Source organism: Galendromus occidentalis, unplaced genomic scaffold (assembly GCF_000255335.2).
Source record: "Galendromus occidentalis unplaced genomic scaffold, Mocc_1.1 scf7180000077213, whole genome shotgun sequence".
Lineage (NCBI taxonomy): Eukaryota > Metazoa > Arthropoda > Arachnida > Mesostigmata > Phytoseiidae > Galendromus > Galendromus occidentalis.
Genome location: NW_003805201.1, coordinates 439626 through 565424, shown reverse-complemented (window position 1 = coordinate 565424; position 125799 = coordinate 439626). Strand labels below are relative to the sequence as shown.

Genomic DNA, 125799 nt, shown 5'->3' with positions numbered 1-125799 from the left:
ATCGCTTCCGTCTGAAGTTCGGGTTGACAGACGCTCGTTTTGGCACGTCAAAATTCATCGTTCACGTCCACGATACGCGCGCGACGATCACACGGCGAATCTCAATGTACGGTGTTCGGAATTTTGAATTGACTGTTTAAGTTTCACGTCGAGATTCGAATATTCGAATCTCGTTTGCCGCCGCTGATCTTTCCAACGGCTACCCGCCAATGGAGAATCAGTATCTAATGCAATATCAGCGCAGCGACGGCAGGGGGAGAACCGCGGGAGCTATCACTCCCTCTCGAATCCCGAGTCCAACCTGGACCTCGGCTCCCCATTGAGAACCTTAGTTTCGCCTTAAGGAATTTTCGGCCGACCTCAGGTATTGAACCTGAGGCCCCCAGGTCGATGGCGGCGTTGCCAACGACGCTGAGCATCCAGCCACCAAGCGCGAAGTGCCTTCCACCTAGCGCATATTAGTCAATGGATCCCTAAAGAGGCTGATTTGGTCATTACTCTTTTGATACTGCTGGAACGATCCAAGACCCGCGGCCCCAAACCCCAACCGCCGTTAGGGACCTCATTGATTTGCGTAGCTGAGTTATACCAGCTCCCAATCTCATCGCCTTTCTGTTTAGGTTCAGAGAGAATCTTCCTGATCGCGCGCCCCAAGCACTACAGGGATGATAGTGGACTTGACGTGGTTTGCCGACCAACGCGTCATATGTTCACTTTTGAGAGTTGATTGATGACTGATTCCACCGTACTTGGGCTCTGGCTCGAGTCCGACAACTTCGTTAACAGCTTTTGACAGAGTCAGTTTGAAAAAAAAACATCTCAAAACTAATTCAGTCCATTTTATATGCACTCGCTGCTTCAGCGGCCGCGGCAGCAGCTGCGAATCAGGTGCTTGCCCAGTGACCGGTTGGTAATAAACAATCAGGTGTTTCCTGACCACGGCTGAATCGGAGCTTGTAAAAGTAGCTGACGACAGCGGTTTCGCGATGAAAATGTCCGCGTTATCCCCAGGAAAATGTGGATGTCTTCTTGTCGCTACTATAGCCGTTGATACTCCTCCTCGGGTATGATTGAAGCGATGGCTCCCTGTGGCGAAACCTGTACCTCTTCGACGACGATTTCTGAATGGACCGGTAGGAAGTCCCGATCGATTATTAGCATAGGAATCAGCGACGGCTCTCGGCTCAACAGCGAGCTGCCGCGGCCGCATCTATGACGTCTGTTACAATACGACGATGCTGGAGAGTATGGGAGGACGAATTTGGAACGCCTGAGCAGCTTAGAATCGCCCGATTAGGACGATCCATGATTTGGAGGCGGGGGTGGGGTACTCCCGGCGAAGGCTAGAAGAAAGGCAGTGCGTTCGTCATGCTTGGATGGATTCAAAAACTCATTAGTGACAGATCGACATGAGCCTGACTTACCGCGATGGGGGAGGGGGACCAACGCGATGGACCCTATCACGGCCAGCACGCAGACCGTGCACCCGCCAATCATACAGAGCTGAAATGGAGGAAAAATGAATAAATTCGGTGGCCCCTTCCGGAAAGATTCAAGGTCATTTTATCGCTGCCGAAAAATCCTCTATCGGAGTGATTCTGTAGATGTTGCTGATATGTACACGTGAGTTCTATTTTCCTGACAGCTATTCCTCACCGCTCTATATGTCCGCCATTTCTGGACTATACTCCCGACCGCTATACTTGACCGGCGCATCTCATGGCAACTCGATATACATAGACTCATTGGCTAGGCCCGCCTTGAGGTCGACGCCTCCTTCTGATTTCGAGGCCTAAACTCGAATAACCGCCGCTCTGAGAACGAAAGAGCCCTAGAATTCCTTCAGAGGACCGTGCGAGGCTTGCGGCAGCGTAAGTGAACTCTCGGAAGGGGTCCGTCTCTTCCGGTCGTGAAAACATTAAGAACTCACCGGCGAGCTGTACTTCTTCAAGCGGCGTCCCACGGTTTCCTGTCGCTCCACCGGACCTACCCAAAAGAAAGTTTCAATCACACAGTTTGAGAATTGATTAGTCGCGAATATTTAGACATGATACCCGGCTTTATACAGTCATGTATTCAATGCCCGGCGCGGCGCCGTGAATCGGAACTCACGTTCGCTCAAAAAGTTCCTGGCGTAGTAGACGCGTTCCCCCCATCCGGCCGGAGGCGGCCTGAAGCTTCCGTCTGTGAAATCGATCACGACCTCCTCATTCGGAGCTTCTCGTTGGTCATCGAGGTACACGAGGCCCGTCGCTCCAGGGAAGGCTTGAATGATTCTATGCTCCGGCAATGTCTGGTCGTCATTTGCGGGGACCTGACACACTATCGGAGTTTTATCCCACGCTACTTGAACGAAATTTAGCGCCCTGGCAGATCTGTATTCCAGTTCCATTTCGGTCGAGAAGATGTGATATCTACACACGCTCGATCTGATGTGTTCCGCAGGGAGTGTTTCGATTCGGACACGGTCAACTCGATGCCGGACAACTCGACGCCAACTTTTTCGGGCTGAACCACACAGCCAAGGCTTAACGTCCCGGGTACTGTTATTCACATTGCTTCCGAGGACGGATCCATAGAGCAAATGTACCCAGGAGGATCAAGGCCGAGTACCTGCATATTTTTCCGGCAGCAGGGATCGATCCCACACCGCCTCCCGCGCGAGCGGCGTCGTTGCGGCTATGCACGTTTGCTCGAGAAATGAGAAACGCGCTAACCACTCGCCAACCCGTCGGTATAGTGACAGCGGGTCTACCTGCGAGATTCCTCACCGTCCTTGAAACAGGACTTCGCGCGCATTAGAATAAGGCATAAGACTCTGTTGGGGAGGAGCAATCACCTCGATAATTACGTCCGCTTCAGCTGCTGCGGGAGGCGCGATATTTCTAACGCCGGCGCAGGTGAGACTAAGCCTGGGCCTGGACTCAGGCGAGAACGATGAATGGATGAGATATCGAGACAACCCCCCCAAAGGAATCTGATGTTTTTAAAGAACTTGCGGTACTTCTAACTAGATCTATAAGTTCCCGGAATCGCGGAAATTCACTTATTACTATTCACTTATTCACGTAGGGTCCGGAACCGATTCATCGCGCTCGGAGTCAAAACTAAAAGAAAGGAACATGGCCTGTCGTTTGTGTGTCATCATCCCATGTTCCTTCCCGTCATCCCGTGCGAATTCATCGCGATTCCGTGTTTCTCCCCGTTATCCCGTGCGATTTCATCGTGATTCCGTGTTTCTCCCCGTTATCCCGGGCGATCTCATCGTTATCCCGTTCGAGTTCATCGTGATTCCGTGTTTCTCCCCGTTATCCCGGGAGATCTCATCATTATCCCTTGGGAATTCATCGTGATTCCGTGTTTCTCCCCGTTATCCCGGGCGATCTCATCGTGACGGGGATGCTTCGTGATACTGCGTAATCCCGTGTGATCCGACATGTCTGAAAATCCGAGCCGAAAAATGTGGAAGGGACCGCCCGATCACTGTCAAATATTCAGCAAAGATCATTAGTCCCATCGTGTACCCTCCTCCACCATGGTGAGCTTCTATTTTTGTGGAATTTCACGCCGCGTTAAACTTAGCATACGTACAATTGTACGCTATCCTCAGCATACGTGCGAGCGGACAAAAGTACGCCGTACAAAGCGTACAGGTGTACAAACCGAATGTATGAGTGTGAGGAGCACCGCGGCAGTAAACATAAACAGCGGGTGACCGGGAGGCCTTTAGGGTTTTCTTCCGAGGAGTCCACTCCCCATCCGGCACGAGCAAATCACAATTCAATCGGCTCTCCCAATCAGAGATCATGACCATTGTATCGCCCTCCGTGTCCGCGAATGGGATCGAAATCACTCATCCTCAATGTTCCAGTCACCGGATCACTAAGATGGGGTCGACGGGAGCGCCCGCTCCCGCTAAGAACCGAAGAGAGATCATCGGGATCATACTGTTCACTCTCCCTTCGTTCAGCTCCTCATTTTGCTAAAAATTATCCCTTATTCCTTTCGTTGAGGATTTCCGTGAAATCTCATGCATAGTGTCGGGCGGTATCCTGATCTATCAAACGACCTCGGGAAAAAAACGGCGAACAGTCCTACTGGCTGAATTTTGGCTGTATTCAAGGAAGAAAAACGGAAGAGAGTGTTTATTTTGATGCTGTTGAGACCCGACGGACGCGGCGAACGAACGAGAGACGGTCAGACTGGCTGGCTCTCGCTCGCCCATCGTCATACGACCGCCGCTGCCGCCGCAACCGCTATCGCCAGAGAGCACCATCCCTACGACGGGCGCAGGCGCATATAACAGCGCAGTCGTTCCGTCGGTGAGCTGAGCACAAAAACGACGGGCCAAACAATTCAAGAACCCAGCCCGCAAGACAACCAGAGGACGGATAGAGAGCCGAGGGAGTGACCGAACGGAATTATTTAGCTGAACCCTGAGAGTTCTTCCGACGGCAGAATCAGCGGCACTCGGCCAGCCAAGCAGCGACCGCCGATCAGCTGCTTGGTCGTGGGGCTAGAGCCAGCAGCTCGACAGCTCTAGAGGTTGGTGTTCAGATAAGTTCGCGCCTGCTTGTGCAACCAGCTGTGATATGTGAGGGAAGTCGCATGTGGGTCTTCAAGGAAGGAAAGAGGGCGCGACGATTCTTGGTCGGACCGGAGGTGGTTCCCTCCGGACCTGCGCCGGAAGTCAGTCTGAGACATCGTTTCATCTTTACCAAGCGCCCCCGGACCGGAATCTCTGGTGCGGATTTTAAGATCGACTCCTTCCGACCTCCACCTAATCATCAGAAGCTGTTGTCGAGTTCTGGCTCGTCCGTGAGATGTCATATGTTTCCGCCGCGAACCTTGCGCTCTCGAGAGGAGAAGTAGGTTTGCTCTGAGCTCTTTCGTATCAATACCGAATTGCTCTCGCTGGGCTGCTGTTAGCCAGACCGAAAGCCTGTCTCGTGTTTTTTTTTCACAAGTTTTCGGTTGTTGATGTCAAGACAGACTCACCGGGTGTATTATGACTCTGAATGCGGTTCGCCGGCTCAGACAATATATTATGTTCTTTATTCTGACGACACACGCGGCCGGCATTGACGGAAATCCGCATAGAATCAACAAGTCCGCGAATGGTCACGGCCCGATTCGGTATTCGTTGGAAAGATTATTCCGAGCTCATCCGGAGCTTTAATTGTACCCCGATGTCGTTTTCTTATAACCTTGGGTACGCAGTACGTACAACAAGAATTTTCGCTCAGCTTTTTGATTCCGGTTTCAAGAACGGGTCCGAGAATTTCGCACGGCATTCAAGGCGGAAATACTGGGCATTACCAAGCTCCAACCGACCCACTATGGGAGGTTCGCCCCCCGTCATCGAGAATAGTCACAGGTTGTGGCGCGACCGTACGAGACGTCCAGCTCAATGCATAGGTCGAGCTCCGGAAAAATTACCGGGTACATCTCTCCTCTGATGTAATGGTGACCTTCAGGCTCATTGAGCCTCCACTGATACGGCCCATAATGGATCGAGATACTTCACTCGGGTCGAGTTTTCAAAGCACTGTGGCGCTCGATGCATGGGAACATCACTGATCATTTGATCATCCACGGGGGGAATCTTATTCACGATTTTCACCGCTTGTTCTCCTCCTCTTGTAGGAACATAATGTCCCTCGATTCCGGGCAAGAACGCGATGCCTTCTTCCTCGCAGACGAGAATGCTGACGACGCATGCTGGCTCAATACAGAGGACATCGGCACGGGGGGTCTCGGTTTCTACCGTGTCAATTCCAAGGATCTCGTCATCTACGAGGACAAGAAGAAAGCCAAAATCATCGGCAATAGGTGAGGACTCGGCATAGGAATCTCGAATGCACGGTTCCCGTCCGGAAGCGTAAGAGCTCCGACAGAAAGTGAGGTGTCTAGCCCTCGCTTAAAGAATGCCGGCTTAGAGTCGGCGCCGCCGTACCCGCATTCTGATTGTATACCGACAGCGGATAATCCATTTCCGTTCGCGAAAAAAGTTCGCCCCTGAAAGCTGATGAGCTGGAGAGCCGTTCAGAGCCGAACAAGGTCACGAATGAGTAGCTGTACTAGCTTGTGGCTTTGAAAAGGGCAGGGCAATCATCGATCAGAATTGTGAATTGAAATTGAGTTCTGCTGTCACCGAAGTCACTCTTCACTCCCCGACGATTTCAGATATTTGATGGGCAGTCTGCTGGGCGAAGGAAGCTACGGAAAAGTGAAAGAAGTCCTCGACCTCCACACATTGACTCGACGAGCCGTGAAGATCGTTGCGCGAAAGAAGCTCCGTAAGATACCTAACGGCGAACAGAATGTCAAAAGGTGGGTAGTAAATGGTTCGGGATCTTTCACGATCAGCTCGGCTAAACTTGATGATGAAAATAATCCGCTCTGCAATAATGATCCACTCATCAGCTGTACGCTTATTTTTTTGCAGTGAAATGAAGATTTTGAGCAGATTGAATCATCAGAATGTGATCAAGTTATTGGATGTACATAGAGACGAGGAAAAGCAGAAGACCTATATGATCTTCGAATACGCCGTCGTGGTCATGCAAGAACTGCTGAGGAGAGCCCCGGGTAACCGCTTCCCCACGTCACAAGCACATTGTTATTTCACGCAGCTCTGTCGCGGACTTGAACACATTCATTCCCAGGTGATTTACCTTGTTCCGAACCCGCGAATCCCCACCATCTGATGGAAATCTCGGATTGGATAAGATGTCGCCAATCCAATACCGTGGGAAACATAATAAGTAGAGGGTGGCTTGGTCTCATTGCAGGGGATAATCCACAAAGACATCAAAGCGGACAACCTGCTGCTCACCACTGATGGCACCGTCAAAATTGCGGACCTTGGAGTCGCAGAGCAGCTCGATCGATTCGCTGAAGAAGACACGTGTCATACCAGTCAAGGGTCACCAGCTGTACAGAGTCCAGAGATCGCCAATGGCTGTGACACCTTTCATGGCTACAAGCTCGATATCTGGTCAAGTGGGGTCACTCTCTTCAATATCACGACGGGGAAATACCCGTTCGAGGGTGACACCATCTACAAATTGTTCAATGCCATCGGTAACTGTGAGGTCTTGTGGCCCATTTCCATAGAAGTCCAACTCCTGAGCCTGCTGAAGGGGATGTTACACAAGGATCCCGAGTGTCGTTTCACCCTCGAAGAAGTCTTCAAGCATCCGTAAGTGAACTCTCCCCGCAATCCTCCTCGATTGTGTTCGCGAACGAGCGCTCAAGAAACATAAACGACAAATTTTTGTCTCGTAGGTGGATGCTCCGTAAGCCCGCAATCAGTGAAGATTGGGTTCCCATCCCCGTTACCGAAGAGGACCCCTATTGCCAGATGTCGGTCATGTCAGTTTTAGACGATATGCATTCATCTATCGAAGGCTCGCACGAGAGCGTGAGATCAGCCCGCTTCGAGAATCAGGATAGTGCAGAGAATTCTGCTGAGCCGAAGCTCCGGAAGAACCTGTCGCAAATGTGCAGGATGTCATAAGAGAGAACCAGCTTCCTATCTCAATTCTTCGAGCTGATCGCAATGACGACAGGTTGTAGTTCTGTGGTAAACTGTACGCGGGAAAGGGCGTAGAGATGTTTTGGTCTTGTCAACACCAGTGAGTCGATCTAACGATTGCCATACTGTTGGAAATAATAATCAATATTATCGATGATGAGCTGCTGATATATTAATATCGGGTTTTTTTTCGGCGATCATCGTCAGGGTTTCGAGTCGCGATCGCTCCCAAACACGGTTACATTGTGGAGGGATCGAGCGAGAGACAAGTCTGAAAAAGCGGAAAGCGATGCGAACTGATATACGTTGATGGCGAAAAGTGAATGTATATACGAATGTGAATATGTGTGGAAGAAACATCTACATCGACAGAGACATGCGTGGGATATTCGGCGCGACCACGCTTGCGTACTATAAATAGAATTATACAAAATAAACGTGCCTTTGGTTCTCGTGTTTTTCTACTATGATGTGTTCTCCTTGAATTTTAGAGAATATTTCCTGAGAGAATTCGCAATCATGTCGATCGGATGTCTCCAATGAGTACGGAAGAGGATCGGTATCGGAAAAGTATAAACACACATTTATTATTTCCGGTCGCAGTCCTGAGCTTCTGATGCGTCCCGAACAATTTTGTCCGCTGGGGAATTCCACTGATCGAGCATCGGATCGGACGCAGCACTGCTTTTTGGACACCAACAATTTCCTTCCGGCTTGTCATTCTCAGTATATGTACAGATCTCGTAGAGGAGAAAAACTGCTCCGGCTCATCAATTTACATAGATCAGAGTTTTACGCATCGATAAAATGGAATGGGAACATGTTGTCCTCCTTTCAGCGAATGGTAAATCGAGTCTTCCCAGTGAATCAATGGATTTGTAAGCAGCAAAATGAGATTCTTAGCCTTGTCCTGTCAGAAACAAAGACATCGATGGAATGATATGGATGCTTAACGAGGCATCGGGAATAAAACATCACCTGATCGGTAATCGACACAATAAATAGCTCTCTCATCCGTCCAAGAAGAACACTGCTGTGCTTTGAAGTTTTCTACGAGGGTAAATAAAATTTGATGATTCCGTCAGGCACCCTTGCTTTCTCTGCTCATCACTGTTTACTTCCGAAGGGGTCAGGTGAACGGTGGTGGGAGCTCCGCAGACCACACCGATGAGCACAGGCTTAGTCGGGGCACTGTCACAAATATTTGTCTTGAGGTGCATTATTGCAGTCAGGAGAAAGATCTGGGCTGAGTCGGGGTTGCCATATCCGTACGGTGGTATCACTGAAATGCATTATTCTTAGGTTATACCTCCCCTCGTTATACCTCAGTCTAGGAGCTCTAGCAAAAAACTCGAATGGAATGCACGAAATCGAAACGTTTGTCACGCTGAAGATGACAGTCCGGCCTGGAGCCGGAAGCTTCAGTCGAAATGATAGCAGCAGAATAAGTCGATGAACAATTGTTCACTGGACTCAAAAAGAACGACGAGGAACAGCAGGATGGTGCGGGTCATAGGGCGCATTCAGGCGCGTCGGGAGCCGAGAGAAACTTAATAGAAGGAGCTTGATGATCGTCAATCGACCACCAGAGCATGCGGAGTCGAAATTTCACGGTCGGAGAGGTTCCGACTACCTTCACGGCAGTGTAGGATGAGGTCATCGAGACGCCGGCGAGAGAGGTTGACGACGATGTCCAGTCCGCCGTCGTCGTCAAGCAACCGGCATTGTTGCCAGATTCCTGTTGATTCCTCTGCCAAATTTTCACGTCGCATCCACTGAGCAGCGAAAAGGACACAAATCCCCACCAAGTTATTCCCGCTCATGATTTGGAACCTGACAGAAACTCAAAAACCCTGAAGAGTCCTGCGGATACGTCCGCCCCCTCTAATTCATCCTCCGTCTCTATCCCGAGAACGAAAGACGACCGACTTACTTTGAGGCAGTGAAAACGCATTCCCCATTTGTTGCGATGGCGTTGATAGGCGTCGTGTGAGCTTTGAGCTCTCCGATGTTCTGCATGGTGTCGGTGTTCCATATTTTCAAGAGTCCCCCACGACAGCTCGTCAGGAGTTGACTCGAGCTCCCCACCGGGCTCGCCAAGGTCGCGATAGCGGTGATCCAGTCTTTGTGAGCTTGGTTTATGCTTTGAACGAGACAGCCGTTCTGGAGGTCCCATTTTTTCAGACACATGTCCCGCGATCCCGAATAGAGGTAGTCATTGAACATGGCGAGGGACGAGATTCCATCGTAATGAGGGGGCTCGAGGTTCATTTTTGGTTGGATCACTCCGTTCGGCTTCTCAATCGTTTCGAACACCTTCACGTAATGGTCTTTGGAGCCCGTCGCGATGTAATTCGTATCGAGAGCTACGTCGTCCACGGCCAGACACATGACTTGAGCGGTGTGCCCACCTGTCAGAAGACGGAAGCGTGTCAAAACATGAATAGATCCCCCAATTCCCAAAGGAATCCTCGAGAGCTCCAGGGTTAGGAAATGGGCACCCGCTGGCGCTCGAGCTCCGGGCTCAAATCTTATTGGAGAATGCCGCCCTCGCGGGGCCGCCGATCCACTCACCGACAAGCTTGCCAATCGTGGCGAATCGTCTCAGGTCCCACGTCTTCACGGTGGAGCCGGATGCTGCGAAAAGGATGTTCCCGAAATGGTTGAGTTCGACGGCGTTGATACGCTGCTCGCCGACAGGGACCCGACTGTCTCGCTCGGAAGACGGGAGACTACCCATGGTACTTCCGGAAGATCTGCAAGGAAGAGAACATCCAGTGAATATCGTTACCGATCCGGGGGAATGGTTCTCCATACCGGTTCGTATCGTGTTTGACTTACGATAGGGTTTTCACGCATTTTGCAGGGCTTTCTCGTAGATCCCAGATCCTGACGTAGGCCGTCGAGGCCGAGAAAGCGAGTCGCGAGTATTCCGAGTACCGAACAACCTGAACATTATCGGGGTGGCCCCTCACGGTCTGAATTTCCTGGCCCGTTCGGAGATCCCAGACCTTGACCGTGCGATCTGGAAGCAAGATGATCTCGATGATCAGCTGGCAGGTTTTCCGAGGGAAAAATTGAATGGAGAATCTGTTTTTTTCTCTTTTCCTCTTTTCTTTGCAGCACATATAGTAGAGCTGACCTTTGCTGGCGCTGAATAGGACGTCGTTAGTGACCGCCAGCGATAAGACAGCCTTGTTGTGACCTTCGGCAGTATGCGTACAGATGAAAGGGGAACTTTTGGTTGGGGCTCGTCCGGTGAAAATGGAAATGACGCCTCGTTCTTTCTGAGGGGGAGTCGATGTTTGACAGCCCGCCAGCCTCGTGAACACATTGGCATCGGTGGATCTGAACATTTTTCGGGACACCGAAGGTGAGGCGGGTGGGGTTTGATCACAGATGGAATCACTCATACTGAAAAGGTCATCAAAGCGAGGTCCGATTAGCAATGAGCGAGGTCCTCAGCTCTCCCCTGACTCTCGGATTAGATAGGAGTGAAACGGTAAGTGACATCGAACACTACACGATTATCGTGAGCCGCTGTAAGCTTTGCCGCGTGAGTGGAACTTTCTACGATGAGCAACTTTACGCACTGCCGACCGCTGTTGAGATCATTTTGAAGAGGATGAACTTTTGCGCTTCCCGCGCTCGCGAGAGCGTGATTGAAACGTCGACGCTGGGTGAGGGGCGTTGCATATGCAGGCAGCGGGTCCCGTTTGCGGGGAAGACCGGTGGGTGTGTGATCGATCAGAGGGTGATGCCTCTCCAGAAGTTTCGTGGAGCCCGTGGAAAGAGGACCCTTCGCCACGAGCGCGTCCCTACGGCAGCAAGCGAAGAAGCAAGCGTTTTAGCGGTTTACCAACACATTTGCGACACTCCCGCTCAGCATGTTACAGCAGCATCGTCCACGTCAAGGGATAGGAAGGAACACCGAGATACGATGGAAGGCACGAGAGGAAACGCGAGAGAAAAAGAGACTCTGGAGAGACACGCCGAGATATCGACCCGAGCCCGCAGCTTCCCAGTCACAGCGCTGAGAGCTAGCTTCCAGCGTCGCCGTTCTCGAGCCGGATCGACTCACCGATAAGAAGTGAAACTGCGGCTCATGATGTCTCTGGGCGCTAGTCGAGGAATGTGGGACTGGACAGGCGGAACGAGGGGGACCGCGGGGTTCAGCAGCGGGAATTGGGAGGGCTCTGTCTCATCCATCAGGGGGATACTGTCCGAGCGGGGTATGGTGGAATCCCCCGGGCTGAAGAGAAGGTCTGCACAGGTGGGCGTTCGACGCCGCGCCTGCAGAAGAAATCGGGGAAATTTTAATTAATAGCACTCAACCCTCTGGAAATGGTTCAGATTGGTTCCTAGGCGTTCTGATGAGATAGGTATCGAGGACGAAGTGTCAGTTTTTATTGTTGAGAGCTCACCTTCAGCCTTCCGCGTTCACCAGGTACGATGTAGGTGGCGCTGGAGATGTCGGAGCGGATCCTATATAGAAATCGAATGTCGTCAAATAAATAAAAAACTTTTACGAAACAATTCAACTGACCAACCAACCAACGATCGAAACACTGAACTCAAAACTCTGACGATATCATGGACCTGATTCCGTAGCGCGTAACGTGTGAACCGACTGGCTCAAAATGCAGATGAAAAATGTGTTTATGGTTTCTCTCCCTTCGCAGCTCTTTTTCCGCATAGTTTCTAGAGGCAACGCAAATTCGAGGAACAATGGAGAGGTAGCACCGAGGAGTGAGGGCTCATGCTTTGCACGAAATTCAACTCAAAGGTCAAAAACCGAAGCCATTCCGCGTGCGGCGCGTTCGCGAAGTCTGCCGAACATACCGACAATGATTCGTCTCTCAGTCAGCCCGACAGTCAATGAATGAATCAATCAATCAGACAATCAATCGATCAGTCGGCATGATTGCTCTCAAGGAGGGAAAGGCTCATCGTCTTTGTGATGATGGTAATGATGATGGTGATGGATTTGTTTGGAGGACATCAGGTACAGGATCAATAACGACGCGTGGTAGACGACTTTTACTATCGCCATCAGCACACCAACCGTAACTGCCAAGACAGTTAGCATCGCTCCCAGACTAGATTTGGTCGTTCGTCATTTTTGAGTTTCGATGATCGAATGCGGTGGAGGTTCACAACCATCGACCGGAATGGTAACCAAGGACAGAAACCAAGGACCAAGTTTCGGGATGGAAGGAAAGAAGAGGGGAAGAGAGATAGAACAAAATATTAGAGATTCATCCAAAATTTCGCGAGGGTTCGGTTCCGTCGTCACGGCCGTCGACCAACGCGTTCAGCTATCGACAGGTCAGTGTCTGATCTCCCCCTGGATTACCCTGTTCGCCTGGATCCGCTCTTCGAGGAGAAGAGTGTTCCCGCGGGGAATTCACCGCGAAACCGAATACTCCATCGATACCCCATCCCTCAACAAGTAAACCCTGACTCAGGTGCTCTCTGAGGGGCTCCGACATAGCTCGCATCCTAGGTTTCGAGGAACCTCGGCTCTATGCATCCGACGAGTTTTCAGGAGAAAATAGAAATAAGAATCCGACTCGGAGCGATTCTCTGAGGAACTCACGATTCTGCAGGCGATACCGATCGCGAGCTGGCTTGACTCTCCTGACCTCCCTGCAGCTCGAGACCCTCCATCACGGCGCTCAAGGCCTTGTCGGGAGTCTCGATGGTCATCTGCAGCAGGCGTTCCGCTTGCGAGTAGTTGTTCTCCACCTGTTCGAGCCTCGCCTCGATTTCTTTACATTCCGCGGTTTTCTGCGCCGCCTGCATGCTCTGGTTCCGGGAAAGAAAAAAACGAGTTGAGGGTCGGACTCCGGATCTCTCACTTCCGGCAACGGCTCAGAAACCCGCGGAAAAAGCGGCGAATTCATGAATGAGTGCATTGAGTTGAGTACTGGTCAGCAAACCTGGTTAACGGTCATGGCGAGGAGCTTTTCTATGAGGAACTTGGCGTCCGAAGAGACTGTACTCAGTCCGGTGATCAGTTCGTTGACATCGACCAACTGTTGGTCTGGAACTTCTTTGTTCTCCTCAATCTGACAGATGTTGGTTTGGCATTCCATGATATTGTCCTGCAGATAGCCGATATTGCTGTTCAGGTTGTCGATCTCGTCGTCCAGATCCCTCAAGACCAAGTCGTCTTTCCCTTGACTTATCGCCTTGTCCCGTTTGCGGAGAGTTTTGTCGAGAACTCTTTCGAGCTTCTCTCGCTCGAGCAGATAGCGTTCCATGTCGCGCTCGATGTTGTGAATCGTCTGCTTGTTGAGGACCATCTTGTCGATATTTTTCACTAAAGTCTTCCATCGGTCTTTCACTATACGGGTGAGAACCCCCTGCGGTTTTCCACGCGAAGGTCGTGTTCCATTGACTTTGTTCGCGGCCTGTCTTCGCAGAGCAATGACTTCCTCTTGTTTGCGTTTGAGTACGTTCTCCTTCGCCCGATTCTCGGCTTCGAGGTTTTTGATTCGGTTCTCACTCTGTCGAGCCTCTCGTTTCAAGGAACTCAATTCCTTAGCGCACTTCAGCTCTTGCTCCTTGTGTCGTTTACCTAAGGATCGAATGGTTTCATTAGGGACCCAACAGTTCCGGAATGGCTTATCGTGCGGGGGTTTCTTTCAGAGCAACTCTGACCTTCAACCCTGAAACTGCCTGATTGCTGCTCTCACATATTGAGGGGAATTTACCTTCTTCGCGGATCTTTCTCATTAGCTCCGTCTTTGTCTTCTTGAGCTCTTCCAGCTGCTGGCGGTATTCTTTGATGACCTTCTCCTGCTTCTCCTGTTCTTTCACAAGCTGCGCGTGGCGACGCTTGGCGTCCTGCATTTGTTTGAGTTCTGCCTGGAGACTCTGGAGTTTCTTCTCGAATTCATCTTTGACTTTCTTTGCTTCTTCGACCTCCGCTTGCGATTGATTTTTGGAAGCTGCAAACGAGAAGCAAGACATCGATTCATTTTGACCGTGCGCCCTCTATATTCGCTCAAGGAATGGATCGCGAGACTACGCATGGCTTCTGACACTTACACATCGCGTTGAGCACCTTGTCTCTCTCCATTTCGGTTTGTTTGATTTTAATTTGCAGCTGGAGTAACTTCTCTTCGTAGTGACTCCGCATCGAGCACATCCTCCGTTGGGATTTCTCCAGTTCTTCGATCAGCCGTTCCTGAATTGAGGAGTACAACCCCAAATAATTAATAATCAGCTCCGGATTCCATAGATTGCTTTCGAAAATTCCCGCATGTCCCGTTGACGATTCGCTCCTCTCCAGTCTGCGACCCCCTCCCGACTGCCCGACCCCCTCCGAACGGCAGGACGATCATAGCTGGGGAACGCTTAAAGCGGAAGCATTCTCGGCTCACCAACTCTGAAGCTCACAACAGAGAGGTCAGAGTTGGCGAAAAGTTCAGATTCGTAATCTCGAGGGTGAGAACGACAGATCGAGAGCTTCTCCCTCCTCATGAAAGTAGGGGGAATAATGGCTCATAGGGGGAATGTCATACATTACCATGTTCAACAACTTTGGATAGGCCTTAAAGGGGAAATTCGGAGCTCTCCTCGGAACGACGATCAGGCATATCGGAATCTTGAGCAGCTATCTGACATCCAACCACTGATCGAGATAACGTTCAAACATCGTACCTTGATTGAGATTTCCTGCGTCAGACCGGCCATCTCGGCCGAATATTCGCGCAGTTGGTCTTCTACGTCGTCTTCACTGAAGTCTTCATCACTGAGTTCCGAGTCCTCGGCGCTGCCCCCACTGACCTGAGCACCATTGGACTTGAGTGACGTATCTTCATCGCCATCGGATTTGACACCGTTCTCATCCTTGTCTCTGGAATTCATGAAAGAAACACGATCTGAATATGTGCCCAATCGGTAAAAGCTCAAGTTTGGAGGATTCATCATTCATTCAGTGAAAGAGATTTTTAAAAACACGCGAGGAAATGATCAGTCCAGCGACCCCGGAAATCGACACGGCGCTCGATACGAGAGACGATGAACCACGCAATCTATATACGCGTACACAGACGACTTGAAATCGCATGGATTATATACATCTATCCGTTCTTGAAAAAGCGTACCGTGGGCCATCGTTCTTCGACTTCTTCTTCTGTCGTTTAATCTCCTTTCTCGCCTGATGTATGAGCTCTTCTACACAGATTTCCCCGGAGACAGATTCACTCTCAAGCACCGATGCCGCCATTGAGCCGGCCATTGAAAGATTCAGAGCAGTCCCCACCCCGGAGACTTTTCGTCGGAGTCCCCCCGAAGACTTCTGCAGCTGAGAACACATTTCCTCTGACTCGATCAGCTTCGTCCTGGAAGAAGATTCGGATGAATAATTGGTGCTTGAGCCAGCGCAGGAGTCCCACGATGAGAGGATCCTCGTTCAATGTTCCGGGAAACTTACTTCAACTCCTCAATCTCGTTGATGTACTGCGATTGGAGTTCGACCATGCTGCGTCCCTCGCTACCTTCATCCATGGAGATCCAATTGTGAGCGGCTTTCTCGTTCAGGAGCTCAGCGTTCCGCATTTTCAAACGATCTACCGTCTCCTTCAAGGCCTGGAATTTTTAGAATCACAGTGTTTACGGATTCGAGTTTCGAGTCTGATGCCGAAATGGAGGAAAATCCTGCACGCCCGGTCTCCACACCACGAGCTCTTCAGATGCCCGACTCACTAACCTTGAGTCGCGTCCTGAGATTCTGATTCTCGGCCAAGAGGATTTGATTCTCCTGATACATATCGTTTGTCTGATAAGTGCCGTCCTCGCTAACGATGCGTTTACCCTACAACCGACGCGAGGTTATAGAGGGAATCTCCCGGCAATGCCGCCCCTAGTCATGGTCAGAGAAGATCTGAGAGGATTTTGGACGAACATCATCCCTACCTGTTTGTACTCCATGAGTTCGAGCTGCAATGCTTCGATCTCTCTTCTGAGGGCCATGATAGTTTGAGAGCTTTTATCCTGGTTGATGCAAACTCTGTTTTTAATGTTTTTCGCTCGGTTTGCGTATTTCAGAGTGTTCAAGGTCTCCATGAAGTCTCGATCGGCGGGGGAAACGCAAGCGATCATCAGGGTTCGACTATTACCTGGAAACAAGATTTGACTTTGCCTCCTGCTCGAAAAAGATCCCGAGCCGCGCAACCATGGAATACTGACTGGTGCGGGGGAGCTCCTGGAGGAATACCGAGGGCAATGTCTATGTTTCGACAGGTGAATGTGGGCAGTCTTCAGTCAATCATCATATGCAGAAATCGAGCGGACACTCACCCCCCAAAGAGTCCTGCAGCAGTCGAGTAAGTTTCGAATCTCTGTACGGCACATGAGTGGCTTTTTTCGTAACATCACCCAATGCTGATATCACATTGCCAAGAGCGAGCTGCAAAGCAGTTCATCTATCAGAAAACGCAGGAACGTCATCCGGGACTCTGTCAAACCTCAACACCGATGATGATGAATGATAGCGATTCGCTAATTGACGCTAACAACACGCAGTCGTGATCTTCAGACAAGATGATGCCTAGTTCCGCCGGCGGAACGGCCTTCTCGACGCTCATTAGAATGAAGGTGTGAAACACGATCGAAAGCCGTGAATAATCACTCCGGAACCGAGCCACCCATCAACTTACTAATCCGCAATTGATCTTGATCCCTTCCTTGGCGCGTACGCCAGTAGCACCAGTCCTTTTGATTCTCTCTGAGCCTGCGAGATCCACGAAATGGAACTTGGCCGTCAGCGTTTCCATATCGTTCTCTTCGCCTTCGCCCTCACTACCGCCTGTGAAACGAATAAGCGCTCTAGTGATCTCGGATGTTCGCATGAAGCGAAAATGTACGGGGGAGAAATAATCGGACAGCTGCTAGGACCCTCACCTGTTAGGAACCTTTGTTGTCTAATGTGCAATGTGAAGATGGCGTGACTCCGACTACTTTGGGAATTCATATTGGTGCTCGCAGTGGTCCTCGAGATCGCCCCGTGGTGGAGACACTGCATCACTTCCTCGGCGGTTTGCACCGTCCGCACGGTGATTCCTTGCACGACGATCTGTCCGCATTCTTCAACGATTTTGGTGTTGCGTCGATTCTCTTGATTGGATTTTTCTGGATTCAGAAGATCAATCACATCCTCATTGTACAGCTCCATGAACTGTACGGCGACTTGGAATTTCGGTGGGGGAATGCCTTTTTCTTTTGTCTCGCGCTGCACTTCCTGGATGCCTCGGAAGAGATGCTCGACGGCGCGGGGTATCACCCCTCGATCGGTTGGTTGCAGACTAATCGCCATATCGAACCCGGTGCCCATGGTGTAAGTTTTACCGGATCCGGTTTGGCCGTACGCCAGGACCGTGGCATTGTATCCGGACAAGCATCTACAACGAGATTGAGCACACGAACTTTTAAAAACAGTTTGCAATCCATTTTTCCCATCAGTGGGTAATCGCACGCCTTGGTAGTACCTCCACCCCGAGCGGGGGAGGCAGAGCCCGCCGGGTTCAAGACTCACCCGTCGACGAGATCCCTGACACTCGTGGTGTAAACGTTGTCTTGGTTGGTGGTCACGTCGAAGACGTTGTCGAAGGTAAAGGCTTTCTCTTTGCCTAGCACCACCATCGGCTCGCCGGGCGGCACCCGAGTGCAGTTGTGACACATCTCTGAGAGTTCCCGGTGTACGAGTGGCCGTATTCTGGAAGGAATCATTAATTTCTAATTATTCACATTGTTTGGACTGAAACGACGCGATCTCCGTAGAATAAACTATTTTCTGCGATTCTCGCGTGAAAGCTCTGGACCATCGTCTTTGCCGTTTCAATATCTGACGCAACGTTGGTAGGTCTGGGCTTGGGCCGACTCGTTCCTCCACTAATCGCCGTCCCGGTGCATATCAGGGACCGGCATTTAGCTGCAGACCTAAATTCGGCCCGCCCAGACTGTGGATGTGCTTAAATTTGTACTCCCACCCCACCATCCTCAAGCTCACACCGCCGCCACCATGGTAGCCAAGCTCCGAACGCTTGGTCTAAAGAGCGAATATGTTTCGTTCGGAGCGTTGTGGGTGTCGGAGGGTCAGTCACGACTCTGTTCCATTCAACTGGAGCCGGCCAGAAGTTGTCTCACCGACAGCGAATCGCTTTCGTTCATCAGCGATCCTCCTCCCCCTCATTTTTTGCTGAAAACTCTTTGTCCCCGAGCTGCTGAGGAATTCGTTGTCAAGCTCGGTGGTCCATCTTTCCTCAGATGTTCTTTTCCTTTGGTTCTGGTCCAGTCACAGGAGTGACACTGACAAAAACGACAGTGATCATTGATCATTGTCGACTTCAGAAACGTCATTGAGAAAGTTTCCAGTCCGAAGGGACATATGCGCACGGTCGGGCCGTTGGCTTCGTTCTCTCCGATTTGAGCCCGATGCTGAGTACGCGAGCCTTCGGACGAAATACCGCAAATGAGTTCGGAATGGAAAGGAAATTATCAAGCAAGTCAAGAGTTCAGGATCCTCCTCTTGGAGTATATCTCGGATGAATTGCAAGGTCTGCACGTGAATCATCGTTCCCAAGATTTCGTGAGGAACTTCCTCCGACTCTCCTTCAACGAAACAGATAAATGTAGCCTAACGACATGCTGGCACAAAAGTCCGGCGGAAAAACTCCACCCACGATCATACAGCGGTTCCGACCGGAACACGTTATTCAGAAGACCGAATTCTCGTTGCGTGGTCAGCTGGAATGCGACGCCATGCCACCGCTGGGATCGACGGCGATACGGAATTGTCAACGTTGCTGTTCCCGCCCGATGACCTTGCTACGCGTTTCGTCCCATCTGAGCGAGGAGAACTTCTTATCCAGTTACTCAAGGATTCATGTTTCCGGATCGATTATGAATGATTCTTCCCTCAATCCCATATCGAGACAAAAGAAACCAAATCACAGCGCTCTACGGTTGTGTCAGCTCATTCTCCACCTAGGATGGATTTCTCGAGACTTGACCTTCGATTGACGAGGAACGTTTGGGAAAAACGAAAAATAGACTCCAAGGAAAAACTTGATTGACGGCATCGAGAGGTCTACGACGACCGCCAGATAATCATTGAGGCAGTCGCTCGGTTCCGCAACATTGTTCTTCCCGTCATATCTGAGTCTCGATGAAGCTCGATGAAGACTTGAACCACGCCTACGGAAACACCATAGACGATCGGCGTGTCGCACAGCGCATCAGACACGGAGAAACAGAAAAAGAAACCACCAGTGTTTTGAAAGCTCTTGCAGGATTGCCTTGACGCATTTTTATTCACTGAATCGACGCGACGCATAGATATGTTGGACGGAAACAAGACACACACGAGAGACTCTATTATTATCGATTTCGATCTGAGGTCCCGCTCTCCCGCGTACGATCGTTTCCGATGACCTGCTTTTTAAGCGGAGTCTCCAAGTACCGGCTCGAGCTTTTATCCGGCCGAGCCTCCGATATCGCAGCTTGAAAAAAACGACTTCCCGTTGGGACATAAATTCGACTGAATGAACAATTACGTTACGTCGTCGTCAGAGCTATACGACGGAAGTAATAATTATTCGCATTCTGTACGAAACTCGTGGCTCCAGGCTCCGATGTTGCGAAACCGGCAATGACAGCACCGCTCTGTTCCACTTCGGAGCGTGCAATCGACGTACACATGTGTACGTTACGGTGTTGAGCGACGACCGCAGTCGTAGGCCCTCGGCCGACCATCTCTCCGACTTAACGCGTGCTTTGCTGGTTGGCGGGCTGTTTGGCAAGCTGCTGGTTGGCTGACTGGCTCCTCCCCACTTCGAATCCGCCTCTGCATCCGCAGCATTGTACATACAAAATGCCGACGGACAAACGTTCGACCTTCTCTTGAAGCGAGCGATTGCCGCGAACGGAAATTGATGACAAAGCGTGTTATGGGATTTCCATCCGACCGGCGACAGTAAGCTCGACAACTGCACGATATCGCCCCCATTCCTCTCGGTTCACTGATTGTCGATTCAATCAAATGAAAATCAAATGAACGAAAAATCGAATAAGTTCCGAGGCTCAAACCGCATCTGACGGTTACGGCGGAATCCCAAAGACGGAGAATCCAAGCGTGATGTGAAGTCTTCCACGGAAGAGTTGGATGGACGGGATCCTTTTCTCGACGCATCTACCCGGCGAATGACAGGACAGCTCGACAATTTAATGAAACGATCTATCGGAGTGAATCAAGGGTGTCCCTTAGCGAACGAAGTTCACCAATAGGGCGCTTGCCGTGATCGGTGAGTGGGCGTTGATCTGTTAGCGTACAACGTACAACTACATGATTTGGCGGACGAGGGGCACGCACGGCGTCCGGACCTTTCCACGGGGCAGACAGGGACGGATCTCTGCAGATCAAGATGTCTGCATAGGTAGTATCGGGTCGGAGAATCCGACGACTGAAAGCGATACTCAAACCGCTCAAGGTTGGAGAATAGCTCGGAGGTTGGGCTGGAGCTCTGAATGTGCCCCCGATCGTGTTTTTCAGAGCGGACACATCGCCTCCGGCAAAGCGGCGCATAAATACGTACATATATCAACTCGGACGCGCTGGACCGACTCGCAGACTCTGCACACGAGCGTGGTCCGTCCCACGACCAGCTGCTTACGGCGACTGCCCATCACGGTGAATACAACGTTTATAATCAATCGACCGAGTTCAATTACGGAACTTCCCTAATCTTGTCATGAGCCGAAGTACGCGCGATTAAGCGAATCGACTTCGACGGAGTTACGTCGTCGTCGAGCCCACGCCGATCATTTCTGTGTAACAATGTGTTTCCGTATACAGACGCCTCCCTCGAATTGAGCGACGAATGTTTCGAACAGAAGCAGCGGGGAGTCTCTCGGTGAAGAATTCCGTTATCGTATTTAAGACTATGGCTTGCAGTGCGAACACGAATGAGCCGAAGTGGTTTCCTGCACGCACATCCGTCAAATCACTTCCACGGCGAGTTTGACTGACGTCACGTTGTATCGAATTCTAACGGACGCTCTGAAGGTCGAGCGCTGCATACAAGCTCGGAGTCGGCCTGGCTGGAGGACAGCGGCTGGCCTACCCTAAGTCTTGCTGATAACGCGCCGCACGAAACAATCCGTTAGAGGGAAGGGAGAGAAATTCGGTGCTTGCTGAGAAGAAAATCTTCTCATCTTGACTCGGGTCGTTCGACAGGTGTTCGTGCTTCCGACTGGCGAGAGTAGTTCACCGCTTCTCGAGCCGTTCGAGGGAATATTCCTCATTATAGATTCTGCTCATCTGCACCTGATGTATTCTCAAGCAAGCAAACTACATCCGTGCCCTTCCGCTTTCGGATGACGGTATTCCACGTGGGCAGGTCACACCCGAGTTTCCGACTTCGCGACGCTCCGCTCCAGCGTATTCGTTTCCTCTATTCTTGTCTCGAGGAAGTTCTGGCACGGCGGATTCCATCGGAACAGAATCAGACCTCCCACGAACTCGCTGGAAAAATTGGGATACACGATTCCCCTACGCAAATATTACTCATGAGCTCAGATGACGCAACGCTTGAGGGACAGATCGCGTCGGGGAGGGAAAAATCCGGTTATTGCCAATCGCCGCCCGAGGAATAGCTTCATGAGGTAGCTGGAGAGAAAACCTAGAACGCTGGACCTGTGTTTCATCATGCCAGATAGCGTAACACGAGGCACAGTTTGAAACAAATCTGGTAGGAGAATCAAGCTGAAGAAACGCATCCGTCAGAGATTCGAGACGAAGTCGGTAAGCGAAACGACAGAAGCCTCCGTGACATGCGAATTCGTTACGCGCCGACCAAAGGCCGCGAGATGAAATTTCCGCCAGATTCGCTTCTTCGTTCCCAAGGATGAAGCAAACTTCAAAGAAATCGTCTTCGGACAATCCATCCTCGAAGTCCATCCCCTCCAGCTTATCGTGGAGCGGCTGATACCAGCGATGGAGTCGCGAAAAACCACCGAAGGTGGCGCAACAACGAGCCTAACTAACAAGGAGATTGCAATCAGGATCTGATCGGAGATACTACACTGTCAGCAGATTAGGGCGTTGAGCCATCTGCAGGGCTCCAGTGGGCTGCATTAAGCTCGAGCGATGGCCGCCCCTCCAAATCGATCAATGATTTGTTAGGAGAAAAGTAGGGATCGACTGGGCTTTAACGCCTGTGGATAACCCGGATCCGTATTCATGAGCCGAAGGTTCTAGGGATTCCGCCGATAATACTCCAGAGAAAGGATCGGGATCCCGACACTGAACGCGAGTGTCCCTACGAGTCGCCATTCTAAGCCGCGCGGACAGATACAAGACCCCGAGCCGAGGCTAAAGGAGGGCATCGATCGAGAGGAGCTGCGGGTCTTGCCAACGACAGAGCTACAGCCCAGAGCGGGCCATCCATCCATCCACCAATCGGAAACGCATACGATCCGAGACTGGCGGGACAGGAATTCACTCTAATCTACAGATGCCTCGACCATCAATTTGGAACGATTCCACTGAAACTTTTCATCTTGCTTTAGATACGACTGAGCAGCGAAGCTTTCAATTGAAACGGAGCGTTTACACCATTGTTTACATTGAAGCGCGGTCAAACCCGCCGACTTTGATCGCTTCTAGATTCTAGCTCCAGAATTACGCATTCAGAGTGATTACATATCCGGACTGTCGGACTCAGCACTAACTGCCTAATGGCCCGACAAACATGGGATGACCACGTAAGTCGACTGATTATTTGGTTCGATTTTGTGTGATGATCGCGCGCAGTGGGACTACCGGGCTTATCCGCTGATTTGCCAATGTTCGTTCTTTCTGGCTCGTTCCTCGAGCTATACCCCCGTTCTCGCAGTTGCGCTGCTCGCTCGATTCTCTATGTTTAGATGAAAGTCAACCCGGACCAGATGGAGTCAGAGGGATCGGGCTTCGCCGACGAAGATAGCAGCCACAACACCGACCGCGAAACAGAAAACCCATCTGTCACCGAACAAGACCTGGCTTGAACTCGCGGATACACGGCAGACGGCCGACTAGGTGGATCGAACATGGAACATCGACAGGTCGGGTCAACCGGCTCGTGCGCGGGTATGACTCACTACGAAAGACCTTCGGTCTTCTGAAGGCTACGCGATAACTTCAGAAGTTCTGGTGGATGCGTAATTATACGCAATATGAAGGAGGGAAGTTCTCGGCGCTTGCGTCGAGTGAAAAGTCACTGATCGCGGATCGGAGTCGCTCATTTCGCGGGCGACTGAAAAGTTCTGCTTACGGTTGCATTCCTTCCGCAGGTTCAATGACAAAGGAAAGCTCACTCAGCAGAACAGGAATAGAATTTTCTCTGAACGAGAGCTGACTGGATTAGTTAGTCTCGAAACTAGGAGCGTTCTCCTTCTGTTGTTCATCGCCCCTCGTCGGAGCTCTTGAGGTCGATAACCATGGGGCACGGATATCGCGAACGGCATCGTAATTTCGACGGCATTAGCGCCAACGATCGACTGTCCTGAACACTGGGCCTGTCGTGCATGATGGACAGCAACCTCCGCTACAACGTCGGAATCCGCGAGGGAAATTCCATCCCTGATTTCGTACTTCTCTGGGACTCACTATAATACAATCCACATATGTGATTTTTTTTTCTGAAATCTGACTGGAGAAAGCTTCCCGAGCGAAACAGCTGCGCAGGGCAGACCGCCGCTCATCCGGGAGAGATGATTAGGAGCCGAATGCGGAATCAGGTGAATTGTACGGATCGTGTCGTCCGCGGATTGTGCCGGCTGGATCGCTCAACTAAAAGCTCAGAGCTGGAAGCGACCGCTGGCATGGTTTGGGAGGACTGAAAGGGATATATGATGCTTTGGGAAACTCGCAAGGGAGCTTCCTCTCTCGATGGCGGCGAAGTCCAGAGCTGTCGCGTTCCGTTTCATCGTTTCCGATGAACGACGTAGACGGTGCTCCTCAAATTGTACCCGGCGGTGTTTTCGTTCCATCCCGTAGAATAATAAAGCGGCGTGATGCAGCGCCTCTTTGATTGAACTGCGCCATTAAAAGCAACGAATGCCGCCAAGCGTGAACCAGTGGGACGGTGACGTCGAATGAAATTTCGGAAGACCACGACCAGACTGACGCGTAGATCCGCTACGTGGGAAAAAGGCTCACCCACATCGCAGCCTCGAAGGTTCTCGGCCTCGGAGCCAAAGTAAATGAACGGGCCTGGAGACCGGCACGGGAAAGGTGGGGATACTCGCGATATGGATGACCACGGTTCCACGGAAGCGTGTGTATTGACAGACGTACTTAAACGCAGGAGTTAGTCGATCTCCGGGACGTGGGCGGACGCATCTCTATCAGGCGGAAAATCAGTTCGGGGCATGGTAACGAACTTAGTGATATACGATCCAGGGAAGTCGCCTGCAGTATTTTTTCCACTGAGATAGCCCCTCTCCAAGAAGAAGGCGATGGAGAGGGAGGGCGACTCTCCACAGGTGCCTGTGACACTGTTGCTGCTGCTGCCTGCAGACAGCCGAACTTTCGACCATGGTAAGTAGGTTTGATCGAATCACTCATCGACCGAGCGTGTCCTACGGTCCCAGAAATCAGAGAGTCTGCTCCTGAACGACATCCCGGGTGTCGATTTCGGAGAGGGAAATTCTGCGAGAATTCTCCGAAAAGAGTCGCTCGATTTGCTTCAGGAGACGAATGACGTAGGCTTCTACGGCTTTCACCGAGATCCTCCTCCGTCAAATTACGTCTCTTCTTCTGCGGAACATTGATTCCGAGTCACTGGTCGTCGCCCAGAGCTACACCGATCAGATTCTGCGTATTTCCCGTGTGCGAAGACGCCGGGGACACTCATACAGATTTTCGTTTTATTGCTTCCCGTATACCCCGAAAGGGTCGCGCATCGCTCCACATACGGAGTGGAGGTAGAAGAGAATCGGCTGAAAATAGTAGACTGGATCTTCATCGCGAATTATAGTCTCACCGAATAATGACCCGAATTCTGGAGCTGTCAGGGCGTATTCGGACCGAATTTCATGAGGAAAGTAGACGACAGACAAAGACTATCATCCCGTAGATCGGAACGGGCACGAGATAAGGTATTGCTGTGAGCACGGTCCCGACAAGCAGAATGATCCATGGACGAGTTATTCATTAATTGTGTCTCCGATCGTGATGGACGTCTCTCGATTGACAGAGCGCATTCTTAGGGCTGCTTGTCGACTCCGGAACGCATTTGTCTTCATTTCGATAGCATAACGTTCGGCGACATTCGCGCCCGCCTCACCGGCGGGAAGCCTTCCGATCCCGCTCTCCGCACCTCCACCGGCCTAGACGTGGGCCGACAATCCGGTAGGGGCTGAATTAATTTATGGCGATCCGTTTTCTATAGGACGCACTCAAGGGAGATCAGAGGGATAGCTGCCTGAAGAGCCTCTGCGCCAAAGGATGGACTCTCGTCGAGGGACGCGACGCCATCTACAAAGAGATTAAGTTCGCTGATTTCAACGAAGCATTCTCATTTATGCAAAGCGTGGCTCTTCTCGCTGAGAAAATGGATCATCATCCTGAATGGTTCAACGTCTACAACAAAGTAGGTTCCGACTTTGACACTAGCCGGATGAGCAAGGAAAGCTGGGTATGGCTACAGTCTATCGATATGAAAGTCTCTCAGGTCCGAAAAAGTTGTTGATCTGGAGATACGAATGAGCTCCGAAAACAATCTCTGAAAGTCCATTATCGGTGTCCCCACAGAATCATCGAGCCTTTGGGATTCGATTATGAAATCCAGAACCGCCGTGTATTTATGAGCCAATTTCTCCATACCGGAACGCCCGCTTGTCACTTGTCAATGGCAGCTATCACGGTCATCTCCTGACAGGCCGATATGAGCCTAGAGCGATGGAAGTTTTTGAGGGCTACGGAGAATCGGGGTTCCTGACCTGAGAGTGTGGAATCAGCTCAGAGTGTACAAGTCGGAAAGCAGAGCTGGATCGAATCTCAACAATGATTCTTCCGCAGGTCCAAATCACTCTGAGCAGCCACGATGTACAAGGACTCTCAAAGCGCGATCTCAGGATGGCGAATTTTATCGACGAATTATTGAAGAAGATCAATCTGCTGTCTCCTTGAGCCAAGCACTGTCCGGTGGTCGAGATTCGTCGCGAGATCTATGTGCTCGTTTGAATTTCTCCACTAACCGCACCGCAGCGAATTCTGCGAGCCCAGACCTTTCACATCTAATGAATAAATAAATCGATGTGAAATAAACTGCCTGCCCCGATTGATTATACTGGTAGCGTATCCGACGTGATTCCTGGTCACAAGTCCCCAGTCATAACTGCTTAGGCAAGCTCGCGTGTCCATACAATCCGATCGGGACAAAGGTGAGCTCAACAAGTCGTGGTCGGCATTCTCGTCTCGTCTTGACAACAATTGCCGCGTTGTACACAATTGCCCCGCAGGATGCCTCCTAGTCACCTGCGAGTGTCTCTCCGCTCTGCACTCATTGTGGTGGCTGGTGACCCTGCTTTCTGAGTCGGGTTAAGAAAACAACACGAACCGCCAACTTTTCCTCTTCAGTCCTGGCCCACTTGACCACCGATGAAAGAGTCGGATTTGTCCGTCATCGTCGACGACGTTCCATCTGTAGGGGGTACGCGGCTCATCCCGGGCATCATATGGGGAGATACTTCCGGATTTTTAAGACGGTCTGGCGAAGTGAGATGCTCTTTTCGCTCCGATCCGACTCGTCGCGTGGTCCGAATGGAGCGAGCTCCGAGGAGCAGTTGTCAGCGTCACCTCCCCCGACCTGGTCATACCTGGCGACGCTGAGAGCTCTGGGCGACGCTCTCAGTTCCCAATCAGTATATCGCAAAACCTAATGAATCGAAGCTGCCGAATCGTGGCTATCCGAGAAAACGGGAGAGTGGTGGTAGTTTCAGGCGACGGGAAGAAGAATCAGAGCTCCAAGTCAAAAGTGGAACGAGTTCAGCGAGATGGATGCTCACCTGACAGCCACCCGCACGCTGCTCTCATCTGCGACCGTCTTCACCATGATGAATTTTAACGTGAATCGAGGTTATCCGAACATAGTGCTTTCTCCGACCACGTCTTTCCGCCTCGAAGTTCAACAAAATAAATATGAACACAACACGTTAACAAGGAACTTTTGAACACCACTGTTCGCTGCTCAGGCCTCTCCGGCCGACTGAATGAGTTGAAGGCAGCTGATTATTACGCTCACTCCTCTCTGCTTGGCTGTTGTTCTGTGACGTCACGATCGTGCGAGGAGACTTATGATTTCGGGGATAGGGAGAAAAATCCTGGATTTGTCACTAGCAGCATTGTGTCCTGGATAACTCTCGAAGTGCGATCCCGGAAATTCTCTCAGAAGTGCGAGGTCGGCGGAAATTCGGTTCCGCGTATTTTCCCAGGGCCGCGTTCTGAGACCGCTTTCGGCGGGGGAAAACGATGTTTATTAGGGGAGGGGGCTCCAGCCAGGACACCGAGATGTACCTGGAAGAAAATTTCTCGATCTCGAAATGATCTCTTTCCTGTGATCGGTCTGGGGCAATCCGGGGAGCGGGACGGATTACTCTCCTCACGAAGGCGCGATTCATGTCGAGCCTGTCTTCTCGCTGCCAGCGGACCAACCGCCGGATCAGCGGCGTCGTCTGCTATTGAGCAGACTCCAGTGAACGCTTATAGGATTCCGGTCTTTTCTGCCATATTGGTTTTGTGGCACGTGTGCCGCTGGCAAAATCGAGGGAAAATGACGTGCAAACGCCGTAATGGAGGACGCTCTAAGCACGGAAGAGGCCACGTGAAGCCCGTGAGGTGCACCAACTGTGCGCGATGCGTGCCTAAAGACAAGGCGATCAAGAAGTTCGTCATAAGGTACGAGTCCTATGAATCGTCGACAGGGGCCGTTCTCGGAGCGTACCTCGCTCTTCGAGCGAGCTGGAAGCATGGGACTTCGATGGGAAATACACTGAGACGTCTGAAACGATCATAAGGATTGGAATTCCGGTTATTCTGACGTCGATTTTGACCAGAAGGAGTCTTCTGCCATGACTACGGCACGTGTGGTCAAGCGGTCCCGCCTGGCTTTAATCTCGCTCTTTGCGACGAGAAAACATGAGATTCATGCATGGAATTGAGCATTCGCGTGAAGTTCTCTTCCTGATAACTTCCCGAGGTCTACTCGGAGGTGTTGGCTCCCAACTGCGGTCGAATCCTAGATACTTTGAGTCAGCTTCTGAAGATAAATCAGTGAATACCGCTCAACCCATCCAGACACGAATCGTGGTCGTGTCTCGAGAAGGCCTGCATTAGCTAATCTCGCGGCGCATCCCTTCCAGGAACATCGTCGAAGCCGCAGCTGTACGAGATATCACCGTCGCCTCCGTTTACGAGAGCTACCCCCTCCCCAAGCTGTACGCTAAGCTTCATTACTGCGTGTCATGCGCCATCCACTCGAAGATTGTGCGTAACCGAAAGAAGTCAGCCCGCAAGGACCGTGACCCACCCCCACGTTTCCCCCGCGCTGCCATGGATGGACCTCGGAACAACCAGAATCGTCCTGGTGGTGCTGGGGCTCCCCAGACTGGCGGAGCTGCCCAGGTTGCGGCCAAGTAAATAAAACCCAGGGGTGTTTCCACGGTACGACCGTTTCGTTAATCGAATGCAATATACCCTCCTGAGCTCCGATCCCGATCGTGTTCAGGAGCCGTGCTCGCATTCGTGGAGAGGATTCTCTTTGCTAGGATATTCAGAGTTCTCCGGAAAGGAAACTACATCTGTTGCGAACGGTTTTGTCATGCCTGAGGTCGAAGAGCCATGATTCCTCTTAGATTGCGAAATTCTAGGCATCGACCTTCCGCAGCCAGGCACATCGGTAGCTGTCAGGGGAGGGAATCATGGAATGAAAACGCGATATCGTTCTTCTAGTTTTATTCCAGCAGATAGCAAATTGAAGTTACACCTGTCGCAAGTAGCGGATTCGACATGGATGCAGAAAACTTCACATCTTGCTCGTAGATCATGAATTCACTACTTCGTAAAGGACAGAAAGTAGTGCAACTGGCTTAACTCATCGTATTGGCTCTTGAAGGATCAATAACATTCGATTCAACGACTTGGAATCTAAATGGACGCCATTGGACCACACGGCTACAGCTACGAGGTCGAAAATATTTCCGAACACGGAGCGGCGAGCTCCGTTGACTTGACTCGTTCCTTTGTCTCGCTGCTCCGGTTCCTTTCATCTTTGACACCCCTCCTCATTAGCTGTCTTGGAACTATTTTGCTGGGGAGAGAACTCTCTTCTCCTTCCTCGTCCCCTCTCCTCCTGTAAGTCCATGCTTCTCGCATCGAAGATCGGCTCGGAAAAATTTACCAAACATTGCAGTGAACAATTTACAAGCATCACAGGTTCAGCGTTGCAACAGATAGCCAATAATTCCACTAACCACGGTGGACTCCCTCAGTAGTGCGGTGAACAACTTCGCCCTCCGTTAGAAGTTTACGCGACCGTATCGTCTGAACGAAACACCATTTGCGGGTTAACGGAACCCTGTGAGCCTTCCCCGCTCTGTCGCCCCTAGTGTTCCCCGAGATCGTGGAACTGCTGATAACGCGAATCTCTAAGTCTTTGAATGAGCAGCGGAACTCCTCTGTTCAGGGCGACTCCGAGCAAGATGAATATCGGGGCGAAAATCCAGAACGCGATTTTCCATCCACTGGAGGTCGCCGGAGCGGGATTTGGTGTGGGTGTTGGCGGCTTGCCATCATTACAAAGGTATTCGTCGGAGCCGTCGCTGCAGCGGATCACACCGTCGCAACGCCACGAGCTCGGCATGCAGAGACGGTCTCTGCGACACATCGAGTTTTCGCCGAATGAACAAGGTGAAACCACGTAGCTGAGGTTCAGGTCGAGGTTTCCCTGATAGACCACGATCAGCTTGTTTGACATCGAGGCGAACAGCCCCCCGGCCGTCAAATTTTCGATGGGCGCAACGAGTTGATTCCTTAGGACGGAATCACCATCCCAGACGAGCAAGTCGGAATGATTGAGCGAAACGTTCGCGGGAAGGGTCACCGTGAGGTTGACGGAGACGCTCTCGTTAAGATTCGAAGGCCTCGGAGGGTTGATGATGTAGACGCAACGGAGAGTCTTGCATTTTTCGCCCGTCTTGAAACTCTTCGAGTTTTCCGTCAGCGTCTGAGAGGATGAGGTCGGACTCAGGTCGATGTGGAATCCGTAACCTCCTTTCGGGTCGCTATCGGCGACGAAATTCGAGTCGAACGTCGTAGTTTTCAAAGAACTGGCCGGAATCAGAATGTCTCCCGGAATATCGGTCCCAGTGAAATTCATCACGGTACCCTTGCTCCCGATAGCCAACACGTGTTTGGGCAGGAGGTCCATGATGCGGAACGTGGCGAGGTAGCTCGTTTCCGCGTCCGGAACGGACACGTTGTACTTGAACAGACCTCCTTGAGGGTAGATCCCCGGATAGAAGGGTGAGGTCAGCGTGAAATTCTTGCCGGCCGCAGCGGTGACAGCCAGATCTCGGTTCATGGCTTTGGCGATGTAGGAGACTTCGAAATCCTTCACGTTGCTGCAGTCGAATTCGATCCAGGCCCCGTCTCGGACTTGGTAGGAGATGTGGAACGGATCGGCGCTGTTTGCGATGCTCACCTTCGCGTCCATGTTCCTGAAATGATGGATGGTGGCGGATGGAACGTTGTTCGGCAAGACCTTCAGAAACAGCTCTGCCAGGTCGGCCGCAACGTTCGGTTTTATGATCCACGTACACATTCCCATGCACGAGCCGATCAGACGCGCGTTGCTCTTCTGAGCCGCGGTGAAAGTCCTGCTACATCCCGAACCCGCGGGTTTGCTGGTGACAGTTACATTGACGTCGGTTGTCGGGAAGCCGGTAGCTTCAACTAGAAGCTCAGAATCCGGAGAACTGAGATCGAAGGGCTGCCTGTTGGCATCGAAGGTCACGAGCTCCATCGAGTCTGCGGAGACTGCGATTTTCTGAGCCCCACTCAGTTTGGTCAAGCTCGAAAAGCTGACGAGGAGATTCTCTGTGACGTCGGTCGTCAGTACGAATTTGCTCGTTTCTCGTAAGGTCATGGTCCCGCTCTTCTCTATGTGACCGCCGCTGCTGATGGGGGTCGCCGAGAAATTGAAACCTTCTTTCCCGTCGAAGTTATTGGAGTTCAGTGAAACCATTAGGTATTTTCCGGAGGAGATGACCGGAGCTGATTTCTGGTTTAACGCTGTGATTTGCAGTAATGGTTTACCCGCGAGGTCACCTGTGGGATCGGAGATGGTCAGAAAATCGAGGAACTTCGAGGAGCCCCTATCACGATATTCGCCAGAGCTCAAATCTGCTGGACCTAGGTATGCACCTGCATCGACAACGGAGAGCAAGTCGTCCACATGTTCGAGAGCGATGTTGGACACTTTGAGCGAAAGTTTCTGGTTCTCTGGGGCCATGATCAGCCACAAGCAGGACAATTGTCCCGCTGCGTCGGCACCTTTCACGGTCACGGTGAAATCGACCTTGTCCGTAGCGATCATGTCACTTCCGCCACAGCGGCCCTTGTCTGTGAAAAGAAGTTCATGAACAGATGTCCGAATGTATTTCACGGAGCGTCCCGGTGAGCGCAAGATATTCGTGAGGGAACAACCGAAGAGGTAAACCTACCGCTCAGGGACTGTCTCGTGAAAGCCACCTCCTGGTTCGAGTCGTTCAGGTCGAGCCGCAACGAGAACGACGCGGACTTCTGAACGATGACCATGTGGTCGGGAGCTTTGTCGACAAATGGACCCTCGAACTTCTTGTCGTCCCTGTGCAGGACAAACCTAGCTTCGGATGTCTTCGCGAGTTGGAACTTAGTAAACTCGATGCTCGCAGCCTCAGTGAAGTCGAAGGTGCATGTCACGTTCACAGGAGCGGCAAGTTTCTGCGTGGAGAAGAGAAATATGAAGTCACACAGAGTGTCCTCAAGTAGAGTCACCCGGGATCGTTCCCTCATCCGGGTGGGTATTCGGTTTTGTCGGGAAGACTTCCTCTGATCGAGAGGTGGTTACCTTATTGGGCAGTTGCGGCGATACGAACGAGGGAACACTGAAGGTTCCACCGCATTTTGGATAAACCGTCAGAGACACTGCGCTCTTCCCATCGCTAGCGAGCCGGATTCGGATTTTTTCATGCCCAGTTACCAGCCAGCGTTTCGCTTCGGGTATACCTTCGTAGATCAACTGAAATATCAGCATTGCCCCAATGAGTTCGAGAGATACGTTCAAGGAAAACGGCCATGATGTACAGCATACAGCATGGAGTCAGGGCAGGAGCTGTTGCGAAATAGAGCGGAATCCCTTGCCTGGTCAGTGACATTGTCAGCGACAGCGTATATCTGGATTGCCTGCAAACTTTTGAGGTTTGTCACAGCGCTGATGTCTAGCGACAAGCCTCCTTGAGTGGTTCCGTTTCCGTCAATCAAGATGTTTCCTTTCTGCCAACCGGGCTGAAAATATTGGAAACGATAAATGTTATCGAGGCGAAGCGCCACGCCGCCAACCCCCCCCCCCTCCCTCCAATAGCATTCATTCGCCCATCGGATGAATTCACTCTAATGAACATTAGAGTGAGCTTGCAATGTAATACAGGCAGCCGGAATATTCAAGAGAGGGAGATCTGCCGTGTGAACTCTTTCGAGGGACCGAGCAGGCCCACCGAAGCGCTGACAAAGTCTGAGTGAGCAGAACCTTCCCCGCAGTATCTGATTGTGAGCTCCAAATGAAGCCAACCAACAGAGGTCTCACCTAGCTCGACACAACGACTAATTGGAATTACTTAGCTAAATACGATGACAGTGCACCAAAAGTTTTCCTCGGCGTTCGAGGATGCTCCAAGCAAGAGCACTCGTGATTCGTGATCGTGCCCCGACGAGAGCAGATTCTGCGTTTACGGGCAACTCGATCTCGGAAAGAACGGAAGGAAGTCTCCGTCACCAGTCCGAATCGACTTCCCCTAGTGTTCCTTTGAGAAGGCTCAGTCAGAGCATACGCGGGCATACCGGGAATATATTGATTCTTGTCGGACACGCTCGCATCGGGGCTCTCTTTCAACAAACATCAACGCCAGTCAGCTCTCCTACCATTCGACGCCAGTCAGTCGAATTGCCTATCGAGATCCTAGCGCGAAAATGAGATCTCGGCATCGACTCATCAGGAAACTTCGAGCTGTCGAAGTCGAGTAGTAAGCACGACGTCAAATCCGATTACAGTAGGAAGTAGCCATACCTATTCGGAAAGACAGTCATCTCCAATAGGTGCGAGTGTCTATCGCTGAGAAGAAAGACTTCGCTCGCAAAGACTTAAACAGTTTCGAGTCCCTCGTTGAGTGCGTCACGGCTCGCCTTGCTACTTTTTTCGGGTGTCGCTTAATTCTTGGAAGGCTTATTGAGGATTATTCAAGTCGCTAGTCTTAACACCAATTCCATATAGGGCAATCGCTGCTGCAAAGGCGAACAATGTCCTGAGCTGTCGATCTGAACAACATACGTTCGCATGATACACCCTACTCGATGACTCATCGGCCGGAGCAGATAAATTTCGTTTACTCGAGAATATTCTTTAGGAACCCGTGATAAGAGTATGCACTGGCTGCCCTTCAACCAAGCGCTTTGACTGCCCCGTTATCCGCGGGAAACCGAATAGAACCGGCTCGATACAGGCGTCTCGTAGGTAGGTAATATTTTGTGGTCGAATTCATTCCGACTCCGAGTAGAGAGCTTTCGACGTCGTATCGATCCGAACCTCTCATCAACTCGTCGTCCAAGGTTTGACTCGGATACACGTGCTTCACATAATATATATGCACTGTATAGTGCACTCTAAGCGACCTCAGACTCATATATCCCGTCCGATACATCCCACAGCGGCGCTCAGAGAAATCGACACTCGCGGCCTTCCATCGTTGTTGATACAGCCACGCGAATGTGGAATTCTCTGTGAACTCCCAGAAGCTCTCTCGGAGTCTGGTCAGCAGTGAAATTCACGGTTGCTTAGGAACAGAACTTGACAACAATAAATCAAATTCTCGAGAGATGGGATAGGTGTCACTTTCCCCCGTCGAACGACTCCCCACGATCGTAGAAATTGTCTGCAGACCGGGTTTCGCCGAGCGCACGGAAAATTTCGCGCGAGCTGTGGTTGCGCACTTCGGGAGCTCCAGTCGATTCGAAAACTATCGATGGCAATGGAATACGTTGCGGGAAGGCCTCAATTGCCATCGACGCTCCCGGGACGGATGAGTCGCGAAGTCATGATCCGTGATTACCCACCTGACAGTTGATATAGACTTGCTGGTCCAGTCCTATTTTGAAGGATTCCTCAGGCACTGTGCAGTTCGCCGTAAATGGATGGGATTTCTTTGCTTTAGCCGCCCCGATGAGGAAGAAAATCAAACAAGCGTGCTTCAGCATCCTCCCTGCCGGTGACGCTATCGCTGTGCTATAACGTCAACGCAGATAACTCCAACTGGTTTCGGCTCTGCTAGCGCAGCCTCTCTCGTGCTGCCAGACGTGCTTCTCTTCCGACCAACAGGCGCGACCGGCTGTCTACAGTAGCGGCAGCGGCGATCGCGGCGGCGGCGAGGTCGTCGTCGTAGGTTGGCTCCTCAAGAGGGCGAGGGAATCCGCCAGAGCAGCGGAGGCGGTAGCGCGCGAATTTCGAAAAAAACAGCGAGGACTCCAGTTTTTCAACATCGGCCATGTTCTAGAGCCTCTCGAACTCATTCACCTCGCACGTAACGGATACGCAATAGCGCCGTCCATATCGAGAGCTCTTCTTGGAGGTCCATCATGATTTCCATGGCCGACAAGGGTGTCCTCGCCGACAGAGAATGACAGCGGCTCAGCGGTCGTGGCGAGAGACGCTCATCGGATGCAGCGCTCGAGCTGTTGTTGATTTGCGTAGCTGCTGGTTGTTGTTGTAGGAATCCGTGAGTTGACGGCGAAACTCGAACGAGTGTGGCATACCTAATTCATGGTGAATTGTAACCCGAACGTGTTCATTTCGTGAAGCGAAACTGTCTCCCCTCGGTGCCCCAACTGCCGTGCCGGGCAGTATGTCGGGTTACATGAATTCGCCCTCGAGGCCATATTCTCCCGGTCCCGCTCAACCCGGCGGTCCCCCGATGGGTTCGCCGATTCGACCGCAGATGATGCAGATGGGAGGACCTCCCCGACCGTATCCAGCTGGCAACTACCCACCCGGACAGGGCTCTTCCCCCCGACCACAGGGCTACCCGCCTCAACGCCCAATGGGGCCGCCTCAGGTCGGCTACGGCAGACCGGTCGGCACCCCGAAGCGACCCGCGGACGCTAGAGGACCCCCGATGTCCAGGCCGGGTGGGCCCAATCAGCCCCCTCAGCAACAGCCCCCGAAGAAGAAGAAGAAACTCGCCGACAAAATCCTGCCGCAACGAGTCCGCGACCTCGTGCCCGAGTCCCAGGCCTATATGGATTTACTGGCGTTCGAACGGAAACTCGACTTCACCATCATGCGCAAGCGTCTCGATATTCAGGAGTCTCTGAAACGACCGATGAAACAGAAGAGAAAACTCCGAATCTTCATCTCGAATACATTCTTCCCTGGTCAGAATGCGAATGAAGCACCGGCGGACGGTGCTCCTCCTCAGGCCGAGACGGTGCCTTCGTGGGAACTGCGTGTCGAAGGACGTCTACTCGAAGACACTAAAGAAGGAGCACCCAAGGGCCCGAAGCGCAAGTTTTCCTCGTTCTTCAAGTCACTCGTTATCGAACTGGACAAGGAGCTCTACGGACCCGATAATCATCTCGTCGAATGGCATCGTACCCCGACAACGAACGAGACCGATGGCTTCCAAGTGAAACGACCCGGCGACCGGAACGTCCGATGTACGATTCTCTTGCTCTTGGACTACCAGCCCCTGCAGTTCAAACTCGATCCTCGTCTCGCCAGGCTGCTTGGCATCCACACCCAAACCCGTCCCGTCATCATTGCCGCGCTCTGGCAGTATGTCAGGACGCATAATCTGCAGGACTCACATGAACGCGAGTTCATCAACTGCGACAAATATTTGGAGCAGATATTCCAGACCACCCGGATGAAATTCGCCGAGATCCCGCAACGGCTGCACCAGCTCCTCCATCCGCCGGATCCCATTGTCATAAACCATTTGATTACGGTCGATGCGCAGGATACGAAGAAAACCGCCTGTTACGATATCGATGTAGAAATCGACGATACCCTCAAAAGCCAAATGAATCAATTTGTTCTGTCAACGTCGAACCAGCAAGAGATCCAACAGCTGGAGCATAAAATCCACGAGACCGTGGAAACGATCAACCAACTGAAGACCCATCGAGAGTTCTTCCTTTCGTTTGCGAAGGAGCCGCAATGCTTCGTGAACAAATGGCTCATATCACAGAGTCGGGACTTGAAAACAATGACCGATGTAGTAGGCAATCCTGAAGAAGAGCGGCGCGCGGACTTCTATCATCAACGATGGGCGAGTGAAGCTGTTTGCAGATATTTCTATGGGAAAGTTCAGCAGAAGAGAGCTGAACTCGAACAGGCTCTCGGCATCCGAACTTAATTATTTCAACAGCGTCACTCCGAGGCCGCCTGAGGTATATCCGAATTCATATGAGCACATTCGCGATTATCTATTGCTAAATAAATATATTGATATTCGCTCGTACTTGTGACTTGGTCGATTCATCTCGACATTTAATCGTCATTTATTAATGATCTCATCTTATCTTTCCGTCGGCAACATTGGTGGAAAAATCGCATTGACAACGAGAGCTGGGGGCTTGCAGGAAGCAATTGAGGGGTCTCTGCCGCGGAGCGAGTCGGTTGGGGTCCAAGCGCTGGGGATCTTTTGAGTCAAAATCGATAATTCGGGCAGCCGTGCTCGTGTGACTGTTGTGGGGTATTCCGGGCCTGTTCGACATGCGGCGATCGGGATATGTGTACAAGAGTGGAATGCGTGGACGGGGAAGATACATCGAGCGCACATTTTTTTCCGAGGCGAAATCGCAGTTTCCGGTTTTTCCAGCCGGGAGACGAAGTTCCTAACGAGGTTCATGAACTTCATAGTTCATCGCTGGTTTTGACCGTCGATCGCGACTCGGCACTGAAGAGTGTATCACAGAAATTTTGTCGCGGATGCCCCGAAACTGTATGAGGGGAATCGTCGAAAATGAAAACCTTTTTGTTCAGCGCATCGAATGCCGGCAGACTGACTCCTCTGAACGACGGCTGTTTCGCAGTCTTCGCGAATTCGACTAGCATTTCGATGGCTGCCATGCTGTAAGAAACATCTTCAGGAGCTAAATCATCGAAACTCTCAAAAAACGACCCCAGCATATGGTAAAATGGTATACCGTGGTACGCGCCGAAAGCCCACGGGTCAGCTCCGACGGTCGACGATACAGTTTTTCGTTCCCAGAAATAATGGTAGACCATGGAGTACTTCGAGTAAACCGCTGCGAACTTGGTCACTGGACAAACGAATAGGCTGTCTCCAATGAAGTCCGCTGTAGCGTTTCGGTACGCAAAGGTATCCATGTCGTCAGAGAGCTCGTAGGCAGACATGATCGAGTCGACTGGAAACTCGGGGACGAAATGCCATTCGCAGATGTTTCTCATCAAACCGAGAGTTTGCTCGAGTGTCGCGAGCTCGGGTAAGGGCTCGTTGACGCGTTCCGTCATGAGGAATGCTCCCTCCTTCGCTGAGTCGCCGATGATGATGGGTACATGATTGAAGTTCTCGGCTGCGGTCGCCAAGAGTTCCTCGAGGGATCCATCACCGATGAATTCATTCGATTGAGTTGGTCGGAAAACATACGTCTGGCTGACCGCGAATTCTTGTTGGAGTTCCAGGAGCAGCGACGCATCGAGATTCTTCAGGCATTCTACGATTTCCTCTACGGTCGAGTTCGAGCACGAGACGCTATTGGCGATCTTCGTAGCTCTCTCGGCAGAGTCTTCGATCGTATCGCCGAGCGCAACGATCCCGGCGTCAAGAACCGCAGCGTGGAAGAGTCCCCTTGAATGGGGCGACATAAGATGCGCTGATATTGAGAACGAGCCAGCGCTGACCCCGATGAGCAGAACTCTTTCCGGATCACCACCGAAATTGCGCACGTTGTCTCTCACCCATTCGAGGACGAGAAGCTGGTCCCAATGTCCTTGATGACCGGGAGCCTCTTCGATACCAAGGTCCAGGAAGCCGAATACACCGAGGCGGTAATTGAAATTTATCACGATGACGTCTCCAAGCGCACTCAAGCTTCCGCCTCGCCAATCATGTTCGCTCCCATCCCCTGCGACGTAACCGCCTCCGTGGAAGACGACCACGACAGCTTTTGAATCTTTCGCTGTCGTTCCCTTGGGTCTCCATAAATTTAGGAAGAGACAGTCCTCACTGAAGTTGAATGTCTCCGTTGTGAACATTCCGAACTCCGCTGTGCACCCCGGTGCATAGCTCGATGCATTCAGGGTCCCCTTCAATTGCAATGGAACCGGCTTCTTGAAGCGGAGTTCACCGATCGGAGGCTCAGCGTAAGGGATACCGAGGAACTCTTCCACTACTGTTTTCGTGTAAGAGAACACGTGGAAATGGCCGAAAACATCTTGATCGTGAAGACGGGAAACTGGTTGATCTCCTACGGCTAGAGCGAGCAAACCGGTGGCTATCAGCATCGTTGGCGGTGGCCTAACGACGCTTAAGACACAACCCAGCCTTCCTAACCGTCGAATTGAAGCATGTGACGGTCGTAAAGAACTAACTTTCCACCTTCTCGACGCAGAAACTCTGGAGAGAGGTCTAGAGGACCCCTCCCCTCTACGTGAACTGGTTTGGAAGTTCTATAAAGACCATCATCGACCTTCCACGATAAGGTATTGTTCGCCCTGAGCTCAGTGTGCCTCAGTCAGACATTTGGCCCATGAGAGTCCGGGGACTGATTTCTCCCCAAGCTCTCCCCCCCCCGGATCAGGATAATCTGCGTTTTGTTGAATATTGTAATATGAGTTGAGCTTCTATTCAGCCTGACATTCTTCCGCCGAGAACGAGAAACGCGTCCGGCGGCGGACATGGCTCCAGGAAGCGGACTAGAAAACCGGACAAGAAGATTTGGGAACATTGGTTCCATTCTGAAATTCTGGCACTTCATCCTCTGGAACGGAGATCCGAATTGAGCTGCATAGAAGTAAACGCTCTCAAGCTCTGCTCAGTAAGACCAGGCCGGCGGTCCGATAATAAATTCTCGTGCATTGAAAACGACTTATCTACCTTAGCATTTGAGAGGAACACAAACCTATCAACTGTGAATCTATCTCCGAAATTCCCGGGGAGCGTTCGAAATCGGGGTTCCTCCCGGAGGTTTCTGTGAGTCTGCCTCGGAACGTCCGCTCGGACCGGACTAGACTGAGCGCGGAACTTCCAGCTGTCTTCCAAGCGGTACATTCGGGATTCAAGCTTACTGAGCGCTCTGGGAATCGTGGCGAATTTCGATATTCGATCGAGCTGGACCGCCAGTTCCGGATCGCTTGTGTTCTGAGTTCTGAAGCGGAGTTTCGACTGGAATATGATAGTTGGGAGGCCCTTGCTTCCCAATAGGCCAGTCTGATCGAAAGATTCTCAGAAATTCCGCTGCTTCCGCAAAAATCCGGCTAAATAGAAGCTCTAATAATGAGCCATCAGAGCTCAGCAGGCTCCATCTTTGCAGGTCGCGCAGAGATCGAGCGATGATCTCCAGCGGATCCCGTCCGGTTTGACCGGATGAACGCCAGCAACGACCGGCTAGCGTGGGCTTCTCTACCTAACGCCGCGCTAAGTTCTAGTCAGAGAAGACGATTCCATTGTTCCACTATCGGGGTCGGCGATATTGGATTGCGGAGCCATTCATGGACTGTGGGAGGAGCTCTATCGATCGATGGAGAAGTGTCATCCGTCCTATATTGAATCAAGGAATTTGCTCAAAACTTGGGGATTTCACGCGCGTCGATCCCATCTGGCATTTTCGAAAAGATTCGGCCTTCATGGTAATTTTCCAATTCCCGTGGTTTCTGCTGAGGGTAACAGTCCAGAACAGGCTTGGGTCTCGAGTTCGCTCGATTGATTCCGAGATTCTGATTCTGCAATCGCACTCCCTCAGAATGGATTTTCCGAGGCGAAGAGCGCTATGATCGGCTCCACGAATCCGCGCGTCGGAGGTCAATTTGATTTCTCTGTAAGCTGGAGTACCGCGAAACTTTGGGGAAATCGAGTGAAACAGCCAGGATATATCGCTCGGATCGTCAGAAAATTCTGACCCGACACGCGAAGTCTGCAACAAAGACCTCTTCCGCTATAGATGACATTTTCGTGATGTCGAGAATCAAAGCGCACTCGGGAAATTATCCTGAGCCACCATACATATATATCATGAACTCTCTGGCAATTCTTTCATTGCGGATAACGTCGGAGCTTCGCTGCAATGAAGCTCGTTTCCATGATCCTGCTCTTGGCGTGTTTGAGTTCCTTGTCCGAGGGTCAAATGTCCAGCAAAGGGGGATTGTTGGGCCATCTGCACGACACATTGTCATCGAGCGGCGCCACTGTTGGTGAGTCCAGACGGTTTCCCCTAATTTCATCCCCGGGTAAATCCGGGAGCCCTGGAGGCTTTGACAGGTACGAGGAGCTTCGGGCTGAAATGAGATACAAGTATGAATGATGTGTGTATTCCAGATAGAGTTCTCAAAGGTGTGAATAATGCCGTCGGAGGTATCAGCGTGCAAAGGGGCATCGGCGGTCTGACTTCGGCTCTCGGAAAATAGACTGCAGAGGCTGCAAAACTTGAGAGAGGTGAAGACTCTGCAATCAATAAAGGTGCCGTTTTCGAGGTTCCATACCTATTTGAGAACTCACTTCGATTCACAACTCTCCATGACCCCCCTGCAGAGAGGAGCTCATGGGTTAAGGCTGGAGGGATAATTTCTTTCTTTATTCGGAAATCGAGGGAAAAATAGTTCACATACATATATCTTTCCATATCGTCGGTATGTTTCCCTGGAAGAGGTCTCGACTCATCTGTCCATGCATGCAGACCAAAGCGAACGACGTGCTCTAGATCTTTTACTTACACGCCACGTTCGACTTTCTCCGTACCGTCATCAAGTTGTCTGCATTCGACTCGGGTCCGCGGAACGGGTGTCTCGCTTATCGAATCCCCGATCAATCATCTGAAGTTGTCCTCAGACAGGTCTGTGATACTTAGCAATCAGATTTCCGAATCTCACTGAATGGCGTGAATGTAGAATCTCGAAACACAGAGCATCCAAATCTGAATCCGATCCTCCAACTGAGTCGATGCTTCCTCTTAGATTGCCATTGTGACATCGCCGCATCATCGTCGATACCCCGCCAGCGATGGAGATTTCAGCGTACCCACTCCCGTATGTTCCGTGCGATTTTTTGGAGACCTCCTATGAGCTCGACAGTTTCGCTGAGCCTGAGGAAGAGAATACGCAGCGAGTGATCTACTTCTTCACACCGAGGCACCACGACGCGGTCAAACCCGCCATAAAGGATGTGGTCAAGGGCCCTGATGCGACCAAAGCCGGCTTCATCTGCTCCTCGGAAGTCGTTTATTCGAATGTGAATAGAGATCCGATCATCGATGTCACTGGGGATATGGCAGCGTACATCCGCTTCTACGACCATCCGCGGATGCAAGTGTATCCTCTCGGGAGTCCCGAAGCCTTGTCGGTGAATCCCGACGACGTGAAGTGCGTCTTCTTGTTCGGCTCCCGACAATGGAACGGTGAACTGCGCGGTCGCTGCGCCGACCTCAGCTTAGGCGTCAGAGTGCATGAGAAGTTTTTCAACAACCTCCTGGACGATAATGAGCTCGTACTGTCGCGATTGAGAAACGTTCCGGTAATCGGAGGTGAGCCCACTCGTCCATCGCTGAGTGTCAGTCCCAGAGGTTTCATCGTGACCGGAGGGAGATTCGAAGTGAGCAGTGTTCACGTCGAAGACGAAAGGAGCGCAGGTCAGAAATTCCATCAGTTGAAAGAAGCTGTTGACGCGTGCGCCAGACGCATGTATCGACCGAAGTCCTTCGGGTTTGTCTTCGGAGCCTTCGGCTCGTTCATGCGACACGAAAGTCATTATATGAGCACAGATATGTGGAGGAAGCTCCAGAACGAGTTTCCTTTTACTCAATTCATCGGTTGCGCCACGGAATGCGTATACACTGATGTTCATACGAAACTCGAAAAAGTAACACTCGTCAGTATCGTCACCATCGACGATTGAGAGCTACAGCTCGAGGAGCTGTTTGTTCTGATTTATCGAATCTACGACCGAGGCAGAGTCGAAATGCGCTCTTATCCATTGGAAGTAGCCAATGGTTATTTCCTGGACCCCGCTGCCTTCATAAAATTTAGTCCGAGAATTTAGGGGCAAGACCTGTCTCTCTAGTACGGGAGGTGAGCCCGAATTGAGGAGGATTGTTTTTTGTATATATACTTTTACAAAGTCGTCTACGCCGATGAGGCGTATTTCATTAAAAACGTCGAAGGTATCAATTCTCTTCGAGGCATATCAGAGCTCTATCCAAATAAAATTGTGAATCGTGGTCGATCGAATATCGCCAATTGTTTCCTTCGGGCGATAGCTGGGACACAAACTTAATCCCAAGGAGATCCATGCTGATCAGCGTGAAACTCCAGAAGGATCACCAGAGGGTGTGATTCACTGGAGGTTTTCGCCTCTTCCGACGGGTTCGCAGAGCGTAATACTCGCTGATTGGATATTCCGGACGGAAGAGCCTCCTCAGGCCCAGCTAAGGGGTGGGAAGGGACCGACAGGTTCTCGTTCCCTTTCCGCAGAACCCGGAAGATTGGGATGAACTGGAATATTCTAGTTTTCGCATTAGGAGCCCGGAAACGCCGTCTCCTAGGAACTGGAGTTCACCTCTGAAATGGAAGACTCGTATCCGGGCCCATGAGCTCACTCAGTAGGGTGTTGCATATCCAGGCTTCTCGATATGGAACTCATTGGGACTCTAACCATGCGCGAGTTTCCGAAGTAGCGAGTGCCGATCTTAGCGTTGGCGTACGGCGTGGCGCTTCCTTCTCCAGCGAATCGTCGATGCTCCGTGAAGCGCCAATGAGCGCCCGATTGGGAGAAAGCGGAACCTCGGGACCAAGTTGCAGAACTCGCTCGAGTCTCACTTGGCCATTCTGAAAGGGCCCTCCGTGACTTCATCATTCAAAGCCGAAACGGAACGAATCTCGTCACCCCCGCAGGGTTGAAGACTTCCTAATGAATTCTCTCATCACATAAGCCGCGAGACGATCAAATTCTTGATGGAATCTGACTTCAAATCCGGGAACGATTGTCCACGGATCTCATACAGCTCGGAATCGCAAAGACTCTGGATCCGTTCATGGTCGCTCGAAATTGGATTATGGCCTCGAAGCACCGAGAGCACTCTATCGCTCGAATCATTCGATCTTCGGGAGACTCCCCAAATATCTATAACAATCATCTCAAGCATTTAGACTTCCAATTCCTGAATCATCTGAATCTTCAAACCCCTAAGTTTTTTTGTATCACGAGTCGAATAGCTCCTCCCATTCAACTGCAAATTGTCTGCGTGATGATCTGGGCGATTCGCTCGGATATCGTGATATTTGCTCCGCGACCTCTATTCAGGCCTACTCCGATCGAATTTTGGCTCTAGTTCGCTATATCAACATCATAGAGCTGCTGCATCTCTCAGTGTCACTAGCAAGAATTTTCTCTGCGGACGCGATTTTCCCGATCCCCGCTGTGGATCCCGATGGTCCGAGTATTCATGGTGCCCACGACGGTCCGAGTATTCACAAGAACCGCCGCTGGCAGTCTGGGCGAACAAGTGAACAGCTGTTTGTCCAGTCTTCGAGCTCCGGAGGGTAAGTGATCGGAAGACGAGCATCAATCGCGACGTGACCGAATCTCACCTCGCCACCCACGCAGTCCTTGATTCCTGCCGAAAGAGGAAACCCTCAGGATTCTCGGACCAAAGTCTCGAGTCCGGAATGACCTAACCCCGATTGAATCTCCGTATCGGACGGGTGCAATTTTTCTGAAGTTTTTGAGAAAGACTACTCCGCGGTGTAGATGCCATCCTGCGAGAGATGGCCATGCAAAGCAACGTAGCCAATCTGAACGTCGATTTCGGGTAGAGCTCATTAGCCGTCACGCGACATGCAGGCAGCTGAGAGGAGGTCCCCTCCGTGAATTTTGGCTCTAATGAGGAATGGATGACGGGTGAAGAGACGGGACGCAAATAATCCGAAATCCCTCGGTACGGCCTTTGTTTGCATGACAAGGAGCACGTCGGGAATCATCATCGGAACCGTCACTATGAAATTGAAAGTTTTAGTCCGTGGAGAGAATTCCACCATGCGGTTTATCGTGGCGCCGTTCCCTGTGCTCCTCCTTTGCGAATCATTCAATGTTCAGAGAGCCGGGAAGTTGTCGGAAGAGCTCGTTGTGGAGAAAGCAGCGTTCGATGCCTTGAATAGAGCAGCTGAAGCTGATTGTGGAGTTCCTCAGAAATTCGAGGGAGTCGCCGATGAGCGATAAGTTCGAACCGCCTCGACTCCGTTTCTCAAGTCCGTAACTGGAGCCGCGGGTGGGATCGACTCATAACTTACGTATTGAAGCTCATGTTTATCCGGGTGTTGACATGAGACATGCATGGAGTCACGCGTGATTGGAGAATGTTCGGTCGCCTTCTGCGGCGAGCCGACGCAAGCTCTTTCCGGCTAGGTGCGTTTGCTCTTCATACAGTGATCGTCATCGCGGCAATCACCGGACTCCTACAATCACCGGAGTTTCAAATGGCGCCATTGGAGGTCTGATGCAGGGCCTGTCCTCCATTCCCGTTCAGGATGCATTGAGGCGAGTCGAAGGAGCCACGGGACTGTGAAAACCTTCTCCTCGATCCACAATGAAAACCTGAGAGTGCATCGGAACAAAAAACTCGTGCGCCTCAGAATACTTTTTCGTTCCGATCCCCTTGGTGCATCTCGTCCGGTGGAAGTAAAGCCCGGGACATCGTGAAAGAGACCGCGCTAGTTTCCTGGAGGAAGGCTTCTTTCCCTTGCTCGGTCACAGCGCACCTGAAGCTGACTATGATAGAGCTTCGCAATGATGAGCGATTTCCGTCTTTTCGTTCGCTCTCAATCCGTGAAACTTCCTTCTCCCTCCGGCGATCTATCTGACCGCCAAAAGCAAAGGTCTGATGCTTAGACATCTGTCTGGTGATTCGTGCTCACTGTGTAGAGCAGAGTCGCCTCCTCACCGAACAAGGCAGACCATCCTTACCACTATTACCGCAGCGCGCGGCGCCGCGCCGTAGTTGCCAGCAGCCATCTTTGTTGTTAGCCGTGTGGAGTTCTTCGAGAGGAACTTTGCTTCTTGCGAGTGTTCTCCGAGGACCCCATACCCTCCCGACGGGAAATGAGGCGTGATTTCGTCAAACTCGAGTTGAACAGGGCCTCGTGGGAGGTTCCCTCTTGTTATGTCAATCTCCAGGCCATCGGGGCTGGGGCGTACGGCCAAGTCTGGTGAGTAGAGTGTCTCAAGGCCGTCAGTTGAACGTTCACACACAAACTCTCGATCGCACACCTTCAATGGCCTTTTTTTTACGTTGGACTTCGCTTGAATGATCGGCTTTCGTCGCGGCACTCGCAAAATGAGTTCCGGTCCCGAGCGGATAGACTGGGACAGGAGTCCCGAGGATTCTCCGCCCGCCTTACCTCGAAGAGCGGAGAGGACTGCAAGGTGACAGGGAAAGTTCCGGAGCGCTTCCGGAGCTCCCGCGGAGGAAAGATTCCGAATCAATATGACGAGCCATGGAAAGACTGAATAAAATGGATATTTTTCGGGCAACGAAGTCTACTCGGCATGGATTCCATGAGATTAAGATATCGAATGGAATCCGTCTCCTCGATCGGCTATCCGTTTTGCTCAGAATTCGGCCGAGCTAAAAGGATGAGAGCTTTCCCTGAGCTGCAACATTATGGCTTGATCAATCGACATTGGGAACCCCTAATCTCCCATATTTCAGTTCGGCTTTCTGCGTGAAACGGAACGAATCCGTCGCTATCAAAAAGCTCTCCAGGCCTTTCCAGAGCGCAGTTCATGCCAAACGCACATACCGGGAAATTTTCCTGCTCCGACACATGCATCATGAAAACGTGAGCTCTGAAAATCCAGCCGAGTACTATTACTGAGCATAATCCCCTCTCCTCAGAGCATGTCCGAGCAAACCGAATCAAGCGATTCACTCAAGGGTCTTTTTTCCCCAGGTTATTGGACTGCTCGACCTCTTCTCACCGGCGACAAACCTAGCTTCATTCCAGGACGTCTATCTCGTCAATCACAAGATGGGGTCAGATCTGAACAACATCATCAAAACTCAGAAACTGCACGAAGAGCACATCCAATTCCTGGTTTATCAGATTCTTCGAGGTCTGAAATATATACATTCGGCAGGAATCATTCACAGGGTATGTTTAGATAGTTGTAGCCACGGCCGGTGAACCCATCACCGCCATCATCATCGCACGATCGGTGTACCTTTGCTTAGAACACGTAACAAGAGACTTCATCAACACTACCACTGTATCTCACTGTCATCGGCCGATTCTGGTGCTAATGTAAACTACGCCACCGCGGCACGTTCCACAATATCATGAGTTCAGGATAATGACATCAGACCCGATTCGCAGGATCTGAAACCCTCGAACATCGCGGTGAACGAAGACTGCGAATTGAAAATCCTCGATTTCGGACTTGCGCGACAGGCCGAGTTCGAAATGACAGGTTACGTCGCCACACGGTGGTACCGGGCGCCGGAAATCATGCTCAACTGGATGAGATATTCACAAACCGGTGAGTCCGGAGCGGATTTCGAAAAATGTGCAAATCTCATCCCTCATATCAGGAATGAAAATTAGTGAAGAATGCATTCTGACCATGATCAGGAGATTTCCCTGACTCATTCTCAAAGGAACTTGATTCCTCCCGCAGTTGACATCTGGTCCGTCGGCTGCATTATGGCGGAGCTCATTACGTCGAAAACTCTGTTTCCAGGGAATAATCGTAAGCAAGCTGATACTGTATGAAAGAAAGCCTGATTCCGAATTAATAATGCTTATCGAATTCGCTAATCGTCGCCCATGCACTGATTTGAATTTATGTCCATTGATTTGCGTGTCGCCGAATACTCTATCGACTTCAAGATACAGACGCATTTTTGAAATCCGAAAGCATGTCGAGATTTTTTGACCGGATCGGCCGATTCCTTTTCCGTGTGACTCATGCGAGAATCGATTCTCTGATTCCTCTGTATACCCGACACTATGACTTGTGTGGCCGACTAACAACTGACAGCATCCGCGTGCTCCCTCTCCAGACATCCACCAGCTCAATGTCATCATCAAGCATCTCGGAACTCCGTCTCAAGAGTTCATAAATCGGATTCAATCTGAGAGCGTAAGTCATCATCTTATCTTCCTGACGCTAAGACCGTTTTCCTCACGACTCGATGTCGCTCCAGAGTGAGATAAACCCGCGGAGAACGCTCCGGACATTGATCACCCATGCGTTGTCTATAGTGATGCGGATCGAGTAGGCTCCGTATGAAGTATTCATTTCTAGTCCACATTCGAGAGAAACACGCTTCTATTGCTGGAGAGCGGGTGAAAGCTCAAGGATATGCGTGAAGCTTGGCGTAGACTATGGGAGGGATGAGTTCCAGGCCCCGAGAGCAAAATCGTTGCGTTGAGTTCGGGCTCCCTTGAAGTTTGCCGTGATTTTCAGTGATTAATTCGCTTGGAGAACGCATTTCGATTTTTCCCTCCCTGCCAGAGTTTCATATGTCTCTCCTCGAACTCGTAGATATCGACCAGCTGACGAAGATCATGCGCATCACTGGAACTCCGGACGAAAGGTTGCTGATGAAAATGCAATCTGAAGAGGTAAAGCTCCACGGGCGAGTTTGATCCTAGTCGCGAGATCTCGAAAGAGCTCTATTTTTCCCCGAAGATGAGTTCTCAAGTCTCTAGCGAGGAGGGAGATTCGTGTCGCGGTTCTTCCTGGGAAATGACGTAATCCAACCTTGTCGAGGTGGCCGAGCCGCGACACCAGAAGAATAGTTCGAATTTTTCATCTGGCTTCCCAGGCACGTCGACGTCGTCTACTTCCCCGAGCTGCCGACCATCGTCGGAGGAGGGAACTGATAGAGTCGAGATCGTGAGCGAGAAGTCCGTTCAAGATCGGACTAAAGTTAAGTTCTCTTTCCAGGCACGCGAATATATCCGTAAACTACCGCAAGTGAAGAAGAAGGACTTTAAGCAATTGTTCAGCGGGTCGAGCCCTGCAGGTGAGTCGAATAGGATGCCATACAGCGGATGGAATCTCCGTCGAAAATGAATCAGAACTCTGTGACTTCCCCGAAGGATAGTCCCACACCGAAGTCTATATCGATCTCGGGCACGAAAAGCGAGAATATTGCAACTAGATCACTTCTCACTGGGAATCGATTCCTTCCCGCAGCGATCGACCTCATGGAAAAAATGCTCGAGCTGGATGCTGACAAAAGACCGACCGCGGCTGAAGCCCTTCAACACCCTTACCTTGATAAGCTCCACGATCCTGAGGACGAACCAACGGCCATACCAGTTGATATGACTTTCGAGGACCAAGACCTCAGCCTCGAACAATGGAGAAGTGAGTATATTCTAAATAGTCGACCTCAACGGCCGTTGAACTCGGAATTCCTCGTGGGATGCTTCCGGATGAGCAGAGCTTGAAAAAAAGCTCTGGTTGCGAGCGAGGGATGATTCTCGAGGATTCCCCACGGTCCCCATCAGCAATCCGGATTCAATTCTCCGATTTTCTCTTCCAAGTGATGTGCTATGAGGAAGTATGCGGATTCGTGCCACATCAACCACCAGTGGAGATTTGACGATTTCAACAGACGGAACTTTGGGAAGTTCCTCCACTGGGAGCAGCAAACTTGCCAGAACTTTGTTGAAAATCGAGTCTGCCGCCAAATAATGTGTAAATCCCAATGAGCAGCAAGATGCTCTGTGTATAGAACGTGAAGAGGACGATTCCGTCCCTGAGGAATCCTCCACGAGCCTGGACTCATTTTCGCGGTCTCGGGGCGCGGAGGAAAGAGGAGGGTGCGAGCTTAGACAAATCGGAAGAATAAATTCCGGTTTCACCGGGAGCCTCGGCTTGGGCGAATTCCTTTAATTCATCATCAAGTATTTACACGGAGGGGCTCATCTGGATTATTAACAAAAAGTACACGAGTGGTCGATCTCATCTTCCCATGACGTGGTCAAAGGCCGATGAGGATCGCTGCCGCCCTTTCGTTTTTTGCTCGAGACAAGCTTCAGGTCTCCATCTCTTGGACTTGGTCTCCTTCGTCGTCTTCATCCTCTTCGACGATGTTTTCATCAACGGCCTTCTGTAGCGGATTAACTTGGTCGTGGTTTCCGTTCGCTTCCTTCGGTTTTGTAGCTGCAGCAGGAAAAAAATCGGAAATAGCACAGTATGAAGCTTCCATTCAACCCACACGCTCATGAGCGAATAGAGAGTCGGGAATGTCAGGCTTTGATATGCACCAACCTTGATCCTGGCCACTTTTCAGGAGCTGAGTGAGTCGTTCCACCTCTTCGAGAGTGGTTGCCTTGGCGAGGGCGTTTTTGAGAGCCTTCTGATCGTCTGTTGTCATTGCGAAGGTGTTCTCCAACTGCGATTCGATGGCATTCCTCTTTAGAATGACGAAAACATACATACAGACATATCGAATTCGAACCCATCTTCGGCGATGGCGATTCGTGAAGATCGCCACAAAATAGCACAGGCATTGCAGCGGACTCACCTTCGCAGGTTCTCCCGGGGTGAAAGTCTTGACTTTTTCAGGCGCCGACTTCTGCCCGATCTCCTTAGCCAAGGCTTCTCCTTTCTTGCCTTTGAAGACTTTCTTGGCTTCCTCCCGCTCCTGAAAAATACGAGTCCATCTTAAGCTGCCGAAACGAAAGGAATCATAATAATAATTCCTACCGCTTGATCGGCAGGATTAGAACACTCAGGGAGCGCAGACTGCTCTGCTAAATCGAGAATCGGAAGCGGAGGGAGTACACGGAGTCTCGACTTCGGATCCCTAAGGTAGACATAGCTGGTTCTGGGGTCGGGATGACATCTTGGTCCCAGGGTCGAAGCGACCTATCGATGATCGAAGGACTCACCGCCATTTTTATGCGCTTGAAATCGAGTATTCTCAGCTGCGGAACTCGGAAGATCACGTAGAGCCGGTAATGTTTCTTGAGGGCGACCGGGTTCTTCAACACCGAGAGAAATCTCAACGTCTTCACTGTCGACAAGGCGTCGAGGTCTCCTAAGTTTCCTACGTTATTGTTTGTCAAAATTAACGTCTCCAGCGAAGGTAGCTGCTCCTCAAGATTATCGGCAATTCGACTGGAATAAAAAATACTCTATGCTAGGAACGAGTATCCGTGGAGGTGTCTCACTGTTCCCCGAATTCGGGAACAAGCCAGCTTCGATCAGTTCAATTGCAGCGCCGGATCCACATCCAAGGAAATGAATGCACGATAAGATGGACACGGCAAAATTAACCCATGAATACCTGATCCTGTTGTTGTTGAGAAGTAAAGATTTGATCCGCTTGAGGTACGGGAACCCTTCCAGTTTCCTTATGTCGTTGTCAGAGAAATCGATTGTGTCAAACTGATCCAAGGTTGCTCCCATGTTCTCGATCTCGGGGATACGGTACCCTGGAACGGAACGCCGTCAAAGACGCATATTTTTCTCCCCCATGGAACGGCTCAGTCGGAGACTTTCATATTGGTTACCCTCATGATACCCCTTAGATTATACGACCGACGACGGCTCATACTCGTGCGTTGTCTGTGATCCGTACGAGATCGTTAATTCGGATTCGAATATTCGAAGTTCGCTCACCTCGAAGATCTAATTGACGTTCTTTTATAGGGTTTATGCTCTGGGGCGCGCCCTGAATGACATCGACGGTTAAGCGGACCATTTTCTATGATTCCCTTACGGTCGCGAAGATGCCGGCACAGCGCAACACAAGTCAGAATGGAACAGACAGCTTCGCACTCGTTATATTTTCTCGTCCGAAATCACCGCTAAGCGTGGCGGGCGCGCAGCGGCCAACCACAACGTATCCACTGTTTATGTTTGGATTATTATTTCCTAGGCCGGAGCAATCGGATGGACGCATTTTCCTGCGCCAGCGTGGTGACGGGCGCACGGGCATTGGCTCTGGGCTATCCTTAGGCGCACGTGCTGGGGTATCCCTTCGCGAGGAGCCGACATACTCGAACCTCTCGTGAATTCCCCCTAGGAAGCCTGAGGACACAGCCGGCCCCGTCTGATTCCCTCCGTGGATATACAGCATTCCATACAGCAATCGATGCGCGACGAATGAAAGAAGCCGCGAGAGATCTCGTGAAGTAAGATTCTGTTCAGCTTCATTAGAGACCGCCTCTCGATCAGTTTCTCCCGTCCACCGACAAAGTATTGAGTGCAGTCACTTTTGCTGGTATGGATACTTTTAATTGGAATCAATCCGATGGGTACCGCGAGTATCGTACGTGCCCGTTTATTGGAGACTGGCCGTCTTTTCGATCTAATCTCCGGAACCAAGCCGTTAATTGCGGAGCGCTCGAACAACAAAATTCATTTCTTCCGAGAATCATAGTTGCAAAAACTTGACTTTGAGCGGAGTGCTCTCCGTTGCCACCACAGCTCGGGGTTCCCAGAATGAGGAAGCTGGAAACCATCTCAATTTAGGTTCCTCTGCGGCACGATTCACAGCGAACATGGGGGCCTTCCCCGTCAGAGAATCGTTCACTCTGGTATGCTACGAGCGAAGGAGACCGAGGACTCGCAGCGACAAGTACTGGGTCTCCGGGCATCGTCTTCATCGACGAGCGCCCTATGCGCGAGACTTCCTCTGTTGTCCGTCCTTCGTTTGAGCTCCTGAGAAAACTCCGATTCCATCTCGACATCGCCCAAGTTGATCAATGGGCCAATTGGACTCTATATATCGTCCGCCGCCATAACCGAGGTAGATATAATCCTTCCCGTCTAAGCACAGACGTATGCACCGTTCAGCCCGACACCAATCAGCCCGACAACAGAATTCTCCTACGCCCCCCGCTGAAGTCGCGGAGGATTGATCAGTAGTCAGAGACAAGGAAAATCGGTGGTCATGACGGCGATCGTACGACTGATCCTCGCTGAAGTCGAGGCATCGCTGAGTAATTCTTCCAGCATTGAACGCGTTTCATCAGAAACTGAAGGATACTTCCTGGATCTACAAGGATGCTTGATGCGGTCGTTTCAGATCTTCGAATCGGGTAACGGATTCCTCTGCTGAGAGTCTCAGAATGAGCGTTATTCTGCAATTGGAATCCTAAGCAACGAATCACGGGTATTGTCGTTGATACGATACGTGGAACGCGACGCTCACAACTTCCATCCGGGCAGATACCTTGAGATAATACGACTGATGCAATATTTTCGAAGATTCATCATCCATACTAACGAACGGCGCTAGTCACGATCATATCGGCCGGCGTGACGAAGTTTTCCTCGAAATGGTAGGACGTGGCTGTGACTGTGACTGACGAAGCGAAGTCACGTCGTCCGTCCGGCGGAGATTCTTGTGTTTCTCACTTAGTCTCCTCTCACCGACTCACTCAGTGAGCATGCCTTCACCTATTCAGAATCCCTCGCCGAGCAAGACTCGTTCGCGGGGAAGCCAATGACCTGTTGAGAGAATACTCGCCGGGATTGTCCCGCTGATTCAGCCGACTTTCTGGGAAAAAATAAGGAGCTCATTCTGATTTCGGGCTAATGGGTATCGAGCTGATGGAACCTGGTGCGTCCATATCACCGGAGAATATTAGAGGGCTGCATAGTGTACGGAAGCGCTACAGAAACGTCCAAGCCGAGGATTCAATGCGCGGTAGCGAGATCTCTGAACATTAGGTCCTTCTCCTTATATTCACCCCATTTTTTGCAAAATCCGCGGAACCTTTGCGTCAGGAGATTTCTTCGAATGCGATCCTCGCGACTTGACAGTTATGCCAGAGGACCTGGGATTGATCCGGAAGGATTGGGTATGATTGAAGGCGGTCCAAGATTGATCCAAAAGAATCCGCCTTCTCCCCCGGATAAGCTCCGATAGAATCCGGCTTCGATCCGTTGAGATCCGGAAGTGATCCGATGAGATTCAAGTTATCTCCGGAGAGATCCTATTGTGATCAGGGCGTGATTCTATTCGCTCAATTACGGCAAGAAGCGAAACTCAGAAATTAGACGAAGGGATGGCCCGGACCTCCAGCAAAGATCATGGACATCATTGTCTACACACTCTCTCGAGCGGCCGATTTCCGCACCACGTGACGTTTAGTGCCACATTCGTACCGTTTTCGAACGCAGTATTCCCTCTTCTCTTGTAGTGATCGTTCTGCTGCGGCTGCTGCTGGTTGCTCTGCTGTTTTGAGAGATTGTCGCAGCCTCTGCTAAAAATTGTACAGGTATGGCCCGACGTAGCTTAAGATGTCAAATCTGGTGGAGATTCGACGACCAGTCGGGATTGCTTCTCGCGTCGAACGGAAGCGCCGAGTGGATCCAGTATAAGTGTCGTGTCATATCGAGGGATATTCTCTGGCCTTGTACTCAAAAGACGGCCTTCTCGCTTCCAGCTACGCATAAAACGCACCCATGAATCCCGGGAAATCCTGACAGCGATGAGTGAGGCAAGGCGAGGTCGGCGACCTCGCATCAATCTGAACAAAGGAAATGAAAACGAGCTCAACGGTAAAGGAGTGGTGATCCTCGCGAAGAAGGAGCCCCGGGTATGTGTTCAAATCTCCGACATGTGCTCAAATTCGAGAGACGTCTCAGGGAGACACATGACGAATAACCGAAGTACTAAAATCGGGTCCTTGCGGTACGATGCTCATCGGGATCATCCTAGGGCTGTCCCATGAAGGCGATCGTCTACGCGAGTTCCCGCCGGAGTTTTCCTTCCTCCTAGGGAGGGGGAGTCGCGCTCGATACATGACAGAATGGAATGATGTAAGAAACCTATGAGTCGATTGATTCAGAACTCTCTGGGTCTTACTCAAAATACCTCCGCTGTCTCATGGTTCCTTCCCAGACGAGTATGCAGACTCCTAGGAGTCTGATCTCATGTCTGGTCGTTTCGCATCTTTGCCCTCGATCGAGTTTGGTCATAGAGTCGTGCTGGTCTCGCGAGAAGAATCGGTGGAGCGCTACTCTGACGAGAGATCGCACGGCCATTCGCTTTTTGGACTCCTATTATCAGAGGAACTGTCTCCGTTAGCATTACCGTCCATCCAGGGGCTAAAGTCGAAAAGTGTCCATGGAATGTTTCTGAGAATCGATACTCGCAAACTGAGCCAGCATATAAATTCGACGGAATACAACGATTGCTCCGATCGGTCATAGCCTGGAGATGAGGTTATCCATAGAGAGATAAGAGCTCATCGTCCCCGTCGCTTCGACGATAGGTCTGAGAGCTTATCAAAATTGGATTTTTTTTTCAATCAGAATTGTTTTCTCTTTGAACTCGCACGATTCCTATTGTGATCCCAGTAGGAGGAGTCCTGCTCAGGCGAGTGAGAATTCTGGGCTTTAGACAAAGATCAAGGGTTTTCCACTGTATGCACCGCCTCGCTTCAGTTTCAAGGAGCCTCGAGTCAGACGGTTATCGCGGCTCGGGCCTGCAGAGTACACTTCCCGCGACCAATAGATATCTAAACTCAGGAATATCCCAAAAGAGAACGTCAGATACTGCTTCCAGGCAGAGTCGATATTGATGACGCCCGTAGTCTCTCGCTGCTCAATTCTGTGTTACCGATACACTGATATCATTTATCTGCTCAATTCTCCAGGAAAAACCGAAAGATGACGAGCGACTGGGATCTCAAGACGATAGTCATCGCCGGGAAGGGACAACTTCACCGTTCCTCCTCAGGAATAATCGGATACGATCGGTGGTTCAGAAGCCTCCGACTATCCAGACGAAGTAAGATGACTCATGAGCAGAATTCCGCCTCGAATCATTAGAAGAATTAATGAATCCTGACCCTCCGGTCCTCGATGGAATGGGGGAGTTCGGGGACCGAGAAGGATCGGCGCTCAAAAATTTCTCGCAATTTCACCGTATCATCCCATCTGCCTTCCCGTCGGGGTAGACATCGCGATCTAGGGAACGACTTCTGGCGCTAAATTTGAGTTTCTCCTTAGGTCGATCGCTGTCAAAGTCGTGGAAAACGCTCTGCGCACGGGGAGCGATGAGCGGGAAAGGCCGACGAGTCTCCGCGGAGGCGACAAGAGTGAAATGACGCAGAGAGCTAAATTTTTGAACAAATTTGGTGAGCTCGAAGATGATTTCCTGCAATTCCTAACGGAGGACGCGACCTTCAAAGTGATCGGCGTCATAGGTTTGTAGCAAAAAAAAGCGGACGGCCGTAGGACGCCCGAATATCATATGGGTTTTCGATTGCTTAACAGTAATAGACGATCACCCCGGAACTCTTTTGTGAGTGTTTTCCCCGTTTCCCAGGTCTGCAGAGCTCGGGCAAATCGCACATCCTGAATACGCTAGCGGGACGTGCGGTTTTCCCGCTGGAAAAGGTTGACGACGCCGAGCAGTGCCGTCATCGGACCGTAGGCGTTGATGCATTTGTGACTTCTGACCGGACAATTCTGCTCGACATGCAGCCTCTGTTGGCGCTCTCAACGATGGACGGATTTATTCAGAGCGAGAAGAGAACACCATCGGGGGCGATAGACTACCATCAGTCACTCGAGAGCCAGGTTAGTGCCCCTGATCAAAATGTCGATCGCTCCATTCCCGATTCAAGGTGTGTCATGACGACACCTCTGGAGGCGGAGACCTTGGCGTCAGCAGACTCCTTCTCTTTTAGGTGATGATCGATTCTCTGCAGACGGCTTGTTTCCTCCTGTCGATTTGCCATACCGTCCTCGTAACATTTGACTGGTTTCTCGACCGTGATCTGGCGCAATTCCTCCAGTCGGCCGAGATGCTGAAGCCCACGATTCCGAAAACGACCACCACGAACATGCTCGACGACGAGATTAGCGGTGAGTCCGTTGACACCTTCCCCGATTCGATACTTCTGGCTATCTGCGAAGTCTTCAGAACAGGGTGACCCGTGCTCTGTGCATTGCAGACTACTTCCCGCACGTCGTTTTCGTCAAGAACCGGAGCGAATTCGTGAGCCTGAAAGACAACCGTATCATGGCGGCCGAGCTCGAGCGAGTGTTCAAAGTGAGTTCCCTCCCAACAATCATCGTCCCGAATCGAGACTCTGGGCCCGCTCCGAGACGCTTGAAATTAGTATTTCTCGGATGGACGAAAACTCAAGGAATTGAACAACCGAGAAATTCGGATTCGCGATCTTTATCGAGCGACTCCTTGATCGATTTCAGGATTCGTTGCTGTTGTTTCGCGATGGAGTGACGAATAGTCTCGGAAAGCCAGTTGCCGACGAAGCTGTCAACATCTTCCAAATGCCCCTGAAGAGCGATCCACTGTACGAGACCGTCTGCCGCGATCTGCTGGCCAAGGTAGGGTTCTGGCCACGAGCCGTCTCTCGAGAATGAATTGCACATTCGCATCTTACCCTCAATCGGTGACCCAGGATGAAAATCCTTGAAGTCTATTCGCCTACGAGCAAGTGTTTTTCGAGTAAGCAGATCAATTCATGTTCAGGTACTGAGCATGCCGCAGGAAGAGTTCGTCCTGAATCCTCCTAGAGCCTTCAGTGAACGGCAATGGTTCCAACATTCAGCGAAGATATGGGATATCATCAAGAAATCATCGATGTTCCAGGAGTACAAGCGGCTTCTCGTGTGAGCGACTGAAAGTACTGATACGAACTTCCTGAGTCGAAGGCATGCAGAGATGCTCGATGGCGAGATCCCGTCTGGCGGGATATCCCAACTTAAGCAAAAGGCGGCGACTCAAGCCCGATCCTAGGGTATACATCCAGAGCCCCTTGAGGTCGAAACCCACCGGCGGTAGTCGAGTCACCGAATAATTAGAGCAAGTGCTCCGTAAGATCACCATAACCACGGGTGATGTTCTTACTGCTGGTGCCCGAGTCGTCGCCCACATCCATCCAGCGCATACGCTAAACTCCCAGAGCACTGGTCGAGCACTGGCCCAGTTGCTTCGAGATGCTTTTAAGGCGTAAGGGCTGCTCGAATCGATTGCCGCTGGGATGTGGGTTTACAACAATTCAACAGGAGAATAATAAACTTTGATAACAGGATGAGAGGAGGAGAAGGACAATGCTTTTTCCCTCGAGCGAAAAATCGCTGTCCTCGCCTCCACCACCACCGCATCTGCCGTCGCTCTGCTGATCGTCTCTGCCAGGCTGTCCTGCCACGCAGCCCAGCTGCCACCGTGAGTCGTCAGACCACGGAACGAAGGTGTTGAAATCTGTCGATTGGTCATTCAAACATTTAATCAATCAATCTATCGATATCTTCTGCGTACTTCCACATGCGATATGCATCGATCGGCAATTTCGCAGACTTCCAGTTTCGAAATCGGATGAGTGTTCGTCGAGCCGTTGTCGTGGAGCCCGCACTTCGATCGCCGGCTTCTCCGCGACTCAGCTCACGAGCGAACGAATGCCGCTCGTCTCGATTCGAATCCATCTGAGAAGTCTGCGAACGAATCTGGAGAGCGATGTGCGGAGAGCGATCATCCGAGGAACCTCGGTCAATTAGACTCAGAGGTCGGTTTTAGAAAGAGAGTCTAGCGGCCCCAATCTGGCAGAAACATGTTCGTGTGCGGAGGAGACCCGGACGGTATCATAGCGTAGCGGAAAAAGGAACCGACCGGGGGACGATATCGACAACCAACTTGAACACCGACAGAAGTGAGCGGTACAATCGGAAATCGAAGGGAAAAGAGATCGACTAGGCAAGAGTGATCGACCAGTCAGTCGATTGTTTCCTCCGCCTGTCTATCCGTCTCTTTGTCTGTCTGTCTATCTATCTATCTGTCATTTGAAAGGAAAGCTACCTATATGTTACTCGGATCGTGGGAAAGGGGCTGATTGCCGAGTCATGTGACCGTATCCCAGTTAGACCCTCGATGTCGTCGACGAAACTATCGATTAACCAGAAAACAACCCTGTCAGAACTCTGGTTTCTAATCCATTGGAACTTCACTGACTCTGAACTATTTGGAAAGAAAAAAAAAGCTAATAAACATCATTTCTGATAAATATCCACTGCAATCATGAGTCGAGTTTATTTACGGAGCTCGGGATTGTGACTCTTCATTCCTGTATTCTTCCGGGGATATCGGGGTTCCCGATGGAATTCTTCTTATCTCGAATGACGTCGGGCCGAATGACGAGGATCGCAGCTCTTGTAGATCGTCGAGAAATCGGCTGGTGAACAAGAAGCGGGGAACGCGCATTTCCCGAGAGGAGCTTAGATCGACGTTTGCCTTTCCAAGATCCCGATCCCCGGGAGATACCAGAAGGGATGGATCGAGGAGCAGAATATAATCTAACAGGAATTCCTGGAGCTTCCGGCATGATGACGTCGAGCTCTTGAGAGCAGGCGATGTACAAACAGCGGGGAAGGGTCACAAGGGGGTCTGTACACGGATTCCGCCACCTGATTGGTGCTCGAGGCCGTTTCCACGAACGCAGAGGCACTTGCCTATGCGAAATGTGAAGTAGAATTTGCGACGAATACAACCGCGGTGTTTTTACGCGGGCGAAGACGGTTCCGAAACTTTCGGAACTTTTCTATATCTTGTGTAAATGTTAGATAGTTGATTGCTCAATCGATCGATGAAAATTTCAAAAACTCGAGGGGGAAAATGCCGAATACGGACAGAATGATTAGAATGCATGGGAGTCGCCAGCTCGAAACTGCGATGATGCCACGCTGACGGATTCCGACTTGTGCTTGGGATATCAGCTTTTCACTTGAGACGCCATCTCACTTCTTCTTCTTGGGAGCGTGCTCGAGACCTCGAACATAAACCCGCGGCAGCTTATACGTATCTGTGGAGAGGGATCCAAGTTTCAGCGACAACATCAGATTCGATTTCGCGCCCCCTTACTGGGAAGCGATTCCCGGAAAACTGGTGTAGAGCCGGGCGGGAACGTTCGGCGAGGCTCACCGAAGAGAAGTTTAGCGACGAAATTCACTTGATTCCCTTGGACCAGAACTTGTTGAAATCCTTTATTGCTGTTCGGCAAGGGGTTGACCGTGGTCGACGCCGACACTCCGACCTGAACTTGGTGTGCAAACGCGCTGGGATCGATCCCGAACGTTTCGAAACCGTGAATCAGCGTGACCTGCGGGAGAATCCCAGCATGGAGAGAGCTTCCGGCAAACAGGACATGCGGACATCGGACAAGATATATTGTGAATGAAAACGGACCTTCTTATTTCCGCATCTAGTCGCCACAGAAATGGAGATCGGTTCTAGCGCTCCTTTCCTCAGAATCGGTTCTCTATTCGAGAAACGGAGCTCGAACGCAGATGTGAATTTGGACAGGACTCTGGAACCGATAATACGTGAACTAGCTGGAGAAAATTAGGGTCAGGAATCGACTCCCAGTCAACGAACCGGGTTGCCCATTCCTCGGAAGAATGTGTTTCGCACCAAACGGATCGCATAAGGAATCGAGGACCCACCTTCGGTTCAATGTCTCCCAGGTAACTTGGCTGTCATACTCGTTTCTTGTCAGGACTATGTGCGCGAGCACGGGTTCCAATTGGACGATTCTGTGGAGCATGACACAGTCTTTGATCAGAGACGCGGAGTGAAGGCAATAGTATGAGAATACGACTCCTCATCCGTTACTTTTCTCCGCATCTGCATATCATATAAAAAGTTGACTTCGAAAGAGGGATTTGGAGATTGTACGAACCTTTTGTCTTCGGTTTGGAGGCCGTTGTCGATGACATATTGCTTGACTTGGGCTCGTATTTCCTCCAACGATATGGGGCTGCCTCTCCTGAAGGAACAGAACGGGAGTCAGATTCTTCTGCTCTGGAGTACGTGAATACAGACAGTGAATTTCAAAAACAAAAAGCGAGGGCTGGGGGCTATGATGCTGCGCGCTCCCTCCATGCGGCCGTGCGTCTCGGTAATCCGCGAAAGAGCGACTTCCGGATACGGAAGCGGAGCGTCTCTATTCCGCCAAGCGAGTAAATCCTTGGGCGCCTGTTGTACTCTGGGAACCGGAGCGTCCCACACGATCCAGACAAGTGAAGGGGAAAATGGAATGAGCGTCAGGCAAGCGATCGGTCGAGTAGTGGTTCGACGACAGAGCTTGGTGACTATATGGACGAAATCTCCATCATGCTCTACAGAGGTCAGAGCTTCGTCGACGAGGTCCGGCGAGTTTCCCGTCGACGTTCTCCTACGTCAATTCGTAGGCGAACTCTTTAGCCAACGATAGCCCAACGCCCGGCGTGGAGAATTTCGGTCGCAATCCTTCAAGCACTGCGGCTCATTGCGCTCGTCCACGCAACTAGAAGAGCTCGACGGACACGAGGCTTGCGGTAAACGGTGCACACTTGTCAAAAATTTCACGCGGGGAGTCCCCGGCGGATACGAATGAGAGCACGATGGGAAATTTTCCTCCTGTTGAGATGCAGACGGGAGCCACATTCTAGTCCAGGGAACAGAGTTCAGCTTCGCGGCATGAAGAAGGACTGCATTCATCGCTCACGCTGGAGCAATCCACTGAAGGAGAATCGACGTTCAGATGATGACGGCTCCGTGCTCCGTTCCTATCGACGTGATCCCCCGAAGGAGAGAAACGAAAGCGCTCGGTGAGCAGCTGATTCCCGCGGGTTTGTGCCACCCTGCTTTCGAAACGCTGATTGATTTCTGAGCAAATTCGACAAGTCAACAAGGGCTCTACGTGACACCGTCGCAAGGTTTCGGGAAGCTGAACGAAAAGTGGTCTCTGCAACACTCTCCGCGCAACCATGGGAAGACCGTCCGCAAGCATGAAACAGAATCTTCGAATGATCTTCTATACTCACGCGTATCCTTTGAGTAGCGGAAGAACTTCGGCCGTCACTAGGAACACTTGTCGAATCTCCGGCATCTGATAGGAGAAGTTGTCCTCCCTCTCGGTCAAGGTATCCCTGACCTTCGGGAAGAACTCCGGTCTGACCTAAAAGAGCGCATTTGTGAAGACGAAGCTTTCGAATCGACCGCGATCCCGCATCATCGAGGCGGAGAGTTTTCGAAGAATGAGACTCACCTTGAAAACGGGGAGGTTGTCCAACTTGATCTCGGTGATGTGCTCGACGCCTTTCTTCTCTGCCTTGATGTCGATATAGCCTAGAGATTTCATTTCCGACAGGAACGTCGAAACCTTCTTGAAAGAGCTCTTTTTGACTTCGAGCACCTGCGTTGGACAGGACTCCGTTTGAGGACTTGGTCTGATCAACGCGCTCAAGATGTGATCAGGGCTCGGGGAGGGAGGGGTATCACATGTCCGATATGCTCACCTGGCCCTCAGGAGCACACGCTTGCACGTATTTCGAATAGAAAATATTGCTCAGCATAGGTAATTGGATTTGCTTGTGCGAAGTTTTTATAGCGGAAAGGAAACACTCCTTCAGAAGATCGTCCATTTTCTCTTGTGCACTCCGTGGATCGTCTTCCTCGACATTCATTTCTCTGACAGCTTTCTCCAACTCGGCTGCTTCCTCTTCCGTTAGAGGCGTCTCTTCTGGCTACGGAGTGAAAGACCGGCAACGGAAATCAGCCATGGGGTGATCTATTCCATGCGTCGGGAAATCTAGCTTAATCTGAGCTCAGTTTTTCCAGGTCCCTCTTTTGAAGCTACTGAATGATTACTTACCCGTTCCGAATTCTCAACCGGCTCTTCTTCGCTCGCCTGATTGTCCGAGCTGTCCTCGTCCTGGTCGTTCCGATTGAACTCGATTTCCTTCTTCGAGCCCATCTCCCAGAGGTGGTCCCCATACAATTGTAACACTTGGACAGCTTTCCCCAACTTCTTCGAAACAATCTCCGACCCATCCATCAGCATGATTCCGACTCCCACAGCTTGGGCGCAGCTGACGACTCGAATTTGCACGTGCTGTCCTACCTGTTATATTTTGAGTTTCTTCAATGCAGATCTTAGACGAGCATCGTACCTCGGCGCGGAACCTATTCGGCGGGTCTATCTCCTGCGACTAGATACCTTAAGCTGGAGATATGCGGCTTCATTCTCTTCGCGGATCACGATCCCAGGTGCCATCAAGTCGGCACCGTTTGCGAGTTTCCGGATCACAGCACCCCACGTCAAGACCGCGGGCAGAGCGTCAGGAGCAGTCCACACCCCGTAGATTGTCAAAAACCATTTTGTTCTCGACTCGTAGGCGACAGGCTCTCCATCGATCGAATATATCTGTTCGAGGAGGAAATACTCATACACTTATCTTCCAAACACCTGCACGGCATACGATCAGCATGCGACGGGAAGATCTTGGAGGGTTTCGATCTTGAGTCGGCCGACAGATGTGCCCCCACCAGCCATCAGCCCGATAGCCCATTAGCCCGATAGCCCATTAGCCCGATAGCCCATTAGCCCGATAGCCCATTAGCCCGATAGCCTATTAGCCCGATAGCCCATTAGCCCGACAGGAGAATCCTACCACCCCACATCAGAAGCTCGGAGTCTGACTCTATGCAGTTTTCCCCCCCCCTCCCCAGTATGGCATGTGACCAACTTCTGTTCGTGGCGAACAATCATTATCTGAGTGATTACAGCTGGTATGCCCCCATGAGTCTCATTCTTGAAGGAACGATCTCGTGGTGGATCATCGCATTTTCTGCTGTAAGATACCAGATGTTGGGATGTCGAGGGGGCCCAACCGAGAATTCGACGTTGGCTCGTCGAAACAACTCCGTGCTCATATGCCGCATATGCGTACAGACTAAAGTATTACCGCGAAGCTTTCCGCGCACTTTCACGCCGGAGCCGACACTCATCCACGGTGACACTACTTGAGAGAGAGCGATCGAATCCAATAGTCGGGCTCGCGAGGATCGGGCCCGTGATCGGCCGACAAAAGTACCTAGTTCCCCACTCACCTGGATAATCTCCCCATTATGACACACGGCTTTCGCTTGGGACACCTGGTCTTTCTTTGACGTCATAGGGAAAGCGGACGCTTCCAACATTTTGGGGAAACATCTCTCGAGAGCGTTCCGAAACGTTTTCCTGAAAGGTATTCCACCAAATCCTACTTGTGATATAATTTCAGGAGATCGAAAGGAACTGCGAAGAGTGGGTAATCTCCTGGATTCCATGGTAACTTATAGGCGTCATCACGGGAAATTTCTGCCAACGAGAATGCCGTTTGTTCTGGAACGTTTCGCTCTGGTGAATCTACAAGTTTCAGAGGAGCTCCCCCTTCCAGAGGCTCGGGCGATCTTGGGGCCCAGGTGCGGCGACGAGGAAAACATAGACTGCACGGCTATCATCAGGAAAGTGTCTCTGACCGAACATCCCCTTTATAGGATAATTTCACCGGAGCTAGAAGTCTTACCTGTCGGATCCCTTGAGTTGAGAATTGGTTTTGATCTTGAATGGTTTGAGAAACATCGTCCTTCGGCAACAGATGGAGCAAACCTTACACGCACAGTGAATCCTCCAAGGTCCTCCACGCGACGTAAGTTCTCTATTGGGTGAAACGGATTCGACCTCTTGGAAAATCGTCACTCGAATTGTTCTGCAGCCGAAACGTTCGGGGTAGCCTGACAAAAAATCGAATTTCCGCAGTGAGACTGAGACTGCCAAGACGCAGGCCTGTCCAGACAACTAATGTTCGAATTTTCGAAAAAGCCCGCCACAGATTCTCTGAGTGAGGGTCCGACGAAGGTACCTCCAGAGACCTCGAGCAGAGCATCCGTGACGATTTGGTGTCTGAATGCAGCTGTGGCTTATAAAAGTCGGGAATCGGGCCGATCGGTCTATACCGCTCTCGTTAATAATCCGATAAAGTTCCGCCTGCCACGCGATCGAATAATCGTCTCCAGAGCGAACTTGCGCGCACACTCGTCTGCTCGAGTGCCAGGTTGAGAGAGTGGACAGCATTTCGTAAATAAGACCATGGCAGACAGGTGTTGTTTCGATGAAGAGGGAGACATCGACTCCAGGCGGTGAAGTTCCAGCTGGCATTATGTGAACCGGAGAGATGGATGATTTGTGACGTAATTTGATCGCTGGAAACCGAGCAAGCAAAAAAAAACGGCACCATGAGACGAGCGAAGATGATGATAAAGCCGAAGCTGGGCCCTTCGGTTAAGCAGAGCAATCCCCAGCAAACGCAACCGCAGATTCCGAAGACTCCAGACAGTAAGTGTTCTCGAAGAACGGAAGCTCCTCGAGACGGGGTACCGAGTTGAGTGTCGGGTCCCGACGGAGCTTGAGGGCCCCGGGATAGGTCTCAACGTCGAACACAAATTCAGAGATGCTCCCGGCATCACCGGAGCACGTGCTTTTAGATCGAATGCGTTAGCTCCATAATCTTTCTCCCCGAGGCTTTCTCAATTTTCTTGAGCATGCATCCGGTCAGTTTCTCGGACTGGTTCCAATTCACAGAAAACCCCTTACTTCAGTGCTGTTCAGGGCTCCAACAAGTTTTCATGGAGTATACGAAACGGTGGAAATGATGTCGATGTTTCCCCCTAGGTGGGGATCAGGTTAAAGCTCCCGCGGGAAATGATTCCATGCCGCCACCACCAGATCCTGCTCGAAGAGGAGAATTTGAAGATCCACCCCCGCCAAGACGAATCAGGACACCATCTCCAGCCGAGGATGCGGAAGAAAGTCGGGGATTCAGGAATCCGACGAACGTCGTTCAAGAGCCCCCATCAGCCAAAGAATTGGTGGTGAGCCTGCCGGTGTGTCAAGATGCGACGGACAGTAGCCCCAAGACAGCAAATACGAACCTCGAGGTCGAGGTGGCAGCTCCGCTCCAAGCTCGACGTGAGCGGAGAGCATCAAAAAAAGCGGACGAGTTCCGGGAAATGCTAATGGCTTCACGGCGACGGTTCGGGAAGGTCCGGGAGCCGATCGACACATCGAAATTGACTATGTTAGACCTAATTTATTACAATCCTCCCGGGGCTCCGATGAAAAGAAAAGCGTCCGAGGTGAGTAGAAAGCCTCTCGAACAGTAGACGGACCACAAGACTCAGTATACTGATGACTGATAATGGATACCATTATACCGTGGTGAATGTACGGATAGCATCGTTCCGACGAGCTGAAAAGTTGTCGTTGTTGTCGTCCTCAGCAGGAGAAGCTCGTGGAGAGATTGGAGGAGCAGTCCCTGGAGCCGGAACTAGAAGAAGAATCCAGCACGACGGACTCTACCAATGATACGAAGGGCCCCGCGGAGGACGAAGTCATGGGTCCCCGTGTCGTTGTGGGTCCGGATGGTGAAATCCAGATCGACGAGACATCTTTGGTGATTCGACGGCCGAATCCGGTGGAGAGTAAACATAAATTGAAGGTAAATCTCTCGTGACTGCTCTATTACACCAGGAGTGGACTCGGGTTCTAATGCACATTCATCTACAACGAAGCGGATGGTAATACATGTGCACACCTTCTCTCAAATGTGACCGCTGAGGCTAGTTTATGTACATGTCTATTTGACCGCTGACATTACGAGGAGATGTATTGAGTCACATTCGCGAATCCCCCGCTTGTCCTCAAACTCGAATTGGCATATGCACTCACCTACTTCATCCATTCTGACCTCTTCGAATCCCCTACTTCCGTCCACATCGAAGTTATACGAAAATGAACCCGGAGTTTCGTTTTTGCATTACGAGGAGATGTATTAAGTCACATTCGCGAATCCCCGCTTGTCCTCAAACTCGAATTGGCATATGTACTCACCTACTTCATCCATTCTGACCGCTTCGAATCTCGTATTTCCGTCCACATAGAAGTTATACGAAAATGAACCCGGAGTTTCGTCCTTGCTTTTCCTGGTGTGGGAGTGTACGGAGAGTTCTCTAGCTCGACCTGATTTCGTGCTCGTTCACTCGCATGGACTCCGGGCCAGCGATATAGGTGCACGAGTCTGAATTCTGAGGCCTCTCAGGACTCATCGTTGAAGTACTCATCGTCTTAATCTCCTCCCCTGCCTAATTCAAGGTGACTGTCGAAGAGGCAGGCAAAGCGCGGTACAACTCGTTCAAGACTAAAAAAATGAAGAAGTGCACATGGACTTCAATAGGTGAGGAAGCCCTCTTCACCATTGAGAATTCATATCGTGGAATGGTACTTGCACAGTGTCAAATCTTGATCCAGACTGCTCTCGAAATCACTTCCGCTCTGACATTGCAGAAACATCGAAATTCTATCGTGCGTTGAGTATATGTGGGACAGATTTCACATTGATGACGCAGTTCTTCCCGTCGAGGTCTCGGCAAGATTTGAAGAATAAATTTAAACGTGAAGAGAAATCCAATGCTCCCCTCATCGACAAAGCCATCCGTGAGTTAAGTTTCTCAGCATAATCTTCTCGAGACCACCAGCGTGACGCAAGTCGGGGGAGAAAGCGACTCCCCGGATTCTGATGCAGAGCTCTGAACGGGCATTTTCCTTTCCGTCAGATCACCCTACACAATTCGACTACACTGAGTTTGAAGTGGAAGACATCGCGAAAGACGACGACGAGCCTCAGAAAACCAAGAACTCCAGAGGTGGAGCGCGAGGCTCGCGAAAAAGGAAACCCAGAGCAACAGATTCGCCCGAAAAAGAGCTGGTAGGCATAAGCAATCTGTCGATGAGCAGAAATTTTTCCGCCCCGGCAGGCCCCCGACGTACGGGAAGGCTCGCCTAGCATCTGTCAATCTTAGTGAAATCTAATAACTAATAATCATTTACAGTTGGCGATCACTGAAGGATCCCTCGGCGAAAAACACGATCCGCTCCAAGTGTCGAGGCCGAAGAGGAATCGTGCCAGGGTCGATTACTCCGTGCTGAACGAGAGCTCACATGAGTCGGAGGACGCTCCGAAGCTTCAGACGGAGGAACGAAAGGTGGGACCCCATTCGCGTATCGGACATGATTGTCGAAAATTCCGCGCCGATTTTCAAACCAAGCTTCACGAAGCCCTTTGAAAATGGCTGCGAAAAATCAGACTTGTTAATTCCAAAAAAAAAATACCGGGGTGGTGCATCTACCGCTCAAAGAAGTGCTTGCTTGGCAAGATACGGCAGCCGAGTAGCTCCACGCGATACAGGAGAGTGTGCACAAGGCCCCTAAAATGAATATCCTAGTCCTGCTTATAACAATTATCAAATGAACGTGTTTTCAGAGCAACGAGGCGAATACCGAAGTACCGAAGGTAGCAGAGGAAAGACCGGAACAAACAGTAGAACCTGCACCAGATACAGTCTCAACCGTCGATGCAGTAGCTAGCCGGAAAGCAAGCCCGAAAAAATCCGATGACGAAGGCTCCAAAGTTTTCGAGGTCCCATCAGAAGTCATTGACGAGATGTCTCAAATCACGCGAGGAACTCAACTACAAGGTAAATCTATCGCCTTGTCAGACTCTCTCATCCTGAGCTTGCTGGGCCGCTCGACGCAATACTTACCATCGCAATACCATCGATTCTAGCGTGGAAGGACCAACGATTTTTTTCCTTCCCTTAGAATCAAAGCAAGACCTCACCGAGCCTGAGGCCGAGACGAATCCTACGGTGTTCGAGACACAGAAAGGAACGAGGACTGAATCAAAGCCCCAGAATCCGAAACCCAAAGTTTGTGCACCTGTTTTCAAACCCCGGATTCGAAAAGGTAAGAAATACGATTTTTCCGACTTTTCCGAATTTTACACGAGGCTCTAGGTGCCAGTTTTTCCCAAATTCTGCCTTTTGGTTCCTCAGCTGCCATCCGACCAGAACTCCTGAAGAGAACCAGCGCAAGAAGCTTAGCTGTGACGGCTCCGGTCAGAACGCTTCCGGAGGTAAATAAAACTAGTGCGCCATCGGAGGAACAGAAATCGGAAACGGATTCTCGGACGTGTCCTGGGGGAATGGATGCTCCTCCCACTTCCTCGGACGCTCCCCCTCCGGGAAATCCTTGCCTTGAAGAGCCCTGCCGAAATGTTGAGAGCCCCGCTCCAGCACGCGATCTTCCTGATGCTTCGTCTGAAGCGTTTAAATCGATCAATGTTAGCCCTCAAGCAGCTCGAGAGACATTATCCGAAGCTCAATCGTCGGAGCAGCCGAGCCCGACGAGAGATTCGATCCGCCCTCCAATCACAAGTCCAGCAGAAGCGGAACCCACGTCCAAGGAAGGAGGACCGGGCAGGGATGACTCCGAGGAATCGAAAAAGGCTCTGGCACTTTCGTCGCCGACACCTCAGCCCAAATTGGTTCTTCCGAGGCGACCCATATCGAACAGAATCATCCGTCCGATTGGAGCAGCGAAAACTAGGGGGACGGTTCTGAGTCCGGTTGCGAGAAGGAAGCCCGACGCTATAAGAAAGAACGATTCTTGAGCCACAGAAATCGTTTATCGATTGACTGCCCCAACAGCTTGGTCTTGCGAAGGCACGGGTAGTCGCTCGCGGATTAGTCCGTGAAGGCTCTGCAGCAATTTGTGAACTCGTTACCTGAACGAATGTAGAAATGTGAAAAGAGCGTCATGAGATATAACCAATCCCTTACTAGTGGTCGCCGCGCAGGAGAATGGACAAATCTATTTATTCGAATCTCGCGAACTCGATCTCCGAAAGCTCATTATCCGGTGACAATCTCAATCGAGAACAGTGATAAATGAAGCCATGCGACCCGAATCACTTCGATCTCCGGTGTCAAGGATATGTGTTTAAATTAGGGGGAATTCGATTCATCCAACGCCGGACTTTGTGTACATTTTGACCCGTTACCTGGAACCTAGCGGAATAAAAAGAGACATTTCGAGCTGAAAGCCTGAAAACCCGAGTGCATGATTTAAAAACTCAAAACTCGGACAAGTCTCATCGATTCCGATCGAGTGGCTCCATATCGTCGAGAGCCATGAGATCACCCAGAAATCCGGGGGAGCGTGTAGAATTGCGCCTATGATATTGAGCAACGCTGCACATCATTTTGGCCTCCGACTCCAGCTTTTCGCCGAGGGTTGTGGTGCCGAGAAGAAATCAAGGAGCCGGAATCTATCGTATGGACCCTGAAAAGGAACAGCATTGATGAGGAATCTAGGAACCAAGGATCGCCCATAGTCCTGATCCCAGTAGCTTCGAGATTGAAGGCTTATACAGCGGGATTTGTGATTCGGAGAATAGACTCCACCGGGAGGCCCAGATGGCGCCACCGTGCCCATGAGCTTTCTCAGCGATCCCGGACCGCGCGGGTCGATCACGCGCAGTTCTCGCGGGAGATACTTCCTTCGTTGAGAGAAAGAAGATCACAGTGCGATACACTGTCGGATATTCTAAGTTCTTCAAGAGCACTGCGAACGAACATTCCCTGTGTCTGCGACTTGCTCCGTCAGTCTCTAGCAGGCTCGTCGATCGTTCCTGAGGCTGCGTCGCCGAGGGCTGCCGTGAAATGGGTCCTCTGGAAATCACTTAGCCTCGGAAATGTAACGTTACTCCTCTCTTCGCGCGGCAGAAGCAACTTGACTGAATTAATGCTCAGATGACAAAGGCTCCATCGATTCCGCTCCTCCGTTCGAAAATGAAGAGCTCCGAACTCGTGGGGATTCCCTTTCATTGACATTGCCGCTCGGCATTCCCTTTTCGAGACAGGGTCTTTGAGCGGTTGGATTCAATGCGGTCGAGGACGATCACTAAGCATCGATCTCCTATGGGAAGGAGAAAAGAGGTTCGAGAAATAAGGCAGCCGCCCGGGATCGGTGGACTCCCCATCAATGATCATGGGCATCATTGTATTCACCCTTCCGAAAACAGAGAAAATTTTTGGAAATTCCAGTCCTCAATCATTGTCTCCCGCCTCCCCGGAGGAACGTGATGATACAAATGCGTGCGCAAACTTCAGTGAGCGTATTCACGTACAATGATCACGACTTCCAGTCATGAAGGCGCTCAAGCCGGATTTCAGGTCCAGTGTTTGAAGTCCTTTCTCCAACATGGCGGCCGGCGGCCAATGAGAAGCGCTCCACGAGTCACGTGACCCGCCTGCTGTCCAATGGAAAGAATGAAGGTTTTGAACCGGAGACAGCAGCAGTTCTATCGCCAGTGGGGAGATCTACCACTCGCAACGAAAAGCAGGGGAACTCCGCGGGAAATTCGCGAATAATTCTTTCATAGCAGTGCCCGTAGAAGTAAACCATCATTAGCTCGGCCAGGCTATCATTGTTTCACGCCACGACACTAACGGTAAGTTGAGCAAAATTTCAGGTTTCGCGCGTAGAAGCTCTCCACTCGCCGACGACAAATTTTGCCGCCGATCGGCGCTCGACCGAACGGTTTTCAGTCGAAATCGCGTTCTCACCCTTATGACAACCTTTCAATTCGTCGCCGCGGAGGCTCACGTCGTCAGCGCTAGCGCTGACATGCGACCAGTGCTTCGGAGCTATCGACAAAAACCGATCTCGGCGCGATCCGGTAGAGCGACCGTGTCTGTAGTTCGGAGCCGACGGCAGTGAACCTTCTTGCGGAACCGATCCAATGCCGCAAGAACTGAGCTGCGCGGAAGACCGGCTCGCGGTCTGAGCTCTTGTGCGGGAACGAGCTCGGCGAGCGACTTTGCACGGATGTCAGCTGCGAATGACAACCGACAGGCGACCTACTGGTGAACCTGGAGAGGTTAGGGCTAAGGAAGGAGGCTCTCGAATTCAACTTCGTCCTAGGCTCGACCCGCAGCCATATCCAGGGGCGTGAAAAATCTTTCGGCTCGATCCGGCCAAGAACGTCGAAAGCTCCGTCTTCAATTTCGAGCGCCGAGTGAAGTAGCAGCTGAGAGCGATATAGCGCACGGGAATGATCGGGATGCTCTCTGCTCCTCAAAGAAGAAGATATCGAGGAACCGTTGTGATCGGAGCTGAGTGAGGGGGAGGAAACTTGTGAATTATCAAGAGAGGAAACTTTGTCAGTCGAATCTCGCTGCTGGACAGAGTTTTCTGGCACCGCGCAGTGTTTACATCAGGCGGTCGCGCTCGGCGCAGAACAACGTTCCTTTGAATGACGTTGTCGTGCCGCCCGGTGCAGTCGGAGGCCCAACCTCATCGACTTACTGCAGACTGAGAATCAACTTCTGCTGCTCGCTTATTCAGGACCACGTTCAACAGTTAGTTAGCAGGCCTGGCTATGAGACTTCTGCGGAGCGCTTATTCGAAAATTTCCGGTGGATACTCGCGATCTCAATTAGTCTAAGGCCGTCGATTAGGATCGACATGTTCGTCCCGGGCCTCCCGCACTTGAAAGAGACACTGCGATTCTAGTCGTGAAGATATCATCGGGAAGAAATCAGTGATTTTTCCTTGAATGGGGCGTATTCTCCCGTGGATCTCCGTCCGTGAATAATCACTGAAAACTCGTTCACCGATTCACGAGCGAGTGAGCGATGCTGCCACTGATTTCCGAGCTGGCGCAAACCTTGAAGCCGTTGGTGAATTATTTGGGATCCCCTATCGTTCCCTCAGCGACCTTCTGAAAGCCGGTTAACTCAGCTGTTCAGACCAGCTGTTTCATAAAAAGAAAAAAGTACCTCCTCCCATCTACCATCGCAACTGGCGGATTCTCTCTTTCCGTGATGAAGCCGGCCTTACGACGAGCTTCAAGCTCTGCCACAGCTGATTGTCGGGTTTAAGCTTCGTTCCGGAGAGGATGGCCACGATTTTTTTTCGCTTCAAGTCCGCTGCTCGACGAACGCGCGGCGTGTGGCTGCTTCGGTGGATCTCAGAATTCCGAGTCGGGCTTCAAATCTCAGAATTCTTCTTTCTCCTCGTCTTCACTTCACCTTTGGCATTCGGAATATCCGATGATGAGAACCATGAATTCGACCCCTCATGACTAAAGGTATGAGATCTAGGAAAATGACTCACGATCCCGTGGAAGTCGTTTCTGATGCGAGGGTTTCAGAAGACGAGGAAAATACTAGGTAGTAATGATCACGATCGAATCCAGCTCCCGGACCTGTCGCTCGCTCGTGTCTTCCCTCGAGAGGGGAATTTTCCGATGAGAATGCTCTTCAATTAGAACATCAATGTTCGGTCTTTGACAGAACCCGGTCGTAGACGGACCGAGAAGCTCGGTCATGAATTTGGTTTGAGATGGAGATACAGGGCGTGATGAAGCATTTTTTACCGACTCCGGAAAGCTCGGAAGTCTATGAGACAAGCGAATCATGAACTCGAATTGAGGGGATGTTTATATCGAGTGGGAGCGGACGTACTTGCCGGAGATTTACAACCGGGTCTTTTATTTTCTGGCGAGACTCTGCGCGAGGACTCGGGAGTCGGCCTTTGGGGAACCCCCGTCTCACCTCCAAGCCATTCTGGATTCCACTTCGTGGAATGCCTTACCGGGCTTCGTATCCGCCATCGAATTACGAAGACCGGAATTTCGGAGTGCCACGGAGTGGCATTCATGTCATCGCGAATCGCTCACGTTTCTCGAAGTGAATTCTACACGGGATCACGAGCGGGCTCAGAGCCAGAGGTTTGGCCAGAGTCTACGATGACGATAGCGCGGAAATGTTGAGTCGGTGCCGTTCTGCTCACTCGGTATTCCGAACACACTCACTGGCCGATCGACTGGCTGAGTGGAACGTCAAAACCGGTGACTCATCCCGCTGGAAAGAATCATGGATCTGTACGCCAGGCGATAAGGATGTTGAAACTGACGAATTAATGGCGTAAAGGATGGACCCCTTGTCTGGTGTTGGAACATCCCGATAGCGGACTCGTGACGCGCTGCTGTGCGAACACTACGGTCGGTCGAGCGGTCGGTGCGCCGACTAAGAACAGCCAGTCAGCCCGTCACTCTGCGATTCGTCGTCAAGTCCTGATCCGATCGGGATATCTCAGGGCGACAACCTCTTGTTTTCTGTTGTAGCAGCGGTGGCGAGGCAGAGCAACAGTGCCATTCTTTGTTTTGGATTTTGAATGGCATGCCTAATTTCGTCGACACCGTGTCCAGTCCTCCTTCGCCGTGGACTCGTTGTCGTTCACCCGATTCGACGAACATTTCGGAAGAACTCTGAGTCTGGAGCTCTCCGGAAGCGATATTTCGTCGAAGATCTCGGATTCTCCCGATTGTCTTTCGTACGCGAGAAATTCCGCTTTCTACCTGAGGGGCTTATTGTACGTATCGTCATTCTGGCCGAGTTCCCTCTGATCATTGAGAGACTCGGTCATTCATGTCTTCGCAAAACGAGTGTCTCGTTTTGCTTGACACTTGCCATTTGCCAGCAAGGCTTCGGCTCACGAGACGGGAACAGTTTTAGTGAAAGAGCTCGGAGAGACTTCGTGAGTTGGCGAGCAAACGAACGGGAGGATCGTGAGAGCGACCATATGTTGAACGAACGAAGAATAGAAGAAAAATCCTCCGCTTGTTCTCCGAACCCCAGGAGCTCGAGCCCTACGGGACCATTAGCCGATGTGCAGTCGATCGTACTCGAGATGGCCTACTCGTTTGCGGGCTGCAACAGAAAGAGTACAAGAGGTCGTGCCGACATCGGGGGTGGATGTTCGCCGTGCCGAATTCCGGGAGTCATCCAGAAGTTACAGTGCGAAATAAACGAAAAAAAAATACGGCTTCCGAAACTTTTGCGGATTCCTATTCGATCCGGTAGATGTCAGATGTACGGATGGAGAATAATAACACACACACACGTACAGGTTGTCGATGCCGTGTGTCCGCGTTCGTGTGTTTACAGTATTTCTTCTCTCGTTTAAAATTCGCTACAACTCGAACTGCCGAGGCTGATGGTGGTGTTGGTAGTCGTCGTCGTCGTCCGAAATTCACTGAATCGGTTCGGTTCCTCAGGCTCGAAGGTCGCTTGCCGGCGCCGTTGTGCTCAGCACTAAGGTGATCCTATCCACGAAGAACGCTCTGGTCGAACCCCGAAGGAGCCTCTTTCGAGGGTTGGCTGGCAGGCTGGCTGGCCGTGCGACGGACCGACCGGGAGGGAGGGGGAAGGTGGGGAGGTAGCTGACGAACTGCCGAGCGACCTACCTACCTAGCGGCCCTGTACCTGAGCGAGAGGAGGTGGTAGTGGTGGCTATGGCGGCGGCGGCGGTAATGGCGACGACTCTAGAAGCTTAGCGAAGGATGCTGGGTGGATGGGTCTGCTCCCTGGCTCAGCCAGTCAGTTAGGGGTTCGGGGTTTCATTCGTTAGCTGGTCGGTCGGTCGGTTGCTTCCTCCGTTCGTTCGCTCTCTCGTTCATTCGGTCGGTCGGTCGGTCGAGCGACGGTCAAGCAAGCAGCATGCCGTGAGTGAGCGAGCCAGCCAGTCAGTCCATCAAGCGGCGAGGGTGGTTGTCGCCGGCATGGTCCTGTCACTGAAACAGCAGCTTCGGGACGGACCCACTGACAGAACGACGAACGAACGAGTGAATTCGACCGTTCGATAATTCATACGCTCCCCATCCTATCTCTTTGAGCAGCTATCAGCACCGCTTATTGATACAGACTGTTGTGAATCGATACGAGTTAAGGCATTCCACTGTGATTCCACTCATTCGAATCCTTTCCCGCTCGGCGAATGGGGAAGACCGAACGATATTCGGATATTCAAGCAGGAGGTCCTCAAGCGACTTCCATCGACTGTTATTTCTCTCGCGTTTCCGAAGGAATGGGAATCATGTTGATTGAGGCGCGTCGCATGTTTCTCCATAAGGGGAGAAGATCCCCGATACTTTTGTACTCGACGATTCTCCCGGGCGATGTTTCCCGGGGGCACGGATTCCCGTCACGCAACCTGTCACGATGAGTAGTCACACGGAAATCCGAAGGACGAGCATTACATAATACCCGGTCCCCGATATCCCTGATCCCCGAAGACGGTATAAGCGCTGTGTGGACACAAAGGCGGACCATTCGCGTGTCTCGCAAAAGCTCGTAAACGTTTCTGGATCTTCCCCCATCGTCTGGTGGTAAACCCATGTGTTTTGAGAGGTCACAGGGGAGGGGTATAGGGAACAGGGCTTCTCAGTGAAGAATGGCAGAAACGGGAGAGTGCATAATTAGAGATTTGACTCAGTGCAATCCTAGCGGCTTCGGTGGTGGCAGTAGAAGAAGCAACGGGATTTGATGTTGGAGCGCCCTCTACGCCGGCTCGAATTGGTCGTCTGCCTCCTCCTTTTTTCCTCCTTGTTCTCTTTTTCGTGCTCGTCCCCCGTTGTCCTCCTCCTCCTCCTCAACACCGGGTGGGGTGTTGGTCCGCTTTGCACTCTAATATGTCTGAATGTGAGTCAGGGATGGGAGAGGAGGTCGTGGAGATAGGGTACGAGAGAGGACCAGACAGGAAGGGGGACCAGGATGAATGAATGAGAGAGAGAGCAGGATAAATGGATGAGAGAAGGTGAGGGAACCGGCCTGTTCGGTGGGGTCGACTGCTGTAACTGAATCCTCCCGACTGAATTCTGAAAGCGAATCCTTATTGAGTGACCATCGGTCGCCGACTAGAATTCCCAGCTGTCATCCGCCCTTTCACCTGCAGTCCCGACATTTCCGTTGTTTCGCCGGTATCGCATTCTCCGTCCTTCTTCACATTCTCGCGATTCTCTCCTTTTCCCCATTCCTGCTGCCGTCGACCTCCTCCTCATATTTTATCCCCACCGTCATCATCTTCCTCACAAACTCGGTGGTTGGCTGCAGCAGTCATCTGCGGCAACATCGGCGGCCGCCGATTGGTAATTCCTGTTGTTGTTGTCGTTGCTGTTGATCGTCAGCTGGTTGTTCTCTCGCCCGTTTCCATCTCCGCATTCGGGAGATCACCATCATCAGCAGAACGTGCTGCCAAACGGCGCACAACACGGTGTCTCGTTCTCTCTCTCTCGCTCTTTTTCTTCATTTTTCGTAGTTCCGCTCACTCAAATAAGGAGAAAGAAAGTGCTGATGGACAGACCGACGTAAATACCGGCCACCGAAATCGTTCAAGTTAGGCTTCTGCGCGCGTGTTCATCCTCTGTCGACCCACCCGTGTGAGACTTTACCAAACTGCGACCGAAAACCCCGGTCCCGGTTTGTTGTTCCGTTTCTGACATTCCGAAGCCTTGTCAGGCGACAACCTGATGCTCTTCATGTGTCTACCTATTCTCCGAGCTGAGCCCTCACTGACGACAGTGTCATCACTCGCAAAATGTGAATAGTGCACAAATTATTCAGGACTACTATCGAAGCGTGATTCACGCCGACGTTCCCACGAGTTTTCGCCAGTAAGTGTCGCTCTCACCACACTCGTATCTCCTCAGCCTTATCATACCTCTCATGGATGATTAGATGCCTCTCGAAGTAGCCAGCTTCAATTTTCGTCAGTGAGGGCAGTAGACAATGGCTCCTAAAGAGGCAACGAACGAAGCCGTGTGAGCGCGTTAAAAAAAATACAGTTCCAAAAACAGCGCTCCGCGGTCAATTCGCCGTCTAACCGAAACAGGAGGCTCACACTGCCTGCTCTCAGACGGAATCGTCGAGATCGGTTTGGTGATCGATTTGTGTACCTCAAAAACTTGGTTTCGGACCTAGACAAGCATCATAAGCTTGCGCGAGACTTCATCCACGGAACAATGCGGACGATTGAGCACGACAAGAATTATCGGAGATCTCGGATCCATAGAGCGCTCGTCTATCCGGCACTGAGTGGAGATTATCGGGCTCACACCGTACACATACACATACATATATGAGACTGCGCGCAGGCTTTTCACCGCTAACTGATGCGAAGTGTATCACAGGATACTCGAGTCGAAGAAAGCGGCTCTGCTGCGTTATAATTCTAGGTCGAAGCAGACGGAAGTTCTGTCTCTATCACCGAATTCCTCCGGATCATCAGCACTGGCGGGCTGAGGGTGGAGAAGGAATTTATTCAACTTCGATGAATCTTCTCGCCCCGGTGAAAATTTGAGGAGCGGCAGAGAGAATTTAATCCATTCCCGGTGTCACTTTCTGCAGAAGGTTCCCTGAAAGTGGTCGGATAAGATCGATGGAGACGACCGTGGGATATCGGAATCTTCGGTTCCCAGCATTTTACGTCAGGCGTTGCGAGAATCTCCACCTTGACAGAGAGTCGAATGAACTTTCACGGCCATATGATTTCGCCGCGGCGTGCTGTTTTGGCGATCGGTGCCGCGATCGATCGAATCTAACAGAAAATGAGCTTGTCACTCCTAAACTATCGATTTCGCTGCTCTGATTGCTATTTTGAACTTTGGTCGAGATCGGTTTCTCCCGGCCTGACTCGACTCTCAGCTGAAAGCTCCTTGTAGCTTGAGAAACGATCTCTTGACACGAACTGAGACGCGATAACGACTCCTCAGATCTTCGTGAAAGTTGAAATCAGTTGCCAGGCTCGAAATTCTCGGATGATGGGGGAACATCCTCATACTAGGCTGCCGATTGATATCTGAGAATTTTCTCCGGTCAGACGAGGAAAGACCGCCGCGGACACCTTGTTCTTTGAGCCCGATTCGGCTTAAGCTTGATGACGATTTGATAACTTCACTTAACGAATGAAGCTCCGATAAGATTCGACCGGGTTCCTGTGGGAACGACTATCACCGGGACCGCCGCGGATGCAGGACCGAAAAATCTTCTGTCCGCTGTCGGTAGATACTATTTATTTCTTGATAATTGACGCCCGGTGAACGAAGTATTTAATCACATAACGACAGCTATCGCCAGCCGCAGTTGTAACACTTGTGAAGGTGTACAGAAACTTTTGCTCTCCGTATTTTCTTCGCTCGCTGTCGCTTTCGCGCCGTCGTCTCTCGCCAGGAAAAACTAAAAATCTTTCGCTTTCTCTACGGCCCGTTGCCTCGACTTCGCGTGAGACTCCTGACAGCAGCCGAAGCAGCCCAACCGTTGTTGAGCAGAAGCCCCACACAACATAGATCGTCGTCTACAGAAAATGGATGCGGCCCCACTTCTGTCTGGTGGGACGGCATCTTCTGGTTGACTGAAACGCCCGTCTTTACCCGCTTGACCAGCGAGCCAAGCGAAGACATGCTTGCCCTGATAGAAGAACCCCGTGATTCGGTATTGGCTCGTCGTCGGTCTGAGCGGCTGGCCTAACTAACAAAAGTAACTTCTATCCGATGACGGACAATCGAGAGCGGTCGGGAGGTGACCCAAGAGTAGAACAACTCGGCAGAGATGGCAAAGAGGGCAAACCGGGAGGGCCAAAGGGCAACGGCAGAAGAAGACGGAGAACCGAAAAAATGAAAGAGTGATCCCTCGCCGCCGTCGTCGTCGTCGGGAGAAGTCCGCCAGAAAGCCGAAATCAGAAAAGAACAATGCAAGAAGAGAAATTTCACAGAAACTGGACACAGAGGGATGGGGCGAATGAACTGTCCAAGGACAGCCGATCGCAGACCATTGCTGACTGAGAGCCAGAAAAAAACCTCTTGCGATCATTGCGCTAACGCGTTCTTATCGCAGTCACTCTCGTTCATTCAACGTTCGGGTTCGCTACTTCGGCATTTAGACTAGACTTCCAGGAAGTCGAGCTTGCCCTGATTTGAGGGTTCTTCTGAGCAGCCGTACGCCCCTGGTTCCTACGTAGACGAGATCTACGTAAGTTCTTCCGCGTGTCAGCAGTTCGTGCTTCTCAAAAAGACAGATTCGACGCTGCCGCCCTCCGTGGCGGCGGCGACTTCGATGAAACATTCCAGCAGAAGTTTCAAACCACTTCTCTATGCTTTGGACACCTTTGTACACATAAAATAACGCTTGATGAGTGGAATGTTAACTGAGGACGGCGACGGAATGTTGCCAGCCACAGCGACGGCAACAGCGCTACACGTGGGATACTCCGATCCGCATAGATACGTTTCATTGCGGTTTGTCCTGTGATGGCTCATCAAATGGGTGGATGCAACTAGTTAAGGAATGCCGTCGCGCCAAATTCCGTGTTGCCATAATTTCGGTTTTTGGAGTGCGTTGTCGCATTGGTGTCATCCATCCACACGTACAAGTCGCTACGAGGAGACGTTTACTCCTATCGAACGTCTATCGATTTTTTGAAGCCTAAACCCTCATATCGATCAGGGCGCGATCCGTTTCGGCTTCTCGGCCGTCTGAACCGCCATCTGGATTGAATTCAGAAAAACCGCGAGCGGGCTCTCGAATTAGGAAGTCATCTGCACAGTGAAACCCCTGCGGTTCGCCACGCTCGGCTATCTCTCAAGTTCTCATTTGCAGCAGTTGTCGAGATTCCAGAGATTAGTGCGAGAAGCCGTTGATTTCCTGTCGGAGCTCGCAGCATGGGTTCTCATTTCATTCTGTAGAATCTCGTGGATTCCGGACACGTGCTCGTCGCTGTCCTCCTCCCTGCTCCCCTCTTTTGTTTGTTCTGGGGAGTCATCGGCCTCTAGTGGGCCCTCTGGCGCTTGCAGCGGCGGCCGATCCGAGTTACCAAGCTGTCTAGCTAGCTGGCTGGCTAGCTAGCAACCAACCAACCGCCGACCAACCAACGGAGAGAGGTTGAATGACGCAAACGACATGCAATTTACGTCGTTCTGTGCGGAGACTTCCATTGTTGCGATAAAAGAGGCAATGTAGAGCCTTCTGATGGACACACAGAAGTGCTCAACTGTTCACGACCGATCTGGCTTGCTGTAACGAGTGGTGTGCGTCGGAGCGAAAGACCTAGCGGATGACCGTGACTTTGACAATGAACTCTTGTCGGTGGACGACACTTTTCAAATTTGGCGCCAGCTGTGTCTCGTCTCGAGCACGGCGATCGCTTAGATAATTCCGACTTCTATTTAATGATTATGCCGTACGTATTCTAGCAAGCGAGATAGCCGACCGATGGACAGATAGATCGATCGATCATTTCGAATACACGTGATCCTATCCTAGGACGATGATGATCCGGGATTCGAATTCGAATCGACGGTCTCTCGGGCGCGTCGCGTACTCCATCACAGAATGAGAGGCTTGTACTCTCAGGCGCTATTCATGTCCGTCCGGGTCTAGACTGAAAGTTTCGCGCAGAGATTCCTGCCGAATCCGTGCCGCGATCGTGCCCTGGGAATCGCGACGTCGACGGTCAATGCTAAACATGCTGACCGCTCGGTCGGTCCTTGTTCCGGAAAACGTAAATGCCTCCGTCGGATTCTAGGGAGGAGATTGACCAACGTGATGTTCGTCCATATGAAAAGAAAGCGATCGGCGGCTGAAAATCGATCGAGCTAGCGGGAGAGGAGAAAATTCGAGACGAGTTTGATGGCTCGAAGTTTGCCCGCGATTCTGCACGATTCAGATGTACACTCTTCGATCCTATCCTCTTTCTGAAGGTCTGCTCAACAATGGATTTTCCGCGAACGATGAGTTCGTATGGATTCTGAGAGCCACAAGACCCCTTCTCGTCGCACCCCACCCCACCCGCTTCACCGCGGTTAGACACACATCAGGCCGTCATCTGAACACGAGCCGGGTGCCGAACGAAATCAGCCCTCGAGCCGGCGAACCACCCTCTGAATCTTCAGAATTGGTGAGGAGCTGCTCTGCAGTTAATACCTACTACGGTTGCGGGTCCATGTATTTTGGAGCATGTTCGCCCCGTTTCGCCGATGAGACCACTCTTCGTTTTTTCGACATCTAATCGTAGTGAACTCCGCGTGAGAAGTTCGACCGCGGACATTTTTTTTTGAATGCGAGTAAACGGGACTCGGGTTGCATGCTCTTGATAATTGGAAGTTCGAACGACCCCCGCGGGAGCATCCCCGGAAAGACGGCGCATTCCAAGTTTGTGCTAATGGCAAAGTGATTTCGCAGCCTACTCAGGGAATCGGAGTGCAGAGAGACGAGAGCGAGTGTGAGAGAGAACGGCGGCGCCCATAGATGAGACGGTCGATCCAGAACCGACGAATTTAAGCAAAGCTAATCCTCGAGGATCGAGAGTGCGTGTGTTTCGAACTTGAAAATCTCAAACCGTTCACTGTTCCGGCTGTCGTGCTTCTTCTTATCTGAGATCTGGACCGCGCAACGCTCCGTACCCGTTGATTCGAACATCGACCGCAATTTCCAGTGAGTTGTTCAGCCGGTACTCGAGACGTTGCTGCTGGTTATTTTCCACTGTGAGTGCGAGATCTTTCTTCTAGATTTCTTTGCGCGAAAAATGTGAATCGGAGGTTTTGCACACTGTTCCCGTGGTAGAGGAACTCACCGGCCGAGCTCAGAGAGCGTGTTCTCTGTGGGAGTAAGCCAACGGATATCCATCATTCAGGAGATAGAATCCGCGAGAGGATTTTCGGATAGAATCCAGATCCTCTGTCCCTCATTCGTGAGGACAAAGGGAGATAGAGCGATCGACCGACCGAGAAAGTCGGGATTCGATTTGTCAGACTCGGAGTGAGCGCGCGCTGTATCGAGCTCCAGCGAAGTCCGTTATCCGCCCAACTTAACGGTTCGTCTCGCCTTGCATCGACTACCGGTCTGATTGGGATTCAGAAGACCCTAGCCATGATCAGTCGGATTTCCTGAAGCAACTCCCTGCGTAAGGGGATCCGTATAACTGGAAAAAAGCGTGGCAGTCCGATCCTGGTGTCATACGACAGCGAACTTGGAGTTGCACCTCGCGCGAGATTCATCGCCGGGAAATTTTGGAGTTTCTCAATTTCTCCTGTTATCGGATTATTCAATTATTGTCTTTCTGAAAGCCATACACTCATCCACGCCGGCGCCGCTTCCAGCGAGAGCGATAGTTCCTATTCTTGCTTTCATGATGATCGTGCAGGGGCTCAGAAACCGGAGTGCCGCCATGTAGGCCTGGGGGAACCGGAAGCGCAGGGTTTTCGAATCCGCCTTCCTTCCTTGAAACCACGCACAGAGATCTGAAGAGATTGAGTCATCTACTCTCCGCGCTTAATATCTATAGGATTCTTGACCAATGAGCTTTATCTAATCCTTGTCATTTGTCTTTCACAGGAACTCAGCTTCGACTGGAGGAGCTAGGAGCTAGTGATCACTGGCTCCTTCTGCCATTTTTATGCACAAATATTGATGATGGATCTCTACTACCCATGCCTTCTGCCCGATATGATCGAGAGCGATCTGCAAACCGATCTGGGCTGTGGAGTGGAGCTTGGATCGTCTAATCTTCCTCCACTCGAAGGCATGGGAGCTTTGGACACGCTCGACCCAGCGTGGCTCACCGATTCACAAGGACCTCTTCACAATGATCTCGACAGTTTGGACGTGGGCCTGATGGTCAACCCTCAAACTGGACTGCCGTCCCTGAGTGAGTATTTGTTGTGGTTGTTCACAAATAGCATTTTTGCTCCGCTCCTGATACTGCGGCGATAAGTATCTGACAGTGCCCGCTTGCTTGCGTGCCTGCGGGCGAGCGGGCGGGAGGCTGGAGCAGCCGAATGCTTGTCCTTCAAGAATCGATTTGACTTGTTGGCAGCCTGTAGCAGGCCGTGTGAACGGTTTCCTTCCTGTTAGAGAAGCGTGGACGGAAAGCCTCATCCTCTCAATCCCCACATATACATATGTGTCGCTGTACAATTTTCGAAAATGGTCCTTCTAGAGACTCGATCGAGACAGCATCAGGTCCGAACTTGACCGAAAGCAATAATTTTCTGACCGGATTCAGTTGATAATGGTCTCTTGATAAATTCTTCAGGGTTTTTTTTCCGAGCGGCGCTTTCCATGTCTCCTATTGTGCCCTGAATCAGAAGAATATCTTGTTTCGCCGACAAGATCCCATTTTTCTCTTTGTTTCGGGGATGTTTTTTGATAAATGCATCCCTTTTTCAGAGAAACATTTTGCTGAATTGTCAGTTTGTGGGTGTCTGTCGTTGCTACATAACTTTGGTGGATCTGCCTGTTGGGGCCTCGTTGTCTTTCCGGCTGGGCTGGCTGGCCGATCGGTCCGTCGGTCGTCCATCCATCCGACTCATTGGTGTTGGCTCGAATCTATCTACCAGTAGTCGAATCGACGCTGTTACCCTTAGCTGTTTCAGAAATGTTTGCGGCTCGATTGACGCACTGTGGGCTGTGCTGGTAAGCGCAGTCGGTAGGTACTGTCGTTAGCAAGCCTGGCAGGCGAATAGACAGACAGGTTGGCAAGCAGAGCAACGGACGGATTGGTGAAAAGCTATGATTGCTTCGGCAGAAAGGCCTCAGAATACGTGGGACGTCAGCTACCGTCTCGTCCCGACGCTCGCTCGAGAATTTCTCAGCTTTCGGTGTTTCTGCGTATTCCTTTCTTTTCCCTCCCGAAGATATTCGAGAGTTTTCCGGGTTCATAGTTCGAGTTGAGGCAGATGGTGGAGGCGCGTTCACGGCCGCTCCGTTGTTTACATTGGCGACTGGTGTTGCTTGAACGACGATCCGAATCCACGGAGTCTGCGATCGGTCGTAGTGCTTTCGAAATTCTATCCGGTGATATCTAGTTGGAGATCGTGAATACGAGTCTGATAGATAAGGGCCGTCAAATGGAACTCGTAGAGTTCGTCTGAACGGAGACGGGGGAATTTCATTGCTAATTAGGGGATGTTGCGGCGATCATGATGGGTAGGGTATTCGAGAAAACCCGCGGAAAGGCTGAATGAAAATTATTGCAATTATCTGCGCGAATCCACACATTATCGAGAGTATCTTGCCTTCAATTACAGCGTTCTCGGCATCACTGGCAGCAGCAGCGAGCAATAGCGTTTCGGAAGCGCCCAACTCACTGAGCAACAGTATTTCAAGTGATGTCATACACTCGACAAAGAAGAGTGTCGGGAGTTTTAACCTGCTTGCCGGTACATCAACCACGCACAATTCGTCCCAATCCTCGCTGTCGATTGGTGAGTATCGTATTCAGGAAGCCTTCGTGTATATGAGTGCGACGTTTTTCACTTGGAAACATCTGTCCCCGCTCCGGTCGCATTGAGTTTCCGTTGCCAGGAGGCAGATGGTCACCGAGAACTTCATCGCCGATTTTCTGTGCTGCTGTTGGAAGAAACAAAAAAAATATATATGAATCGGCGTTCTGTCGCCGCCGTTTATGCCGCCGTACGGCCTCGGCCACGAACGCATTTTTCTGCGATCAAGAACACAGATTCGATCATTTAATGGCCCGGATTCTCGATACCGACCTCATGCGGAATTTCTTCACAAATTTTCAGGAAACTCGGCATCGGCAGCCACTCCAATCGTGGCAACCACGGCATTAGGAGGTTTGATCCACAATCAGGGTACTATAGCACCTCAACCGCTCACTGCATCGAACGTGCAAGCTCTCCTCGGACAATCTAATTCTGTGAGTTCCGTTTTTCGCCGTCTACCCCTGGATGGGATGCCGAAAGGATTCCGTATGCCGGATTTATCAGCTTCATCTACACCGTTGAACAAAGACATGTCCCGTGACAATTATTTCATCAACCGAAGCAGAAAACCTTCTGACCAAGTCGGTGAGCGATGCGCTAACGCGGGTTCCACGTGTTTCCAGACGGGTCAACACTCGCAGCCGGCGGCCAAAAAATCGAGACTGAATGATCATCCCGACCACGAGTCTTCCTCTGCACCCGAGCCGGCAGCCACGAGCACCGACGGAGTCAAATCAGCATTTCCCAAACCGGCGTATTCGTATTCATGTCTCATCGCGATGGCCCTGAAAAACTCCAAGACTGGATCTCTGCCAGTCAACGAAATCTATAACTTCATGATGTAAGTTGGCTTCCGCGTTCCTTCCTCGATCCCGTGACATTCGGATAATCCGCGCATCCGCGCTGATTCTGGTCACAGCCGACTCGGGTCTGGAAGTTGAGATTTTCAATTCAAAGGCCTCGGCTCTCAAGGGCTTCGCTTGATAGCTCCCCGTGCTGACTGAGGCTTCAAAGTTTTCCACCCCGATCGCGGTTTTGGCGAATATAGTGCTCGGTTATGCTGATGTGGGAGGTCTCTCTCCGGCCACTGCTACCCAGAAGACCAGGTTCAAGGCCAGTCATCGCTGCTGCGACGGCAGCGGCCGCCGTCGCCGGCAGCAAAGGGTTGAGCGACGAGACTTGGAAAGGGTTTTGATGGGGAGAAAGGGAGAGAGCACCACGAGAACACGAGGTACTACCACGGCAGGCTGATTCCGATGGAAGTTTCCGAGCAATTCAAGGACATGGGATTCTCGCAGAAATCGTGGCGCGGACTCGGTCTCCGCCTTCCTCTCACCTAGTTCCCATCGGTCTTGGATTCGCGCGAAGGCGAATGAACAGAATTCTCGTCGTTTTCCATATGAAGGGGGCGAGTCGGCGGCTTTCCCCTCCGCTGTAATGTTCATTTATCACGAGCTCTGGGCTGCATTCGATAGAATTCGGAGTCGCGCGGCAGGTTCGCGTATGGCGCAATATTGAATGATTCTCTAATCTTCCGTGAAAAGTCCGGCTGGAAGGCCCCCGAGGAACCTGAAGTACCCTGAGCCATCCCAGAAATTCTCTGAGATTTCTTCATTCAGTGATATTTTATTCCGCGATTCCCCTCACCAGAAACCACGGGCTCATTCGTGCGCGAGGATTAAGCCTCTTACGCGCAGAACGATCATGGATATATACAGATTTGGGTGGTTTCGCTCCGCTCATACTCATTCATAATTATTGATTCTTCCTGGGTCTCGAAGGTCCCGAACATCCCCGTCAGGCCAGACTGATATGTAACGTTCCGTTTGATCTCCCACAGCGAAAACTTCCCGTACTTCAAGACCGCTCCAAACGGGTGGAAGAACAGCGTCCGCCACAATCTCTCTTTGAACAAATGTTTCGAAAAGATCGAAAAACCCACCACCGGTCCCAACGGGTCTCAGCGGAAAGGCTGTCTCTGGGCGATGAATCCCTCGAAAGTGGGCAAGATGGATGAAGAAGTGCAGAAATGGTCGAAAAAAGACCCAGCCAATATCCGCCGAAGTATGGCTCAGCCCGATCGACTTGAACTGCTCGAGAAAGGCTTTTTGAAAGATCTCTACACCGAACTCGACGGAGCCGAAGACGAGGAAGAGGAAGAAGTGGAAGATACGGTCTCTTCGGTCGAAGAAGACATCGAGGCGATGTTGCCGGACACTCCGCCGACGTCTCAGGACGAAAACGCCGTCAAGGTCAAAGTGATGGATAGTGCTTTAGATAAGGTGAGCTTTCAAATCTACAATTAGTCGGAATCGGCAAGGCCACCCGATCCGACTTCCGAACACGACAGAAACGACCCGAAAGCTCTTTTTTATGCATTAACTGCTCCGTGGACAATGAACTGGCGCAAGCCGCCGACCAGCAACAACGTATCGTAACAACATCGTATACACACAACGAAGTGTCATTCACTTGGGGCCCGCGACCATTGTGAGGGGGGCATGATGTGGGGAAAAAGTTGAAGAGGCCTTCCTGAGCTCAGAGGAAGGGAGGTGGTTGATCTTTCGAACGAGCGAGAAGGAGACGATGGGAAAGATGAGGGTACTAGAATGAGAGAAGAAAGCTGAGCTAGTTGAGCGGCGGCGGTTCTGAGATTTGTCACTGTGTGCTCGAGTTACGTAGATCTTTGAGGAGCAGGATCGGAAACTGGACACCGGCTCAGGACCCTGTTGATGATGACGTCAGCTACAGCCGAACGGCTGCTTTGTTTTTTTCTGTTTTTGATATTTTGCTGCTTTTGTGATCAGTTTCTTTATATGGAAGTTTTCTCAGTCAGCTTTCGTATATCGAGTTAATGTGGTCTCATAGTTAACGGAAAGGAAAAAGATAAGGGAAAGTGAAAAGGAAGGATCTCCGGGATCCGCGACGAAAGGTTTCGAAACTCGCTTATTGACGGGCAGATCAAAATTGTGGAATCGAGACTTCGCCAAAGTCCTTCTTCTCTCCCGCTCGATCGCGGGAGGGGGAGCTGAACTCTAATAAGCGACTGCCATATCGAGCAAGGGCCGAACGTTCCGCCAACGGGTAACACCTGTGGTCTATCGCGCGTTCTCACCGAGCGTTCGGTCCCGAGAACAGTGAACACAAGGCTTGGCGGTTTTGGTACGTTGTATTTTGGGGGAACCTAGGTATCATACGATGTCTCACCGTACGCGGAGCGTAATGCGAACAGGTATTCAGGAAGAGTTTTCGACTCAAGACCTGGAAGCGATAAACTCTGAAGTTGTATCTCAAACATTTTTTCATCTCTGACAATCTCATTCGGGGAGGCCCAGTGGGTATTTTTAGGTTCTAATAAGCGAGCCAGACTCGTCAATCAGCGAATTTCCAGTAGAGCCTGTACACGGCACATGTACACAAGTGAAAATAGGCGAGCGTATTCATGCGCTCTGATACCAGAACGACGAATGTCCGAGCAGCAACATTCGGTGATCTCAATCCCGTAGTATCACCGGAATCCAGACCGATGGCTCTGTGAGCTCTGCGAGGCTGGCCCACAGGAGAGTGAGCGCTAACTACTGCGACTACAACCTACTACGATTATTATTATCATCATCATTATGACCATTACCATGATCCGCTACGACAATTAGTGCCACCACTGAAACGAGTCCCTAGCTTCCACCCATCCTCCTCCGCCGGCGGCGGCTACTTCCAAGTATCCCGTTCCCTTCGCTGTTCCACCGGGAACTACTGCTGGAGCAAGCTCTACTACCTTAATCCCGTTGGGACGAGTTTCTTCGCTGGAAGGGAGGGTGGACAAAAACATGATTGGCGCGCATCGAGGACGTGACACTCAGAAGTGAACTCAATTGTTGTTTTGTTAATATATTCTCCCTGTTTGAGTTCATTTTCTTTCGTTGAGCGGACGTACGTACGGCCAGTCACAATATTTGTTAAATATACTTTTGTGAATTAGTGAAATGCAAACAGACGGACAAATCGCGCTTGCACACGCGTCTATGGCCGCCTTGATATGCCGATATCGCTGCTGCTGTAGCTTCGGTGGCTTCCGAGCCGTGATCTGAACAAACGTTTTTCCCCGGCAAGTCTTCCTAAGACGCTCGGAATCTCCATCGATTCCACCATTGGGAGGCTGCAGGGGATCTTTTCCCGGGTATTCGTATCTCAGCATCCGACCCAGAGTAATCCTAATGGAGAAAAAAACGACTTTTTACAAGCTGTAGCTTGCTGCTTGACTCGAAGACACAGTGACAAACCTCTGTCTTCGTCGACTTGGTCCTATGTATTTACTAGTGTTACTAGTACTATGTACTGGTGTAGCGTTTCTTTGCGACAAAAGAAATGAGCATAATATGAAAAATATCAACAACCCCCACGAAACAAAGATGAACCTGAAACGAGGAGAATAAAGGAACCTGATAACGACGACGGAGAAGATCATGATGATGATAATGATGACGGGACTAAGGAAAACATAAGACGACGATGCAAACAGGACTGATAGATACAACAAAGACCAGAACGGGGAGACAAACAATATACTAAGCCGAATGTATGCAGGCAAGTATGAGTGCATGGTGTTGAGGAGAATGGAAAAGATGTGGCTGAATATTTTTTATACTGTAAAGTGAAAATCATCCTACGCTAGCTGCTGCAGTGAAACAGCACCACCTTCACCACGAAAACAGCGACAAACATGAGCCCATGCATGAATAAGGAAGCGAAAGCATGAGAACATCCTTCAACCAAGCATCTACCGAACATTCTGTACCAAGACACACATTCACTGCGGCGCGAACCTTCCCATAGTGTCGAATAAATGACTTGTGTATAGACTATTCAGAATAGCTCTCGTTTTCATTTTCTGCCGCAGGCCTGACAAGGTCGGGGACGTCGAAAGTCGAAATATACACCAAAATCGATAGAACTCAGTCCGACGCTTCTCTGAACACCCTCATGATCAATTGACTCCCAGATGAGGAATCGGTTCAAGAATATTTGTCAGCCGGGATCGTATATCGAATACGATTCCCGACATGTCGAATTCAAGTCTGAGACTCGGCTCTGACTATCTTTCCATCCTCAAACCTGAAAACGATTGAGTACCATCGAGCCAGACCCGATAAGTGTCCCCGCGAGCAGGATGACGTATTGTATTTCAGATTCGATCGACGAGCCTATGCCTATTCCCCCAAAAGTCTTCGGCAATACTCACAAGTCAGCGTGCGCGAGCATCTGTTCCTCGGGAGTATGGCAAGGCTTCGAGTATCACTCGCCGCGCAGCCACTCGTCGAGAGCCTGCTATCCTCGGAACATCTGCATTCAGACCAGATGGGGGTCCGCGGAGCATCACTGAATACTGGTATTGCGGGGGACAAGTATGTGATGGAAGCCAGCAATCGAGCTTTTTGCCCATAGTCCCGAGACCCATTTCCGAATCGAATTATTCCGGGCTCCCGTGCCCTATCGGGGCAGCTTCGGTGCTTTCTCCGATGAGAGATCTGACCGAACCGCCAAACCCGGAGCGACTCGTTTTGCGGAGTATCTCCAAGTGCTCCCCGCAGGATTCTAAACTATGACGGATCAATAGGCGCCTCGTGACAGCAGCGTTTCCTGAGACTTCCGAGATTCAATTTTCCTAAATCGGGGTTGCCCACGCCCCAACGGGAGTTCTGCACCAGAGCACCCTTCACAATCGATTCAGACCCACGATCGCATTGAGAGAAATTCATATCGGTGACGGTAGCTGACACCGAGGATTTCCGGCAAACCGAGGAGACGAGCCTGCAAGTCTGCTTCTGTGCATCTATTTCTGGCGTTGTTTCATCATCAATCCGGTCTTTCAGAGAGAGCAGCGGGAACGCTGAATCCATGAGCACTCGTCGCACCGATTCAGCTCAAAGAGATTCCGAAAAACTTTTTTGAAATTGTACCGGTGGAAATCGAAAACTCACTCACTCAAGGGCTTTGCTGGTGAATGCATTAGTGATTCGCGACATCCGAAGTTTCTCCCCCTTCTTCGCGTGTCTTATTTCGGTGAAGACATTCGGTTCCTCATGATCGAGTCGAGGGTTGCTGTCGGTAAGCAGAAGGAATGACGTAGCCACCCGGACGAGAAGAGAGCGAGCGGACTGTTTGTTGAGTGTTTCAAAGAACGGATGTAGTATTACAGAAAACGAGGGAAGAATACGACTGTGCTTCAGAAGCCGGCTATTGTCTGAGGTGGACATCAGAAGCAGAAAGCCGAAAAGACAGATTCACGGAGTGCACCGTCGAACAACTCCAAGGAATGCTGTGCTCTATGGCATCAGTGGCCGTCTTTTCGGTCGTGTTACCCTCTATATGGTCCGTCGTGAACGCTCAAGATAAACCGGTACCCCTGTTCCCGACGAACGGACAAGAGCTTCGGAAAACTTTGAATGACATCTCATACTCTGTGAACAAGATAACCAGTCCGGACGCAAAGGTTCGTTTTGGAATTTTTTTCCAATTTCTGCGAGCCGTAGAACTTGATTTTCTTTTCTCAGCCATCGGTTTCCCTTCCTTTTTCCAGATCAGCCCGAATTTTCTGGAACGTTTGCTGCGAAGCATGGAGCCACCGAGCCAGAGTCCGGCCAGCTCTCCTCAGGATCCTCTGGGCTTAGGTCGTCTGGTTTTCGGCATCGTTAACTGGTCGTTGAATCTGGCGAAGGATATAAAGGACAGGAACGTCCAGATCGGCACGGTGAACAATGAGACCCTAATCAGCGTGAAGACCGAGGAGTGGAAATCCACGAACGCCTCGCAGCCTTGAACTCATGGCTCGACTGAATGAGAGGGTCTGCGTGGAGTAATTCACCCGGGTACTCACATGACTATTCCCCACTCGGAGTCGTGAGAACGTTATGCTCACAGTTGAAAATGGCCTCGAATAAAAGGAGACGTTGATCCCTCACTCAAAGGATGGACTCATGGGTCATCTTCCGGACGAGAGTAGGCCGATATCTAACCCTGGATGGGTCTGAATCTGGGCTCAACTCCCTCACGCTCACGCGGTTCGAGTCCACTGAACATGTGAACTGCGAAAACTGGGCATCCGGTTCCGACGCCTCGTGTCCCACATCCTCGATTGGAGGGGGGCGACGTAGAGCCTAACCGGAGGTTTTCGGGACGAGACCAAACAGGGAATCCAGACTTCAGATCTCGCAGGACCAGAGCTCGCAGCCCCTCGTCGTAGTCTCGGGAGCTCAAGTTTCACGCCTGTTCTCTAAGGTAGGAGAGCTCCCTCTCTATACCGTTCTGCCGCGGAGAGCTCCACAGAACGATCGTTCTGATCGAATGCATGGATGTGAGTGAAGACGGCCCCGTCGGGGGATGACATTTATTTTCATATGAATTCCTGCAGTAATTCATCCCAGTATATCGGTAATACAGTATAAACAACGTATGAACAGCATGGAAGGGTGAGGGTGGGTACAAAGTGTGAAGGCGAGCTTTTATCCATCTCTCCAGCCGACATGACCTATTTGATGTATTTGTCCATGAATTTCTTGTGGAATTCCGAACGAAGGGTGTCGTTGATAAATCCTTTTTTCGCGCTGTCAGGCTCGCCCTTCGCGCAATTCTTGAAAACTACATCGTCGTCCCAGCGCCGCTTCACCTAGGAAAAGTGAGTGATGTTAAACTCCCGAGCACTTCAACTTTTGAAATTTTTCGGAACTCCCCTCGAGTCCGTATCGTGGATCCGTATTCGGAAGGGTACAGCCGGAGATACAGTGTCAGTGAGAACTCGCATTTCACTCACTTTGAACTCTTTGCCCGATGAAGATCCTCCTTGGAGGAGCGGGTTCCCTGAGAGGATATTCTCCATGCGGATCTTTTCTTCTTGTTGTCGTTTTTCTTCCTCCCGACGTTCTTCCTCCTCCATCCGCTGTTTTTTGATGCGCATCAGCTCGGCCTGGAGCTCAGCCGCATTGTCCTCATCGTCACTATCTTCGTCCGACGAAGAATCTCGCAAAGGCTCGTCAGCGTCTAGATTGGTACTCTGGGGCAGCGCTTTGGCCTCGCGGCTGTCTGAAGCCCCGTCGCGGCGTCGTTTGCCGCTGCGCTCACGTTCCTCGCGCTCTTCGAGCTCTCTGGAAACGGCAACCGAGGCTCTTAGAACATGATTCGTCAAACTTATGGCAGATGGTACATTATTCGGGAAATTGACTTCTACGGGAAGCGCTACCAAGTACTACGCATCTCATGATTCAGGATTAGCGACTCTCTCGTCGCAGAACGTGAATAGCGCTGCGCAAACTGACCAACCTCTTGAAGTCCCGGCTGCGAAGATCGTCCTGTGCTCCTTGACCACTCTGACGATATTTGAGTTTCGTATGGCCGGGGAGATCTCTGGACGAGTATTGTTTCGAAAGAGCACCAAGATCTTTCTCTCGGCCCCTCGCGGGCTCGAATGTGGGTCTGGCCGCAGTGGTCATCTCGACTCGAAGAACAATGTAGGGGAACCGGCTGAGTATAAGGCGAAAATAGGGGCTAAGAGTGATGATCATACAGTGAGAATTCGTTTTAGAACGACACACAAATCCACAATCACAATGGCGAGCGCCCTCTGCCAATATGGCGGCCTCCAGACGACATCAGAAATCAGCTCCGCACTGCGCTTAGCTGGTCAGCTTGGCGCTGCAGTCAGCTCAGCGCGGCTTCAAGACTCCGGAAACCTTCGAGATGAGAAGCCCGAAAATTATCGGACTTCTATCCAGAGAGCATGGAGCTCTCGGAAGGGAATACTCCGAGGATCCTCGGAATGGGAGACCCGAAAATTATCGGACTTCTATCCACAGAGCGTGGAGCTCTCGAAAGGTAAAACTCCGAGAATCCTCGGAATGGGAGACCCGATAATTATCGGACTTCTATCCACAGAGCGTGGAGCTGTCGAAAGGGGATACTCCGAGAACCCTCGAAATGAGAGACACGACAATTATCGGACTTCTATCCACAGATCATGGAGCTGTCGAAAGGGGATACTCCGAGAACCCTCGAAATGAGAGACACGACAATTATCGGACTTCTATCCACAGATCATGGAGCTGTCGAAAGGTAAAACTCCGAGAATCCTCGGAATGGGAGACCCGATAATTATCGGATATCTATCTACAGCATAGAGCTTTCCTTTACGAGAGTACAGTCCAAGAATCCTCGGAATGAGAGACCCGAAAATTATCGGACTTCTATCTACAGCATAGAGCTCTCCTTTACGAGAGCACAGTCCAAGAATCCTCGGAATGAGAGACCCGAAAATTATCGTCTCACCGTGAACGACGCATCATACGAAATGCGCATTCCACGACCACTTATGCAGGCAAAGCAACTAAACCTTCATTTCGACATGTGGGGAGTAATCAAAGAGAGAATCATAAAGAGAGAGACCAGTGGAGCTCATAAGTGCACAAGCAATCATCCCTACATGAGCGTTCCAGTTCCCATGCATGGTCGAAAGCTGTTCGCACAGCTTTTTAATGACCATTTCAAATGTAGCATCGGCGCGCGAGATGCTTGCGTCTCTTGAGAGACACAAGCGAGTGGGAGAGGTAATGGCGAGGATGCTTTTATTGCTGTTGAAAAAGTCATCAACCTTCCTCCGTCTTGAGTAATATTGAAATCAAATACATCTATGGTCTCAATTATCCTGTGGAGCTCTCTCAGGCTGTCAACTGTATCAGGACGCAGTTTGCTGGCATGATACCGACAAGTACGCAAGTGCCGCTCTAAAACTACAGTGCTTGTGGCCGCGAGGGATAGCTTGCGCCGATGCTTCGATATTCTTTGCTCCGGTTTCTTTGTTGGGTCCTCTCTTATTCCTTGAATCCAAGTACTTCGTGTATTTCGGTGACCAATGCCGTATGCCTCCGGGGTGTGATTGTGGCTCCCAGACACGCTCAGAATCTTTCCGTTAAGTCCGATCTTGGCAACCACTTGGCACCCACTTCTCTTGAGAGATTTGCATACGAAGGTAATGACAGCCCGGGCGGAATTCATTCGCTTCTGATGAAAGAAATAGGAGCCTGAGCCTTCTGAATGTTCTCCGATACGGTATAGACCTCCTTTGTGAGACCACATTCTTTTTTCGCCAAAGCGCAGACTCGTTACTCTCGTTGAATTCCCCTCCCGATTCATATTCGTGGCCTTGATGACCCGGGGGTAGAAGGAGTACCTTGAAGGAGTGGGAAGAATGGATGGCCTTCGATGAGCTCGAAATCACACAGCGAAAGAACTTTTAAGCCCCGAGTTCACCGCGTATATACAATGGCATTAACATCGCATTTTGTTCAAACGCTCGGCAACGGTTGCCGGAGTCTGCGCAATCGTGGAATTTGCGAAAAATTTGAATTCCAAAGTTCATGATTTTCCTGATCAGGGCCTGCGCTCTCGCACCTGTCACTTCGTGTAATACGGAGAGTTCTCGATGGAGAGCGGAAACATACGGCTTGAAGCCCGACAGAGGAGATATATCGGACGCAGACCGGAATTTTCTGCGATGCTCCGGACCAGAGGCCTCTTTGGAAGCCCTGAACCCGAGAGAGAAAAAACCGCCTCCTCATTCGATACTTACTTTCAGAAATAGGAATTCGAATAAGCGGCTCCAGCCTCTCGCGATTCAGGAAGACTCGCTTCGTCGTTCTGCTCCTGTCACGGGTTCCCGTGTGGCGAAACAATCACGGGGGTTTCCACTTTCCACATTTTCGATCGCCGGTCTCGGACACACGGGATGGTCTTTCCTCGACGTCTGTTGTTCCCTCTCTGTGTTCTTTCATTCGGGATGGGTGAACGTGCCAGACTACAGCGTGGCTGGCAACAAGGAACAGTTCAATATGTTTCCCTTCGTGAATTGTGAATCATCTGATCTAGCCCTCTTGTGATTCTCGACTTCTTGGTTAGATGCTCCTGAAGTTCGGTTCAACTTGGTCGGTCGAAGAACCGAGAACGCGTGAGGAATGCAAAGCTAGCAGCTTATAATGTCGCAGAGATGGGGAAATTAAATCACCATCATAGGCTTATTCGGTGCTGACTCGCAAGCTCTGAGAGACGATGAGCTCCGAGTTCTGGTGTGAATCGAAACCACCAGAGCACTCTTGATCCCCGGGTTAGTCGGACCGTGGATAGAGAATGAGTTGACCTGGCTTTGGAATGGGAATGGATTTACTCATTTGTGAGGATTGTGTTCTCCATTCTTTGGGGGGAAACAAGAAGGATCAATTTCTCAGTCAGTGATCGTCGTACGCCATCGAACGACTGTCTCTTCCGACTAAAAACTGCTCGGGAATCCCGTCGCCCCCTCCCTCCGCGGAGGCAGAACCCCCGCCCCTTTCTCGTTAAATATGTATATCCACCACTAGTTGTTCGCTTGCTCGTGACGGGAGCTCCCGACCACCGCATGCTGCAGCTCGATTATTCGCTCATCTCCTCCCGGTTTTCCGCCTGCGGCGCACCGAAGGCATCTAGACTCGCCGCGGGCAGTCGTTCGAGCCACGCGAGCTCGAGGCAACGATTATCATTGACAATAAGGGGACGGGGAACGATAAAACATCGTCCCCTGTCAATGTAGGGGGGCGTCTACGACGCTCTATTACTAGAATCGTCTCTTCCGACCGCCCGCAGTCTCGAGTTGGGTGCAGAATGCATCCGTTCATGTAAGCGACCTTTCTCCGCTAAGGGGGACTCTAGCAGCAGACGATAAAAGCAGACGACAGCGGAGCGCGCTAGATTTCGAATGGTTGAACGATTGATGCCCGCGATGCTTATGCATCATCATTCTCAAAGATCAGATCCTCGGGAGAGTCCTGGAGGAACTTCGGTCAGATACGCCCGCCTCTCAGAGCTCAGGTCAATTTCTCATCCTCCCAACAACGGGCAGACCAGATGTTGATGTAGATGATAAAAGGATGTTGACATAGACAGAGAGAGAGACATTGAAAGAGTTCAAAAAAGACTGGAGGCGATCCCGAGTTTACTCCTGCGATGAGGATTTTCTCAGGGAGGATCAGATGACACAGCGCTCAGCTCCGATTCGGCCTCCGGTCCTACGTCCGGGGGGCGCGATCTTCCTCTGATTGACGAGTATTTCGAGGACCTCCTGTGATCAGTCCGTCGATCCCTGTCGCATTGAGTATCGCACCATAGCCTTTAAGGGTCCAGGATCGAACTTTCGACGCGCGATTAACAAAACCTTGGAGCGTGAATTGGAGAAAGCCGTCTGGCGCGTCAAAGAAGAAAGGTTGCTCGAGAAAAACAGAGAATTTTCCCTACATCGAGGCTCTTAGGAGATATCTATTCTCAATCGCTTCTGACCAGCCGCGCCATCGAAAGAATAAAATACCTAATGCATTCAAGGTTGAGGCTCGGAGCCAATGAGTTGAGCGAGAGACATCGAAACAACATCAGGGAGCTCGTCGATGAATTACAAATCAACTGCCGAGAATACGCGAAACTCGACGGGAGAGGGAACTCAGATCGCCGAAAAACCGCCCTAAGGTAAGATTTTACACTCATTCAGATCTCGATCGAAAGGCGAGCTGATTGGAACGGTTGACTGATCGCGAGTTTTCGACAGATAGTTGACGGTACTTTAGTCTTGAAGGAGTGAACTCCATTCAAGGTACTCTCGTCTTTTTCAAAAAGCTATTGACGGTTACGTCACAACGACTCAATTGACGAAGCCAACATCAGACTACTTAGATGCTCTCGAGCGATTGCAAGAAAACATCGTGGAGGTTCTTAGGTTTCAACATCGAAAGCAGTGTGCAATCCGTAATGCGGAACCCAGTCCGTGCGAATGCTTCGCTCGAGAGAAGAAGAAAAAAGAAGTCTTGGCATTAATCGAAGAGGTCGCCGAGCGCCAAAATCTGAGGAGGTGTCAGCACACTCAAACAGAAGCAGACATTGCTGCCAAGGAGGGTCAAACTCATCTTGAAACAGTGAGTTCATCTAACATCTTCCGCGGAATGTCCCCCGCGGTCTGGCGTGAGAGGAACCTTCGACTGAGGGGTTCTCGAAGAAGCCTTCCCGTTTGACTTCTCTCTGCCATTGATTAGAAACGGACAAACAACGTGATGTCGTCCCTTTCGAGATTGGGTCCATGCATATCGACGTTTCTCTCCAAGCGAAGTCCTCTGCGGTATCTCATGAAAATAGAATTCTGTTGACAAGTTGACCTACGCATCTGACGTAATCCCTGAACATAATCTTCGAATTCTAGGCAGAAGAAGGAGTGCAATTCGCATTTGTTGAGCAGAAGTCAGTCGGAGTAGGGGATTCTATCCTCATCGGCGATTTGCCCCATTTAACATCGTTGAGCAACTCCACTGATCCGTCATCATCAGCGGAGCTTTCTTTGGGCAATCTCCTCCTACAATTCCGGAAAGTCATGCGGGATGAAGTTGGTGAGTGGGTGATTCTTACGTAAGCCAAGGTACTCCATCATCTGACGCCTAAAACTTAAATCGATGACAGGGAACTCAAGATCACTATTATCGGTTGGAGACGGAATTCTTGAACGGAATTCCCGCTGAACAAACCCGTCTCTCTTCCAGCAACGACGACGGAACAAACAGAACCTCGACCGAAATCTGCCCGCATCCGTTTTGAAAAATTGCATAGAATGCTCGATGAATCAGGTCTGTCGGGAGCATCGGATCTGGACAACAGCGAGCGCCAGTGAGAGCCGCGCATGGATTCTTTTCCTGTGACATCAAATCCCAAGAGTTCCTAGAGGGAGAGGGACGATGCAAGCGTTTTGAATGAACGCCTCTTTCATTGCCGATGTCTCTGATAGAATCGGGTCTCAATCAACGGAGACAAGTCTTCCGAGAAGTTGGACGTCATTCCCTACGAGCTCCGACTGCAGAGGCATATAAAGATTCATCGGCGGAAGAAGCGGCGCGAGCTTTGTGTGTGATTCCCTAATTTCCCCGACCAACTCCGAGTCGTAACGAAAATTGCGAGAGCCGGCGAATATCGATCACATCGATGACTTCCGGGTAAGCAGTCCTGTGTCCGGCGCGCTCGACATGATAATTTTTTGAAATTCTTTGAATTTCGGATGCGAGGATCCTCCAGGAAGCGGAGACAGAATGGCTGATTCATTGGTGGTCAGGAAAGCACCGGAGATCTTCATTCGGTCGAATGCGATGAATCTGTAAATATCTAAAATTTTACTCATCGGCCTTTTTCAAAGGAAAAGTCACCTCTTAAGGTATGGGCGTGCATCCCGAGCGTGGATTCTCGAGCAGTCGTCTGGCGATTGCGTCCTCCAATCTCGATGGTCGGCTCACAGCGATTGTCATTGGGAGACAATTGAAGCGAGTCAAGAGACGTAAACATCTGTCTCGAGCGAAGCTCTCCAAGGTTCGCGACTTCGAGATAACATTGGATCAGTCTGAACTTCCTGCGAGCCGCGTTATCCAGGGGATGCTGTCCTTGCGCCTTTTCTATGTCTCGTGGGGGAAACGTCGGCGACGCAGCCTACAAATAGAACTAACCTGTCTAAGAGAGTATGCGAGGAGCAACCGTCGGCAACAATATGGACTTTGTAGTCGTGTTCTAGAATGTTCAGAGCCGTGTTTTGCACGCGGAGGAGACTCTCTAATGATGTCATTTTGCTTAAGGGTTTCGAGTTCGACTTCCATGAATTCTTGTTTTGCACGCGAAAGTGTGTACGGCTCCCGCCTGATTGTTTTTCCATTCATCGACTTGAAGGGTACTTGGAAAAACTCTGCTGTAGGCGGATACTGACAGTCACAAACGACCTTCGGGTATGGTTTCTTGATGTCTCCGATGTTTTGGATTATTCCTTGTGATTCTCGAATTCTTTATTCCTGGGCGTGCCCGAAGCTTGTGCTGTTGTCGAAATGAAAGTTTCGTTGCATTTCCCGCATAAGTTGCGTGGAATGAGCATTTCGTATGATGCCTCGTTCACGGTGAGACGATGATTTCCGGGTCTCTCATTCCGCGGATTCTCGGACTGTACTCTCGTAAATGAGAGCTCTATGCTGTGGATAGAGGTCCGATAATTCTCGAGACTCTCATTCCGAGGATTCCCGGTGTATTCCCTTTCGAGAGCTCCATGCTCTGTAGATAGAAGTCCGAGGATTTTCGGGTCTCTCATTCCGAAGATTCTCGGACTCGATCACCATGAGGCTCTGTGCCCTGGTGCTCTCTAGACAGAAGACCGATTATTTCCGGGTTTCTCATCCCGAAGGTTCTTGGAGTCTTGACGCCGCGCCGAGCTGACTACAGCGCCCACCTGACGAGCTAAGCGCAGTGCGGAGCTGACTTCAGCCCCATATGCCAAAATGACCGCCTCTTCTGAAGGAGAAATGCCAGCCGCCGGCAGGCATCGGCAAGTTCCTGATGCGTGTCATTGGAGCAGACGACAGCAAGGCGCGCTATATTTCCAATGGTCGAAGGATTCCGATGCCTGCGATGCTTATGCATCATCATTCTCAAAGATCCAATCCTCGGGAGAGTCCTGGAGGAACTTCGGTCAGATACGCCCGCCTCTCAGGGCTCTTCTCAATTTCTTTCCTCCCAACAACGGGCAGAACAGATGATGATGATATTAGGATGTGTTTGTAAACAAAGAAATTGAGAGAATTCAAAAAAGACTGGAGGCGATCCCGAGTTCTATCCTGCGATGAGGATTTCCTCAGGGAGGATCAGATGACACAGCGCTCAGTCAGCTCCGTCCATGTTGCAGTTTCCCAGTCAGATTCGGCCTCCGGTTTTAGGTCCGTGGGGTGGGGGGGATCCTCCTCTGATTGACGAGTATTTCGAGGACCTTATGTGATCAGTTCGTCGATCCCTGTCGCATTGTGTATCGCACCATAGCCTTTAAGGGTCCAGGATCGAACTTCCAGCGCGCGATGAATAAAGCCTTGGAGCGTGAATTGGAGAAATGCGTCTGGCTCGTCAAAGAAGAAAGGTTGTTCGAAAAAGAGCGAGAGAAAAACTGAGAATTTTTCCTACTTCGAGGCTCTCTGGAGATATCTATTCTCAATCGCTTCTGACCAGTTGCACCATCGGAAGAATAAGATACTTAATCTATTCAAGGTTGAGGCTCGGAGCCAATGAATTGAGCGAGAGACATCGAAACAACATCAGGGAGCTCGTCGATGAATTACAAATCAACTGCCGAGAATACGCGAAACTCGACGGGAGAGGGAGCTCAGATCGCCGAAAAACCGCCCTAAGGTAAGATTTTACACTCAGTCAGATCTCGATCGAGTGGCGAGCTGATTGGAACGCTTGACTGATTGCGAGTTTTCGACAGAGAAGTTGACGGTACTTAAGTCTTGAAGGAATGAACTCCATTCAAGGTACTCTCGTCTTTTTCAAAAAGCTATTGACGAGTACGTCACAACGACTCAACTGACGAAGCCAACATCAGACTACTTAGATGCTCTCGAGCGATTGCAAGAAAACATCGTGGAAGTTCTTAGGTTTCAACAGCGAAAGCAGTGTGCAATCCGTAATGCGGAACCCAGTCCGTGCGAGTGCTTCGCTCGAGAGAAGAAGAAAAAAGAAGTCTTGGCGTTAGTCGAAGAGGTTGCCGAGCGCCAAAACCTGAGGAGGTGTCAGCAAACTCAAACAGAAGCAGACATTGCTGCCAAGGAGAGTCAAACTCATCTAGAAACCGTGAGTCCATCCATCATCTTCCGCGGGATGTCCCCCTTGGTCTCGCGTAAGGGAACCTTCGACTGGGGGGTTCTCGAAGAAGCCTTCCCGTTTGACTTCTCTCCGTCATTGATTAGAAACGGACAAACAACGTGATGTCTTCCCTTTCGACGTTTCTCTCCAAGCGAAGTCCTCTGCGGTATCTCATGAAAATAGAATTCTGTTGACAAGTTGACCTACGCATCTGACGTTATCCCTGAAGATAATCTTCGAATTCTAGGCAGAAGAAGGAGTACAATTTGCTGTTGAGCAGAAGTCAGTCGGAGTAGGGGATTCTATCCTCATCGACGATTTGCCCCATTTAACATCGTCGAGCAACTCCACTGATCCATCATCATCAGCGGAGCTTTCTTTGGGCAATCTCCTCCTACAATTCCGGAAAGTCATGCGGGATGAAGTTGGTGAGTGGGTGATTCTTACGTAGGCCAAGGTACTCCATCATCTGACGCCTAATACTTGAATCGATGACAGGGAACTCAAGATCACTATTATCGGTTGGAGACGGAATTCTTGAACGGAATTCCCGCTGAACAAACCCGTCTCTCTTCCAGCAACGACGACGGAACAAGCAGAACCTCGACCGAAATCTGCCCGCATCCGTTTTGAAAAATTGCATAGAATGCTCGATGAATCAGGTCTGTCGGGAGCATCGGATGTGGACAACAGCGAGCGCCAATAAGAGCCGCGCATGGATTTTTCTCCTGTGACATCAAATCCCCAGAGTTCCCAGAGGGAGAGCGACGATGCAAGCGTTTTGAATAAACGCCTCTTTTATTGCCGACGTCTCTGATAGAATCGGGTCTTAATCAACGGAGACAAGTCTTTCGAGACGTTGGACGTCATTCCCTACGAGCTCCGACTGCAGAGGCTTATTAAGATTCATCCGCGGAAGAAGCGGCGCGAGTTTTGTATGTGATTCCCTGATTTCCCAGACCAACTCCGAGTCGTAACGAAAATCGCGAGAGCCGGCGAATATCGATCACATCGATGACTTCCAGGTGAGCAGTCCAGTGTCCGGTGCGCTCGACATGATAATTTTTTGAACTTCTTTGAATTTTGGATGCGAGGATCCTCCAGGAAGAAGAGACAGAATGGCTGATTCACTGGTGGTCAGAAAAGCACCGGAGATCTTCATTCGGTCGAATGCAATGAACCTGTAAATATCTTAAATTTTACTTGCGAGCTTTTCTCGACGGAAAAGTCACCTCTTAAGGTATGGACGTGCATCCCGAGCGTGGATTCTCGAGCAATCGTCTCGCGATTGCGTCCTCCAATCTTGATGGTCGGCTCACAGCGATTGTCATTGGGAGAGAATTGAAGCGAGTCAAGAGACGTAAACATCTGTCTCGAGCGAAGCTCTCCAAGGTTCGCGACTTCGAGATAACATTAAATCCGTCTGAACTTCCTGCGAGCCGCGTTATCCAGGGGATTCTGTCCTTGCGCCTTCTCTATTTCTCGTGGGGGGAACGTCGGCGACGCAGCTCACAAATAGAACTAACCTGTCTACGAGAGTACGCGAGGAGCAACCGTCAGCCACAATATGGACTTTGTAGTCGTGTTCTAGAAGGTTCAGAGCCGTGTTTTGCACGCAGACGTGAGCCTCGATGCCGCACAAGATCACGGAATCTACCTGGGGACGATTCCGTGGATGTGAGCACTTTGAGCTCCCAGCCTTCTGATCGACTGTCCGAATATCGGACGAGACCAGAGCTCGATCACCTCATGATGCATCGATATTATTTTTAAAAAAACTCACGTCCGGGTGCTTGGTTTTCATCAAATCGACGACTTCTGGGGTGCACATAGAAAACTGGACCTTCTCAAAGGGCTTGATCTCCGGATATTGGTCAATGCCCAACTCCGCCACTGTAGATCCTAGGCCTTGGTCGGAATCAATGATCAAGTGAATCATCAGGGAACGAAGGCCGAAAATCTCACCTTCGACAGGTCGAGTTGGAATTCAGATGAGAAACTCGGCGGTGTTCTCACCTTTGGGATATTGTTCCGTGACTACGACGGGCATATCGAGCGCCTTCGCAGTTCTCAGCATACGGTTTGAAACTTCGACGATTTCCGGGAAGTACTGTATCGTCTTGCGAAATTTCTCTTGAAGGTCGCAAAGGAACAGAGCTGTTCGGCCTGGCACCAGTTTGCCGATATTCCGTGCGGCCATTTCGTTCCCTGAATCAATATCTCCGAGGTGAGAACAATGGAAAGCTCCGTGATCCTCGGAAGAGAGGCTCATATATGTAAAAGAAAGGGAAAGTCCGCGGAGGGCTTCAACACACAGGATGCGCTAATGGAATTCCTATTTGGGTTGCTCCGTTCGAATTCTGCGTGGACACATACGATGATTTCAGGAGTCTGTGCCTCTTTCACAGATGTCCGTTGGTCAAAATACACATTCTGCATAGCATTGATCATTATTATTACCAGCGATCGGTGCGCTGCTCGCGCACGCATTGCCACCGATAATCTAGTTTTTAGCATCTTGAACCGGACCGGGACACAGGCCATTCGCCATTCAAATATCCGGACAAAATGAGCGATGTCCTTCCGAAAAGCTGGCAGAAGGCGATTGCTCTCCACGGAAAGGCAATTCGATTGATACTTCTCTCTTGTCGGATCCCGCTGCTGTTTCTCCCCCCATGCAGCCGAAGAGCATGGAACGATCAAAGCGGACCCGGCTCCGACAGGCTCGAGCACTACTACCTAGAGGAACTATCGTACCCATAGAGGATTGCTTTCCGACTGATTTCATCGCCTCTTCTGAGGAGGTTATTTTGTCTCATCAGCGAATCTCATAGATTTTCAAAATCTCAAATGGCCAGGATCGAGACTCAATTGCTTGAATCGCAATGCGTCGACGTCCCTCCGCAGTCCCGATGAGTCTCAGTCGCGTAGCATCGAAGCAGAACGTCGCGCCTGAGTTTCCGCATATCGCGGAAAAGAGAACGAAGGCAAAGCGGGTACTTTATCAGGCGGCGCTTAGCGGAGGGAAGGTGGTATTTTGAGTGAATAGAATATCACCGTGTGCTCGAATGGGAGACTCCCTCGCTGCGCAATGTCATGGATTTCTGAAAATAAATACAGCAAGGCAGACAGACACCCAGCCCCTCTGTGTTCTGTGCGTGGGAGAGGAATCACGGACATCGGCGATCTCGCCGCCGAAGTCCCTATCAAGGAGCACGGAGGCAGACACAGGAGCGGATGTGCGCGCTCCGCGACGCCGACGCGCCACATGGGAGTTGCCGGCAGCGATCGCGTCACAGCGTGACGGCGCGGCGGCTATAGATCGAGCATATCCTCTCGGGAGGCTGCATACTGATTTCGGGATGAAGTTCGACCTTGTGATAGGCTTCTGAGTGATGGGGGAGGTGTATAGATCGAGTGTGAATATTATTTCTCCCCTCTGCCGGTAAACGAGGGAGAGAAATGTGCTCAACGGCTGCGTATCTATTGTTTGTTACATCATCAGTAACGACAAGGAAAGCTACATTCGAGCTCTCTGCTTATCTCCCGGTTTTGACCATACAAAGCAGGCCAGACGGCAGGAAGATAAGGAATAGTCGTCGGGGTAGGAAAGACGCGTGGATTTCCTTCGTTCTCGCGAAAAACACGATGGGGATCTATCACTTCCGAAAATTCAAGGCAGGGAGGAATTACGAAGCAGACAGGACGGAAGTATCTCCCGGAAAACACTCGAACGATATGCCACATGACCCCCTCTAGAACTCCATGAGCGCCACCTGTCTTCCTCAGGATCCAGTATCCCGCTGGGAATTTGAGAGGTTCGGGGACGTCGTGGTAATCGATTTTATTCTCAATATCTGCTCAACCGGTGTGTGACATTGAGAGACAGCGACTTCTTCTGCTCTCTTCGAACACTATTCTGCCGAGCTCATCCTATAGCACAGCCCCGCCGCTCGCGATCATTCGGTACATCCCCTTATGCTTCGTAATCATATATTCAGTCTAACCTTTCCGGCACCGTCGTGAGAGCGAGAATCACTGCCGAGTGTTGCGGAGCAGCGCAAGACTCTGATGCAAGAACGTTCACCGATCCTTATCCGCTCTCAAGAAATTGATCCTACACACACTTCTCTGCGTGTTCATGTTTCCCGTGACCATTAGCAGACGATGCGCGAGTCAACGATGTAAACAAAGCGAACGACTTTCGGAGTCATTTCGTTCGATTGGAGAGAAGTTCCTCTTGCCTTCCTTCACCACTGGACTCACACCCGAGGTAATGCCCTCGAACGATTTTACAGCCCCGCGTCCGCGTCGGGGATCGATTTTTCTGTCGAGTGATTCTGAAGGCGTGGAGACAATCCCGAGGCCTTCCAAAGAACCGGTCGGGAGCGCCATCGCTTGAACATCGAACATTGCACACCTCTCGCCTGTACCGAACTAATGCGACATGAATTTGGGTTTCCAGATGCAGATCTTGTCGAAGATCGGGGGCTTATTCTCAGTCGCCGGCTTGATGGCTCGTCAGAGCCCCATGTTCCAGGTACCGGCGAGGACTCATATGATCAAGCTTTTCACACGACCCTCCGAGCGCAAAAGGAGAAACCAATCGTGAGAATTTCTTTTTGCCTATCCCAGTCGATTCAGGGCAGCCTGCTTGCCTTTGCCATAAGGAATGTGTCGATAGAGGAGATATGTGGACCCCGTCGAGGGTCACAGAAGAATTCGAAGACAATCACGAGAGCCAAACATTTCAGATTCCTGGCCCGCTTGAAAACCCGGGGAGGTCGGCTAGTTCTCATGAGGCGATACCTCAAAGGCCGCCATGTGCTCGCTCACTAATATTCGTTAGGTTCCCCGTGATAGTCTGGGTGAATAAAAGTCCGGCTTATCGGCGTCTATCATGGCATAGTTTTTTCTTCTATGAAGAGTTGAATGATCACCGGCCGGATATACTCGCTAGTCATTATCAGCGATGGGGTGACACTCGGGGTCGAAGCATTCTTCGACGAGCATTCGCGAGAAACGCTGAGCCATGAGCTCAGACGTAGTACCACAGCGCGAGCTCGAGCTTGAAAAGGAGGGGAGGAGCTCGATAGCCCGGGAATTCCTCCCGTCGCTTAATATTATTCTATCAAATGTCGTCCATCATTCATTGTAAATCCCCGCAAAGTCGCGCGCCGGACAGCGTTCAGTCAGGAAGACTCGAGCGTGAGCTCAGGCGGAGCGAAATCGTTCACCCGGAGACCCACGATCCATACGAGAATTCGAGAAGGGAACATCATTCACCGTATTCCCTGATGTTGGCGAGCGCCTCACCCCGACGAGAAGTCTATGCACATCCATCGCGCCAAAGACACTGAGAGATGATTGAGGAATCCGAGCCTCATAAAGGGTGAATAATAATTGCTTTCCGGTGACCCCCTTGTGAGCCCCTTCATCCACGACGCGGGGACCGCTCCTCCGAATGTAGGAGCTCGCGGATGCCTCTCTAGGGAGGGTCGAGTTCGCGGTCGGGGTTTCCAGAAGATTAGCCTCTCGAGAGAGGAGTGCGAACTCACGGACAGTCTCCCACCGCGTAATGGCTGAAAGTAGCTCTGATTGTCTGGGACACTTGTGATCCGTTCGAATTTGGAGAACACGTGTGATCTCCTCCGGTCCGGAGAAAACCTGGGATCTCATTCGATTTCCGTGAGGCTGCTCCTTTCCGATACCCAACGCCTCAGAAGTCTTCTCTTCTGGGAACTTCAACTAATTGCCCTATCCCCACATCATGAGTATTCCAAATGAATTCGTCATAATAATAATTATGATATTGTAATTAAAATATTGTACCTCACAATCATTCCCTAGGCTACTCAAGTCGACGTCCATCGCACCACTTCCGGTGCGCTCTACGGAAAGCGCTACTCGCTCACAGCCGCATCCAAGAGAAGCGCTATCGAGATTCACGATGGAAGTTGTCGAGAAAAAATGGGTCGCTCGCCTGGGTCCAGCCGAGGACTCTGCCCTCTGTGTGACGGTGGTCTTTGGACCGGAGATAACAAGGTCAACGAGGCACACTCTTAAGGATTCTCCCGATTATTTGCCACGATGACGAAACACCGCCGTGACTTTCCGAAGACACAGAACAGTAAGGAATTTCACTCGAGCATGCAGTCTAGAGAAAGTGAGATTCTTCCAGTGGTATCCAGTCCTCCAGTAACATCATCTCAGGGAAAGGAATGCAGAGTTCCATGGATTTGGAAAAACGTACGAGCGATATGCCACAAACGTTATGCGCGAAGACTGTGATGGGTTCCAGAGGAGCGATGCGAGCCGCTGTATGCACTTTTAACAGTGCGGGGGTGGCTTCGGAATATAGAATGGAGGAGGTAAATTTCACTGGATTGGACGCTTATAAACAACTTGAGAGTTCCCTGACGCCGTGTGAAAGATGCGCGAATAGTCTTTGCTTCGAGCACAGAGAGCCTTCTCTCCCAATGACGGAGACCTGTCTGATCACTGATCACAGGATGTAGGACGCGATGCTTAGGTAATAAGAAATAATTGTTAGCTCATGACGAAGATCGTTGCCCGCTCAGATAAATAGATCCGCCCCCGATAGACTCTCGTAATTTGATTATAAGCATGGTGAGCGCCAGCGAGAAGGGAAGGAGTTGTGCGGTGTGTTCACAGAATAAACTATTCGACGGACATCACGTTTGCTGGCGAAGATGCAAAGATTTAGAGACAGATAGCGAGCTGAAATTAGAAACAGTCCGAACATGTTGTCGTTTTCTCCACGTCGTCGGGGCGGTCGTGGCCTCGAAACGGTCAATTTCGCCCGGGATTATCGGGACGCGCCATCGACGGGATCCGAGTCCTGCGGAACGGGGTTTCCCTTTTCTGAGGGAATCCGCCTCTCCCGAGAGAGACGAATCTGAAGTCCACGCTCATCTCTCGTTCTCAGCGTCATAAGTCATAAAGATAACTCTCCATTCACATGAAGGTACACACGCTGCATATTTGTCTGCACAAACACAAATACCAATATACACACACATCTGGGAACAGATTGGGAGGTTTCCCGTGGCTCAGCGACCTTTCAGTATTTCCGTCGAGGTGACCGCCTCTCGAATAAGAGGGCTTGGATATATTTAGTATCCTTGGGAGGCTCTAATTTCGTCTTTGGCGTGATTGTTGACCGCCACAAACCAGGCGCTAACACGCTCTCGCCTTGCCAAGATGTCCTCTCTCATTTTTCATTCGAATTTCCATTCCCCCTCGGTGGGGCGGGGTGCGCGCAAACAAAAACTCTCGAGGAAACATGGGAGCTGACCATTGAATACGGATTGTGGAAGCGAACTTGCGTTGCTCACCGTCCTCGGAACGTGTCCAGAGCACGTCGGCAGAATGTGCGTGCTTTCGTAGCTCGAACGCGAGCGGCTTCTGCTCCAGCAGTAGTTGTCCTTGTTGTCGAAATTGTTTTCGCCGCTGTTCCTGGAGCTGATAGTGTTCTCAGGGTGATAGAGAGTCTCGCCAAGGAGAAAATCACCAGTGTTCCGAAATTGATCGGAGGCCTCTGAATTTCGGTCACGACATCAGACAACCCCCAACAGCCATGGGCTACGTGTTGGTGCTATTCAATTGGATTATTTACATCGTTGAGATGTCCCGCTTGATTTCGAGAGGCATTCGAGCCATCTTCAATCACTTCTTCGGTGTTTTCCGTCCGCCTCCGCCGAAAGATGTCAAAGACCGAGTCGTCGTGGTCGCCGGAGCAGCATCCGGGCTCGGTAGTGAGATCTCACATCGATTCGCTCGATTGGGAGCACAGGTGATCATGCTAGACATCGATGAGGTAAGGAAACCTTTCTAGGAAATTTGAAGCGTCTATTGAGATATCCGGATCTGGTTATCAAGAGCGCGGCCGTGAAGCCACGGCATGCCCCCGTCTCGCCGATTGATTCCGTTCACGACTCCTGTTCATGTCTGGGGAGGGCAGCGAATAATTCTGCGGGCCGAACACTGGATATCGATAGTCTTCGAACTGAGATGCGAACGGAGCGATCCGACTCATATCACACACACCGGGAGTCGAGATTGAGCGGCTCGTTTTCGAGGTTTTGAAGCGATCGGAATTCGGAGTTTGCCCCGGGGGCTGACGAATAGTTGTTTGATAAGGGAGGCTTCGACGTCTGCCAGGAATAGACGAGTCAAAGGTGAAAGGTTGGAGTGTTTGCCTTGAGAGACACCCAGGTATCGTTCGCGTTGAGGGACTGTGCAGCGAAATCGACAAATCCCTTGAGTCTCAAGAGCCACTGATCTCCGTCGGAGGAGGACCTTACTGGAAGTCGGCACGAGCAATTCCAAATTCAAGGTTATTCTTTCTGAGAGCTGAGGCAACTCGCTCGCTTCTTAGAGGGCTTGCATTCGTGATGTCTTCAATATCATGGATCCTCTCGCGACGACTCTCGTCGTTCCGGGTCTTAGAAAATAAGCAGGGAGCTCCGATCTCTCCACCCTCGCACGGGCCTCGTGAGATAGCTATAGAATTCTATCATCTCACGGCGCCAGACATGATGAAGAACCGGTCCACGAAACAAGCTGTGTGCTCTTACACGCTCCACGTTTCGGTATCACTCCGCCTTTCAGCTTGCGAGCTCGCAGGATTTAGAAGCTTCCCGGAGCCATATCTGATGGTATCTCTTCGTTGGAGAAATCTCTTAAAGAGTCTTTGAATAGGGAAAACTCGCCGTCTCAAAAGATCAACAACCTGCGCATTCCGACGCCCAAAAATCGTCACGGTACTTTCAAGGATCGAAGTATGTTTTCAGACAATGCCGTGGTCTTGAATCGCTGTCTCAATGAGAGAACCTATCCCTCGACGTGATCAGTCGTGCCAGATTAACCCAGAATGCATCCGGCTGTTGCCAGAAAAAAATTGCCAAAAATAAGAAAAATTCGAGCAATCGAGGGAGGCCATGATCATTATGTCATTGAGTCACGATCGAAAGAGTGACAAATTCAATTCGGTGAGTCTCTCATCTTTTTCTCTCTATTACATTTTTTCAGCACGCCAACCTACAGGCTGCGAACGAACTGCGACGGATGGGAAACAATAAGGTCTTTTCGTTCCCTTGTGACGTTTCCGTCGAATCGCAAGTGAACGCTGTCGCAGCGAAAATCTTGAAGTTCTTCGGCAAAGTCGACATCCTGGTGAATAATGCGACCCGGTGTGAGCCTCACTCTGCGTCACCTCTCATCCAGAGTCCGTCTGAGAGCATTCAAAAAACTCTCTTTGTTAACCTTTTGTCACACTTCTGGGTGAGTGAGAACACGAGATACGACTTTGTGTTCCGACTACGATATTACTCCAAACGAAAACAATGCTTGTCGTCAATCAATTCGAAAACCAGGAAACCGAGAAAAATTTCCTATCAGGGTTCCTCTATTTTCAGATGACGCGAGCATTCCTGCCGTCGATGATTGAGAAGAAATCAGGGCACATCGTCGCAATATCCTCGTTGTCAGGACTCATGGGTACTTCGAAATACTCTTCATTCTGGTGAGTTTTGTATCGAAGACAGATCGATATTGTGCAGCTACCACATCACGCTAAGAAAAAATCTCAATCTCCCCCGAGCTGACGGGTTTACTAGCTACCCGCGGAGTGTGTCGACGGCGCGGGAGGCTCTCCTGACGCGAAAACTTTTCTCCCTCGTAGTGCTTCCCAGCATGGAGTGATGGGTGCGATGTCGGCAATGGCCTCTGAGCTCGAAGACTATCCGGGTATCTATGTGAGCACAGCTTGTCCTGTGGTTGAAGGCCCCAGCGTTGTCGAGAGCGCCCTACCTCCGGCTGTGAGGAAATTCCTCGATTTGGAACTTCCTTCTCAAAGAGAAACAGCCTCCCTTATCGTTGACGCCGTTTTGCGGAATCGGGAGTTCGTGATCATCCCTAGGGGTTTCACGATACTGCGCTGGATTGATCAGTGAGTTTTGTATTATTCGTTTATGAAAAATATGGGGTTTCTGCCATTCGGGAACTTGATCGACCTCTTGTGCGAGATTGGATGGGCGGTTCACTGGACTTCATGGTCAAGGGAGTTCACGCTAAAGGGTCATTCGCGAGGTTATCGTCTAAACAAACGCAATCTGGATTTGCTTGAAGAAGATAACAAAGAGCAGTCGTAGCAGAATCTCTCTGTGAGCTTGATTGTTGGTCGACCGGAAGCGCGACGGTTTCGTATCAAGTTTTGCAAAAATTGGCACGCCATCAAGACGAGTCAGAGCCTCGCGATTCTTCCGAAAATCCCGCGGAGATGCGATGAGCTAGACTTTGACGCTTCCCGTTTTTTCCCGCAGGTTACTGCCACAGAAGTTGTCGAAGTTCGCGCAGGAAGCCTTCATGAAAGAAAACTCTGGAACGCCGACGCCCCTCTTCCAGGGGTCCACACTGCGCATGACGAACGGCAATTCTTGCCATTAGGCTGCCGCGTTCGAGGGATAGCCATGTAAAGTGTATGTTCCGTAATGTATATGATGGCGCATTGAGCATTTGCATTCCTGGCGTCTGTATAAAATTGTTTCATATAGCTCCCATGGATTCAATTGTCAAACTCATCCTCGATAAAAGGAATCGACCTACTGGTTTATGTCCCGGCTGTTCTTTCTAAATCTCACAGAGGGTGCCGATGCGCGTACAGGAGATCGATCGATCGATTGCAGGGACCGGAAGAGACACGTGAAAAAGGCATTGAGCTGCGACGGCAATCTTTCGCACTACGACAGACAGTCGCAGCCTTTTGCGAACCGTATCGGTATATCGGCGCCACCGACGTCACACCGAAAATAATCACAGGGAACGAAGTCTCTTCGACAAAGAAATTCCAAACAGCGAGGAAACCTCCTCCTATAATAATTACGAATCACTAATTCGGTAATTCGTTGGACAGTCAGAAATAATCGGCGTCGCGTCGTATCGAGAAACAGGGCAAACGCCCGGCCATTCGAATACCAAGCATCGACGGCAAAGCCGTACGATACCAATCGGGCTTTATCAATCTTACGCGGGCTCGAGCAATCCGACTGATAATAATCTATCTCTCAGTTAGACGGACATGAACGTGAATGGGTCGCTGCTCTATCCTCGGGAAGTAATGACCGACCCACAGACTGTGAAGCTGTCGCTCCCTCATCAGGTGGATATTTAGGGGTCATTATTGGCGGGAAAGCGCTCTATAAATGAGGTTCGCGATCGAACGTTCTAATGGGGATCTTAGTGATCAGGTTCAGGTCAGGGAAGGATCTCGATACATACAGGAGCGAACGAATCTAGTCTGTTCTCGGAAGGCCCTTCGAAAGAGGACTATTCACGACAGGAGTGATTTCTCTCATCGAGCCCAACCAGAACAGTCCGCTCCGAGAATCTATCAAACAATCGAGCGGTCAGAACGGAACCATTTGAAGGCATTAATTCCTCATCAGAGGGTCGTTCCATTCAGGGCCTAGAAGCAGGGAACGATCGCCATTAGCTGCCGGTATGAAATAATGTTCCAGATGTGAGTCGATCACTTCTACGGCTTTGCGACGAGACAATGGTCCGGGGTGGTAGTCAGTCATAGGCATAGGCTTCGATCCAGCCGTTGGTAAATGCGTACGGTTTCTGTGTATCGTCGCTTCCGTCTCCGGGGCCATATCCCGCAGGGACAGGATTTACATGGAGCCTCGCCCGTGGGATCATGCATCGGTCTGGACAACAATACGAATACCGCGTTGTTTGAAGGTTCCGCTCGACCACGGTGGTTCAGTATGCGAGGCACGCCAGTACTCCGAGAACGGTCTCGGGTCCCGGGCCAGTGAAATGAGACGCGAGGCTCCATGAGCCGACGCTGAAGGAAAGTCCGCATCTGGGGAGCAGCAAAAAGAAATTTCTTCGCTCGAATGCCGTGGAATCGCCTCATGTATCCTCCGTTCGGAAGCCGGAATCCAATATCGATCAATCGGAGGATAACATTTTGAATCATGGCGACGTTCAATGAATCGCGAGACAGTCTGCGTTCATGGATATCACGACCTGCCGAATACCGCTCTTTCTATAGACGACGATTCTGGACTCTTCAGTGAAACTTGAGTAAGCTGCAGTTATCGGCGGTGAGATAGCTACACGCCGAGCTACACGCAACCGTGGGCTTGACTACGTTAGCGCGGAGTCTGGAGCTCCCGTAGCAAATCCGATGTTGGCTCCAAGTTATTTCGCCTACAGTTCCCAACTCGCACAGAAACGATCTCATCATCCGCGTCGAGGCTTCCGATCCTCGTGCAGATCGGGTTCCGGTCTTTTTGAAACGGCGCTGCTGGAAACGTAAACCGATAGTGAATACGCCGTGTCAGCTGCTGTCCTGTTATAAAAAGCCGGAGCGGACCAGAGATCGGCATAGGTGTATTCTTCTCGGGTACACATTTCAACATGAGGGTCTTTTTCGCCGTTGTGGCTCTTGTGGCTCTCGCCGGTGAGTGATCGTGGCTCGTGAGATGACGCGGGATATTTCGGTGATGGACTTCGAAGCCAAGCGGATATTCGACGCTATCGTCAGCTTCTCGGTCATTCGGAAACAGAAACTCATCTAAAGAATAACCCTTCGATTGCAGCTGCTAAGCAGGGTGGTGTCCACAGTGGACAGGAGCTCGTCCCTGACCGTGAGTCTCATTTCCACCTTCTGACGTAGAACACTCTCCACGACGGGATATCTACTCGACTGCTCGTTCGTCGAACTTCTGAGACCACTTCTGATTATTTTCAGTTTTCGAGGGTCAGCGCGAGTACGTTTACAACTACCGCACTCTTGTCGCCACTGGACTTCCCCGTCAAACCCAGCGCTACGCCGGTCTCGAGAAATATGGTGTCCTCACTGTTCAGGTCAACGAGCAGCAAGGAAACACCAAGATCCTTGGTCTTCGTCTCCGTCACGTGATGTCCGGCTCCTTCGATAAGGAAGTCGAAGATATCGAGAACCGTCGTGTCGAGGGTGTCGCTCATTCCACTGAGGAGACCATCGAAAACTACGGTCCCGTCTTCGTCAAGGTCCAGGACAACGAAGTCCAGAAGCTCAAGGCTCCTGAGAACATGCCCGAAGAGATCATCAACATCTACCGTGGTATTGCCTCCATGTTCACCGTTGGCAAGCCCCAGTCTCTTGAAGGCGACGACCATCCCTTCATGTCCGAGGGTTCCAGGTTCGGCAACGAGCAGCAACCCATCGTCTACCGTCGTCAGGAACAGGGTATCGCCGGAAACTTCGAAACCACCTACGAAATCCTCTCCAACCCGGAACAATGGCATCACCAAGAGCAGTACCAGCAGCTCAACCTCACCAAGACCAGGAACTACATGAAGCAGGTCGGTCCCGACGGTCGTTACCTCCAGAACGGTCACGACGGTCGTGGTTGCCAGAACGTCTGCCGTACCCACAAGCCCGAACAGCTCGAGAAGAACATGCAGCCCGAGCTCTCCGACTGGATGAAGCCCACCGCTGAGGGCTGTCCGGTCAACTTCCACCCGAAGACCGATCTTGTTGAGGCTTTCACCACCTACAACTACAACATGACCGTCGAGAAGGGAGGCAAGTTCGCTCTCATCCACGAAGCTCAGGCTCTCGACAAGAAGATCCTCCCCCTCCGCAAGCAGCAGATCAAGACCGTTTCCCTCATCAAGCTCCACCTCGTCGAGGAGCGTCCCGTCACCGAGAACTGGAACCAGCAGCAGGCCACCAAGTCCTACGATGAGATCACCTACCGTTTCCCCGAGGGCCACCAGTGGGACCTCCAGTACCTGTCCCTCTTCAACAAGGGTGAGACCAGTGAGATCATCAAGGACCAGATCGTCCCCATGATCGAGGATCTCTCCGCTAAGATCGTTTCCGACAACGTTGAGATCAAGAGTCAGACCGGTGACAAGATCATCCAGCTCACCATGGTTCTCGGCAGCCTCTCCAAGCGACAGCTCCAGTCCCTCTGGGAGGTTCTCGGTGAAACCGCCACCGCAAAGTCCGCCACCGAGCTCGACAACGTCCAACGCAAGGTCCTCATCGACACCATCGCTCTCTCCGGCTCGAACAACGCCACCGAGCTCCTTCTCGACCTCATCCAGCAGGACAAGCTCACCACCCTCGAGACTGTCGACGCCCTCCAGAACCTCAAGCAGAACCTCGTCAAGCCTAACATCAGGATCATGCAGCAGCTCAAGAACGTCTGCACTGAGCCCAAGTACCAGCAGAAGCGTACCGTCTTCGGTACCGCTTGCCTCGCTTTCGCCGACGTCGTTCGCGGCCACTGCGACGCCCACAGCCACAAGAGCACCCCCCACCACAACCAGCAGCAACAGGAGCAGTCCCAGAACTCCGCCCAGCAGGGCCACCCTTGCGGCGAGCAGGAGTACAGACAGTTCGTTGAAGCTATCCGCTCTGAACTCCACTCCGCCAAGGACTTCACTCAGCAGACCATCTTCATCCAGACCCTCGGTCGTCTCGCCCACCCCAAGGCCGTCGAGGCTCTCGTTCCCTACATTTACGGTGAACAGGAGGTCATGCAGCAGCTCAGCCAGATGAAGGACGCCTCTGAAGACGATTCCGAATACGTCCAGTTCATCCGTCAGATCGCCATCTACGCCCTCCACGGCGCCGCCCAGAAGCACGGAAGCGCCATCCAGCCCATCGTCCAGGGTATCTACTTCGACAAGCAGCAGGACTACGAGCTCCGTACCGCGGCCCTCTCCGTTCTCCTCGCCACTCAGCCCACCGAGGCCCTCTTCAACCGAATGGTCATCGAGCTCGGTCAGGAGAAGGATCTTGAGGTCGCCTCCTACACCTACTCCGCCCTCCACCATCTCGCCAACTCCACCCTCCCCTGCATGCAGCAGACCGCTCGCCGTGTCCAGAACGTCCTCGGCGCTCTTCCCGAACAGGGCTACGGAACCCACCAGTCCAAGTGGGGAGCCAAGACCCGTTACAACCCGATCACCAACTCCGGTCTCAAGGGACAATGGGAAGTGACCCAGTCCAACGTGTCGGCCATCCCCCGCGCCGCCTGGGCCTCCCTCAGCAGCAACAAGGGTCCCTACGTGTCCACCATCGCCGACTTCAGCCTGGTGACCAAGGGTCTCGAGAACCTCAACCAGTTCATCCACAAGCAGGGCGGTATGCAGAAGATCATCGAGAACGTTATGCAGCGTATTCGCCGTGACACCCGTCACGCTGTCGGTGACCACTCTGTCGAGCAGGTTCTCCAACAGATCGAGGAAGCCATGCAGTTCAACACCCAAGAGAACGACGAGCAGCCCCGTCTCGTTGTTTCCGGTTCCCTCCTCGGTCACGAGGCTTACCTCCCCATCGACAAGGAATACATGACCAAGGTCGGCCAGAAGGTCGGTCAGAAGATCGCTCAGCTCCTCAGCGAGGGCGGTATCGAGAAGACCTACCGTTACGTCCGCGTTCTGATGCCCCGCACCTACGTCCACGTCGCCCCCGCCGTCAACGGTCTCCCCGTCATCCTCAGCAACCGTCACCCGATCGTTGTTTCCCTCTCCCTCCAGGATCTCCAGACCCGCTTCGAGACCGCTAAGGGTCAGATGCAGCTGAAGCCCACCGTCATCGCTGTTGCCGGTCTCATCAAGCCCACCGTTTACCACACCTCCGTCCACTCCGCTCTCACCGTCAACCCCGTCCAGAAGACCCGTTACGCCTACGGTGTTCGTGCCATCGAGCAGACTCGCGCTACCGTTCCCCTCGATGTCGCCTTCCAGTACACTCCCCAGACCCAGACCCTCGCCTTCACTATCCGTCCTCGTTTCGAGACCGTCTTCTTCCACAAGACCCGCGCCATGACCTTCAAGACTGAAGCCCTCCTCATCCGCGGTGTCGACAAGCCTCTTCTCGAGCGCTACACCGTCATCAAGACCCAGCAGAAGCCCTACGTCTTCGACCGCACCCTCGGACAGAAGCTCGGCATGGCCGTCCGCGTTCAAGGCATGACCGAAAACGAGGAGTCCGCCATCAACTTCATGAAGCACCAGAAGGCTTTCGAAAGCAACCCCATGTCCTCCCTCATCCAGCAGCTCTCCAACGAATGGTTCACCCCCCGTGCCTGGACCGTTCGCATTGAGAAGAACGAGCAATGGCCCGCCCAGGAAATCAAGATGATCGTCCGTCTCGGCGGAAACCTCTTCCAGCAGCGCATGCAGCAGAAGGAGGGTCAGCAGCAGCAGCAGCAGACCCTGTCTAAGGAGCAGCTCGAGAAGGAGCAGAAGACCCAGCCCAAGGACATGCGCATGATCTCCTACGAACACGAGTACGAGAAGATCACCGGTCGCAAGCCCGAAACCCAAAAGCTCGAACAGTCCCTCGAACAGATCGCTCAGCAGACCGAAAAGTACTGGTCCCAAGTCGACCAGGAACTCGGACAGCAGCTCAAGAAGGACAACACCCAGGTCCGCTCGATCGAATACATCATCTCCGCCGAAGGAGAGAAGAAGTCCGCCAAGATTCTCGGTCACGCGATCCTCGCCTCCCTTCCCTCGAAGCAGGCCAAGCTCGCCGAGCTCACGATGAAGGTCTGGCAGAAGCCCATCTCCCTCAAGGTCCGCGCCGTCGTCGCTTCGACCAAGACCCCCCAGCCTTTCGAGACCCAGATCCGTGAGGAGCAACAGCGTGGCGTCGCCGCTTTCGTCGCCGAGCTCGAGACCCGCTCGACCGGCAAGCAGCTCTACTCTGGAAAGATCGAAATGAGCAAGTCCGATGAGCAGAAGCAGCTCATGAAGACCTCCGCCGAACAGAAGCCCTGGTACTACAAGCAATGCGAGGAGGACAAGAAGGAGCAGAAGTCCGAAATGTCCACCGCCTGCGAAAAGCTCCGTGTGCAGAAGTCCGCTCTGAACAAGCTCCGTTTCGAAATCGAACTTCCCGAACAAGTCCACGAGCGTCTCTTGAACGCTTCCCACAAGATCCGCGAGACCCTCAAGGCTCGTCTCTACAGGAACCTCCGCGCCAACTACGTCGCCGAGAAGAAGACCCAGGACAACAAGATCCAGGGAGAGCTCATCTACTCCGAGCAGTCCCCGGAAATGCACATGGCCAACCTAACCATCCGCACTCCTGATCATGAGGAGCTCCGTTTCGAACGCATCGCTCTCCCCAAGGCTCTCCGTCCCAACACCATGTGGACCCTCAAGCAGCAGATCAAGGCCGCCCTCAAGACCGACCGCCCCGAACGTGAGTCCTCGAATCTGAACGTTGAGTCTCTCCGACTAAGACTCTCGTTGCACCTCCTTTATGCCGATTTCGATGACGAAAATTATGATGTAACGAATCATTCCCCTTCCCCCATTCCACGGACGTGAGAAAATCGAAATTATTATTGCAGCCACCTGTGTCTACAACGGCCACAATCTCCGCTCTTTCGACAACGTCACCCTTTCCGCCAAGAGCATGAAGGACGGTGAGAAGTACATCCTCGCCCGTGAAAACAGCGAGAAGCCCAGCTTCACCATCCTCGCCAAGAAAATGCCAGGAGGCCAACAGACTGAGGTCGAGATCGTTCTCCGTGACGCCACCCTCCTCAAGCTCACTCCTCCCAGCCCGCGCAACGGTGCCACCTACCAGGTCCACGTCAACTCCACCTCCCTCGAGGTCGCCCCCAAGAAGACCGAAGTCGCCCAATACGGTCCCCAGAACAAGAACATGATCACTCTTCACGTCGAAGAGCACCAGCAGGGCCAAGACACCCTCGTGATCAAGGTTCGTGACCAGCGCATGCGCATCGTCTACGACGGCAAGAACCTCAAGGTCGAGATCGCCAAGCAGATGCTCAAGGGTCAACTCACCGGTCTTTGCGGCAACATGAACAACCAGAAGAGCGACGAGTTCACCGGTCCCGAAGGTTGCAAGTACGAGCGCGAGGAAGACTTCCTCCGCTCGTTCGGTCTCACCAAGCCCGAGAACCACGGAGTCCAGGGAGCGTGGAAGTGCCCCGAGGGTGTTCACCCCCGTGCCGCCTCCAGCCAGGACCTCCACAAGTTCCAGCAGAAGAAGCAGCAATACAGTGAATACATGCAGCAGAGGTCCCAGCAGCGTCAGAACTACCGTGACGAGCAGCAACAGATGACCGAGGAGACCAAGATGCTTCCCTTCGATGGAAAGCTCTGCTTCTCCACCGAGCCCGTCCGCGCCTGCAAGGAAGGTCGTCGTCAGCTCGAAACTGAAACCCAGAGTGTTGAGTTCATCTGCTTGAAGCAGAGCCACCCGCGCACCATCCAACTCCAGCGTGAGGTTCAGACCGAGAAGATCGCTTCGAACCTTCCTCGCTCCGGCCAATACGGTCTTGTCTACCACGACGTTGAGATCCCCACCCGCTGCGGCCACTAATTTGACCATGAATAAATTTGTTGAAACCTAAATGCCCTCTTCCAACTCGAGATATTGGAACACCATCGTGAACCCACCCTCATCTGTGAGGCAATCATTCGACAGTTCCGTACGAACTGGAAGCCGATGCATTCTCGATGGGATCGCTCGGTCGAATTTTCGCATGAAATTCGGCTGACGGAAAGGCGAAAATACGAATTAATGCTGCGTTCTGTGTTTTTTACTGCTGTAATATTACTGCAGCGTTACTTGATAATTTTCGCGACAACTCCTGAAGAAAATCCGCTCAACTCCGTCTCGATAATATTACATTCATTTATTATTCTTATCACATTATTGTGCAGTATGTATTTTGTTCGATTCTGTTCGCCATCCCATCAGCGATCGCGCATACACAGCGAATTATGTCCGCTATTGCAAGTTTCGTCCGACGAGCCTCTGCGTATCCGCGGGAGATGAATCTTAGAACGAGCTCACCAACTCCGGATGCGCCGCGGCCTTCCTCTCTGCCCTCTTCCCGAAGCGAGCTCGTCCGATCGAACTCATCAATCTATTATCGGACAGCGAAGGGAGACGTTGAGAGCCCACAACGATATCTGGGAGTTGTCCAAGCCGCTTCCCCTCCATAAGGGGATCGATCAAAAGTTTTCTCATTTGGCCTGCTCCCCGATCTGACTCGCCTCGGCTTCTCTCTCACCACCGGGAACGGGATCTCATGTCTGCAGGGAAAACTGACGAAATTCCTGGAGGAACGAAAAAATACACGAAATCAGGAAACGGCGCGTGGGAGCGTTCAGCACTGTCACCGATGACCGAAGAAATCCTCATTCGTTCGGCTCCGTTTATTGAACTCGGCTCGGAATCCCATGTTCGGAGCCATGGAATCACAGGACGATTGCAGTCGATGATTCATCGAAGCAAGAAGCGATGATTACGGGTTTTGTTTTTGGAAGTGGGTGCTGGACGTCGCAAGGACTGATGAAAAAAGTTTCCTCTCTTGAACCCTCTAGTTTCACGCATCTCTGCTCGTTCTACGCGAGGTATGATCGTGACGGCGCCGGCGGCGTTCCGGTCGAAGGAAGATGTCATTCCGACATGCGATTCCCTCCTCTCTCCGGGCACGGTCGGCGGGGCTCGAACCTGTTCATCCGTGCCATTGAATTCCGTGCTCGATCAGAAGCATTCCGATTCAATTCGGTCCGACGGAGTGCAGTGATCACTAATGGTGAACTCCGGCTCAAGTTTTTACCTGTGTCCGATTAGAGCGAGTTCAACTACCTCGGCGGGACCGATTCAGCGAAAGCTCCCCGCGCCGCGCATTGGTGAGCTCGGGATTTTCGACAATTCGAATCGATGCGGGTCCACGGGGAATCTGCAGTACGCCAGCCGGCGGAGTGAGGTCGGCACTAGGAACTCACAGAATAATTTTCCGATTCATACGTTAGTCCTGCACACAATCCACATGAGTTTTTGCTGAGCAGGATTATTTATGCAGAGCAGCTCGGTCAGGAAGTGTCTGCAGGTCTATGAATTCATAGGCCCAAAAGAGAAAAAGCGGAGGGAGAGGCTCCTCGAAACGTTAATACGGGAGGAGATCGGGCACCTATCCTCCTAATGAGGAGGTTTTACCAATATCTATTCCGAACTGCAGATTCAGAAGAATCTTCTCGAAGGATCGCACGTGACTGATGGACTCTATCGAAGAGCGATAGAGAGGACTCCCGTGTTCGTTCATCCTGATCTGGCTGGTGAATAAAACCGTATCGGACAGAAAGTACGATGTCATCCGACTGAGCCGAACTTTCAGACATCGATGCTGATCATGGATTATTCGGGGTCGAATGAGCAAGTCTCGGTTCCATCCAATCCGGGTACTATCGATCGGAATGGAAGTTCCGTGCAGGAAACGTATTTTCCCGGAACGACTCGATCTCCCAAGCTGGAGGATGGACGATGTCACTTGAGGTGAAGGTGAGTGCACATTCCCGCGATATATCCGCGCCGACGGAATTCGTTCCTTTCGTTCCTTGAACCGGTTGGTGCGGATTCCATCCAATCTTTCGGACCTCCCAGAGTTTGAGCATCTCGGACCTCTCCTTTTGGCTATACCATTCACGCCCGCTCCGCGGAAGATCGCCCAACATACGTGGCAGGGACAGGAACAGTTCCCAGTCAGCTGACCAGCGAACGAAGAGGGTCATCATCGGAGGAATGAGATCCGCCACCGCGGTAAGTCGCGATCCACAGGGATGCGGATCTGTTGCTATCACTCGTCGAATCAGGGACCAGGCTGAGGCAGGGAAATGCTCAACACAGATGGACCCTATTTACCGAGAATCCAGTGCTGGCATATTCGGTGCTGGATCTGTGTGAATTGATCCAGTATCGAAGCACATCACACCGCGGAGTGACCACACACGCCCCAATTCCCAGACCGCCTGGTTGTCGTCATGAGGAGAATCATGCCTCAGGCTAGACAACACAAGGGACGTATTCTCCGCACGTTCCCGCAGCCTGTGGCCTTCACGGACTGTACGTTCCGATCGACTCGGGAGGTTTCTGGCTTCGGAGGGGGAAAGACGATTGAAACCAGAAATAACGTCCCCGACCGCCGTGCATTCCCATGCAAACGCATCCGCTTGCTCCTCGAAGGTCGGACCATCTTGGTATAATAACAATAAGTAATAAACAGTCCCATCCTCCTAATTTCTTACAAGCTTGCCCTGACTTGAGCCATTCGTTGCAGCCATCTCGTTTCTCGAAGTCGGTCAGATATGATATAGAGAGCAGGCACAGCACAAGCAGCGCCGGCAATATCAGATTTTCTAAAACATCGTCTGCCCCAACAGAGCAGGATCAGGATCCTCGGTCGTCGTCGGCGCTGAAACGACGTGCTCCCAACGAGATAACGTGGGCGGTCCCAGGGGCGCAGAATGCGCTGTGCCCAGCCGTCACAGGAAACGAGTCTCACTTCAGCCTTCGTTTGCCTCATCTCTCCTCTTCCCCCCTTGCCTGAGCTTACCCAAGCCCCCGCGTGGTCATTAGCCCGCCACCATCCGAGCGCGTTTATCCGTCCTCCGCTCGACGTCCAAAGTTCCGTGCTCCCCGACTCCGACCAAAATTATGGATCTTGAAACATTCATCTACGCTCCGAATCGCGCTTCCTCACGGTATAAGGGACTTCCTCTGTCGCACAATTCGGTGCGATAGACGCTCTCGAATCCAACTGAACGACCTCAATTCGACCTGCTCCCGGGGCCTGTCCAGATAGAGACCTCCTAGAGATCTTTTCTGAAGATGCCGAGGATCTCCAATCACCTTCACTCCATGGGAGACTTCGCCAGAAACACGAACAATATAATAATAATAATAATAATAATAAGAATAATAATAATACCGTCGGAATTGGATTCCAATAATGGTTTCCGAGTCGAACTTCATTGGGCAGTTTCGATTAGTGTAAAGTTGGAGGAAATCACGCGTAGAGCGAATTTCCGAAGAGGAGGAAAATAAAATAATGGTGGCGCGGCACCGCGTGAATACGCGGACTCATTTCATTCGTGGTCCTCCTCTTGGTGAGAATTCACGTTTCCTCACATCAAATCGTGAGGGTGGGCGCTAGGCCGCACGCGAGGGCGACTGATCCCATTCTCGAGCTCTCCGCGGAGCCCTCATTCAAAACTCGTTTCTGCGCTCTCACTCCGCGCGCTTAGAGTCCTCAGCCCCAGTCCCTCTGTTTCACTCGTTTCGCAAACTCGGATCGGACCTCGCTCCGAGTTTCGCGAAACTCGGATGGGTTCAGCCAAGCAATTACTCCGACCGGATCTGGAGGTATCGGAGGAAAACGATTGCTCTGATCCTCGCCGAACCCTCACGTTCGAGAACCTACTGCTGCTTGCGATTTCTCCCGCCATCTGACTCACCTAGTCACTTTCCGTGATACATGGAGCAGATGGGTGGTCAAAAGTTGCCCTCCAGAGCAATAGCTGGCGATTTCCATATTTTTCAGGGAGCACTCCGTCTCACGCGTTGAATCGATGCCCGAGAGATGCCATCGGATGCCTTCGTATCCGCTACCAGTGTGGCGTCGAGTGGCGATAATATTGCTCGTCAGCTGCATATTCGCTCCGAGTCTCGTGGGAATTCAAACAAGCCAATATCGAAGGATGGTGTTGACGTCGCGCCCCTCCGGATCATAGAGTCTCTTCTCTGGGCTCCCGTTTCCTCCAGGACCGACGTCATGATAATTAAAGCTGTGACTTGATTACGACGCCTCGCGCGTAGAGAATATGGGGGTGAGAAGAGTTTACTCAGTCGGCCGAGAGATCATCGCTCCTGAGAGTCTCGTTGAGTATATTCAATTTTCGACGTATCGGGAGCCAGCAATCGGGCGAATTCTCCTTCTATTGCGTGCGCGAGACCTTCAACAAATTATTCCCCAAAGGTCGGGAGCAGGAGGACGCTTGTAGACTTAAGAACGATTGCGGCGACCCAGGAGTCGACCGGGAAAGGTCCAAGAATTCTTGATTCGACCGAGAAGCTGGTCTCACCTCGACAAATGGAGACGACGTTGGGCTTTTCCGTGAGAGAGTTTCTCTCCAATCAGTCCAAGCATGCAAACTTTTGGACAATGAGATGAACATCGAATACAGTGAGAGCCATCAGACCCTTCTCTCCATTGTTCTGTTGGGGTCGGGGCGCTCTTGAGTCATCATTAGTGAGGATCCGCTTCGCGAGTGGAGCTCGGCTTGATGAATTCTTTGAAAAAAAAAGAAGAGCTTAGCTCAAGCGTCTCTCAGGTAATTGAGGAGGACCGAAATCATACCATCCCACAGGTATTGAGCTCCATTTTTTTCGGAGGCCGAATATTCGCTCTGAGGAGAAAAAATCCGCGAATCGCGATGCTCCATTTCGTACAGTCGCTGGGAACCGTAGGGGAGACGGTAGTTCGGACGTCTAGAGCGGTGGCACGTCCGTTCCCGATTCGAGCCGATCTACGATTAGATCGTACAATATCGGATTATGATGGGTCATAGAAGGAACGAGACGCGAGTTCTCCTGTTCAGAGCTCCATCCGAGATGACTCATTGGATCGGGGAGAGGATGGACTGAGTACTTCGGTGTCGGCTCTCGTTATCAGATGCGAGGTCCTGACTTATTCGGAAGGGTGAGACCGCTCACCCAATTTCCCGTCGACCGTCAGCAAGGAGTCGAGTAATACGTGAATTGAAAGCACGGTAGGAATTGCTGCATTCAGATCGGCTCCACCCTCATCGCCTGACGGTGCTCTTCAGAATTGGCATGCAGCGCCGGATCTCTGAATCCCCTGACCCGGACGAGTTCCCGTCACTCGAGCTACTCGTTCTCCGGACCCATTGCCAAGCTAGGATAGCGGCTTATGAAGGTGGAATCGTGAGGATCACGACCGACGCTTTCTAGCAGCCTACGAGAATGTTAATTGGGATCAGATTCGGGAGAGATGAGCGTTTTCCAATACGGAGAAATGTCGACGGCTGCACCTGATCTCCGATAGAGATTCGCCGCGCGGCGTTTTGATCGGGCAAAACGAATTCGACCATGGCCGATCGAAATCAGTCGCGGCAACTCAAGATCGGGGGGACGGTTTGGTCGAAAACGGACGGAATCAGATTGGGGCTCGACGAATTCAGTCCGAGTATTTTGTGAGGGAAACAAATCACGGCAACCTCATATGTCGTTTCTCAGAGATGGTTGTCGCCCCCAGGAGCCTCGGGCCCGCCAACGGTGGAGATGGGCGCGGTAGATGTTCACTGTCTCCGGGCGATCCCCTCGATCTCCGACTTCGTAATTCAAGGAGACGGACTACTCGTCGCGGAGACGAACA

At 51.3% G+C, this 125799-nt stretch overlaps 20 protein-coding genes across 20 annotated transcripts; 13 read left to right on the top strand and 7 right to left on the bottom strand.

Moving 5' to 3' along the window:
* The first annotated feature begins 4297 nt into the window (after positions 1-4297).
* LOC100906492 (serine/threonine-protein kinase STK11) lies at positions 4298-7585 on the top strand. The gene is made up of 6 exons (XM_003741866.2): positions 4298-4545; positions 5647-5832; positions 6187-6333; positions 6449-6668; positions 6795-7204; positions 7291-7585. Exons 2-6 carry the CDS (start codon positions 5654-5656, stop codon positions 7520-7522), a joined length of 1188 nt encoding a protein of 395 aa, XP_003741914.1. The 5' UTR covers positions 4298-4545; positions 5647-5653; the 3' UTR covers positions 7523-7585.
* A 1143-nt stretch (positions 7586-8728) lies between these two features.
* On the bottom strand, positions 8729-27648 carry Klp31E (kinesin-like protein 31E). Its single transcript, XM_029111061.1, has 22 exons — positions 27602-27648; positions 18087-18266; positions 17450-17952; positions 17212-17360; positions 16853-16961; positions 16469-16671; positions 16263-16367; positions 15987-16141; positions 15658-15894; positions 15212-15407; positions 14597-14735; positions 14260-14496; positions 13483-14123; positions 13140-13348; positions 11965-12025; positions 11622-11833; positions 11134-11358; positions 10683-10954; positions 10382-10565; positions 10115-10296; positions 9474-9951; positions 8729-8822 (listed from the first exon to the last, which is right to left on the bottom strand). The coding sequence occupies exons 1-22, from the start codon at positions 27646-27648 to the stop codon at positions 8735-8737; spliced, it is 4812 nt and encodes a 1603-aa protein (XP_028966894.1). The 3' UTR covers positions 8729-8734.
* Positions 25076-26794, top strand: LOC100906346 (probable pterin-4-alpha-carbinolamine dehydratase). The gene is made up of 3 exons (XM_003741865.1): positions 25076-25130; positions 25984-26184; positions 26613-26794. Exons 1-3 carry the CDS (start codon positions 25128-25130, stop codon positions 26721-26723), a joined length of 315 nt encoding a protein of 104 aa, XP_003741913.1. The 5' UTR covers positions 25076-25127; the 3' UTR covers positions 26724-26794.
* Positions 27649-28285: 637 nt separating the features above from the next.
* Positions 28286-29262, top strand: RpS26 (ribosomal protein S26). The gene is made up of 2 exons (XM_003741864.2): positions 28286-28490; positions 28955-29262. The coding sequence occupies exons 1-2, from the start codon at positions 28366-28368 to the stop codon at positions 29229-29231; spliced, it is 402 nt and encodes a 133-aa protein (XP_003741912.1). The 5' UTR covers positions 28286-28365; the 3' UTR covers positions 29232-29262.
* Positions 29263-29537: 275 nt separating this feature from the next.
* LOC100905620 (uncharacterized) lies at positions 29538-35242 on the bottom strand. Its single transcript, XM_003741861.2, has 6 exons — positions 34959-35242; positions 32994-33137; positions 32701-32871; positions 32315-32573; positions 32016-32213; positions 29538-31919 (listed from the first exon to the last, which is right to left on the bottom strand). Exons 1-6 carry the CDS (start codon positions 35097-35099, stop codon positions 30196-30198), a joined length of 2637 nt encoding a protein of 878 aa, XP_003741909.1. The 5' UTR covers positions 35100-35242; the 3' UTR covers positions 29538-30195.
* Positions 35243-35743: 501 nt separating this feature from the next.
* Bap60 (Brahma-associated protein 60) lies at positions 35744-37354 on the top strand. The gene has a single exon (XM_003741893.2). It carries the CDS (start codon positions 35744-35746, stop codon positions 37253-37255), a length of 1512 nt encoding a protein of 503 aa, XP_003741941.1. The 3' UTR covers positions 37256-37354.
* Positions 37355-37755: 401 nt separating this feature from the next.
* LOC100897971 (cholinesterase 1-like) lies at positions 37756-39281 on the bottom strand. The gene has a single exon (XM_018638945.2). It carries the CDS (start codon positions 39118-39120, stop codon positions 37756-37758), a length of 1365 nt encoding a protein of 454 aa, XP_018494461.2. The 5' UTR covers positions 39121-39281.
* Positions 39282-41815: 2534 nt separating this feature from the next.
* LOC100897826 (uncharacterized) lies at positions 41816-43307 on the top strand. The gene is made up of 2 exons (XM_003741891.2): positions 41816-41912; positions 42034-43307. The coding sequence occupies exon 2, from the start codon at positions 42080-42082 to the stop codon at positions 42968-42970; it is 891 nt and encodes a 296-aa protein (XP_003741939.1). The 5' UTR covers positions 41816-41912; positions 42034-42079; the 3' UTR covers positions 42971-43307.
* Positions 43308-46072: 2765 nt separating this feature from the next.
* Positions 46073-49962, top strand: LOC100905765 (mitogen-activated protein kinase p38b). Its single transcript, XM_018638949.1, has 9 exons — positions 46073-46275; positions 46779-46908; positions 47020-47220; positions 47443-47605; positions 47744-47815; positions 48129-48208; positions 49019-49097; positions 49271-49444; positions 49624-49962. Exons 1-9 carry the CDS (start codon positions 46169-46171, stop codon positions 49680-49682), a joined length of 1065 nt encoding a protein of 354 aa, XP_018494465.1. The 5' UTR covers positions 46073-46168; the 3' UTR covers positions 49683-49962.
* A 73-nt stretch (positions 49963-50035) lies between these two features.
* Positions 50036-51899, bottom strand: LOC100905910 (small nuclear ribonucleoprotein polypeptide A'-like U2A). The gene is made up of 6 exons (XM_003741863.1): positions 51710-51899; positions 51375-51522; positions 50977-51205; positions 50610-50729; positions 50354-50477; positions 50036-50245 (listed from the first exon to the last, which is right to left on the bottom strand). Exons 1-6 carry the CDS (start codon positions 51789-51791, stop codon positions 50118-50120), a joined length of 831 nt encoding a protein of 276 aa, XP_003741911.1. The 5' UTR covers positions 51792-51899; the 3' UTR covers positions 50036-50117.
* A 2313-nt stretch (positions 51900-54212) lies between these two features.
* Positions 54213-59076, top strand: LOC100897681 (protein SMG9). The gene is made up of 9 exons (XM_003741890.2): positions 54213-54318; positions 54487-54639; positions 55702-55835; positions 56057-56253; positions 56376-56629; positions 56740-56917; positions 57007-57104; positions 57266-57403; positions 57549-59076. The coding sequence occupies exons 2-9, from the start codon at positions 54532-54534 to the stop codon at positions 57690-57692; spliced, it is 1251 nt and encodes a 416-aa protein (XP_003741938.1). The 5' UTR covers positions 54213-54318; positions 54487-54531; the 3' UTR covers positions 57693-59076.
* Positions 59077-59125: 49 nt separating this feature from the next.
* Positions 59126-64597, bottom strand: eIF2D (eukaryotic translation initiation factor 2D). Its single transcript, XM_029111050.1, has 12 exons — positions 64400-64597; positions 63942-64071; positions 63049-63255; positions 62646-62952; positions 62348-62571; positions 62098-62244; positions 61874-62007; positions 60748-60834; positions 60512-60601; positions 60255-60375; positions 59991-60168; positions 59126-59871 (listed from the first exon to the last, which is right to left on the bottom strand). The coding sequence occupies exons 1-12, from the start codon at positions 64453-64455 to the stop codon at positions 59807-59809; spliced, it is 1746 nt and encodes a 581-aa protein (XP_028966883.1). The 5' UTR covers positions 64456-64597; the 3' UTR covers positions 59126-59806.
* Positions 64598-65108: 511 nt separating this feature from the next.
* On the top strand, positions 65109-69379 carry Bdp1 (transcription factor TFIIIB component B'' homolog Bdp1). Its single transcript, XM_003741888.2, has 10 exons — positions 65109-65208; positions 65545-66008; positions 66152-66370; positions 67024-67105; positions 67216-67365; positions 67485-67636; positions 67761-67913; positions 68192-68405; positions 68530-68673; positions 68763-69379. The coding sequence occupies exons 1-10, from the start codon at positions 65109-65111 to the stop codon at positions 69377-69379; spliced, it is 2295 nt and encodes a 764-aa protein (XP_003741936.1).
* A 1683-nt stretch (positions 69380-71062) lies between these two features.
* On the top strand, positions 71063-88312 carry LOC100897245 (forkhead box protein N4). Its single transcript, XM_003741887.2, has 6 exons — positions 71063-71221; positions 82941-83253; positions 84635-84811; positions 85133-85266; positions 85456-85673; positions 86673-88312. The coding sequence occupies exons 2-6, from the start codon at positions 83016-83018 to the stop codon at positions 87136-87138; spliced, it is 1233 nt and encodes a 410-aa protein (XP_003741935.1). The 5' UTR covers positions 71063-71221; positions 82941-83015; the 3' UTR covers positions 87139-88312.
* A 4023-nt stretch (positions 88313-92335) lies between these two features.
* c12.1 (spliceosome-associated protein CWC15) lies at positions 92336-93423 on the bottom strand. Its single transcript, XM_003741860.1, has 3 exons — positions 93146-93423; positions 92640-92970; positions 92336-92495 (listed from the first exon to the last, which is right to left on the bottom strand). The coding sequence occupies exons 1-3, from the start codon at positions 93385-93387 to the stop codon at positions 92358-92360; spliced, it is 711 nt and encodes a 236-aa protein (XP_003741908.1). The 5' UTR covers positions 93388-93423; the 3' UTR covers positions 92336-92357.
* Positions 93424-97214: 3791 nt separating this feature from the next.
* On the top strand, positions 97215-98649 carry LOC100909209 (uncharacterized). Its single transcript, XM_003741885.1, has 4 exons — positions 97215-97366; positions 97491-97809; positions 98091-98274; positions 98425-98649. Exons 1-4 carry the CDS (start codon positions 97215-97217, stop codon positions 98550-98552), a joined length of 783 nt encoding a protein of 260 aa, XP_003741933.1. The 3' UTR covers positions 98553-98649.
* Positions 98650-100437: 1788 nt separating this feature from the next.
* Positions 100438-102245, top strand: LOC100909066 (uncharacterized). The gene is made up of 5 exons (XM_029111060.1): positions 100438-100814; positions 100943-101083; positions 101209-101527; positions 101787-101967; positions 102118-102245. Exons 1-5 carry the CDS (start codon positions 100756-100758, stop codon positions 102243-102245), a joined length of 828 nt encoding a protein of 275 aa, XP_028966893.1. The 5' UTR covers positions 100438-100755.
* Positions 102246-102325: 80 nt separating this feature from the next.
* On the bottom strand, positions 102326-105638 carry LOC100905328 (isochorismatase domain-containing protein 2). Its single transcript, XM_003741859.2, has 5 exons — positions 105547-105638; positions 103556-103747; positions 103323-103447; positions 103066-103196; positions 102326-102720 (listed from the first exon to the last, which is right to left on the bottom strand). Exons 2-5 carry the CDS (start codon positions 103737-103739, stop codon positions 102546-102548), a joined length of 615 nt encoding a protein of 204 aa, XP_003741907.1. The 5' UTR covers positions 103740-103747; positions 105547-105638; the 3' UTR covers positions 102326-102545.
* A 3222-nt stretch (positions 105639-108860) lies between these two features.
* Positions 108861-112163, top strand: LOC100905181 (short-chain dehydrogenase/reductase family 16C member 6). The gene is made up of 5 exons (XM_003741858.2): positions 108861-109379; positions 110594-110845; positions 110980-111086; positions 111246-111512; positions 111886-112163. Exons 1-5 carry the CDS (start codon positions 109140-109142, stop codon positions 112007-112009), a joined length of 990 nt encoding a protein of 329 aa, XP_003741906.1. The 5' UTR covers positions 108861-109139; the 3' UTR covers positions 112010-112163.
* A 1796-nt stretch (positions 112164-113959) lies between these two features.
* Positions 113960-119968, top strand: LOC100905039 (vitellogenin-4). Its single transcript, XM_018638947.1, has 4 exons — positions 113960-114032; positions 114172-114219; positions 114324-118784; positions 118936-119968. The coding sequence occupies exons 1-4, from the start codon at positions 113990-113992 to the stop codon at positions 119934-119936; spliced, it is 5553 nt and encodes a 1850-aa protein (XP_018494463.1). The 5' UTR covers positions 113960-113989; the 3' UTR covers positions 119937-119968.
* The last annotated feature ends 5831 nt before the right edge of the window (positions 119969-125799 follow it).

What these genes read in the sequence shown, in the direction of transcription:
- RpS26 (XM_003741864.2), top strand. Translation starts at nt 28,366, where the DNA reads ATGACGTGCAAACGCCGTAATGGAGGACGCTCTAAGCACGGAAGAGGC. An exon ending in ATCAAGAAGTTCGTCATAAG is followed by an intron (nt 28,491 to 28,954) that starts GTACGAGTCCTA and finishes CATCCCTTCCAG; the next exon opens with GAACATCGTCGAAGCCGCAG.
- LOC100897826 (XM_003741891.2), top strand. Translation starts at nt 42,080, where the DNA reads ATGGAGATTTCAGCGTACCCACTCCCGTATGTTCCGTGCGATTTTTTG.
- LOC100905765 (XM_018638949.1), top strand. Translation starts at nt 46,169, where the DNA reads ATGAGGCGTGATTTCGTCAAACTCGAGTTGAACAGGGCCTCGTGGGAG. An exon ending in CGGCAGGAATCATTCACAGG is followed by an intron (nt 47,221 to 47,442) that starts GTATGTTTAGAT and finishes CCCGATTCGCAG; the next exon opens with GATCTGAAACCCTCGAACAT. An exon ending in CAGCGGGTCGAGCCCTGCAG is followed by an intron (nt 49,098 to 49,270) that starts GTGAGTCGAATA and finishes TCCTTCCCGCAG; the next exon opens with CGATCGACCTCATGGAAAAA.
- LOC100909066 (XM_029111060.1), top strand. Translation starts at nt 100,756, where the DNA reads ATGAATAAAGCCTTGGAGCGTGAATTGGAGAAATGCGTCTGGCTCGTC. An exon ending in TGGCTCGTCAAAGAAGAAAG is followed by an intron (nt 100,815 to 100,942) that starts GTTGTTCGAAAA and finishes AATCTATTCAAG; the next exon opens with GTTGAGGCTCGGAGCCAATG. An exon ending in AGTCATGCGGGATGAAGTTG is followed by an intron (nt 101,968 to 102,117) that starts GTGAGTGGGTGA and finishes TCTCTCTTCCAG; the next exon opens with CAACGACGACGGAACAAGCA.
- LOC100905039 (XM_018638947.1), top strand. Translation starts at nt 113,990, where the DNA reads ATGAGGGTCTTTTTCGCCGTTGTGGCTCTTGTGGCTCTCGCCG. An exon ending in GGCTCTTGTGGCTCTCGCCG is followed by an intron (nt 114,033 to 114,171) that starts GTGAGTGATCGT and finishes CTTCGATTGCAG; the next exon opens with CTGCTAAGCAGGGTGGTGTC. An exon ending in ACAGGAGCTCGTCCCTGACC is followed by an intron (nt 114,220 to 114,323) that starts GTGAGTCTCATT and finishes GATTATTTTCAG; the next exon opens with TTTTCGAGGGTCAGCGCGAG.
- LOC100897681 (XM_003741890.2), top strand. Translation starts at nt 54,532, where the DNA reads ATGAGTGAGGCAAGGCGAGGTCGGCGACCTCGCATCAATCTGAACAAA. An exon ending in CAAAGTGATCGGCGTCATAG is followed by an intron (nt 56,254 to 56,375) that starts GTTTGTAGCAAA and finishes CCCGTTTCCCAG; the next exon opens with GTCTGCAGAGCTCGGGCAAA. An exon ending in GCCGCGATCTGCTGGCCAAG is followed by an intron (nt 57,404 to 57,548) that starts GTAGGGTTCTGG and finishes ATTCATGTTCAG; the next exon opens with GTACTGAGCATGCCGCAGGA.
- Bap60 (XM_003741893.2), top strand. Translation starts at nt 35,744, where the DNA reads ATGTCGGGTTACATGAATTCGCCCTCGAGGCCATATTCTCCCGGTCCC.
- Klp31E (XM_029111061.1), bottom strand. Translation starts at nt 27,648, where the DNA reads ATGGTGAAGACGGTCGCAGATGAGAGCAGCGTGCGGGTGGCTGTCAG. An exon ending in AAGGTTCCTAACAGGTGAGG is followed by an intron (nt 17,361 to 17,449) that starts GTCCTAGCAGCT and finishes TTCGTTTCACAG; the next exon opens with GCGGTAGTGAGGGCGAAGGC. An exon ending in AAATGCGTGAAAACCCTATC is followed by an intron (nt 10,297 to 10,381) that starts GTAAGTCAAACA and finishes TCTTCCTTGCAG; the next exon opens with ATCTTCCGGAAGTACCATGG.
- LOC100905328 (XM_003741859.2), bottom strand. Translation starts at nt 103,739, where the DNA reads ATGGCCGCACGGAATATCGGCAAACTGGTGCCAGGCCGAACAGCTCTG. An exon ending in CACGGAACAATATCCCAAAG is followed by an intron (nt 103,448 to 103,555) that starts GTGAGAACACCG and finishes ATTCCGACCAAG; the next exon opens with GCCTAGGATCTACAGTGGCG. An exon ending in TGAAAACCAAGCACCCGGAC is followed by an intron (nt 103,197 to 103,322) that starts GTGAGTTTTTTT and finishes AATCGTCCCCAG; the next exon opens with GTAGATTCCGTGATCTTGTG.
- LOC100905620 (XM_003741861.2), bottom strand. Translation starts at nt 35,099, where the DNA reads ATGCTGAAGCACGCTTGTTTGATTTTCTTCCTCATCGGGGCGGCTAAA. An exon ending in AAGTCTATATCAACTGTCAG is followed by an intron (nt 33,138 to 34,958) that starts GTGGGTAATCAC and finishes CAATATTTTCAG; the next exon opens with CCCGGTTGGCAGAAAGGAAA. An exon ending in GCTCTCCGTTGTCGATGCAG is followed by an intron (nt 31,920 to 32,015) that starts GTGCATACCTAG and finishes CCGATCCCACAG; the next exon opens with GTGACCTCGCGGGTAAACCA.
- LOC100897971 (XM_018638945.2), bottom strand. Translation starts at nt 39,120, where the DNA reads ATGTTCACAACGGAGACATTCAACTTCAGTGAGGACTGTCTCTTCCTA.
- eIF2D (XM_029111050.1), bottom strand. Translation starts at nt 64,455, where the DNA reads ATGTTTCTCAAACCATTCAAGATCAAAACCAATTCTCAACTCAAGGGA. An exon ending in CAACTCAAGGGATCCGACAG is followed by an intron (nt 64,072 to 64,399) that starts GTAAGACTTCTA and finishes AATACCTTTCAG; the next exon opens with GAAAACGTTTCGGAACGCTC. An exon ending in TGGGAGACATTGAACCGAAG is followed by an intron (nt 60,376 to 60,511) that starts GTGGGTCCTCGA and finishes TATCGGTTCCAG; the next exon opens with AGTCCTGTCCAAATTCACAT.
- LOC100906492 (XM_003741866.2), top strand. Translation starts at nt 5,654, where the DNA reads ATGTCCCTCGATTCCGGGCAAGAACGCGATGCCTTCTTCCTCGCAGAC. An exon ending in TTGAACACATTCATTCCCAG is followed by an intron (nt 6,669 to 6,794) that starts GTGATTTACCTT and finishes GTCTCATTGCAG; the next exon opens with GGGATAATCCACAAAGACAT. An exon ending in GAAGAAGTCTTCAAGCATCC is followed by an intron (nt 7,205 to 7,290) that starts GTAAGTGAACTC and finishes TTTGTCTCGTAG; the next exon opens with GTGGATGCTCCGTAAGCCCG.
- Bdp1 (XM_003741888.2), top strand. Translation starts at nt 65,109, where the DNA reads ATGAGACGAGCGAAGATGATGATAAAGCCGAAGCTGGGCCCTTCGGTT. An exon ending in TGAAAAGAAAAGCGTCCGAG is followed by an intron (nt 66,009 to 66,151) that starts GTGAGTAGAAAG and finishes TGTCGTCCTCAG; the next exon opens with CAGGAGAAGCTCGTGGAGAG. An exon ending in GCGAGGAACTCAACTACAAG is followed by an intron (nt 68,406 to 68,529) that starts GTAAATCTATCG and finishes TCCTTCCCTTAG; the next exon opens with AATCAAAGCAAGACCTCACC.
- LOC100905181 (XM_003741858.2), top strand. Translation starts at nt 109,140, where the DNA reads ATGGGCTACGTGTTGGTGCTATTCAATTGGATTATTTACATCGTTGAG. An exon ending in ACCTTTTGTCACACTTCTGG is followed by an intron (nt 110,846 to 110,979) that starts GTGAGTGAGAAC and finishes CTCTATTTTCAG; the next exon opens with ATGACGCGAGCATTCCTGCC. An exon ending in TCGAAATACTCTTCATTCTG is followed by an intron (nt 111,087 to 111,245) that starts GTGAGTTTTGTA and finishes TCTCCCTCGTAG; the next exon opens with TGCTTCCCAGCATGGAGTGA.
- LOC100906346 (XM_003741865.1), top strand. An exon ending in GGTTCAACGTCTACAACAAA is followed by an intron (nt 26,185 to 26,612) that starts GTAGGTTCCGAC and finishes ATTCTTCCGCAG; the next exon opens with GTCCAAATCACTCTGAGCAG.
- LOC100909209 (XM_003741885.1), top strand. Translation starts at nt 97,215, where the DNA reads ATGCATTCAAGGTTGAGGCTCGGAGCCAATGAGTTGAGCGAGAGACAT. An exon ending in GTCAAACTCATCTTGAAACA is followed by an intron (nt 97,810 to 98,090) that starts GTGAGTTCATCT and finishes TTCGAATTCTAG; the next exon opens with GCAGAAGAAGGAGTGCAATT. An exon ending in AGTCATGCGGGATGAAGTTG is followed by an intron (nt 98,275 to 98,424) that starts GTGAGTGGGTGA and finishes TCTCTCTTCCAG; the next exon opens with CAACGACGACGGAACAAACA.
- LOC100905910 (XM_003741863.1), bottom strand. Translation starts at nt 51,791, where the DNA reads ATGGTCCGCTTAACCGTCGATGTCATTCAGGGCGCGCCCCAGAGCATA. An exon ending in ACGTCAATTAGATCTTCGAG is followed by an intron (nt 51,523 to 51,709) that starts GTGAGCGAACTT and finishes GTTCCGTTCCAG; the next exon opens with GGTACCGTATCCCCGAGATC. An exon ending in TCAAGCGCATAAAAATGGCG is followed by an intron (nt 50,730 to 50,976) that starts GTGAGTCCTTCG and finishes CGTATTTTTCAG; the next exon opens with GAGCGGGAGGAAGCCAAGAA.
- LOC100897245 (XM_003741887.2), top strand. Translation starts at nt 83,016, where the DNA reads ATGATGGATCTCTACTACCCATGCCTTCTGCCCGATATGATCGAGAGC. An exon ending in AACTGGACTGCCGTCCCTGA is followed by an intron (nt 83,254 to 84,634) that starts GTGAGTATTTGT and finishes CTTCAATTACAG; the next exon opens with CGTTCTCGGCATCACTGGCA. An exon ending in CCAATCCTCGCTGTCGATTG is followed by an intron (nt 84,812 to 85,132) that starts GTGAGTATCGTA and finishes ACAAATTTTCAG; the next exon opens with GAAACTCGGCATCGGCAGCC.
- c12.1 (XM_003741860.1), bottom strand. Translation starts at nt 93,387, where the DNA reads ATGATCATCACTCTTAGCCCCTATTTTCGCCTTATACTCAGCCGGTTC. An exon ending in CGCAGCCGGGACTTCAAGAG is followed by an intron (nt 92,971 to 93,145) that starts GTTGGTCAGTTT and finishes TGCCGTTTCCAG; the next exon opens with AGAGCTCGAAGAGCGCGAGG. An exon ending in CATCGGGCAAAGAGTTCAAA is followed by an intron (nt 92,496 to 92,639) that starts GTGAGTGAAATG and finishes CACTTTTCCTAG; the next exon opens with GTGAAGCGGCGCTGGGACGA.